Source organism: Magnolia sinica, chromosome 2 (assembly GCF_029962835.1).
Source record: "Magnolia sinica isolate HGM2019 chromosome 2, MsV1, whole genome shotgun sequence".
Classification (NCBI taxonomy): Eukaryota; Viridiplantae; Streptophyta; class Magnoliopsida; order Magnoliales; family Magnoliaceae; genus Magnolia; species Magnolia sinica.
In genome coordinates, this window is record NC_080574.1 from 16419957 (window position 1) to 16564135 (window position 144179).

The 144179-nt window shown below is 40.0% G+C and overlaps 5 protein-coding genes across 11 annotated transcripts; 2 read left to right on the forward strand and 3 right to left on the reverse strand.

The window, feature by feature from the left end:
* Positions 1 to 4827: 4827 nt before the first annotated feature.
* Positions 4828 to 14716, forward strand: LOC131236433 (probable E3 ubiquitin-protein ligase RHC1A). Of its 2 annotated transcripts, none has more exons than XM_058233580.1 (3): positions 4828 to 5860; positions 6971 to 7079; positions 14533 to 14716. In XM_058233580.1, exons 1-2 carry the CDS (start codon positions 4966 to 4968, stop codon positions 7006 to 7008), a joined length of 933 nt encoding a protein of 310 aa, XP_058089563.1. In that variant the 5' UTR covers positions 4828 to 4965; the 3' UTR covers positions 7009 to 7079; positions 14533 to 14716. The 2 variants fall into 2 exon arrangements, with proteins under 2 accessions (XP_058089563.1, XP_058089562.1); XM_058233579.1 differs by having other exon boundaries at positions 4829 to 5896.
* A 3706-nt stretch (positions 14717 to 18422) lies between these two features.
* LOC131236436 (elongation of fatty acids protein 3-like) lies at positions 18423 to 23942 on the forward strand. Its single transcript, XM_058233585.1, has 2 exons — positions 18423 to 19368; positions 23564 to 23942. Exon 1 carries the CDS (start codon positions 18509 to 18511, stop codon positions 19346 to 19348), a length of 840 nt encoding a protein of 279 aa, XP_058089568.1. The 5' UTR covers positions 18423 to 18508; the 3' UTR covers positions 19349 to 19368; positions 23564 to 23942.
* Positions 23363 to 36685, reverse strand: LOC131236434 (probable LRR receptor-like serine/threonine-protein kinase At5g63710). Of its 4 annotated transcripts, none has more exons than XM_058233581.1 (12): positions 36530 to 36684; positions 33471 to 33638; positions 31906 to 32035; positions 31638 to 31709; positions 30394 to 30537; positions 29573 to 29644; positions 29377 to 29442; positions 28001 to 28071; positions 27767 to 27910; positions 26726 to 27067; positions 26205 to 26599; positions 23363 to 23892 (listed from the first exon to the last, which is right to left on the reverse strand). In XM_058233581.1, the coding sequence occupies exons 1-12, from the start codon at positions 36543 to 36545 to the stop codon at positions 23578 to 23580; spliced, it is 1935 nt and encodes a 644-aa protein (XP_058089564.1). In that variant the 5' UTR covers positions 36546 to 36684; the 3' UTR covers positions 23363 to 23577. The 4 variants fall into 4 exon arrangements, with proteins under 4 accessions (XP_058089564.1, XP_058089565.1, XP_058089566.1 ...); XM_058233582.1 differs by lacking the exon at positions 36530 to 36684 and adding an exon at positions 34859 to 34957; XM_058233583.1 differs by lacking the exon at positions 27767 to 27910 and having other exon boundaries at positions 36530 to 36685.
* Positions 36686 to 44040: 7355 nt separating this feature from the next.
* Positions 44041 to 102987, reverse strand: LOC131236437 (uncharacterized). 3 transcript variants are annotated; one of them, XM_058233589.1, is made up of 11 exons: positions 102894 to 102987; positions 96654 to 96767; positions 96472 to 96532; positions 95962 to 96014; positions 80356 to 80405; positions 78862 to 78944; positions 77255 to 77325; positions 77011 to 77167; positions 46300 to 46466; positions 46123 to 46206; positions 44041 to 44275 (listed from the first exon to the last, which is right to left on the reverse strand). In XM_058233589.1, exons 1-11 carry the CDS (start codon positions 102930 to 102932, stop codon positions 44204 to 44206), a joined length of 951 nt encoding a protein of 316 aa, XP_058089572.1. In that variant the 5' UTR covers positions 102933 to 102987; the 3' UTR covers positions 44041 to 44203. The 3 variants fall into 3 exon arrangements, with proteins under 3 accessions (XP_058089572.1, XP_058089571.1, XP_058089569.1); XM_058233588.1 differs by having other exon boundaries at positions 46300 to 46442; positions 95962 to 96038; positions 102894 to 102986; XM_058233586.1 differs by having other exon boundaries at positions 95962 to 96038; positions 102894 to 102986.
* A 13267-nt stretch (positions 102988 to 116254) lies between these two features.
* LOC131226858 (ethylene-responsive transcription factor ERF014-like) lies at positions 116255 to 117757 on the reverse strand. The gene has a single exon (XM_058222573.1). The coding sequence runs from the start codon at positions 117311 to 117313 to the stop codon at positions 116504 to 116506; it is 810 nt and encodes a 269-aa protein (XP_058078556.1). The 5' UTR covers positions 117314 to 117757; the 3' UTR covers positions 116255 to 116503.
* Positions 117758 to 144179: the final 26422 nt, after the last annotated feature.

Consider the following 144179-nt stretch of genomic DNA (forward strand, 5'->3'; position numbering starts at 1 on the left):
CATGTGCTTTAAAATCAAGTCAATTCATGACTTGGCTGGGCCACATCACATACAACAGTTAAGAGGGTTACCCTCCCATTAAAACATCCATAATCTTGAATGAGGGGTCGGACCAAGTTTCAGCCGCATCCAAAACTAATGTGGGCCCCACTAGGTGCTTTTATATATATTTTAGGTATGTCTTCACATGATTTTAGATGGAATGGCCCACCTGAATTCTGTGTAGACGGCTGATTTTTGGGATATCCCATAAACTAAAGGGAACCCATCAAATGCATGGTGTTGATGTTCCACACACATCATGGTGGGGCCCACACAACTCGACCTCATGGGAAGTTCTCAGAGGTCAACCTCATAGTACCATTTCCATATATATATATAGTTCCCAGAGGTCAACCTTATAGTACCATTTCCATATATATATATATTCTTTTTTTATATGTCCTGTTTTGAAAAAAGGTGATACTATAGAGATTTAACCCTACATCACCTTTGTGCACAGTGCTCTCTACCAGCTCTACCATCTCATTTCATTAGCTAAGGACTTTAAATGATGCGTTTGGTGGAAACAACTCATGGGCCTGTTTAGTCCTGGCATTAAATGGTATATAATTATATTAAATGAAATTAATACCATTATTGCACAATGATTGTTATGTCCGGAAATATCATGATATTTTTCTCATCCAATCCCCACATTTTAGATCAATTTCTTTCTATGGATCATGAAACTATGATCAATAGATCATATTTACAATGGATATACACATGTAATTCAAATGTCATGTGTAAAGGGCACATGTGAATGAATGGTGTAAATAAAACACATACATCAATGTGAGGCCCACACATATAATGGATTTAAGAAATCTCATATCAGACTAAAATTCAAATTTATCATCCAAAATCCCAATCCTTCCTTCAGTCTCCAATTGCTTGATGGAATCTATATGAGACCAAATGCAAGACCATCTCAATCAATCCCACCTAAGCCCACATACCAAATAAGGATGCATTTTGTGGCTCCAAATATGGTGAAATTTCATGACTAAACAGTCTAATTTTGGTGCAAAAACCCATGATGTTTCGTGAAATTTGTGGCAGCCAAACACACCCTTAGAAACTAACACAATTCTTATTTAAAAACTCTCATGTCTTGCATGTTAGTGTGTCACTTGCACTAATCTTTGTCTATTTTGTCCTCTTTCCATTGGAGCTTCTTCCTTTATCGAGTTTACAAATCAGTAAGCTGACTGAATTGATGGGACGTGGATTGCATACTGCCCTGCCTAGACTGATCTCCCTCCATCTATTGCAGGGCGGAATTTGATAAGACGGTAGGTGAATGAGTAGGATCCAATCAAATTCTGCCACATCAAATGGGAGGGAGCTCAAGTCCAAGTGAAGGCAGTTCTTAATCAGGGTCCACCTAACAGTCTCAATCGATTTAAATATGTTACGCTCAAGTCAAGGCAGAAGTGGGGTGCCGGACCGTCTCGATTGATTTAAATAGAATTGGCTCCAAGGTTAAATTTAAGATCGTGTCTCTCATAGATGTCAACTTGTGTGGTTTGAGGTGGTCCAAGTAGTAGGTTGGGGTCCACACTGTGTATGAAGATCTCATTCAATGGCTGAGATGGATGGAAGACTTTTTCAGGGGGGCTTTTCTCCCTCTTCTGCCCTTTTAAGAAGTCGTCCTCTGGATGGTATATTGATATTTCTTTTTAAATCCTCGGAGGTGAAGGAACTTCTTCGTCTTTCCAAAAAAAAAAAAAAAAAGGGTAAGGAACTTCATGCGTATCTGTCTATCCTTTAACAGCGTTAAGTAGGGCTTATGGGTTGGTGATCCAGGCGGTTCTTTGATGGGCCCGCAGTTAATTGCCCATCTATAAGAAATGCTCTAGTGCTCACATAGCACTTACAAGTTATAGTGCTCCTAGTTGAATTGGGACCCTTAGACAGTCTAATCCCTCAATCTGAACTGTCTATCAAGTCCAGGACACATTTCATAGCTGCCCTACAAAAATGGGACTAGTAGGATGATCCAATCTGCTTATTTTTGTACACGCACCTTAAAATAATATGAGAAAAGGAATTGACGGTGCGGATAAACATATATATCAGGGTGAGGCCGCCCACAGAATTGCTCTTTCATGTCTAAAGACGGCGGGGTTAGGACGCAATCCGCTTCCTATACCAGTAACCAATAAATAGGAACGCGGATTATGTGGTGCAGCTAATACCAGGGTGCTGTGGGCCCTAGTTGATGTATATGTGTTGAGGTCCACGCTGTCCATCCGTTCTCCAGATATTTTAGGGCATTGCTCAAAAATATATGAGTGGGGATCCTCTGTTAGTCGATGGGGATTTCTTGTTACCCTAATCCTCATTGGTCCACGTCACCACCACTTTAAAAAAGGAAAAAAAAAAAACAACATAAAGTTTCGGACCCCAAACCATTAGGGTAACAGGAAATCCCCGTTGACCAGATAACAGAAGATCCCGCTCAAAATATATATAGTTTATCCCCCTGCTCATCCATTTTTCATATTCATCTAAGGGGTTTAGCTCAAAATTAAAGCAAATCCAATGTTCAAGTGGATCATACCACAGGAAACGGTGGGAATAATGATTTCCGCCGTTGAAACCTTGCTATGCCCTCACAATTATGTTTATTTGTCATCCAAACGGTTCATAAGATCATACAATTATGGATGAAAGGAAAACACAAATATAAGTTTCATCTAAAACTTCTGTGGCCTCCAAGAAATTTCCAACGGTGGATTCACACAATTTCTGTGGTGTAGTCCATTCGATATTCAAGCCCTAAAATTACTTGGTATAATGGATGTACAGAATGGATAAAATACATAGTTTATTCGGTGCGTAAGCCTACTGAGTTGCTTAGTACCAATCGGGTTCTACAGGGAACAGTGGGAGAGTGACACCCACCGTTGAAACCTTTCTAAAGCCCACTGTAATGTTTACATATCATCCAACCTTTTGATAAGGTTATTCTGACCTGGATGAAGGGAAATGAAAGAGATCAGCCTAATCTAAAACTATGGTGGGCCCCAAGAAGTTTTTAATGGTAGTGTTTAATCACCGCTGTTTGCTGTGATGTGGTCGACTTAGAGCTTGGTATTTTCTTCATTTATTAGTTTTTGTTCTAAAATTAGCTAGAAAAACAGATGAACGGCGTGGATATTAAACATATACATCAAGGTGGACCCCACAGCACCCAACATATCACCACAGCGGTGGTGTGAGCAACACCACTTGATCCGCGCCAAGAAATACACCGTAAAAGCAAAAGCATCTTTCCTCCTTCAACAGAAGAAAGTACACCTGTCAACGGTACACCGGACGCCACACGCATGTAGGTTGGATGGGAAGCGGATTAGGTTAGACCCCGGATCCACCGGGGTGGGTGGGATCCCTGATTGTGGGGTTGACAGTGATGTACGTGGCTTAAATCCACGCCGTCCAACCGTTTTGATAGCTCATTTTAGGGCATGATCTCAAAAATGAAACTGACTCAAATCTTGGGTGGACCATACCATAGGAGACAGTCTGTGAATTCCCCGGAATGTTTTTTTTTTTCCATCCGAACTGTTCATAAGGTTAAAAAAAAAAACCTAGACGAAGTGACCACACAAATATCATCTTGATCCAAAGCTTTTGTGGCCCACCAGAAGTTTTTAATGGTCAATCACAACTGTTTCCTATACTATGTTCCATCTGAGATTTTGAATCTGCTTCATTTTTTATATCGTACCCTAATATGAGCTTTCAATACAGATGGATAGCGTGGATGTAATCAAATACATCACAGGTGGGCCCTACAGTCAGGTGTCCCACCCACCTCGGTGGATCCGGGGCCTCACCTAATCAGCATCGGGTTGGATGGGAACTAGACCGTCCAATCTTTTTGTATAATGGTAGCCCGCTTGATGACTGGACCAACCAACGGGCTGGATCGGGCTATTCACCACTGGCTTTTGCCCGGCCCTTGGGCCATGTTTAGCACTAAGCCCTGGCATTGTGGGCCGGCAGGCCCATTGCAATCCCTGACAAGCGCGTGCCCTGAAGGAAACCGGTGAATTCTCCATCAAGCAATGTACTTGAACAGTCCGACCAATGTATTGCGCACGTGGAATCCATCTCTTCGTGTGTGGTCGATGCCCAGCAAATCTCGGCTTTCGGATGATCCTGATCAACCGTATTAAATGAGGACCGTAGTCTGTAATTATTCATTTCCAAGCCACCATCAAGCGGCTAGGATAATCTGGTCCGGTACATGTTGGGGCATAGGAGCATCCCATAACGAGCTTCATCATCTGAACGGCTTAGATTATCAAAAGTTGTGTCCCACTTTACCAATGGTTGATAAACAAAGAGAAATGGTTACTTTAGATATAACTATGCGTTCCTAGTCGCACCCAACAATGGTACGGCTGAGCTCACTTTTCAATTATTTAAACAGTCCTTTGATGGGCCCCACATCCCTTACCAGATGATCCTAGCACTCCAATTTGACATCTGACAATGACCAATCAGATGAATAAGACAATCCCGAGGGGAAGAATTATGAAAACCCCACCCACGATAGATCTAACCCCATGAACGGTGTGGATCACCAGAATGAAAGCCTTACATGCAAGAAAATCATTGGGGGTTCAGAGCGCGTGTACAGATGCGGCGTGTAGGATTAGAAAACCTCTTCAAGAAAGTTTCCCTCCATTTTTTTTTGGAGTGAAACAGAAAGAAAGGTTCCTTTCCTTTGTCTTGGGAAGACTGAAAGATGGCCAAAGAAGACAGAAAGAGAGAGATGGAAAGAAAGAAAGAATCGCTTTCTGCATCTCCAAAATCCATTCTTTCTACTCTTCCTTTCTCCTCATATACACCTCCCAATCTCTTTACAACACAACAGAAGAACAAAACCAACCTATTTGAACAAAACCCATGTCTCTAAATCCCCATCCTCGCATCAGACTCAATCCCATCAGAAGCTACAGCCTCTATTGGTGCTACCAATGCCATTGTGCGGTCAGCATCCTCTCTCCCTCCCCCACCGAGATCATCTGCCCCCATTGCTTTGGCCAATTCATTTTCGAGATCGACTTCGCCCGCCGCCTTGTCATCGACCTCACCGCCCTCGACCCTTCCCCCAATTCCCGTCTCCTCGAAGCCTCCATCGCTCTTGGCCCGCCGACCTGGCGCCAACCCTCCGAATTAGACCACCGGAGAAGGAACCCGCTCTCCCAATCCGAACTCGGAATTGTCCCTAACCATTGGGTCCTCTTCCGTACTGAGGACCCCACTCCACCGGCCCGGACCCTACCGGCTCGGACAGCCTCCCTGACAGAAAGTTCTGGCTCTTCCCCTGCCCCAGAAGTCAATCCCAACGATTACTATGTGGGGCCCAGGTTCAATGAGCTGATCGAGGAGCTGACTCAGAACGACCGCCCTGGCCCACCTCCTGCACCTGCTTCGGTAATCAATGCACTGCCGATGGTGAAGATCACACCAGCCCATATGACCGACGGTTCCCATTGTCCGGTCTGTAAGGATGACTTTGAGGTTGGCGGGGAGGCGAGGGAGATGCCGTGCAAACATGTTTATCATTCAGATTGTATTGTACCTTGGCTGCATATTCACAATTCTTGCCCAGTTTGTCGACAGGAGCTGTGTATTCCCTCTAACAATGAGCTGCCTGTTCCCTCTAACAATCACCTACAGAATGATGGCGACAGTTCACGTGAGGAATGGGGTGGGCACCGCAGGCGGAGGAGATGGATTCCTTTCTCCTTGTCATGGCCTTTCCGTTCACCATCCAGCAGGATCTATCACTACCGGGGTACTCTGGATGATGGTGCCTTCAATGCTCGTGGTGGTAATGGTTCAACTTACTTTCTCCTTTTTATTAAGAATTGTAGGGTCCTGATTCTTAAGCCGGTTTGGGATTGCGTACGTGTGACGCGGGATTAGAATCCAGAATGTTGATCTGATGGTCCCCACCTTGATTGGGGATTCCCCAAAACTCACTTAGATCAGAACGTCCTGACCCTTCGATTAGCGGCCTATAAATAAACAGTCATGAAAAAAAAAATTTACAGTAATGTTCCACATTCAACAGAAATAGAGCCAAGACCAAAAGGATAGGATCTCTCAATCTGGACCTCTTTTTGGCATCTCCCATCCATAGTGAGCCCAACAGATCAATGGTCTGGATTATTGCACCATGGGCCCCACATGTCTCAGAACTTCTGCTAACTGCTGAGGCTGTGGACCCCACAATCCCTTTTTATTCAGTATGGTGAAAACAGGATAATTTCTTTCTTTCAGTCACTAATGTAGTAGTATCTTTACAACTGTAATTGACCATTGCACACCCTTGTTTGTGATTTTTGTTTTCCAAAATTTTCGTATTCACATACCATTTGTGATCATTTTGCGTTTGGTGGTTTGAAATTTCATCGCATGCTATGCAATTCAACTTATGAAAAATAGCATTGGCGTCCTAATTCAACTCATCACATTTGCAACCATTTTGGGGTTTATGTGGTTTTGAAAATCTACAAAGCCTAAACACAGATATAGAGAGTGGTGGCATGACTTCAGTTTTCTAGTGAGCTACGAATACAACAATCCTAGTACAAAAGGATAGTTTAAATATCGTATCCTTCTAAGTATCTGCAATATCCCATACCTATATTGATGTTGTGTCCATTTATGTACCCTAACCATACACAAGTATCCATCCCAGTTAGAAATCCTTCTTACATGGCCCTACAGAGTTCAAGCTGAACTTGTTACGAAGGCTGGTTTGATTGGTTTGTATTCTTCTTGCTGTTGTTTTTATTCCTTTTGGTTTTATGGCCGTTGTCTGCTCATTCATCTTGCACTTAATTTTACTAGGATGAAAATCATAACAACTGTATATTGAATTTTTCCATGTTCCTTTCAGGATTTAGATCCTGGTGGTCCTCTTGGTTTATTCTCTAAACCTTTTATATGGTGCTTCTTGGGTTTGAAGCAGTTCATATCTGCTTCATCTTTAAGCTGTTCTTGGACAGGTTAGTAAGTATTTAATTCGATTTTAGCCGTTATCAATACCCAATTTCTGCCGTCTTTTTTTTTTTACCCCGTTTAGTATGCTTGGCCATTTGATTGCAACATTTTCTTGTACCTTCTTCAACTGATATGTATAAGGCCATTATAAGGTATTACCATCATTTGCCTGTGAAGTTCTTATTTAGCCAGTTCTTATCAGTTCATCTCCATTTTACTGGAGGTTATTTACATTGTGTATTTGTGGTTGCTTATGTTTGCAAGGTTTTTATAGATACTCGCAGATAATGATTCTTTTTTTCTTTTTTCCAATTCATCTGTTGTGCTTATCATTGCCTTTGGGTAATAATATTCATTACAAGCTCTGACTGATCTGATAGCCACAAGATTTATACAACAAGAACCTTAGCTGTTCTGATTGAATGTTGTTTTAACTGATCTGACCTTTAAACTGGTACCCGAAAGGTGTGAAATTCATGCAATTTCTTACTGCCGGCTATTATAATTGCATCCAACCTCAGTTCCTTGTCCTGTCGAACATATATGTGAAATTCATCCAATTCTCTTACGTAGAATTGCACTTCTAGCAGTTGTACACTATAATACGAACTGATTGGTTATAAAATAAAAAATAAAAAAAGAGGAAAAGACCTCCTTTTTTGCCTTCTGTTAGTTCAGTAGCTTTTCATTTCCATTTCTCTTAATAAAAAGGTTTTCAAAATTCTTCAGATACTAGGAAGTGGACTTTAATATTTTTTATATACCATTTCATGAATTATTTTCATGCCGTTGTTATTCTATTCAGTCAATAATCCTGAATTTCAAGTTTTTCCTGAAAGTTGAGGGTGCATTTGGTTGTACCAAATATCATGAAATTTCATGATATTCAGTGCAACCAAGTGCACCATAAAATATTTCAGATGTTAATGATATCCTTTCACTGCATTTTATTGAATGATGAACAGCTCTGAGTCTATGTCCTTCAGATACTCTTACTTCATTGTGTTATTGAAATTACCAACAAAGGATATCCTTAGTTCCTCACAAGCATGCTCAAATGGGGATGCTTCCACTAAGAAGATTCATTATAAGACGAAAACATAAACTTGTTGAAAAAACAGATCAATGTGAAATACAGCTTGAAAGTATGCCAAGAAGTTGCATTTTTAAATGTATTGGGGAAAAAAAAAAAAAAAAACTTGTTTATGGCAACTTGACGAAGTAGGAAAAACAAATTAAAAGAGTGTCCTATCAAGTAACATTTTATAAAAGTCACAGAGACTGGCATTTCGCAATTACCAAATTACCTGATATGTTAGTGGGGTTGAGAAAACAAGTTTACACAAAATGAAAGAAAGCTGAGAGTCTTCCATATTTAAATGTATAGAAGAACAATTAATTTTTTCAACCATGGTGAAGTATGAAATTAAAAAAAAAAAAAAGGAACGTGGGTCCCATCTTTACTAACATTTACAGAAGTGACAGGTAGATCAGCATTTCATAATCACCAAATTACCTTTATTAGTTAAGAGGGAACTGCTATATCAACTATAGGTGTTTGACTCAAGGTATCCCGTATCGGTATCGGTTGGCGTAACGGTGTCCTCCAAAACCGATACGGATACGGGGGCGTAACGGTGATACGGGGGCGTAACGGCCCGTAACGGCGCAAATTTTTTTTTTTGCCAAAAAAATATGAAAAAATATGGATTAAATCCAGAATATTCTAAGCATTCCAAATATGCATTCATTTATAATTTGGAACATGTTTATGGTGGTGTAACGGTCCACTCTTTGGTGAGAAGTTGTATCGGACTGTCTGATGAATTTATGAACCAGATAACCTGAATTTGATCATATATTTAATTTTCTAACTATCTACTATCAATGATAGATATATTAGAATGAATGTAAAATGAAAATATCTTACATCAGGTGTTTGCAATTATTTTTGAGGAATTTCTCGAACATACCTGTGGTCCTGTGCAGTGTGGTGCACGTGACTGTGATAGTGTGATTCCTGTCTATGACCTAACATCAAGAATATTAAAAAATAAAAAATAAAAAATTAGTAGTGTCTGATATACTCCCTGCAACTTGATTAAGGATTACTTGATTGGTTGTCGGGGGAGCTATTTTAAATACAAGTTCGGCAGTGTCAAGTGTGTACTCGGCTTCTTGCAATAATACTGTTGTGAGCTGTCTGCTGCAACAAATACTTACCTTAACACAAATATATACTCACAAGTCACAATCACAAGTCACCACCAAAATGAAAATCTGCTTTTTTGTGGTTGCTCGACCTCCACATCATCGTCATCGTCACCATCAGGCCGAGGCTGTCCGATAGGTGTAGGTGCTACATATCCATAATATCCAGTGCCATAAGGAAATACTAGATCAACGAAACTAGAGGATGACTGATCCTGACTAGGCAACGACTCTGACCCGGAATAAGGATATCTACCAGTGCCCGTCGAATAGCCATACTGGTGCCCATACTCAGGCTGTTGAGAATCTTGAGATTGAGAGTGCGTCTGCTGTGATGAGTAACTTGGATTTGGATCTAGATATCTATAATCATATGGATATTGATCAGGAGGGCTACTCCAACATGAATGTGATGGAACAGGCTCAGTATAACCATCATAATTCAATTCACCATAAGAATATCCATCATAATAACCAAGACCATGAGCCTGCTGATGTTGGACCTCCCGGACCGGTGCACCACTAGATGTACCCACCTCTTGCGGCTGTATCGTGACTCGGTACACTCATAAGTCCGACCTCGTGTACCACCTCGTCAGTTGTTCATCGACATCATGATCGTAGGCAGGTGTATAGGGCCGAGCAACACCGGAAGTGCCGGCCACCGGGCGGGGGTCATCGTCTTCATCCAGGCACGGTCACGCTACCACTTTGCTCGTACTTTTTGTTGATCTTGAGCGTATCAGCGTGGCATAAAGCGCGCCCCTCTTCTTGGGTCCAACACATCCGCACGACTCTCTTGTTGCGCTCTGCGTATTTACGGGTCATCAATTTCCAATTCTTCACTATCCTCTTCAATTTTTTTTCCCTTGTTTCCAACCAAGGTAGAAGTGGGTCATCCTCATCATAAATATTATCCAAGTTTATTGGACAGTAGTCTTCATCAGCAGCTGTAATGCTCCTATGATGTCGTCGCATTCTTAGTTTTATATTGTAGTGCATGAAGACAAGTCTATCTAATGTTCTAGTCTGCAATCTATTCCTATTCTTTGAATGAATGAGCGCAAAACAACTCCAATTCCTTTCGCAGCTAGAGGAAGATGTTGTCTGGCTCAAAACTTTTACTGCAATTTTTTGGAGAGCCTTCGTACTCTCTCCAAAATTAATCCACCATTCGGCCGGTTGCAATCTAGATACTGCATGCTGTGCAAGAGCATCTCCAAAGCTACCAAGGCGATTTCCAAATGTATCTAATTCATTTAATGCCTTTATTTGCAGATCTAAGTCGGGCTCTAATCTCTTTATCACATTTTTTAGCCCGACACGAACTTCATCATCCGCAACAAATGATTGGGCATATCTATACCTAGGATTTAGGTAGTAACCTGCTGCATGAAGATCGTGATGGAGTTGGTTTGTCCATCTCTTGTCGATCATCTTCCAATAAGTCTACCAACTTCTACAATCACGTTGAATTGCAAGCTTTACCTTATCCATGGCATCATATATGAAGCCCATGGTAGGTGCTTCATCGGATTCAACAAGACGGAGTACCCTCATTAGTGGCTCCATCACCTTTAGGATCGCCTTGACCTTCTTCCAATATTTGTTGTCCTGTATGGTGTTCGCAACTTCGACCAGTATTCCCGATGTCTTCTTCACATGTTTTGTGTTGAGCCATTCTCGGGAAGCGAACATCTCACTCAACTCTTCTCTATGCTGGAATAAACTCTCTAATGCTATAAAGTTTGTTGCGAATCTAGTCGCCGCAGGCCTCAACAATTCTCGTCCTTTCGTAAACTTTCTCATTATTGCAACTACTTGATTATGATTGTAAATAAACGTCGTCACTTCCCTTGCCCTTTCAACCATTTCCTTAACATTCTTCTTCTTCCCAATATCTTCCAATATAAGATCAATACAATGGGCGGCATGGTGACCCAAAAAGATGTTTTCTCTTATCCATCAACATATGTCCTGCAAGCTTATATGTTGCTTCATTATCTGTCACAATCTGCACTATATTCTCCTCTCCAATCTCGTCACAACTTTATCCATTAGTTCATTAATATAAGTAGAATTTTTGGTTGCCTCGAGGCATCAATTGACTTGTGGTATATAGTTCCTAAGTGGCGGTACACTATGAATTGATCATGCTGCGTCTGGTTGGGCCGGTCCAACCATCACACATGATTGTGCATCCTCGGCTTCGCCATACAGGTTTAAAGGTAGCCACGTATGCTTTCACATCCGCATACTCTGCATCTGTCCATTTCCCCTAATCTCCTTAGCCGTAGGAGCTTTTATTCCTTCACCTGCTTCTGCTGCTGCATCAATTACCACCTGCCAATATGGAGAATGTTGGCATGTATAAATAACTTTCTTTCTCTACCTAATTTCTCAACGGAAGTTCTACTCCACATTTGTTTTATCTTCTTTTGTTTAGTTGATTCTTTCCTAAATAGGATTGGATCAATAGAGGGTCTTCTAGGCTCATTTACTTCTTCATCCAAACGTATAGGGGCATCATGTGAAGATGTCTGTCGTCGGCTCCCAAACATACGTCCTAAGTTATCAGCTTTGGAGAGAACATTGTGCATCATTGTGAACCCTCCTTTGGGTCGATATGACATGCAAGTGATTCTCCCATTCATGAAGCCAGTACATGCCAAAACATGCGGCGACGTTCTTCCTCTTCACGAGCTAGACGGAAGCTCTCTCTCCTAGCTATAGTAAGTTCTCGATCTGAATCTTCGTCAGAATCAATAATATCTTCATCACGAATGCCCATATATTCAGGACCAAACACTTCCTGTCGAGCTGCATCCAAAATATCATCTTTCTTCTTTTGTACAGCAGCACGTTTACCCTTCGACTCATCTAGACTAGCTTGCATTAAAAGCATTATCTCTTTCGGTACTCTACTACATGGCGCAACTTGACCCTTTCGATGTGCCAAATGTTGTTTGAGACGGGTAATTCCACCAGTCACTAGTCTATCACAATACTTGCACTTCATTTGGTGCCTAGTACCACCAACCCTCTCACAATGTTGCCATCCAATATCATCACTTACTTGTTGTTGGCCAGATCCAGACATTTCTTTAGGCTTAGGTAGACACTAGATAATTAGATTTGAGTATGAGTGTATCTGTGTATGACCTATGTTAATAAAGATGATTTTATATTCTAACTAAACCCTAAGAAGCTCCAAGGCAAAACCTGTCCAATATAAGCAAATAAAAACATAAAGTCACTAATTCGAAAATAGAAAAAAATTATAAAATGACACCCCAAATCTGTAAAATGCACATTAACATATTCTACCATGATTAACACATCATATGGCATGATTAAAACAGTAATACAACCATTAAAAATTGATTTTTCGAATTTTAAAAAAAAGGGGCAAAATTCATGCGTAAATAGAAAAAAATATTTAAAAAATATAAAATGGGACCCCAAATCTGTAAAATGCACATTAACATATTCTACCATGATTAACACATCATATGGCATGATTAAAACAGTAATACAACCATTAAAAATTGATTTTTCGAATTTTAAAAAAAGGGGCAAAATTCATGCGTAAATAGAAAAAAATATTTAAAAAATATAAAATGGGACCCCAAATCTGTAAAATGCACATTAACATGTTCTACTATGATTAACACATCATATGGAGTGATTAAAACAGCAAAACAATCATTAAAAATTGATTTTTCGAATTTTAAAAAAAAGGGGCAAAATTCATGCGTAAATAGAAAAAAATATTTAAAAAATATAAAATGGGACCCCAAATCTGTAAAATGCACATTAACATGTTCTACTATGATTAACACATCATATGGAGTGATTAAAACAGCAAAACAATCATTAAAAATTGATTTTTCGAATTTTAAAAAAAGGGGCAAAATTCATGCGTAAATAGAAAAAAATATTTAAAAATATAAAATGGGACCCCAAATCTGTAAAATGCACATTAACATGTTCTACTATGATTAACACATCATATGGAGTGATTAAAACAGCAAAACAATCATTAAAAATTGATTTTTCGAATTTTAAAAAAAGGGGCAAAATTCATGCGTAAATAGAAAAAAATATTTAAAAAATATAAAATGGGACCCCAAATCTGTAAAATGCACATTAACATGTTCTACTATGATTAACACATCATATGGAGTGATTAAAACAGCAAAACAATAATTAAAAATTGATTTTTTGAATTTTAAAAAAAAGGGGCAAAATTCATGCGTAAATAGAAAAAAATATTAAAAAAATATTAAATGGCACCCCAAATCTGTAAAATGGATATTAACATGTTCTACTATGATTAACACATCATATGAGATAATTAAAACAGCAAAACATATTAAAAAAAGTATAAATACCTATTTTTGATAAATTTATGAAAAATGGCCCACCAAGCTTTGATTCAACAAAATCCGCCAATATAATGTGTTTTTTACTCAAATATCCAGCCAAGGTTGGTCGAAATTAGCAGTAGAAGGAGTGAGAAGGAGTTTGGAAGCAAGAAGTTTCGAAAAAACATCAAAAACGGACCTTAAAATGCAAAAAAAAAATGGCCGTTTTTCGACCGTTACGGGGCTGACCGTTACGGGTGACCGTTACGCCCGTATCGGCCGTTACGCCCGTATCGGGCCCGTATCGGCCGATACGGGTACAAAAATTAGTATCGGCCGATACGGCCCCGAATCGGGTAACGGTGCGTACCGTTACCGTTACGTATCGGCCGTATCGGCCGATACGTAACCGATTTGGCATTCCTTGGTTTGACTGCAGCTGTGCCGAAGAAAATCAAACTGTGCAACCTATTCAAAAAAAAAAAATTAAAAACTTTTTTCTTTAAAAAAGGGAGAGAAAGAAGGCTACATGCTACAGATGCGCACACATGGTATTCAGCTTGCAAAAATGCTAATTGGGCAGGAGCGCTTCCTTCAAGAAATGGTGTGGTCCTCTGTCCACACTGCCTTTTTTCCTGTACCAATTTCCAAGAACATAGCAGGAATTCTGTTTTAGACTCTGCTAAAGCACTCCTGGAATATCAGGCACATGAATTGCTAGGGATCAGATGAATATGGATATGGATTTTCAGATGAATGTTCAGCTTTAATATGAGAATATACTTCCATGCAGTCTTGTGCTTTGCATTTATACACAATTTGTAATCTGTTTCAAAGGCTACTTTTATTAATCAGCTGGTGCCACTTTGATTCTTTCTAGGCACAGCACAAGATGGATTTCATACTGTATAGGATTGTGCAGCAGTTGGTTCGATCAGTGGAATGTGAAGTAGGGACTGAAACAGTTATGTACTTCAAATGCATGCTCATCGTTCCATCTTATGTAAGAATTGGCCCTTTGGGTCCATGTTTATCATATTATCTGTTCTCATGCATGCCCTCAAGCTATTAAAACATTTTCAAGATAGGGCGTGAAGTGCATTATAGTGAAATTAATATATGTCCTTATGATGTAGATCTGTCTCATCAGCATCATCTAAGTCTTATGCCAACTAATTTGGGTTGGCTACAGGAATCCTGTTCTGCTCAGGATTCATGAGAATAAGCTGTGGCCATAGTTTGACATCAGCTGCCAACATTTCCCAACCCTCCTTTATTTGGGTTTGGAACCGGCAATAAGAGTAGCGGAGTGTGTTAAATATTTATATCATCATCATCATCATAGCCTTATCCCAGTTATTTGGGTAAGTACGAGTATCCTTTTGCCATCCATTTCAGGCCCTTCATCCTCAACTGAAACTCCCTTCCTTACCATAGTCGATATGGTCTTTGTTGCACTGGTGAACCATCTAAACAGAAAAAAAAAAAAAGAGGATAGCATTGTCACTTCTAAGTTGGTATCAAGCACTCTCTCTATATAAGTGTTGCACGTTCATGAGATCTGGATCATTCATATGTGGACCTATAACAGATGGGTCGTGCCACATTAACCACACTGTTCAGATGATCCTAAGCACCAATTGGACATCGTTCACGGATTACGCATGGACAGTTTTTTTTTTTTTAAGGCCCAACAATGGTTGATATTCAACAAGCAAAAACCTGCAATGGGCACCAAGATTCATCCAACTGCTGTGGTCTCTAGTGTCTGGTCTATCCACTATAGGGGGCACTAGAGATGAATGTTCTTGATCTTGTACATGTAGACGTGTTTAAAACCCCTTCCATGTCCTTAAATAATGCAGAGTTTTATCAGGGTTAGTGAGCTCGCCTCGAAAAAAAAAAAAGGGTTATGTCCTCATTCCATTTTTTTATAACACCTTACTAGCAGGTGAGCTGCATGTGAAGTAGGTGAGTATCAAGTACTAAAAATAGTTTTTTTTTAAAGACAACTAGACATTTAAAAAAAAAAAAAAAAGTGATATATTTTTAAATTTGCAAAAAAAGGTGGTGGGATACACGCATTAAATAGTTTTTTTTTTTTTTTTTTTGAAGTTTTTTCTTTTCTTTTTCCTCCCTATTGATGGTACCCCAAAAGATTGAAGGTTCATCTGAGCCACCACCATGGATGGGCAGTAACCCAAAATTCACATTGATCAGACAATCCGAAGTACTCCATGGGAGACCTTTTGTCTTTGAATGTGGGAGTCCCTGTTTGTGCAAACATGGATTGAAATCCATTTGAATTCTGGCTGACTCTGACAATCAGATTCATGGCTTCATGTAAGATATTTGTACGTGATTTTGTGGAAAGGGTCTACATGACATAAAATGGCATCCACTTACTACACGGTGCATCTCTTGCGCATGTGTGCCATGTTGACACGTCCCATAGGATCACCACTTCAAATTATGCTCCTGCGGCACACTTTAAAGCAAAATGACATACAGATGTACCATCCAAATTCAATCTTGTCCACATTTCCAAACGCAATACATGGTTTGATCAGAATCCAAATCCATCTTTCGTGGGGTTTGAAAATTTACCAATTCATGAATTTGGTGTGCCATCCAAACAGGCCCTTAATAAATTAGACGTTAGTCTGGTTGAGACAATTACCCAAGATTTTTAATGTGACCTTGTCCATTACATAAAGGTCGCCCCACTATGGTGGTCCAATCTAGATCATATGTCAGAGTTACTGTCTAGATTTGGTTACATAAATGTACCAGGTCATCATCCGACCATCGGATTGGTGGACATTTGTTGACGGTTAAAAAATAAAAATATCCAATGGTCCTATTTCAACAAACTAGTGTCCATTTGAGCCTTGGAACTGCCTCATTTTTTGCCCTGTATCCTAAAATGATATGGCAAAATGGATGGACGGTGTCAATAAAACCCATACATCACGGTGGTCCCTAAGAGCTTGTCCATTCCTAGCTAGGGTTGGGCTGGGTAGGACCCAATCCGCGTCCAGTTTGCAGTGGTGCAGTCCAACAGATGTGATTTATGGGTTGGAAATTCGAAATAATCGATGGTACCATGGATGAACGGTTAGGATCTTGTACATGTGTGTCGTCTGGGGATATCGTGAGTTCAATAAACTGGGAATGTCAACTGGTTGAACATGGGCCAGATCAGGGCCACATGTTCTTTTATTCCAGAGCCCATTGGAAGGTTACTAGCCCAGCCCGTTAAGCAAGTGGCCCAAGCCGAACTTGTAAGGGCCAGGGCCGAAGACCCAAAGCAGGCCTGATCCATTGGCACCCTAAGCCGCATCCTACGTGGCGGCACATACCACTGTGGCACATGTGCCAAGTCAAGACAGCTCACTGTTTCTTGTGGTGGGTCCACTCGAGCTTTGTATCTACTTCGTTTTGGGCTGATGCCTCAAAATAAGCCAGCAAAATAGATGGACGGCCTGGATAAAACACATGCATCATTAGGGCCCACAGAGCTTTGGCCATGTGGTGCTGGAGGGATATCCTGAGACAGGAAAGCGAATTGCCTGCTGAGTAAAGTCTGTGGAGCCCAACCGTGATGAATGTGTCTTATCCACGCCCTCCATCCGTTTTTTTTCCAGCTCATGTGGACCCACACCACAAGAAACAGTGGGAATTGAATGCCTATAGTTACTGGGGCCACAGAAGTTTTGGATTAAGCTGATGTTTGTGTTACCTTACGAACACATCACTGTGGGCCATAGGACGGTTTCAACTGTGGACGTCACTATCCCACTGATTCCTGTGGCGTGGTCCACTTGATGTTTGGGTATGCTTCGATTTTGAGCTCATGCCGTAAACTGATCTGAAAAAAACGGATGGACGGCGTGGATAAGACTCATACGTCACAGTGGGCCTACATGATCAGCCGTCTAATAACAACACAGGTCCATAATGCACGAGAAATGAACAGCCGTCTCATTCATCTGTGATTTTTTTAGGGCATACCACCTCTAGTGGATACCGAGCTGTGTGTTGCATCTTTTTCTCAAGTAGAGTTGATATTTTCTTCATCCGGACTGTTCATAAGACCGAGCCCACCATGGATAGAACATGCTCAAAAAACGTTCCTGAGTATATTTTTAATGATCACATATATGACTGTTATTTCGGATAGTTTTTCTTTTTTCTCCTTAACCCTTTGAGGGCAGAAGAGCAAATGGAGGGATCATAAATGATGATTGGACCTTCATTTTCCGGTCCAGAAGATGTTCATGTGGTTCCCATGTGATGAGTGGCCTGGACCTCTCAAGAATATTGGCACGTGTGCCGCGAATGTCGTCACAAACCATCCGCGAACATCCCTTTTAGCGACGAAGAAAAAGAAAAAAAAAGAAAAAGCCAAACAGGGAGAAAAGAAAATACACGAAAAGACAAACGTCATTGCGAGACCGCGACAGGAACGCCCTGTACGCGCTTGCAACTAACGTTGAAAAGTAATAATTTTAAAATTGGATTGACCGAACAACTTTATTATCTGAGTGAAGAACATAACTGACTTTTTTCATGGACCATTCATTAGACGTTTCTCCAATCAGCCAATTTATATATCAACACAATTCAATTTTTGGCCCATAAATAATTTATAACGGGACCCACGACTTCTGCGGTAAATATGACCTAAAAGCATGCCACGAATACAATTTCTTGGTGCCTGCCTATGAACCATCATACTCTGCCAGAGTAAGGTTTTTGCCTATTATCATCACATACCCGCAGAGCGCGAGTCGTAAACGCAACTACCATTTTGAGAGGGAGATAGAGAGAGAGAGAGAGAGAGCATTATCTACATGGAGCTGCTGTATGCTAACCTGCGCCACTGGTTAGTAGGGCACCCGGCCATAGCCAACTTCCGATGGATAGAGCACCAGACCTGGGGCGCGTCTCCACAATTCCTCGTGACCGCCCTCCTCTCGTACCTCGCCCTAACCCTACTCCTCCACCTCACCCTCCCCAAATCCCCCTCCACGTCAGCATCACCACCAACCCCATTCCTCCGTCTCATCTCAGCCGTCCACAACCTCGCCCTCCTCCTCATCTCCTTCACCATGGCCGTAGGATGCTCCCTCTCTTCCATCTCCCAAATGCCCAATCCTAGCTGGCTATTCTGCTTCCCTTCCAACGCGACACCCCCATCTGGGCCCGTCTTCTTCTGGGCCTACATCTTCTACCTCTCCAAGCTCCTCGAATTCTCCGACACCCTCCTCATCCTCTTCAACCCCAACAAACGGCTCACGTTCCTCCACGTGTACCACCACGCCCTTGTCGTACTCATGTGCTATCTATGGCTCCACGCGTCGCAATCTCTGATGCCCGTGGCTCTCGCGACGAACGCTTCGGTCCACACGCTCATGTACGGGTACTACCTGCTGTGTAGCATTGGGAAGAGACCGAGGTGGAAGAGGATGGTGACGGACTGCCAGATCGTGCAGTTCGTCTTCAGTTTCGGGTGCTCGGTCGTGATGATGTGGCTACATTTTGCACGGGCTGAGGGAGGAGGGTGTTCGGGTCTCGGAGCTTGGGCCTTCAATGCGGGTTTCAATGCCTCGCTCCTGCTTCTGTTTCTCAATTTCCATTCGAAGAATTACGGATCCAAAGAGGACGATAAGTGGAAGAAGAAGCAACGGTGATGATTTTGTTTTTATTTTTCGTATCTCTCTCTGTTTCATTGTAATACTTTGGTTATATTCCATCCATGATTGGGTCATTGATTCGGCTGTCCGGCTTTCCTTGCAACTATAACATTTGTGCGATTGAAGATTCACCGCCGGCCATTTATGGGAAATCGGATTGCATAATGAGTAACTCAGTACCCTTTGATCGTACTGAGTAAACTCTGTTGGGCCCACCGTGAATGTACGTGGTTTATCCACGCCGTCCATCCGTTTTCCCAGCCCATTTCAGTGGTTGAGCCCAAAATTGAAGCATATCTAAAGCTCAAGTGGACCCACCACATGTACTGTGTTTGCTGCTTACGAGGCACATTTAGAGGGAGCTGCTTCGGTGGATCCCTGGCTGCGGGGCCCACCGTAATGTATTTATCTTATATACACGCCGTTCATCCTTTTCTCCAGCTCATTTTGGGGCATGAACCTTAAAAATTGTAGCAGATTGAAGTCTCATGTGGACCACACAACAGGAAACAGTGATGAAGAGACCACACAAATATCAGCTTGATCCAAAACTTTTGTGGCCCACAATAAATTTTTAATGGTCCATCATCACTGTTTCCTATGGTGTGGTCGACCTGTGATTATATCTGCTGTAAATTTGGGCTCGTGCGATAAAATGAGCTGGCGAAACGGATGGACAGCGTGGATATAAGACAAATACATCAGTGTAGGTCCCAGAGTCAGGGATCCACCGACCTCGGTGGATCCGGGGATCCACTGAAGCCGCGTCCACCATGTAGAGGATCTGAGCCGTAAACATGAAGATGACCTGGCTCATAATATTTGGCCAGTCCAATCATCAGGCGACCTACATCATCAATGGACAGATGATGATGGCCCACCTAAAGAGATTTTCTGGCCATCTGATCTATATTCCATGGTGGCGACAACCCTTTGCACGGCTCAGATCTCCTGCCACATGTATGGATGGGGAATTGTGGGTTGCATGTGAAGTTCCGACACCATGGGACTGTAAGTGAGCATTATAAAAAAGCGCAGTAATCCGAAGGCTATGCACGAGCGCGAACGTGATAATGTGACCCATTTATGTGTAACGGTCCTATTCATCTGGTGGGCCCTATATGTACCTTGTCCAACAACGGTCTTCCTTGTAAGAAAAAATGGGCATCTATAAAGAACTGACCAATGTACCACAATCAATGAACTCTATAGCCCATCTGATGAGTGGACCCACCTGATTTATGGACCACAGCATACTCTCTGTAGGGCTAGCCTGATGAACAGCCAGGATCTCAATTTGCACGTATGTCGAGAGTAGGAAGGATTTCTACCTTAGCTAGCCAAATGGGACTTGTTTCACACTGGTGGTGGTCGCTGTGGATAATCCATCACCGCACGTCTGCAGAAACTGGAATTAAACCGTCTGAATTGTGGGGCCCACTGTAGATAATCCATCACCGCAGATTAATGGTAAATGGTTTGTTGAATTCAGACCGGTCTACAATTACTCCCAATTAAGTGTTGGGGCCCACCTACTAGTTATGATCATGAGCCCTCTATAGTCCACACTCATCGTGGAGATAACCTTTGGGACATCCACTGTAGGACCTAACTGATGAACGGTGTAGACGTCATCACTTGTGCCCCATGTTGTGATTTTGGATCAAGGACCGGTTTTTGTCACATAGGCCCACTTCAAAGTGGAGATGTTGAACAGTCAACTAAGAATATTGAGGAAAAGTCAAATAGGATTCAACATAAAAGGATATAGATGAACCTTCATGTCGAATTCCAGTCCATTTGCCAATGGATCAAACTGAATGGATCCACTTTTAAGGCAATCAAGACTGCTCATCTAGTGGGCCGATATGGACAGTCAATTGCATCCCTATTAGGATTGCCCTAATATTCCCTCGTTCAGTGTGGGCCACTGCTCTTTTGTTGGACCCCACTACAATGCTCTAAGGCCCAAACCTAATGGGAGTAAATGGAGGTAAATAGTATTTGATGTGTGTTTGGATGGAAGTAAATGCATATAAATGACATGGAATTGGAATAAATGAACATGTAAATGAAATCCTCTCTATAAAAGAAGATTTGGAAGTAAATGTGATGAAATACTTTTTAAAACTCCCCTAGAGAGTCGCACCAGTAAATAAAGGTGGTATTACACACGTCCGCCATTAGCATTGACATTCTACGTAATATAAGACCTTTGCAAAAGCCAATGATAAACAGTGCAGGTCAAGCAGTCCACCTAGCCACCACAGAAACAAATGGGTTTGATCACCCATTTAATTCGACAGTATGGATGGCTATATATATGTTACAATCAATGGTTCAAATCGTATGAGGGACATGAAAGATGGACATATATTGAAAATTTTTAATGCATTTCAATTCCTCCCATTTATTTCCATTTAAATAAAATATTTGGATTTCAAATGCATTTCATTTATTAGCATCCAAACAAAATTTACAATTCATTTACATCCTATTCTATTTCATATTTATCTTTATTAACAAGCTCCCGATTGAGCCCTAAGGGAAGTTTGTATTACCTCAAATGGCACAGCTGGCCCTAAGATCACTAGGATATGTGAGAAATAGCCCCTTTGCAAGTGGCCCACCAGATCAAACTGCTACGTCTCCCAGTGTCTAGATCCAAATATCATCTTCAAACTGTTACCAACGGCCTCTTAATAGTTCCAAAGTTTAAGCTAGTGATAAAGCTCCATTCGGTCCTTGCACATTCTGCTTTTAAAAAAAAAAAAAAAAACATGCGCACACACCGCCACACACTCACGAAGTGGGATTTCACCACCCTTGGGTACTCAGAACCCTCGACCAGGTGTCGAAACTCCTAAGAGTCTACCACTGGAGCAAGAGCAAGGACCCAAATCCTCCGCTCTCTTAATAACTCTTTCCCAGTATCCAAACAACAGAACTGGATTTCTAAGAACTTTTTGAGTACCAAAACATGTAGATGGAATCCCTTTCATTGGGAAATCCCAGAAACAGATTCATGAATCCTTCTAAGATTCGAGAAATCCATACAACCTCTTATATATTAATCGTAGTGGGCATGTCTGATCAAAATGCATAATTCTCTACATGGAAAGTTGGTTGTTTGTTGAAAACTTGGAATGTTTATGTTCATGTGTATGTTTTTGGAGGAATATTAATATGCAGGTCACTGCCTATTACTTTTATATTCGGTTCCCTCCTCACAGCGATCAGATCTATTGTTATTGTGGGCCACCACATGGACAGGCCATATCTCACAAAGCAAGGGGATTGAACTCTGGTTCATTGTATCAGTGGCCTGCAAAAAGAACAGTTAAGAGCAACAAGAACAGTTAAGAGCAACAGTCCAGATTCACAAGGAAAAAAAAAAGAAGAAGAAGAGGAAAGAGTTGTCCTATCACTGTTTCAACCATAGCTTATCCACTTGGTGGGCCACCAAGATCAATACCCCCAATCAGCATAAACGTTTGCCACAGGTGCTGCAAGGAGAGCTGCATTGAACTTTTATTCAGCAATCTGCTTATTAGTATTCCTGTATTTTTAGCAGCTAGATGTGTTCTGCAAGAGGTAATATACAATGCTCGGTGCAACAGTGAGTACAGTATGCTCAAGTTTTCAGTTTGTACAAGTGGGTCCCAATGGTTCCATGATCCAAACTACTGAAATGATTGGACCCACTTTGGATGATGCAACACAAATCTCCCATATGAGTAGATCCTAACTGTCTGGTTCGTCATCCAGCAAATGGACATTTAAGAAAGAAAAAGAAGCAACATCATATTCAACCAAAGAAAGCCAGATGTTTGGTAGCTAGAATCATCCAATCTGAGGAATTGTTTGTCTAAACCAGGGCCCATGCTACCATCGGCTGGGATCTCGCTGAACCATGGACCCCACTTGTACAAGTTGAAAACCCAAACAGGTCATAGAAAGCCTCAGGCCAAGCATTATATATACCTCAGTTTATAAACGAAAAGCGGAAAATAAGCAAACTTAACTATTCCTTGTTAATACAGCAAATCCATCTTCGAGTGCCTTTAGATATACAACATCCTTGAAAACATAATGCAGCAGAACTCGAAATCGACAGCAACACTACATTCTTTTTTAGTTGCGCATTAGCCAATACCACTCTATTTACAGGTAAATGCAACTGACCAGATCACTTACTTTGCTGTTACTTAGGATTAGCTCTCTACCTACCTTGCTGCAGACAACTGTATGGCTTCTTTGTTGTACGTTGAATCTTCGGCCCAGTCCAAGTGGTGGGAGAAGGTCGAATACTCTTGATGGCGGATCACTTCGAGCTGCTCCCATTCGGCCCACCGCTCAGCCAGCCCCTCTCCTTGCAGCATGCTCACCACTTCTCTCATCTTTGGCCGGTCCTCGGGCGAGCCTTGAGTACATAGCAAGGCCACCTGGACGATCACCTCGACTTCTTTGGGATTGTAGTTTTGCTTCAAATTGTTGTCGACAATGTCATGGAGCCTGTTCTCCCTCAGTAGCTTTTTTATCTGTTTAGCATGTGAAAATAAATAAAAACCACTGTTGAAGGAATGCATCATGACCTTTAACCAGTAAAATCCTTGCCAGTGTTGCTTAGTGTAATCTAACCAATCTGGCTGAGAGAACTAATATTAGAAGGGGTGATTCCAAGCACACATGCAACTGGACCACACTCATCAGATGGGGCAGATTTTGTGAATACTCCCTGACCTGAAAATCAGGTAGCCCACTCGTAGGGTGGGCCACACATGACCATTGGTCATACTCAACCATCCATTTTCACATACAATGTGCAGCCCACCTGATGAGTGAACTTGCTTGATTGGGCCATGGCATGTTTAAAGCATAGATCAAAAACCCAAAAATCCAACTCGACTTTATGTCCTGCTAGGTCAGGTTGACTCTAAGCCTCAACCCGACTCGACCCGAAATTTAATTATTATAAATAGAAAATATTAGGAACATTAATAAATATTTTAAAATGCTATATCTGTTTGAGTAATAGAGGATGCAGTATAAAGCAACAATTCTGCATATGCACTGGTTGAGGGCATTCCTTCCCTCGGTTGAGATTGAAGGTTTGAATCTCACTCGTGCTTTAAAAAAACAATAACAATAATGATAATAAATAATAATAATAATAATAAAATCCCGCCTTTAAACCAAGTGACTAGGTTCTGATGCTGGACATGAAATTCAAATATGATGTGCGAGATTTCAGGCTTAAGATCACGTTAGTTCAAAAACAATTACACAAATTCCATATTCCACATAAAAAGTCCAAATATTCAAGTAAAGAGGAATCTATACGGGTCCAGGCCTACACAGGCTAAGACTGGACCAATAAAAATTATAAACCAAACGATGCTCAAAGGGAAATAGAAATCAACTGCAATAGAAATCAACCACACATGCATAGCAAACAGTCTCTAATCCAAGGGATTTCCCAATCTCAATTCAAGGAACCCTAGGATGAAAAATGGGGCAAATAAATTAGGGCTAATGCAAACTAAGGCTAGGGTTTAGGAAATAGGAATGAAAAAAGGAAAACTAGAGGAAAACTTGACCCGGAGAAAGCTCCTATGTGCAGATGGTGACCCGGGGCTGACGCACGTGCACGGGTGGGCTGGCCGCATATGTGATGGAAGCCCGTCTCCCCAAAGTGACACTTAGGACTTGGTCGACCAGGGGAGACCTCCAATCCCTCCAAGTTTGTCGACGATCCGACATAAGGTCGAGGTATAGTGTTCCGTTGAAGTTTCAGAACTGACTGTATGGAGATGAATAGCTACAAAAGCTGAAAAATTCAAAGCAATAATGATGATAGAAGATGAGATATATGGATGAGAGAGGGTAGGGATGGATGGGAATAGATATGGCTTCACACAACGTAGTTAGCCCTTCGAAAAGGGAGGGCTTCGTACCCACTTTTGAATTCTTCCACAACTCACTAAAAGAGCAGAAAAATAAAGCAGGAATTTTTATTAAGCTTCAATGAATCAAAAGAACTACAAGGGGTGCCTATTTATAAGGAAAATCTTATACCCCTAAACTCGTGCCAAGTGTACAACCTATTATTTGGCGATGAAGTAAACTAAAATAAAAACCAAACAAAGAAATCCAAAGCATTCATAATGTTCTAAATAATAACAATAAGTAAAACCTAAAATATGAAATCAATTCGACTAGTGGGCCACGATCATGAGATCCCATGATGGGCTTTTCTTGACTAACGGGCCCACTCTTTTGAATCAAAACTTCGTCCTCTAGCTAAGAAGCCCTCCCTGGATGTCGCCATCGATCCAGATCGACGGTGGGGCTCTCCTTCTTCTGGTGTACGAGCGTAAGGGGGGTGGTGTGCATGCCCGTGTGAACAGCGTGCGCAGGATGTCCCCATCAGGTTCAAGTCACATTGGGTTGACCAAGTCATCTAGTTGGCTCAATGAGTCTCTCGGAGTCTCAGCTGAGTCACAGTACCAAGTTTCTCATTAACCCAGCTGAGTCAAGTTGGCTCAGCTGAGTTTCACATCAAGTCAGCAAGTTTTAGAAGTGTGGTTTAAAGTGGGAAATGGAACAGGCTACACACGTGTGCCGCCTGGGTACGTGGGCCCAAGAATCATCTCTTTAATCTCTCCTATTGTGATTTGCCTTAGCACCAGACATCTTGTAAATTAAGCCTTTAACAGGAGATTCCAGAAACCACTCCCAGTAGCTTTCAGGTCAGGAAAGATGGTCAAATAATCTCAAATAACGAAACACAATTGGCAGATAAAACGTGGGATAACCAATCAGCTGAAATCGATAAAGTTGTTGATCTTACATGATCAAGCAGTAGGACATCCTCCTCCTCTTCGAGACGTGAAAAATCTATTGCACGTTGACCAGTCACAAGTTCAAGAAGCGTAATGCCATATCCAAATACGTCCGTCTTCTCTGATGATTTCCCAGTGGATAGATACTCTGGTGCAATATGTCCCATGGTTCCACGGATCTGGGTCGTAACATGGGTCAATTTCGTGTCAACCAGCTTTGCCAGTCCAAAATCCCCAAGGACTGCTTCAAAATCATCATCTAGCAGGATGTTAGCCGCTTTCAAATCACGGTGTATGATCTTAGGATTGCAGTGCTCATGCAGATATTCCAGCCCATGGGCTACGCCAAAAGCCACTCGTTTTCTTGTGGGCCAGTCCAGACCTTTCTCACCAGGTTTTAAATCTGTACAAATGTTCAAAATGTGAAACTGTCCACTTAGTATTTCATATAAGAATAGCATCAAAATGATAGTCGATAGAACATATTCAAATTCTCAAAGAATGGAATTGTTGCTGATAAATAGCATACCTCGTAAACGATATGCAACACTGAGATTTTGCATGAATGGATAAACGAGAATTCTCTCCGAAGGGGTGGTACAGAGTCCTATCAGCCGTAGTAGATTCCGATGAACTGCTACACTTATCAGCTCAACTTCTCTCAAGAATGCAGCCTCCCCACCAGGATTATAATAGTCAGTTAGACGTTTCACAGCAACCTTTGTATTGTCTGAAAGAGTGCCCTTGTAAACTTTTCCAAAGCCCCCTTGTCCAATTACATTGCTTTCACTGAAATTGTCGGTTGCAAGTTGCAGCTCACGCCATGAAAACCTTCTTAATTGGCCGAAGAAAATTTTGCATTCGTCTTCACCTGAAGTGAGAAAAATAGACAGAAGCTTAGATCCATCGAAGTTGAAAGTCTATAGAGATAGAGATACAAGAAATTTTTTACAATATCCCCTTATGCAATCCAAGTATTGGAACGACTGCTTTGAAGGGTTATGGTAAAGAGGCAGAAATTACCAAATGCTCCATTGAAGAACATGATTTCCTAAAATAATTTCCTAAAACACAGATTTGAAACATAAAAATGAGACTGAACATAGAAAGCTTCAAAATGATGTATTCAATCACACTATTATAAAAGTTTTGAAGTTGTTTGATTCCTTGTAAATACACGCAAATCAAAACCCCACTAAAAGGACATAAGGACTCTCTCATCGTCCAACAAATGACATCACTGAAAAATAAAGAAAGCAACCAACCATGATCCAGCGAAATTCCATCCAACTCAAATATATTCAGTTATTCACGGGTAGAAGATTACCTTAAAAAGATCATTTCTAAGAAGGAATATTAGGTAATTCCTCAACATACAAAGGAAATTTTACAAATAAATTCATGAAGTTGATGCAGTCAGGTAATCTATTTCCAATAACATATTTGCTGAGGATTATGAAATGAAGTTGATGCAGTCAGGTAATTTATTTCCAAGAACATATTTGCTGAGGATTACGAAATATATCTTTATGTAAAATTATGGAAGCAGAAGAAGAGATCATGAGACTACCAGAAACATCAACGAAGACGTCATGTTCTAGCGGATGCATTCGGCGGTACCAGTATACAATAATAGCCCCAATGGACAAAACTAGCAATGCCCCACCAACAGCACTACCAACCACAACTACTAGTTTTGACTTCCTAACTGAACCTGCCAATATACCAATAAACCGCCCACTAATTCGAACATATTGGTAGAAAAAGGAAGCTTAGAAATATGATAAACGTACAATGAATGAACCTGGTCTTGAGGAACTTGATGCACAAGGTTGTTGCAAGTTAGACCCACAAGCAAGACGAGTTCCTGTAAAACTGCAGCAATAGCACTGTCAGCCATTAGAGTATCAAGCATCATCTGAATGGTTTGTATCACCCAATATGTACCAGTATCAGTGGTGAACTATACAATACCCGATTCATTAATATAAAACTAGGTACAAATGCGTCATTTTTGAGATTCATGATGAAGGCACTCGGTGCAGTGCCAAAGCAGCAAAGAATTACCAGAAAAAAGGCTCTTGAAAATACATTAGCAGATCATGATATAAGAAAACATACCCATCGAACTTGCGAGTCTATAACAAGTTGATAGTGCTGGTGATCTCTAGAGACAATTTAGTAATTTTTGGGGTCCAATTGGAATGCTGGACGTTTCCCAACTACTAGTGGTAGCAAGTTTCATTAAGTGACATTTTTGTACACAATCAGCAGAAGCAATTATTTTCCTTTTTCCCCCCACGTACAAACTCTGTAAATGCCATTCTTGTATTTATTGATAATTGGAGGTATTTTCATACTTCCACATCTGATCTATGTATTCTTCATACACTACCTTGAACAAGTTGATGAGATAATTTAGGGCCGGTTTGGTAGATGCCTAAAAATGAGTTCATTTCATTTAGTTAACTGTAGTTATGTATAAGAGACTTTTATCTCTAATTCATAATTACATTTAACTAAAACGAGATATACACATTTTTATGTGTCTACTGAAGAGAGGCTTTGTATATGCAGATGAACTAAAAAGAAAATAATATGAAGAATTCAGTTTTGAGAGAGAGAGAGTCGGATTCTGTTGACATTATAATCATGGTCACAAACAGAAGGGACATGCATAGAGAGAGAGAGAGAGAGAGAGAGAGAGAGTCGGATTCTGTTAACATTATAATCATGGTCACAAACAGAAGGGACATGCATAGAGAGAGAGAGAGAGAGAGAGAGAGAGAGAGAGAGAGAGAGAAAGAGAGTCAGATTCTGTTGACATTATAATCATGGTCCCGAGTCAGATTCTGTTGACATTATAATCATGGTCACAAACAGAAGGGACATGCATATCCACCATAACATTCTTAACAAAATGAACTTCAGCGTTGATATATTGCCAAGAACAAACTGTTTGGGGAGCCCAAAAAAAAATAAAAAATCAATTCCATGAAAGATAATAACAGAAGAAGGTACTAAACTGATCCCTATCACAAGTACAGTAATAATAGCTTAATATACAAAAACATTCAACTGCATCTTGCTATAGGGATCATAGTAGAAAGGGTTTCATCATTTCTACATGATAGGTTAGAGATGAGAGAAAGGAGATAGGAATTTGAGCATCGAATTTACTTATATGTGGGAACTGAAAATAGTTTTGTCGGAATTCTCCCAATAAAATCATTGGAAGAAAGATCCCTGCAAAAAAAAAAATCAAGATTAAAATGAACACACAAATATATGGCTATTTGAAGAGGAGAGCATTCATAGACAATAACAGGGCACCATCAACAAGTAACATAAAAATGTACCAGAGAGGATTCCTTACACTTCTATTAACCCTGTAATATTTGTAATTGAATCTGGAATTTCTCCACTTAGGTCATTCTTGCTTATTACCCTGAGTCAAATAACATTTCACATTCAAAAGAAGTGGAAAATCAAGATTTTCAAATTTAAACAATTGTGTTTCTAACATACAAAATGGAACCTTAAATCATGATCAAGAACTTTGTTAAGCCCACACACGTGTGCAATAAATCTTATGTACATGCCACACATGTGCCATTATGGCACGATAGGTCCGAGATGCAATCCATCCATCAGAAAGGCACCACCATATTGATGCCCTAGCCCAAGAATAGGTTCATCCACTGGACAGGTGGGCCACAGTTTTCAAAATAAATTAAGAGCCATTTTAGCAACCCATCCACCCATTTACAGTATTAGAGCCCACATGCTGAATGGACCAGATTTACTTTTGGGAAAACACTTAGAAGGTTGGATCAACCTGATGGATGGACTGAATCTCACACCTACATGCCATCTGGCACATGCATGGCATGTACATGAGCTTTATTGCACACGCGTGTGAGCTTACCTAAGCTCCATGATCAAATTAATAAAGAGCCTAACATCATAATTCATAAGGATGAATTAACAAGAAGTGCAATAACTTGCTCTCTGTAGAGTATTCATTCCGCACACAGTTAGTGAGGGCATCATGAGATACAAGGGAAAAATACATAAGGTACCCATCAAGTTTCTACATACAGCTTGGGTGGTACAAATGGAAAGAACATGAAGAGAAACAAAGAAAAGCAAAAGATACAAAGGAGAAAATAATCAACGTTGCTTCTTATCACTTACAAATGCTTGAGGTTGGAAAGTCGACCCCAAGAAGAAGGTATAGGCCCGCTAAAACTATTGTTGGCCAGATTCAGGTACTGCAGGTGTTCCATACTGCTGAGGTAATCTGGTAGTGTACCGGACAGATGATTGTTCTGCAATTCCCTGCATAAAGTATATGACTAGTGAAGATTCCTTTAAGCAACAAAGTCAGTATCCATCGTCTAGAAACTAATACTATTCTTCAATGAATGTAGTGATAATATGGAACCAAGTTATCAACTACAACCTCCATAGTTCAGAAAAGTTGCAAAAGTAAGTATATGTTACAAGAAAATATATATTAGCTAATAAAATTAAATACAATAGTTGCACTAAAACAAAACGCTGCATTTCTGTAGTTATTGGCTATAAAACTAGCCATGCCTTATGGGATAAAATGTTGGGCAGTCAAGTAACAACATGTTCATGAGATGGGTGTAGCTGAATTGAGGATGTTGAGTTGGATGAGTGGCAAGAGCAGGAAGGACATAATACTAATGAATGCATTCGAGGGGACTTGGATGTAGCACCAATAGGTAATAAGATGAGGGAAAGTAGACTTGGATGGTTTGGCCATGTGCAATGGAGACCCAGAACAGCACTGGTTAAAAGGAGTGAGCTGGTTCAAGCTGGAGGTTCTAATAGGGCGAGGGGAATGCCCAAAAGGATATGGGTGGGGGCAGTAAAAACAGATTTGGATGACCTACAGTTCAACTTAGGTATGGTCCTTGATAGAGTGGGATGGTAGAATAGGATTCGTGTAGCCGGCCTCAATTAGTTGGACAATTTGGAGAGTCATGAATTATCGGTTTGCTAAGTCCGTCACCAACACGTGCGAAACACTAAACACCCACATTTGCATTTGAGTCCTTAATTTTGTATTGGTTAGGCAAATAATCTTCACAAATACATGCATATATACATAACCCAAAGAATTTGCAGGGATCTTTCTTGCTCCCACATTTCCTCTTCATTTTTATGAGTACATAAATCTGACATTCTCAATTTTGGTACATTTTCCAATATATATATATATATATATATATATATATATATATATATATATATATATATATATATATATATATATATATATATCATAAATCTATAGCAAAGACGAGATCACCATAAATTCATGTAATACTGAAACTTAATTTGGTGAATGTTAATACCAAAACAAGGACCCAAAACACAAGTGCTATAGGAACAGGATTGTTACTTACAAGCTGATCAAAAACTTCAACTTTGTAATTGAAGGCGACAGAGTTCCTGAAAAGCCATTTGATGCCAGACTCCTGCAAATGGGCATTTACAAACTAAAACTACTGCAAAAGATACACAAGTTGAAACCCATGAAGCGACATCAATCGAATATGAAAGAGAATTGCAACATGATGGCCTTAGGCTATAAGAACAAAACCATAACGAATGCTATACAAGTCACAACAGTCTTATTAAGAAAAAAAAAAGGAATTAAGATGAGGAACTTACAGAGTTATAACATGTCCATTCCCACAAGTGACATGAGACCAACTATAGCATGGGTCGACAGTAAAAGTATCCCAATTAATTCTTTTGCCAGAATCATTTAGTGCTTTCATGAGTTCAGTTAAAGCTTCACCTGAACCATTAGTAAAACATATGCATCAAGCCAGCGATACAACTTTACAACTAGAAAGCTGATCGATGAAGAACTTTTCCACAAAGATCCAAGAAAGATGTGACACTATAAAGATAAATGGTGTGACCTCATGGTATACTTGTATTTAAGATTCTTTTGAGGTCCGTGACTTTTTTGGTCACACTCGCCTGAAAATCTCAAAGTACGGATGTCACAATACAACATTTGATCCAACATCTCCCAGAGTGTCCAAAGATAGTCCATATCGTTATTGAAATCTATGGACTTATTTAATTTCCTTGTTAGCGGATTATTGATAAAGAATGCAGTAATAAGAAGTTTGCTTAGCCCACACATGCAGAACCCTGCCCATCCACACACACACAAACGCTTGCACGCTAATAAGGCACTGAGGTGTTAGATTGAACTTTGTGGGGCCATACTGTTGATATCTTCTGGCCTAAAAATCAGGTCACTACACTCCTTAGGCGGGCCTCAATGTACTAAACATATGAATTGATAGAAAAAAATAATTCTACATCCATTTGTCCTGTACACTGATATGAATTGATAGAAAAAAATAATTCTACATCCGTTTGTCCTGTACACTTTGGGCCACCTGAGAAGCAAAACAGCTCGATTTTAGGCCAGAAGACCTGAACAATGTGGCCCACCTGATGAAGAATCAGTTCATGCAGGTAGGTCATATTCGCATGTGGACTTGCATGTGGATGGGCAGGGCCCCATCTAGTAGTTGCATGCTAAAATCGTACGCTACCCGGATGAAGTATAATGCCCTATGCCTGTATTCATGGGAATTGTTTCCATGGCCACAGAAAGCGTATCCAGAAGAAGGAAAATTGATAATCTCAATAGATGAATTACAGGCTGCTGTGCTTAAACATATGTACAGTTTTCTGAGGTGCAGGACTCAGTGCACAAGGGGCCCATGGTTTGGTGATCCTGACCAGTGATCTCATGGGATCGCCCGTGGATGGGGGATGCTCCAACAAATTTTCAGATAGGAAGATCCTAACCCTGTGACCTTTCACATATTTTTTTGTTGAATGTGGACCATTGCTGGTATTATTTTCTTAACCATCTATCCATAGGCCACTGACTGAAGGGATAGAATCTTCCAATCTGGGTGATTTAAGGGCATCCCTCATTCATGACAGGGCCCATCAGATCATCAGTTTGGAACCACATGCCCCATATGTGTCAGAAAATAATACATTTGCCGAGGCTCAGAAAAATATAATTCCTCATCTATAATTCTATATATATCTGACCACCAAAGCAAGAATATTTGGTTCTTAGATTATCAGATGACTATGATTAGAATTTTATCTAATGGAAAACTTAATGTTATTCCCAAAGCCATTGACAGATGTAAATTTCTACTTATATCCTAAATATCATAACTTTGTCATACCTTCAACATCGGGTAGAGCAGAAGAGTTGCTAAAGCCAACGAACTCGAGGAGAATAAGACAGATGATCATTATTCTTGGAGGGACCCACAAACAATGGAAGACCTGGAACAGTGAACTGTATTCTCCTTCCAGCGACATCTTACTCCATTTGCTGGTTTTAGATGATTCTAAGGAAACAAAAGAATTATTGGCAATTAAAATCTGGAAGTGGGCACAAGAGCAATCAAGTAATTGTATTTATATAATCTCGAAAAGGAACAACCCATTTTGGGCAGAAAAGAGAGAAGTATGAAGTTTCTAATATTTAGTAGGTTAAGTGCAAGTTCATGCCTGTCAAACCATTCTAGAACAACACAGGTTAACAACACTGATAAAAATTAATAAATAAGAAAAGAAAAAGGGTGTACCTGTACATTCAAGTAGGAACCTGACAATCAGACAAAAACTTACCTTACTAGTTACTAGGACACGACAAATCACTGGCTACATTAATTCCTTGAGAATGCCTTCTACGGAAATCTTAGAATAATGAGAATCCATCACAAAAGTCTGTACAAGTTTCATTGCATACCATTGACTATTTGTACCCGAAAACCAGAATTTGCGAATGCCATCATCCACTGAATTTGCAAATACCATCATCCACTAAATAAACAAAGCATATTTACCCGACCTGTAGAATTTTTATTATGATTGGAAAAATAGAGATCATTATTAAATCATGTTGTAAAAAGCAGCTCCAATGCAAGCCAATGATATGAGACAGACAACAGGTTGGAGGTCTTTCTTGTATGTTTCCCAAGTTCAGCACAACGGCACATACTAAAACATCGAAATTCCCATAATGAAAACAGCCTATTGCAGTTCAATAAATCTTCTCTGATCTAGAAAATGCCATTTTCCTCTGATTTTTCATGTGGGAAAATGGTCCAGTAGTCAAATTTGATTTACCACCATGATTGGCTTTTCTAAGGCCATGTTTGGATACATGCATTCAAGGGGAAAAGAAAAGAACATGTACTGATTAATCAATGATTATTTCCATGAAACTATTGAAATACGGATTCCATTTTTAGGGGTCTTGTTTGCATAGCAAGTGGAAATCTCATATTTGTGAGACAATTGTCACCTAGTTTCTTGTGACAAAGAATCCAAACCACAGAAAAGTACAATGATGCTTTGTGAAATTCTCCCTTTTGGTATCCATCTCAAACTGTCACGTCAACAGAAACATTTTCCATTTCCATTGATTTCCATGGAATTGGTGATACATGAACATGCCCTACAGGTTGTAGCTACAGATAACTAACAGTCAATATGAGTGACTAACATGTGAATTGAGAACACAGAAAAAAAAAATAATAATAATAAAGCATAGGTGACTAACATTCTTAAAATTGAGGTGCTATCCATATTCCCTTGGGAGATTCAAACTTTCTATCGCAGGCGATGCCGTCTATTTCTTGAAAGACACACGTTAATGAACCTAACATAAAATACAGCTAAACATATAAGCTAAAGAATTTCGGCAACAGTAAAAGAGACTTATGCTTTGATTAAAATTCGCCAAATTACCCTATTTGCTCCCAGATTGAGTGAATCAGACCAATTCACAACTCACCACCAACCAGTTTGTCATTTGCATCAAATCGAGCAAATAAGATCAACAAATTCCCCACTTAAAGTTCACCAAAACTCACCTTTTAATTGATTAATTCCAAGCTTGCCGAAAGTTTGGGCCCACTTAAGATCAAAATCGGCAATGTGAAATGGATGCTTAGATTTAAGAATTTAGAGAACCTAATTTTCTTACATAGCAAGAAAATGTTGAGAACTGAACGGTGAACTCAACTTTAGTGGGTTTGGTTCATTAGACAAAAAAACGAATGGCAATCCAAACACGAAAACAGAATGAGCTGTTGGCAGCCTAAAAATCTCCCTAAAGTCCTAAGGGCATCATATCAGTAAACCATACCACGGCGTGTAGAAAGCACCATGAAATCATTTTTTTTTTTTTTTTTTTTTTTAAAGGCTACTTACTACACACAGACATATGCATCGAAATAAATGAATATACATACCCACCTACATAGATACATATTGCATTGAGATTATCCTCTGACCAAACTTGTACTTGTATAAACTATTTTGTTGTATAAATACAGCGCAATTCAAGAAAGGATATGGTAGTTTCTCATCATTTTCATAAAAACCCCCATACAAATAAATTTTATATATATATATAAGCATAAAATAACCAACTTCCATCACCTGAACCATAGTTAGCAAATATGCATATTCACCTTCTTCTTTTTTTTAAATGTTTTGTCTGTTGTATGATTCAAAAAATCATATAGATATGATTTAGGTCACCATCATGTATTTTTTATGCCTTACATATAAAATACGCATTATATGCATTTTATACTTATTCACGTATAATAATAATAAAAAATACATATGTATTTATGATGCAACTTTTCATTTTCTTTGTCAAGTTAAAAACGTCTTTTGACCTCCACATTAAAATTTTTGATTGTCCATTTTTAAAGCTGAATTTTTCTTTGCCAAGTTTAAATTACCTCTTCGACTTAGATATAAAACCCTTCACAATCTCCCATAATTTTCAAGTAAAACCATACCATACCGAAATTATCCGTCTTCATTTCTTTGGTGTTTCCATGTTTTCATGACCGACTTTTTAATTGTATTTTTCTCCATCTACACCGATGATACTCGATCTTTTGTGTTACTGTATGTTTGCCGTCTGCCGAATTGCTAACTATGGCCTAAACGGCACTATATACATATATACATACATGATGCATACATAATAAAGAAAAGTCTTTCAGCTTTGTAGCCAGTGTTTTCTTTCAGCAAATGCAGGACAGCATGTCCATGTGTGTGGTATGATGTAAAAACAAGACATGTTTCATTGAATCATATGATGAAAATCTCTCATGCAATATATCTATATTTATCTAACAACCCAAGAGAAATGAAATGAAATGAAATGAAAGGATTTAGAGTTTGTGTAGGAAATGGAAGTAGCACTCACCAGCTTGGTTAGCCATGGCAGTGCCCCAAGACAAGGAGGAGAGACCATGTCACAGAAGAAGAGGAGCAAGGAGGAGCGTCCATTTCCTAATGATGCTGTTGCTTTGGTGGGCCCTACGCTACCCCATTTGAAAATTCCGTGGTGGCACACACCTGTCCCTGCTTGATCAGGAATCAGAATCCCACTCACTTTGCTTTTCTATTCTATAATATGTATTGAAAAATGCTGACAGAGATACGCAGAAGTGCAGTCGCTCTCTTCACCACGTGCCAACCAGGCACACGTGATGAAAAACCAAGTGGGTCACACGTATGCAAGCTATTTGGACCATTGGTTGTTATATACACACTGTGTGGTCCACCTGATCATTGTGCAGGCCTGATTTTTTAGTCAATGCAATTACACAGTGGGAATGGCTGGATGAGCGGCTTTGATATCACATACGAGTGCCTCCTTTCCACGTGTGAGATGAAAGAGCCACTAGAACCTGAATATCAGACCCACGTCTCTTGAGAGTAGTCGTCGTAGGGTGTCTTATCACTGGGGACCGTACATAAAGTTGCCCACATAAATCAGATGATGCTAGCCGTCTGATCAATGTCGTTCAAAGGTGGCGGAAAGCAAAGAGAGCCAAAGGGGCGGCCCTTCAGTGCAGCAAAGTGAAGAAAAGTGCTGGTGCTGGATATGATTCTGAGACGAGTGCGACTTGTTAAGCAAAGACCATCAATGATATGGCCCACTGAATGGACGGTCCCAGTTGATGTATCACCCCTGCCACCTGTGCTGTTTAAAAAGAACTCCACTATAATTCAGTTCATACGGCTTTAAGGGGTCATTTCGATGTAAGCAAAGTTCTGTACGGTACAGTCGCGCAACATGTTGTCTATGGTCTGTCTAAGCATGGAACTCATAGAAGAGCTTTGTAAGCCCACAAGCATGTGCAATATAGCTCATGTACACACCACACGTGTGCCAGCATGGCGTGATAGGTTTGATGTCCAATCCATCCACTAAAATCATTCATCATTAGAACCCATTCATCCATTTTCTAATACATTCATTTATGCCTGGGTCTTTGTCCAATCACTCTTTACTAATGTTACTGAGAGAAGACTAAGGCATCAGATAAAAATAATAGAAAATCAGGTTGATTTTATGTTTTGAAGATTTACCACTGAAGTTATTTTATTACTGAACAATTGATAGAAAATTATAAAAAGAGGAAGAAATTCTCAGTCTTCAATCCATTCATTAGATTAGCACCACCATATTGGCGCCCGCATTTGCATTAAGACTGAATTTCTTCTTCTTCTTTTTTCAATAAAACATGAACAAAGTCAGAATAACTTCTTGGATGAATTAGATCTCACACACATTTTCATGTTGGCACGTGTGTGTACATGAGTTTTACTACACCAAGACCTTATTTGAATTTTTGGTAAAATACGCAAGTAAGCCATTATTATTATATTTCCGATATTTGTTTAAAATAATGGTAAAACACATAAATCAATGATCAAATGCATACCTAAGACAAAAGGTTTAGATGCATTAGTAATTATTATAATTTTATATTATAGAATCTTAATCTATTTGATATTTCATAGTTAAAACAAATAATGAGAAAAAATAAATTATAATCATTGCTCATTTTTTTTATTTACTGAGATAATTGGAAAAATAAATACTCTAAAAAATAACTTACCTTAAAAGTCATAATTAAAAATTGATTCTCCAAGACAAAAGTGCCAAAAAAAAAAAAAAAAAAAAAAAAAAAAAGGAGGGGGGGGTGGTGGTTAAAGCTTAATCCTAAGCCAGAGAAATGGGAAAGGATTTATATGTGCCCATGTACAAGCGCCTCACATGCACTGCATCGCCAATCTTCAAGCACTTTATATATGCCATATGCGTCCATATCCACGATAACATAACTTAATAGCCTTATCTAAGACAGGGAGACCGAGTCACTACGTCCAAATCGCAATTTAGCTTTGCATCCAGGGGAGCGGATTTGGTGAGACCACGGCCTCACTGAAAAGCCCACTTTGATAAATGTATTAAGTATCCAGGCCGTTCATCTGTTTCTCCTAATCATTTTAAGGTCATTGTCCAAAAAATGAAGCAGTTACAATTATCAGGTGGACCATAGCATTGGAAACAGTGGTGATTGAATGTCCTACCATTAAAAACATCTTATGGCGCACATTAATGTTTAGGTAATGTTCATTTACCATCCAATCTCTTGAGGATGAAGTAAAAACAAAACAAAAAATTATCTACTTGATCCAGAACTTTTGTGGCCTATTAATGGTCAATTACCACTGTTTCCTGTAGTATGGTCCACTTGATAATTGGATCTACTTCATTTTTGCATAATACCCTAAAATGATCTGTAAAAGTTGATGGACGGTGTGGATACAGAATATATACATCAAGGTGGGCCATACAGTAAAGGCCACACCATCTTGGGTGAGTCCGGCGTCTCACCCAATCCGCTCCCTGCATCCAGACCCTCACGTATAATCCATTCAGTCTTCCGCACACGTGTAATGAGAGGATAAGATTCCCCCACATAACAGTGTTTGGTCCTGAGTGTTTCTGCAGTACCCGTACGTTTCAAGATCCTGTCCACCATGATTTTTCTGAACCGTTGATTCGATCACTCTCAATCTGGAAAGCTCGTACACCAAAATTGTCCACATTAACAAAAACCAACCCTTCAATTTGTGCCCACAAAATAAACAGTTCAGGAAGGAAACACAGCAAGGGGCAGCATTTGAAAAAGTTCCCATGGATAGGATCTTCCAAGCTGGTGATATTTTGATTCTTGGGTTATCCACAGTGGGACCCATTATATGAACGGCTTGGATCACTGAACCACGGGTTCCACGTGTACAAACTGAGGACCTGAGCGTTCTGTAGAACATCCACGGCCGCGCATTTTATGGTACGCTGCATCTGTTGCCGGTGCTTTGTGGACATTGCAACGTGGATATTCCCCCACTCGGTTCTTCGCGTGCAGCCTACGTTGGTGCCTATGGCCATCATATCATCCACTAGAGAGATAAGATGGGACCCATATTGCTACATGGACAGATGATCCGTACCGTACATATGGTGGGCCTTACCATATGGATGCATCATCCACGCATCAGCCCTTCGGTCTATACCATCCCAAATGGTTGGCTACACATTTTAGGATGTCACGTCTGAATATTCCATTCACATATGAACCTGTGTTTCAATCTTTTCGATGTTTTGAGCTTGTTCAACCACTTCCAAAAATGGAAATGCATTTTTTTTTGTATGGTTCTTGCTTCCATCGGGTCTGATTTATGGTGTGAAATATGTTGGAAAAGTGAAAAATAAAAAATTCTCATTACCAAGCTGAATCACGTATTTATAAGCTGTCGTTAAGGCGTGTTATGCCCACTAATCAATTGTTGATGGGTTACGTGTGAAATGCTTTCGATATAAGAGAAGCCTTTTATCTAAATCTTACATGCATTAATGACAAAGGGTCTACTTAGAAACATTTTCCACATAGTTGATTGTTTTACAAATTAGATTAGCGGTCGTCTATCAATATTCTTAAAGAAAAAAGTTTTTGGTCAGATCTGTTAAAATTAATTAGTTTTAAACCATAATAATCCAGTTTATATAGGCACTAGAGTAGTGGACCATTGCTAGGTGATCATCAATGGCTCACAACGGTTGTAAAATATTTTTTTATCATTGATATTAAATTTGGGGCGTTTCTAATCGTTGGATCAAACGATCTAATCATTGGATCATCAAAGGCCGTCCATTTTCAGACCGTTGTAGCTTTTAAAGCTGCGAACCATTCTCAAAACAGCTTACAATTTCGGATTCATAGATCCAATGTAGCCTATAAAACCCACGTGCATACCTTTTTACGTGAGCACCCGTACGCACCTTTGCACATGTGTAATAGGCACATAATATGAACAATCCACTTGATGCATCATCCTTTGAAATTCTATATAAGCCCAATTTTCAACCTGATCCAAAACTCTTGGGCCATAGTAAAGAGAAATGCAAATCAATGGAGGAAACTATTTCTTTTTGCCATGGGCCACCAAAGTTTTGTATCGGGTTGAAAGTTGGGCTAGTGTGGTTTCAAGGGGTTCTGCATCATGTGGATTGTTCAAATTCTATGTCCATGACATGTGTGTAAAGGTGTGCACACGGGTGCTCACTTAAAAGATGCGCAGGTGAGCATTCCTATATATATTCACTCAACTTCCATTTTATTTTTACTTCCTCCATTTTTCTCATTTAGAAAACTTTGATATACTATACCAATGATTGATACTCTGGCACTAGGAATTGTAAACGTGGAATGCAAATAATTCATTTTAATCTGTTCAAATTGTGGGCCACAATCTAAATGGATTATAAACCCAAATTTGCACTCATGGTAACCTTACTACTGATCGATGGAAATTTTAATGGACAGTTGATATATAAAATAGCCAACCATCCTAATTCAGCTAATAAATCTCTGTTACTCTGTTTACAACCGGTCCACATGGATCTCGCAATTTGGACAGTTTAAATTGAGTTAATGTGCGCCACATGTATCATATGGTGTGCCCATTCATATGATCTATCTGAACCATTGATGCCGTTCAAATTTGAATCTCAGTAAGAAATTTCTCATACCATCAATTTTGCATGTCATTAATTGCATGGCTGTGATTAATCAATAAACAATAATTTGGGTCATGTGCAATCATATTGGAGGAACGGTCTTGCTTGATCAATTAGTCCAACCCATTGCCAAGTTGAAGGATAAAATGTGGGACCCATATAGACAGGTAAATGGGTCAAGCTCAAGTTGGCTCAAAATTCAAAATAAATTAATAGAAGATAATTACATATTATATATTCAACGTATGCATGTTTGTATGTATCTACAAATTGAGGCCGAGCTGGCACCTTCAGCTCCATATTTCACCGTTAAACTCGAGTTTGGTCTGAATGAATTGGGTGGGTCAAGCCCGACCATCTGCCATTAAATGGATTCGGTCGGTTCTATCTTGGACTTGATGAACTTTAAGTGGATCAGATCCGGCCATAGGATAATGGATAGTGGATCAGGTTGCATTTCTTTCTATTTATCAATGCAACCTTCATATCGTGAATTTTAGACCATTTTCCATACAGCGCATCCATAGCCTTGATCTGGGCTCTCCATCCAACAGAGCATGAACATGGATAGCTTACACCACTACCACCACCCAAATCAGGGAATACTCACGGAATTTATGCCACAAATTCCATTTCCAAGCCACCAATCAGACAGATTCTCCTACTCGTGAAAATATCAGTTAATAGGCGGGGTAGACAATTTACAAATCCCATTTTGAGGTCAGAGAATGGGCAATGCATGCCTTGAAATACCCCTGATCGTGACACAGGTAGGACGGAAAGGCCTCTTAGACCGTTTAGATTTGGGCCGAAATGACTTTTACGTGACCCGAATCCCCCCACTTCCATTTCCAGAAAAGAAGAATAAAGGGGGGAAAAAAAAAGAAAGAAAGATATTCCATCATGATTTCCACAAATATCATGCAACTTTGTTTTCACAAATGCCTTTTTGCCTCTTTTTTTGTTGTTGTTTTCTTTCTATCTTTGCATATTTGTTTTCGTGAAAAGGTCCCCAATGAATACATCCATGCAACCGGATCATCATCACCATCATGTAGGCCTTCTACCAACTTGTAGTCGGCTACATGAATCTGGTCCGGCCGTTCCACTCTATCAAAGGTGGGACCTTTCATTAGAACATAAATTATCTAGTCTTTCTAACAATCCCATTTACATACTTTTAAGCCTTTCCCTTTCCCTTGTCTTTTAGAGCCTTTGATTTATACTAGCTCCTTCTAACTGGCATAGTTCTTGGTCTCTATTGCATGTGACCAAACTAAGTCTACTTTCCTTCCTTTTATTAGCCATTAGTACTACTCCTAAATTCTGTCTAATGCATTCATTTCTGATTCCATCCGTTCTAGTCTTATTACTTATCCATTTTAACATTCTCATTTCAACTACACTCACGTGTTGTTCTTTAACAGCTCAACACTGTTCATAAAGCATGGTTAGTCTTATAATTATCTTATCAAATTTTCCTTCTAATTTAAGTGGTAATGGTAGGAGAGAGCATTGCCATGCAAGGCGGTGACCCAGAAAGTTTTGAGATTCTACACATTTCAAGGTGCATGGCATTGAGGGTTTTATAAGACCTACAGAGAACTCAATCATCATACTAGATGCAAAGTGAATTAGTGATAAATCTCACTCTGGGTGATTTCTCGACCCAGAAACTCTTGGGAGATTTTTAAATTTGGAGGTTTTACTTGGGATAAAGTCGGGAAGATCTTGCCATATATACAAAAAGTAAAAATTTTAAAATTAATAATATATTTAAATATCTATATAACAAATTCCTCAAGGCTTTTACTATTTTTGGAGTTAACATCATAATATTTTAAAATCTGCAAAAAATTTTGAAAATTGCATGATAAATATCAGTATGTGTATTTTTGGTGACATTATCAGCAATACTTGTGACACTAGCTAGATGAATGAAAATAAATTAACGAAAGGAGGAATTGATAGAAGCACAGCCCGAGATATCCAACGGTTTACAGTTTCTAGTTTGGAATTACAGCCTACCATTTAGTAATCCAGAGCATTGGTCCGTTGACCCCAGAGAGGATGATTCATACCTTAATATTCTCCTTGATGGGCCAATCCTAACCTTTGAAACTACAGCCTGAAAATAGATGGTCGAGAAGGGAAATACAGCAACAATCTATATTCAACTGACAAAAAAAATCCCTAAGATTGGAGGCTAGGACCTTCCAATTTGGGGGAGTTTTGGGGCATGGCACATCAACAGTAGGTCCATTATTTCATGATCCAGAATGTTGTAGGCCACTGATTGTATGGCTACCACAGCCCGACACAATCAACAGTACCAATCACCACAAATGTTTGCTACATGTACCATGAGGAGGTCGGTGTAGAGTAATTCTATGATGCAAGTTGCACACTAGCATTTTTTCTAGTTTAAGCACCAATGACCTTTTTCTAAAAGTTAATTGGGAAACCTAGCCTGACCACAGCGCACCAATTTCCTTCATCTGGTGGCCTTGGCAAATTGCACATGTGGCCCAATGGATTAATGGTCCATGGTCTGGACCATTCATCACACAGGTCCCACCATGGATGGATCACTGTCAACAAATCACATGGATTGGATTATTCAGCCTGTCCAATTGGTGTGGACATTTCACAACGCAATGCTCAGTCATTGATTTTTTTTCCTACCATCCAATTAAGACAAATCAGTAGATTTTTTCTATGATGACCGATTGATGGTGGGGCACATCCGATGTCCAATTTGACAGCAGTGCAGAAGAAAAAGGAGATTGGCGCACTGCACTCAGGCAAGGTTAATCTATGAAGTTCCTGGGCATGAGTATTCCGAAATGTGCTTTGATCTCCATCACTTTCAGTAACAAATTGATCTTCTAGTAACATTTTTTCCTTTTTTGATAAATAATTTTCTAATAACAAGGTTGATGGGCCAAAACAGCTACTGTTCAAATAAAATCCTGTTCAGAAGTAAATATTATGGGGGGGTTACTTTCGCAAAGACACACTCCTAACTCCCGACTGAAACCCTTGTGTGTACGCTGCATTCTTGAACATCATCTGCAATGAAGTGTGATGGCCATCAGTATGAAAAGAACATGAACAATAAGATATAGCCAAAGAATGTACAATGCCATCATGGTTCAGTTGTCACCACTAGAGGTTGTAAAACTCTCCGAGTTGACTCAGAATCCACCCAAGTCAACCAACTTTTGAGCAAAACTGTGTAAGAAAGTCAGAATATTTACCCCAAACAAAGGGACCTAGACTTGGCTACAACATGGCAACCCTCCCGAGTCAAAAGAAACTCATCATCGTCATCGTAGCCTGGTTCTAGCTATTTGGGATCACCTCCTCTCATGGCAGCTTGGCAAAAGTTTGATGACAGGCTGCCCACCTGACATCAACCCTCCTTTACCCGGGGCTAGGGACCGGCTGGTGGAATTGCGCTACCAGACAGTTCAACCAACAATAGTTGAAATACATTCAAATCAATGTTGCAACATGATACAATGGTTTTGAATTTTGGTTTGCGATAGTCCATGTCAATATGCCTTTAAATGGGGAAAAGAAACCTGGTCGTGCCAATTTTTTTCAATTGCAAAACCCGAATCCATCGAGTCAAAACTTGCTGAATCTTGATTCAACAAGTTACACCAACTCAAAAGGATTCTGACGAGTCAGCTAAAATAAGGTATTTTATACTTCTAATTTAAAATCATACGTAATTTAGACGTAATCTTTATACAGTAAGAGTATTTTTCAAGTTTTAGACCTGACTCATAAAGTCAGGGCCTTTTAGATGAAGGGTTTAAGATCGAGGAAACTCTAGTAATGATCAACCATATGACAATTACTGCAATTTTGAATTAATCGATGATATGCAGAACACTTGGCATTGAAACAAAACATCATAAAGTTCTGTTGAGATTTGTAAAGATACTTTCGGTTTATCATAGTTGAAAAAGCTCCAAATACTTGGGGCATGTTTAGTTGCCACTTAAAAATGAGTTCAGCTCATTTTAGCTGACATCTATTACAAATTTGAGGGCATAGTTTAATACGATTTGTCGGTTATATTTAAATCCATACCAATATAATAATAATAATAATAAAAGATCGCAAAGACTCTAATACATAAACCACATTTAAATAAATTAGATGAACTCATTTTTATGTGGCACCCAAACAGGCCCTTAGATTTCTCGATTGAGATAATTATAGATTTTGGAATAATTGAAATACTTAGGTCTCACTCCCACCTTCTGAAAAATAATAATAATAATAATAATATATTTAGGTTTCTCGATCAAGATACTTCCGGTTCAGGACTTCGTCCACCATCAGTTTAGGGCTGAGCTAGGGCCGGGGCTTAGGGCTGGACCAGGGCCAACATCAGCCCAACCCTGGCCCGGCCCATTGCCACCCATAGTTTGCAGGTTTCATTTTCAATTTCTCTAAGGAAGAAGGGAAGAGGAAAAGTTAATAATCTTATATACTTTCAACAAATCAACTGGCTGAAGTCAAAATTTTGCATTATGCCAAGTTGAGTCAAGAGTGAAGAGTCTCAAGTTTTACAACCTTGGTCAAAGACCTAACATCGCAGATAGAAATACCAAAAAGAAGAGGAATTTGTATATCAGTTCTCAGTTGGAAGTGCACCCAAATCTTATTTTGGTTGGATATGCCAGTGGAGCAATGTATTTTTCGACTTACTTTGGTTGGATGTGCCAGTGGAGCTATGTAGTTTTCAGGTTATCAGTTTTTTGTTTTTCCATCCCTGAAATAGTATTTTGTTTGCTTCAAGTAGTATGGTGATGGAAAAGCATTTTTACCTGCCCTTCCCTGAGGTACTTCAAATAACAATAATAAAATTTTAAAAAGAAAACCCCTAGTTTAATACTTACTGTCAGGTTCTCCAAATCCAAACTGAGATGTTTCCTGACACCATCCAACACATCAGGTCCAAGCTGTTCCCCATGCTTTCGAATCTGCAAGGATTGGCTTCTCAATAGGTAAAGTAACAAAGCAAATTAATGGATGAAATTGAGATAAACAGGAGGATGCAAAACAGTTCAGTTCACCTCCGACAGGACTACTTTTGATGTTTCATTGATGATTTCATCAACGAATTTCCTAACATCAGTAACAGCAGCCAAGGGATCTGAGACACTTTTTGGCTTCTCCATAGCTTGTTGTGCTTGACTGGGGGGATTCACAGTTTTTCCTATAAATGTAGAAGAAAGCATGACTGTGATACAAAAAGTATTTGGCAATTCAATAACCACACATGCATGTATAAGGCACTGAAGACTGTCATACAAACAGTATGGGATGGGAGAGATCGTTGAAGCGCATAATATTCTTATCAGTTATTCATTCTAAAAGATGTCAGATGAGGGCTGTAATCATCATATGACTGATTTATTTTCACGATGTCAAAGACCCAAACTCAGAAATTGAAATAAGTACATGAAATATATTTATCTTAACCGGTGTTCGAGTTGTCGGTATCGCTACAAGTTTCGCTGGCCAGAGATAAAGATATAATATCGTTATCGCCGATAATATCGCCGATAACCGGAAATGCGGAGAAAAATGCGAAAACATGGAGATAACGGTGAAATTTTTTAATGAAACTTCAGGACATGCCTAAATACACATATTTGCATATTTAGAAATTAAATTTTGTAAAAAAATGCATTAAATAATAATTTTTCATTTAATGGGGCCCAAAAAAGCATACATTTCCATAAGAAATTACTCTAATAATAACCAAAATAAATTTATCTAAGTTTCAAGTTGACCACACCATATGAAACAGTGGTAATAATAATTTCCACCATTGAAATCTTCATAGGGCCCAGTGATGTTTATTTGTCATCCAAACTGTTCATAAGATCACAGGGACATGGATGAATAAAAAACAGAAATATCAGGTTGATACAAAACTTTTGTGGCCCCCAAGAATTTTTCAATGGTAAACATTCAATTCACACAGTTTCATGTGGTGTGGTCCACCTAAGCTTTGGATATGCTTCACTTTTTGGCTTGTGCCTTAAAATCATCTAATAAAATGGATGGACAGAGTGGATCAAATACGTAAATTACGATGGCCCACTGAATTTACTCAGTACGCAATCCACTTCCGTTCTGGCGCAGTCCGGAAGCAGATTGGCTGGTGTACCTCACACCAGCTATTGACGTCAGCAAGTTCTGTGGGTCTGATCATGAGGTATGTGTTAATATCCAAACTGTTCATCCATTTGAAGAGCTCGTCTTAAGGCTTTAGACAAAAAACAAGACAGATATAAATGTAAAGTTGGGGATTGAACGTCTACCATTGAAACCCTTTTTGGGGTCACAGAAGTTTTGGATCAATATGAAAATTGTTTTTCCTCTTCATTCAGATATTTGTGTTTTTATGAACGGATTGGATGCAAAATAAACGTTATGGTGGACCCTACAATTTGTTTAACGGTGAAAATCATTATCTCCACTGCTATCTATGGTGTGGTCCATATAATCTTTGGATATGATTCATTTTTTGGATAATGCTCTAAAATGAACTCTAAAAACAGATGGATGGTGTAGATATAATAAATACATCACTATGGGGCCAATGTAACTTTGATCTCCCTTGAACCATTCGTACAACTCGGAGCTCGAGGAGCGTCAATGCTCGTCTTCGCACGACACATACCTACAGCAGCTATATAGCTGGTGTGAGGTACACCATCCAATCCGCTTCCGGTGGATCCCTAACTGTGGGACCCATTATGAAGAATGTACCTTAAATCTGCACCGTCCATCATATATGACAGCTTATTTTAGTGCATGATCCGAAAAATGAACCAGATTCAAATTTTCAATGGACCACACCATAGGAAACTGTGTGAATTGAATGCATATCATTAAAAACTTCTTGGTGGCCACAGAAATTTTGAATAATGCTGATATTTATTTTAACCCTTCATCCATGCCTTTTTATATTTACAAAAAGGTTTGATGACAAATAAACATCACTGTGGAGCCTACGAAGGTTTCAATGGTGAAAATCATTATTCTCATTGTTTCTTGTGGTGTGGTCCACTGGAGCTGTGGATATGCTTTAATTTTGGGATTTACCCCTAAAATGAACTAGAAAAATGAATAGACGGCATGGATAAATCACATACATTCGCGGTGGGCCCAAAGAGTTTACTCAGTACATTGAAGCGCACCATGCGCCCAATCTGCTTCTGTAGTTCTGAAGCATAAAAGAAAAAGAAAAAAAAACAAAAGAGGGGATTTCGTCTGCGAAGAGGGGTTTTCGGCGAAGAGGGGTGAATTTCGACTGAGGGTTTCAAACAATCTCCCAAAATCCCTGATTTTTAGCCGAAATCATGCATTTGTGAGTCACACGAGACGAGAGTTGTCGATTACTGCCCACAAGATTCTTTTCTTCCGAGTTCCGATCAACCATCAATCAGGTATTACCGAAATCAAAGGTTTTTTTTTTATTTTTTTCGCCTTTTACCTATTTTGTCGGAAAAAATCCAAAATTATCGAAGATATCGCCGATATTTCGCCGATAATCCAGAGAGAAACAAAAAATGGGGGTTTCGGTGTCGCTGGCCTAGCGACACCGATATTATCGGCGATATTATCGACATTTCGTCAACAATGCGAACACTGATCTTAACTAAATGTACTGCAAGCAAGAATTTCCCAAAAATATTTTCTAATTGATGGAGCAATTTTTCTTCACAAGCTCCTCAGTATTTAGGAGCACATGGCTTTCTATTGTATACTATATTATAGGGTAATAGATTCAAAACCACTACTAATCTAGCCCAGAAAATATAACCTGACAAGGAAAAGTCTAGAGAGTTTAGACAGACTCGATAAGATCCTTGACCACCTCTCTTTTGGAGACGATTTTTAATCTTTCACGGCATACAATACATTGTCATGTGAACTTCCCCTAGATGCAGGGATTGATCTGAAAAACTAATCAACCATTATCCCCTAGACTTTCACTATATAGCTGGCTCGCATTTCAATGCATACAAGTTCAAATATGTCGTAAGTATTAAGGGGGACACCCTGAAAGAATTCAAGTCACAAATCGATTGGATTACACAAGATTGCTGTTATTTGGATGCAATTACTATAGTCAGATTTACATTAGAAGAACCTATCAAAACTAACAAGTACTGCTTGGAAGTATATATTGTGGTATTTCATCAAATGGTGGAGGAGAATTGGCAAATGTAATGTGGGGGCATTTTCACACCGGGCTCGAGTGAGGTGGCCTGTGGGATGCTAGGGCACACTTGGGGTGGGTGGCCCGCATAACCCATGGATTTGGGGGCCGTGTGAGGCGGGTGGCTCGTGTAGGGCGGAACCCATGGATTTGGGGCCTGGGCTATGAGATAAAAGAATTAATTCGCCATGTTCTATCAGTTTAAGCTTTTAGAGCAAGTAATTAATTGTCCTGCATCAAATTGATATCAAAGTGGGAGGTCTCGTATTCGAGACTCCTCACCGAAGGTGATTAATGCGGAGGCATTTTCATACTAGGCTCGAGTGGGGTGGCCCCCGGGATGCAGGGGCACACTCAAGGTGGGTGGCCCGCATAACCCATGGATTTAGGGCCCGTGTGAGGCGGGTGGCTCATGTAGGGCGGAATCCATGGATTTAAGGACCACGAGGAGGGTTCGGCCGAGGACCTAACCCATGGATTTGGGGCCTAGGCTATAAGATAAAGGATTTAATTTGCCATGCGCTATCAATTCGAGCTTTTAGAGCAAGTGTTTAATTGTCCTGCATCAAAATGGCAATGTCCCAAGCTCAGTGGCAGATTTTTGTTCCAGTTTGGCACTCTAAAGCTTGGGATCCTATCAACGGAACTCTTTGGAATCGTTCTCAAAGCCTCCCCATGGAACCTGTGGTTAAAAAGGATTTGCGAATTTTTTTAAGGGAACGCTAATTCAGCGACCGTGATCATAAGGAAAATCTCAACAACTCTATAGATGGGCCTCCAGTTCAATTATCTGGACATTCCCTACTCTGTTTCATTAAAATTAGGGGATATTCTCTTCTATGGCAGAGCCCCTACTCAGCCATCTATTGGTTTGATCCCTCCTCGGACAAGTATCTTCAAGCTTAACTTAGACGGAAGTACATAAAGGATATACACACACACACACACACACACACACACCCCTCCCTCTCGTGTGGAGAGAGAGAGAGAGAGAGAGAGTAGTGCTCCTCTACGAACCGTGGTGTAGGAGAACTATATGCACACCTAATCTAAACCGTAGCTTTGCAAGTTTTTCATATTGTTGTAAGGCTCACTTTGTGTTTCAAATTGTCGGAAAGAGAGTTGAGATTCATACGTGCTAGGGAGTGAGAGTGGGGTCGGGGAGGGAGAGATGGGAGCGTATTAGGTGCGTGTTACCCTTATCGTGTGGGGCCCACCTTGATGAATATGTTATATACCCATGCCGCCCATCCATTTTTTCAGCTCAATTTAGGACGTTATACCAAAATTTAAACAAATCCAAATCTCTGGTGGACCACACCACTGGAATAAGTGGTGAATGATCATTAAAAACTTTTTGTAAGCCACAAGTTTTGGATCAATCTGATCTTTATGTTTTCCCTTCATCCAGGTCTAATTGGATGACAAATAAACATTATGGATCTTCTTATGGTGGACCTAGGGAAGTTTTTAATGGTAGGTGTTCAATAACCATTGTTTCTTCTGGTGTGGTCCACCTGAGATTTGGATATGCTTAATTTTTTCAGCCACCTCTTAAAATGGGCTGGAAAAACGGATGGACGGCGTGGATATACAACACATCTTCAAGGTGGGTGATGCAGGACATGAAATTAACCATGGAGTACAAGAAATCAAGTTTGTGATTATGTCAATATTAAACAGTCACAAAATTCCACATCCTACATACTATCAAACATTCAAGAAGGGGAATCTATGGAGGTACAAGCCTACAAAACCATTAGGGCTGGATCAAATAAAATTATAAGCCAAACAAGCCCAAAGGAGTGTAAGGATTACCCATTCTTGCATACGATTGTTCCCGACTCAAGAGATTCACCAAGTTTCAATTTGGAGGAAAATCTAGGGTTTGAAAATTGGGAAATTTTGAGATTTGGGACCCTTTTGGGTTATGGATTTCGGATTATGAGGTTTCCTAGATGACGGTTAGGGATCGGTCAAGGTATTTGAGGGTACAAGGACTGATTTAGCAATTTCCAGATTTAACAATTCCATTGTACCACATGTTGATCATGTTTAAGAGTGAATATTAGGGTAGATCCAAGGGGGTTTAAGTAGAGGATTAATGAGGGATCCTATGGGGAGATTTTAAGCCAAAAAAGGGAAAGAAACGGAGGGGAAAAGAGGACCTGGGATTGATGGGGACATCATGCACACGCCCCCTCTACGCATGTATTCGAGGAGGAGGCGGGCCCTACTTTTGATTTGGTTCGACGACGACATCTTTGGAGGACCCCATAATTAGGGGGCTGCGTTATGGAGCATTGGAGTGGACCTGATCATCACATAGATCCTACCATCGAATTTCATAATCGTAGCCCACTACTTCAGATGATTTAGGATTTTGAGTTTTGATTATTTTTATTATTAGAAACATCATGAATGGCTTTGATTGCTTAGATTAGTTATTTTAGTTTTGGTATTAGTGCGCGCACATGGCGCAATGGTAGTTTTGTCTTTTTTGGATTTAGGGTTTTCTTATAAATAAAGCAATCCCATGTATGGACTCTTATGATGTTATGAAGAAAAAAAAAATACTGCATTTCTTCCTCTCTCTCTCACATTGAGTTGAAGGATCAAATTGGGTGCGAAGCCCTCCCTTCCTCGATGGGTTAACTACCGTGGTGCAAAGCCACACCCGTTCTAAATCATCACCATCTTCTTCTGCATCTCATCCATCATCTCAACACCCCGTCCACCATTAGATTCACCAATTTTCGCATCAAAATCCTCTCCTACAGCAGTCCACAAGAAGGTTTTCAGATTCTGGTGCATATACGAGGCTAAAACTTCGGCGGAGTACTACGCACAAACCATGTGCCGGATCGAAGTGATTTTTGGAATGGAAACAACCCACCCCTGGCCAGTCCTAGCCTAGGAGTCATTTCCCGATTTCGAGGGCCCCATGCATGTTGGACGGCAGGTTGGCCTCAATACACGTGTGACTGGACGTCCGTACATGTGTGGGGCCACAAAATCGGAAAGGACTCCTAAGCCAGGATCAGTCAGGGGTGGGTTGTTTCCATACCAAAAATAACTTCGATCCCGCACATGGTTTGTGCGTAGTACTCCGCCGAAGTTTCAGCCCCATAGATGCGCCGGAATCTGAAAACCTTCTTGTGCATCGCTGTAGGAGAGAATTTTGATGCGAAAATTGGTGAATTTGATGGGTGGACAGGGTGTTGAGGATGATGGATGAGATGCGGAAGAAGATGGTGATGATTTGGAACGGGTGTGGCTTCGCACGACGGTAGTTAACCCTTCGAGGAAGGGAGGGTTTCGCACCCAATTTGATCCTTCAACTCAACGTGAGGGAGAGGAAGAAACACAGGATTTTTTTATTCATAATATCATAAGAGTCCATACATGGGATTGCTTTATTTATAAGAAAACCCTAAATCCAAAAAAGACAAAACTACCCTTGCGCCACATGCAAGCACTAATACCAAAACTAAAATAAATGAAATAACTAATCTAAGCAATCAAAGACATTCATGATGTTTCTAATAATAAAAATAATCAGAACTCAAAATCCTAAATCATCTAAAGTAGTAGGCCACGATCATGAGATCCGATGATAGGATTTATGTGATGATTAGGTCCACTCCGATGCTCCATAACGCAGTCCCCTAATTATGGGGTCCTCCAAAGATGTCGCCATCGATCCAAATTGAAAGTGGAGCCCGCCTCCTCCTCGAATACGTGCGTAGAGGGGACGTGTGCATGATGTCCCCATCAATGGGCCCCACGGTAAGGGTGTGGGGTAACCCGAGTAACAACTAATCCGCTCGTGAGAAAGATGGAGGTAGATTGCCTATCAAAGGGCTTTCCCAGGAACTTCCTGGGACCGGAAGCTAGGTGGGACCCACCGATGTTTGTGAGATATCCACCCCATCCATCCATTTTTTCCAGATCGTCTTGGATCGGAGGCCAAAAATGAGGCAGATCCAATACTCCGCTGAAACCTCCCAGGGGTCCATTAAGATGTTTATATGCCATCTATACAGTTCATAAGGTCATTCTTACTGAGATGAACTGAAAACACAAAAATATTAGCCTGAACCACAATCGTTGTGGCTCCACAAATGCTTCGACGGTGGACATTCAATCCTCACAGTTCTCTCGTGTGGCCCACTTGAGTTTTAGATCTGCCTCATGTTTGGAACGATGTCCTAACATGACATGGAAAAATGAATGGACGAAGTGGATATCTCACAAACATCACAGTGGGCCCCACCTAGCTTTCGTCACAGCGAAGTTCCTGCCAAAATCTTTGGCGGGGAATCCGCGTCCATGAAAGATGGGAGCAAATTGCGTGGTGTTCCACACACCACCGACTTCAGTGGTGTGTTGATGTCGTTGAGTTCTATGGCCCAACCATCATGTATGTGTTATATCCAAACTGTTCATCCATTTGGTGAGATTATTTTGGGGCATGATCCCAAAAATCGTGGTAGATACTAAACTCAAGTGGACCATACCACAAAAAACAGTAGGGACAATGACGACCACCGTTGAAACCTTCCTAGGGCCCACCATGATGTTTATTTGCAATCCAACCTATTCAAAAGGTTACACGGACCTGGAAAGGGGAAAACAAATATCATCTTAATCCAAAAGTCCGGTGGCCCTAAGAAAATTTTAATGGTAGGTGTTCAATCCACACTACTTTCTATGGTGTGGTCCACTTGAGCTTTGGATTTTCCTCATTTTTTGACTCATGCCCTATAATAATCTCGCCAAATGAATGGACAATTTGAAATTGAATATAACATATACATTATGGTGAGGCCCACAGAACTGGGTGTGCGGCACATCGTGCAATCCGCTTTTACAGAAAGATGGAAGAGAGTCAATGCATGCAAGAAGCAGATTGCATGGTGTGCCACAACGACCACAGCGGTGTGTTGACGTCACAAAGTTCTGTGGACCCTACCATGATTTATGTGCTATATCCACACCATCCATCCATTTTTTTTAGATAATTTTATGGCATGGCCCAAAAATAAGGTAGATCCAAAGCTCAAGGTGACCATACTACAAAACGTAGTGGGGATTGAACACCTACCATTGAAAACTTCTTGGTTCACACAGTATGGGCAGCTTGATATTTGGATCAGATTGATTTGTGAATTTTTACTTGATCTTGTTGAGTTATATCAAATGGATAGGTTTGATGAAAGATATACAACATGGTACTAACATGCAAACCTATGGTTGTAATCTCATTCCCATCATATCCTGTTGTGTGACCCATCAGAGTTGTGGATATTGCTGATTTTTTGTCTTGGATCCTAGACTAGAGGTTAAAACCTTGTGGACGGAATGGATCTTACATATACAACATTGTGGGCCCCAAAAAGTGGGGCTACAAAATCCTGTCTCTCCCACTATTCTAATCCTCCACCGCAAGTTTTCCTTTCCAACAAGGAGTTGGAGAGAGAGAGAGAGAGAGAGAGAGAGAGAGAGAGAGTGTGTGTGTGTGTGTGTGTGTGTCGTGAAGTGAGATAGTCCTACAAGGGTCTTGCTCCAACTTTAAAACGTCATAAGCATGTGACGGTCTAGATTAGGTGTGCACATAACTCCATACTCCGGTTTTCCTAGTGGCCAGCAGCACGTATGTACGCCTGTCTCAACTATTCACTCGTAGGCAACCTCCGTACCTGTTGTAGCACCCTGGTACTGCACATCTCTTTCGTGCACGAGTGTGCATTGTTCGGAGCCCCGAAGCACGACTCGGACTATCTGTGAGCAGTACACACCCGGGTGACCCAAACCCCGACACCTCGAAAATCATGCCATATCAACCAGCACATTGACCCAATCACAAAGGTACCGTCCATTCGCCCATGTGGCTCTCCGTTTGTGAGATACTTTGCGAAGAACTCGAGAACGCAAGTGCGCGAATAACCACACACATACACACCTCATATGGGCTTGGGCCCATAACCTATGGGGCATTCTAAAAAAGACCCATTTCATGGCTTAGAGGAATGAGTTGACATTCTCCACCCGCTTAACCCAAACATCACCATGATGTCATGGTCCACTCACACCACATGCAAATTGTCCATGTGACACCTCACCTAGAGTTCTCTCTCCTTGTGACACATCACCCTCCCATGCATGAGCCATAGCCATGCAATGTCAACATACCCCCACTAATTAACCAACCTAAGTAAACTGACCCCTAGCCCCTAACCAAGGGTTAACTCTCTACAAAAAAAGTAGCTTAACCATGGCAGTTAGCCATTCCTATTAATAAAATTCCAGAAGAGGTGAGAGAAAGAGGAGAGAGAGAGGAGGTGGGCCACCATTGGGGAGGAAGATCAAAGCCATCTATCATTAAGGCAAGTTTGATCTATCCCTGGTATTACTTCCCCTCTTTACTTTATGTATACTAAAGTGGGCCCCACCATGAGATCATGTTGGTTTTTTTGTGGCCTCAAACCACATCTAAGTGGGCCGCCCCTTTGAGAAAGTATGTGAATGAAATCCACCATTGAATTCCCATGGAGGCCCACTTCAGTGTATATGTTTTTACTTGATTCTCTTTTCTGTGGTGGTACTTGTGGGCCTCACTTTCATATTTTTTTAGGCTTTAAAATGGGCCAAACTTCAAGCCTAAATTGGCCCCAAAAAATGACTCAGACCCAAGGTACAAGTGGGCCCAAGACTATGACATACCCTAAAGTTAAGCCTCTCGGACTCCACCGAAGCCTTTGATGATGCTTCCAGCACCATGGATCTTCCAGTTGTCTTCATGCAAGAAAAACATGTTCAAAATTCATTGGAAGATGAGGTAGAAAATTCCCCCTCCTCTTGAGCACGCCAGGATACCTCCAGAAAGAGAAAGGCTTCACTTCCAAGAGACTATTGATCACAAAAAGGTATTCACTCTAGATGGCATTCCTCCTACTAAGTAGCAAGACGGGATGATGGACATCTATTCTTAGTGTGCTACAGAAATGCACACCCCGAATGCTACTATTGCAAGAACAATCCAGAAGTGCGCTGACAAACTCAGTGGTCGACTCAAAGAATGATGGAATAGCTTGGGAGTATCGACAATTACAAGCGCTCCAATTGCCAACTTTCAAACAATTCATTGGCTCCATATATGGAGAATTCGTCGAAACACTTTATTCATATCAAGAAATTGCCAAAGAAGAGTTCCTCCACATGAAAGTTTGCTCATTCAAGAAAAAAGATCTTGAAAAGCATTATGGAAACATGTCAAAACGTTTCTACAACATTAATGGCATCGATGATTTAAACGTCAAGCAAACCTATCTCACCTCTCTCCGTGACCCTTTAGAAGATGAAACTCAAAAGCTTATCTCTCTCAAAGGTCTCCAATTATCACAAGTGTCCTTAGGCTTAATCCACTAGTTAAGCCACTCAGTTGTTGAAAAACTATGTAACCAACACAAGTTTATTAAGCATGTCGAACAGCTAGGAAAATCTCTTGGAATAGACTACACAAAGCCATAACTCGATATCATGTGCAAAGATCGAAAAAGTTGCACCTATCCTCTTAAGAAAAAGCATCATTTCAGCACCCTCTCCCATATACAATCCAAAAGTCGGTCTTCAAAGTAATAAAAGTGGAAATTTTTGAGAAAGAGAAAATTTAGGAACAAAACCACATATTGTTGCTACCTGTGTGGACAAAATGGCCATTTTGCTAGGCAATGTCCAAAACGGCATCGCAAGAAGAATGTTTCTCTACTCCAACAAGCATCATCCTTGACTCAAGCAAACTTCAATGGCATTAAATCTGTATTTTTCACTCAATGATGAATATCATCTTGATTCGGTCCCTGCTATCCATTACACAGATAGAGAAGACGACTCAGATGAATATTCAGATGAGCAATCTGAAACTTTTGGAATCTGGAGAGGAAGCAATGATTTTGGTACATACATGCTCTATCAAGTCTACATTCATCCTACGAAATATGGATCAATTAGAGATCTTGGAACAAGAAATTCTCAACCATTTTGAAGGGTGTCAATACTGACCACTGCATTGGACAACAATCCTAGTCTGAATTGCATTAATTGGATGAGAGGGTTATGATGCAGGACATGAAATTCAGATATGATGTGCAAGATTTCAGGCTTAGATCATACTAATTCAGAAACAATAACATAAAAATTCCACATCCCACACAAAAGTCCAAACATTTAATTAAGGGGAATCTTTGCGGGTCCAGGCCTACACATGATAGGGCTGGATCAATAAATTTATGAACCAAATGATGCTCAAAGATAAGAAATAATCATCCACACATGCATGATAATCAGCCCCTAATCCAAGGGATTTACCAATTTCAATTCAGGGAATCCTAGGGTGAGAATAGGGATAGAATTTGGGGATTTAGGACCATCTAGGGTTAGGGTTTATGAAAAACAAATATGAGAGAGTAAAGGAGAGGGAACCCTGAACCAGAAGACAACTGTCACGTGCGGACCACGAGTGGGACCTGACGCACATGCGTTGGTGATCGGCTGCACGTGTGTCGGGCCCACATACCCAAAAATCGTCTCCTTGGGGTTGGTCGGCTAGACTTGGGCTTCAAAACCCCCAAATTTCACGTCGATCCTAGTACGGCCTAGGCGTGGTCCTCCGTCGAAGTTTTAGCCCTCCTGCAGGGCCAGATTCTGCAAATCTGTTGAAGAGAGAGAATTTGATGCAATAAGGGACAGATTTGTAGCGCAGATGATTATGGGAAATGAGAAGGGTGGATGGTTTAAGACGGGTAATAGAGACGGCGATAGATGAAGGTGAATCAGGATAGATGTGGCTTCGCACCACGGTAGTTAACCCTTCGAAGAAGGGAGGGCTTCACACCCAATTAGGCTTCACAACTCAGAGAGTAGGAAAACGCAGAATTTTTATTAATCTTCAATGAATTAGAAGAACTACAAGGGGTGCCTATTTATAGGAAAACCCTATACCCCAAAACTCGCGCCATGTGCGCAACCTATTACTCGGCGATGAAGTAAACTAAAATAAAAACAAAACAAAGAAATCTAAAGCGTTCATGATGTTCTAAATAATAACAATAAGTAAAACCTAAAATATGAAATCAATCTGACTAGTGGGCTACGATCATGAGATCCAATGGTGGGCTTTTCTTGATTGTCGGGCCCACTCTTTTGAATCAAAACTTCATCTCCTAATTAGGAGGCCCTCCCTGGACGTCGTCATCGATCCAGATCGACGGTGGGGTCCTCCTTCTGGCGTACATGCGTAGGAGGCGGTGTGTGTGCACGTGTGCGCGTGATGTCCCCATCAAGTTAGACCCAATTGACTTCAAATTTGGTACATACATACTCTATCAAGTCTACATTCATTGTACAAAATCCATTATCAATTAGAGGTCTGTGGACCCATAAATTCTCAACCGTTTGGAAGGGTGTCAGTGCTGACCACTGCACAGGACAGCAAACCTGGTACGAATTGCATAATTTGGATGAAGGAGTTAGACAGATCGTATTGACCCCAAACTTGGTGCGCACATGCTCCATCAAGTCTACATTCATCCTACAAATTTTTAGATCAATTGGAGATCTATGGACCTAAAAAATTTCAGTTGTTTGGAATGGTGTCGGTGCTAACCACTGCACTATACAGCAAACCTGGTCCGAATTGCATGATCGGATGAACGGGTTAGACATACCAGATTGACTCCAAATTTGGTACATACATGCTCTATCAAGTTTACATCCATCCAACAAATTTTTGGATTAATTGGCAATATATGGACCCAAAAATTCTCAACCGATTTGAATGGTGTCAATGCTGACCACTGCACTAGACAACAAACGTGGTACGAATTGCATTTATCGGATGAAGGATATAGACAGATTGGATTGACCCCGAATTTGGTACATACATGTTCTATCAAGTCTACATTCATCCTACAAAAATTGGGATCAATTAGATATCTCTGGACCCACAAATTCTCAGCTGTTTTGAAGGGTGTCAGTGCTGACCACTACACTAGATAGCAAACCTGGTCCAAATTGCACTAATTAGATAACGGGGTTAGACAGATCGGATTGACCCCAAATTTGCTACATACATGCTCTATCAAGTCTACATTCATCCTTCAAAATTTAGGATCAATTGGAGATCTGTGGACCCACAAATTGTTAGTCGTTTTAAAGGGTATCAATGTTGACCACTGCAGTGGACAACAAACTTTGTCCGAATTGCATTAATCAGATGAAGGCATCAGACAAATCGGATTGACCCCAAGTTTGGTACATGCTCTACCAAGCCTACATTCATCCTAGAAATTTAGGATCAATTGGAGATCTGTGGACCCACAAATTTTCAACCATTTTGAAGGGTGTCAGTGCTGACCACTGCACTATACAGTAAACTTGGTATGAATTGCATTAATCGGATGAAAGGGTTAAACAGATCGGATTGACCCCAAATTTGGTACGTACATGCTCTATCAAGTTTACATTCATACTACAATTTTCGATCAATTGGAGATCTGTGGATCGACAAATTCTCAGCCGTTTTGAAGGGTGATAGTACTGACCAATACACTAAACAGCAAGCCTGGTCCAAATTGCATTAGTCGGATGAAGGGGTTTGACTAATCGGATTGACCCCAAATTCAGTACATACATGCTCTATCAAGTCTACATTCATCCTACAAAAATAGGGATCAATTAGAAATCTGTGGACCCACAAATTCTCATCCATTTGGAAGGGTATCAGTGTTGACCACTACGTTGGACAGCAAACTTGGATACGAATTGCATTAATCGGATAAATGAGTGAGAAAAATCGAATTGACCCCAAATTTAGTACATACATGTTCTATAATGTCTACATTCATCCTATAAAATTTGGGATCAATTAGATATCTGTGGACCAACAAATTCTCAGTCGTTTTGAAGGGTAACAATATTGTCCACTGCATTAAACAGCAAACTTGGTCTGAATTGCATTAATTGGATGAAAGGGTTAAATGTCAAGTCTACATTCATCCTATAAAATTTGGGATCAATTGAAAATCTATGGACCTATAAATTTTCAACCGTTTTGAAGGGTGTAAGTGTTGACCACTGCAATGAACAGCAAACCTAATCTGCATTGCATTAATCAGATGAAAGGGTAAGACAGATTGGATTAACACCCAATTTGGTACACATATGCTTTATCAAGTCTACATTTATCTTACAAAATTTAGGATCAATAGGAGATCTGTGAACTCACAAATTCTCAACCATTTGGAAGGGTATCAGTGTTGACCACTACGTTGCACAACAAACTTGGTCTGAATTGCATTAATCGTATGAAGGGGTTAGACAAATCGGATTGACCTCAAATTTGGTACATACATGCTCTATCAAGTTTACATTCATCTTACAAAATTTAAGATTAAATGAAGATATGTGAACCCACCAATTCTCAGTCATTTGGAAGGGTGTCAATGTTGATCACTGCACTGGACAGCAAACCTGGTCTGAATTACATTAATCGGATTAAGGGGTTAGACAGATCGGATTGACCCTAAATCGGATTAAGGGGTTAGACAGATCGGATTAAGGGGTTAGCAAACCTGGTACATACATGCTCTATCAAGTCTACATTCATCCTACAAAATTAGGGATCAATTGGAGATTTGTGGACCCACCAATTCTCAACCGTTTGGAAGGATGTCAATGCTAACCACTACACTAGACAGCAAACTTTGTCCAAATTGCATTAATCGGATGAAGAGGTTAGACTGATCAAATTGACCCCAAATTTGGTACTTACATGCTTTATCATGTTTACATTCATCTTACAAAATGTGGGATCAATTGGAGATTTGTGGACCCACCAATTCCCAGCCGTTTGGAAGTGTGTCAGTGCTGACCACTGCACTAGACAGCAAACCTAGTTTGAATTGCGTCAATTGGATGAAGGGTTAAACAGATCAGATTGACCTCAAATTTAGTACACACATCCTCTATCAAGTCTACATTCATCCTACAAAATTTGGAATCAATTAGAGATCTGTGAACCCACTAATTCTCAACCATTTTGAAGGGTGTCAGTGTTGACCACTGCGCTAGATAGCAAACTTGGTTCGAATTGCATTAGTTGGACAAAGGGGATAGACAAATTGGACTAACCCCAAATTTGGTACATGCATGCTCTATGAAGTCTACATTCATCATACAAAATTTGAGATCAATTGGAGATCTATGGACCCACAAATTCTCAGCCGTTTGGAAGGGTGTCAGTGTTGACCACTGCACTAAACAGCAAACCTGGTTCAGATTGCATTAATCGGATGAAGGGGTTAAACAGATCAGATTAACCCCAAATTTGGTATATATATGCCCCATCAAGTCTACTATCATCACTTAAAATTTGTGACCAATTAGATATTTGTGGACCCTACAACTCTAGGCCGTTCAGAAGAGTGTCAATGCTAACCACTGTTTCAGTCCACCTGATTTTTCTGATTTTTGAGAATTTTGAGGTTCAATTTGGGCCAAATTCTAAGCCACCGTTGGGGGCCATTTTTTTCTCAATGTAGACCCCTATATGGGCCTCAATCAGGTCCAATTGTGTCTCAAAGTGGGCCCTAGAAAGGGTTCACCCTTGGGACTTTATTTCCAAAATTTTCAGGTTCCATTAGAACTTTAGGGCATATCATAGTCTTGGACCCACTTGGACCTTGGGTCTTAAGTCATTTTTGGGGCCCATTTGGGCCTAAAGTTTGGTCCATTTGAGGCCTAAAAATATGTGAAAGTGGGCCCCATAAACACGACCACAGAAAAAGAGAATCAAGTAAAAACACGTACATTGAAGTGGGCCTCCATGGGAATTCAATGGTGGATTTCATTCACATACTTCCTCAAAGGGGTGGCCCACTTAAATGTGGTTTGGGGCCACCCAAACACCACCATGATCTCATGGTGGGGCCCACTTTAATATGCATAAAGCAAAGACAGGAAGTAATACAAGAAATAGATCAAATCCACCTTAAGGATAGATGGCTTTGATCTTCCTCTCCAATGATGGCCCATCTCCTCTCTCTTTCTATCTCTCTCTCCTCTTTTTCTCTCCTTTTCTCCCTCCTTTGTTGGAATTTTCTTACTAGAAATGGCTAACCACCATGGTTAGCCCTCCTTTGTTGGAATTTTCTTACTAGAAATGGCTAGCCTCCTTTGTTGGAATTTTCTTACTAGAAATGGCTAACCACCATGGTTAGCCCCCTCCTTCATTGGAATTTTCTTACTAGAAATGGCGAACCACCATGGTTAGCCCCCTCTTGTGTATGTGTAGAGAGTTAACCCTTGGTTAGGGAAAAGGGGTTAGTTTACTTAGGTTAATTAGTTAGTGGTAGGGCTGAAAGTTGGGTGGGCTGGGTCGGGTTGGAGCTCAACCTTAGCCCAACCCAAGGTTCTTGAACCTCAACCCTAACCCAACCCAACCCAACCTCGGGTTGGGAATTCTCAACCCAAGCCCAACCCAAGCGGGCTCGGTCGGGTTGGTCGGGTTGGTCGGGTTGGTCGAGTGGATACAGGATAATATTTTCATTATTACATCAGTCTATTGTATTTTCAATACACGTCTTATTTTTTGTATCGATAGTTTTATTAATTATATATATAGTTATTTATAGTAAAGAACTTCATTTTTTTTCTAAATAGACAAGCTAAAATATAGGACGACTATTTCTTTAAAAGTCAAGTTGTGTAGCACGCAATCTATTTGGGAGAGAAAAATCCGGCATATCTTATTAGCTTGAGTCATTGGAAATGATGTGGACCAATGAGACCCAACAACACTGGAATTTCCTGTGCCTTCAACACAAACTATCCACACTCAATTATAATTTATTAATAACTTATATATTGATCAGGTTGGGGTTAGGTCGGGCAACCCAAGCCCTCAACCCGAGCCCGACCCAAGTTTTATCGGGTTGGTGTTTGTATAGCCCAAGCTCGAGATCAGACTCGATACATCCTGCCCGAGCCCAACCCAATTTCGGGTCGGTCGGGTTGAACCCGCCCAACATTCAGCCCTAGTTAGTGGGGTATGTTGACCTTGCATGGCTATGGCACATGCATGGGAGGATGATGTGTCACAAGGAGAGAGAACTCTAGGCAAGGTGTCCCATGGAGAATGTGCATGTGGTGTGTGTGGGGTGAGGGTCATGTGCATGTGATGCGTGTGGTGAGCGGACCATTGCATCATGGTGATGTATGGGTTAAGTGGGTGGAGAATGTTGACACATTCGACTAAGCTATGAAATAGGCTTTCTAGAATGGCCCATTGGCTATGGGCCCAAGCTCATATGAGGGGTGTGTGTGTGTGTGCGCGCGAGGTTCTTCACGCACTTGCATTTCTCTGGTTCTCTGCAACGTATCTCACAAACAGAGCGTCGCACAAACGAATGGATGGTACCTCCGCGACCAGGGCGACGTGGCAGTCGATATGCGCGAGTTTTGAGGTTCGGGTCATCAAGGTGCGTACTACGTACGAACAGTTCAAGTCATGCTCCGGGGCTCCGGATAATGCACACTCGTGTGCAGAAAAGATGTGGGGTACTAGGGTACTACAACAGATGCAGAGGTTGCCTATGAGCGGATAACCGAGAAAGGCGTACAAACGCATTGTCGGCCACTTGAAAAACTAGGGTATTACATTCTATGAGGTCGACTCATGGGAGCTTCTCATGAGGTCAAGCTCTATAGGCCCCACCATGATGTGTCTAACATCCACACCATCAATTAGATGCACCCTTACATGGTGGGCCATGGGCCTAAAAATCAGGCCAATCTGTGAATTTGTTAGGTCGTTAGGTCACACCATAGACAACAGTTGAAAGTGGATGCCCACCCATTGAAACCTTCCTAATTGTTTATAACGCCCACTGACATGTGTTCAAACATCCAACCCATCCATTGTATGTGTCCCACTTGCATGAGGGGTCAAACCAAATTTCAAGCCATTCCAGAAACTCGGGTGGGCCCCCACCAAGTGCTTTTAGATGTTTTAGGCATGATTTCACATGGTTTCATATGGTGTGGCCCACCTAAGTTCCAAATATGGCTGATTTTTGGGAAATCCCATAGACTAGAGGCAACCAACCAAATGCACAATGGGGATGTCAGGCACACATCACGGTGGGGCCCGCAGATCTCGACTTCATAGGAAGCTCCCATGAGGTCAATCTCATGGTACCTTTTCCCTATGTATATATGTATCTATGTATGCATGCACATACATATGTATATGTATTTATATATATTTATGATAACATCCCCACCATCCCAAAGCTTTTAAATGACACATGGGAGGGCATGTCCTTGATTTGAACCCTTCATTCATTCATACAATCTGGAGCAAGCCATGGTACAAAAATCACACCAATCAAATGATCCTAAACATCCTATCAATAATAGCATGAGAAATGGACACTCAAGAGTGAGGAGAGATAAAATAGGTCCAACTATAGTTGTCAAAATCCTACATTTACAATTTATGATTTGAGTCGAATCTTGAGCAAAATGATTTGAATCCTTTCTAATTTGAATCCTACAATTTAAGATTCAATTATACTGGTTCTCTTTTATTTTAAGCTTCACTTGGCTTTCATTTTATGTTTCTAAATTAGTGGGAGCTTTAAGAATTGTTTAGAAAAGGGTAAAAAACTATTTTGTATTTTGTATGAGATTGATATATATTCTCTTCCATGCTAAATCATGGAGCTTTTTTCTGATTTCTTACTTCTTACTTGGTCGAAACACCAGATTGATCTATGACTTGTCTGGGAATGTTTTTATGGATGGTTACGATCATGTAGACCTATATGTGTTGTGAACAATGGTTAGAAATCAAAATATATTTTTTCATCGGTCATCAAAATCAAATGTAGCTTTCCAACTTTTCCAATGTGATTCTACAATCAAAGATAAGTAAAAAAAAAACATTAATTATTAAATGATCCTTGTGCGATTTTAAGGGAAATTTCTTCAAAGATTTATTTATTTTTTTAAGATAAGAATCCTTTAACACCATCATGATATGGTATTACTTCGTGCGTATTGATGGCAAAAGGATTATTGATCAGTTCTTTTTTTTTTTTTCCTGATATATTTATATTTTTCAGATTTTTTTTCCAATTTTTAGGAAAATCATTAAAAAAAAATCTTACAATCTACGATTTGATACAATTCAACCCCTACAACGATTTGCGATACAATAATGATTTTGACAACATTGGATCCGACCACCATTTTGAAACATCCATTCGATAAACATCACTCTACATTGTTTATGATTCCAAAGTAGAGCTTGATTTAATAATGCTAACCATGTGATCTATGGCCCATAAATAATGGACAGTTGTAACAAATTGGCCCCATTCAAAGGGTTACAATCATCAATCGGCGTTATTCTTGCACCATGAGTTGCGTGTAATAGTACTATTGAATGAACCGTCCCACTTGATGATTGGGCATCCCACGCGGCATTTAGAAGCTTTGGGGACTCTACTAACGTCCCCATACCGATGGGGACGTTAACGCCCACACGCACACGTGTGCCTTAGCAGAATAATTTTCTCTGCTTTCTTTTCCTGGGCCAGAATGCTGAGGTAGCTTCTACTTCTGTGAAAGTGCTATCAACGAAAGCACTTAACCGAGAACTACTTAAAACCAGTGTTTGAAATATCGATACCATCGGCCGATATATTGGCCGATATTATCGTTATTGCACCACTGCGAGACGATACACTCGCGATAACCCCCGGAAGATACCAAAAAATCCAAAATCCAGATATCGGCCGATATATCGTCGATATCGCACCAAAAAACCCAAAAAGTTGAATTAGGAAAAAAAGAAATCGGAGAGTACCTGGCTGTAGCGGTGATCGAGGTGGGCCATTCGACAGGTAAGTGCGATTTTCTTGCCATTTTCTTCAACTTTCCTCTTTCTCGGAGATTCTGGCGAGGAATCAGGCCGGATCGATGAACCGTTCCTTCTAGAACGAGATTTGAGGGGTTGCGTGCGTGAAAGACAGATCGGACTGCGTGGATGGGGGTAAAAATGGAGAAGGAAAGTGAAAGAGGGGCGCGGATGGGGAAATCGGATTGCATATTGAGTCACTCAGTACGCTCTTATCGTACCGAGTAAACTCTGTAGGGCCCACTGTGAATTCATGTGGTTTATCCACACCGTCCATACATTTTTCCAGATCATTTTAGGGGTTGAGCCCAAAAATAAAGTATATCAAAATCTCAAGTAGACCATACCAAAGGAAACAGTGGAAATATTTCCACCGTTGAAATATTTATAAGGCCCCCAATGATGTTTATTTGTCATCCAAACTGCTCATAATATCACAAAGACATGGATGAATGGAAAAAACAAATATCATCTTGATCTAAAACTTCTGTGGGCCCCCAAGAACTTTTCAACGGTAGACTTCAATTCAAACTGTTTTAGGTGGTGTGGTCCACTTGAGCTTTGGATATGATTAATTTTTCGTTTAAAGCCCTGAAATTATATGATAAAACGGATGGACGGATTTGATAAAATGCATGAATGACAGTGGGCCCCACAGAGTTTACTCAGTACACAGTGCGCAATCCGCTTCGGCGGATGGGGTAAAGGCTTGTCGTGGTGTGTTACTCAGTACGCTCTTATCGTACTCAGTAAACTAACTTGGGCCCACCTTTAATGTATGTGGTCCATCCGCGCCGTCCATACGCTTTCCCATCTAATTTAAGGGTTGATCCCAAATTTTAGAAAAATATAAGATCATACCACAGGAAACAGTGGTGATACTGATTTCCACCGTTGAAACCTTTCTCCACTGTTTTCTATGGTGGGGTCCACTTGAGCTCTGGATCTAACCCATTTTTTGGCTCATGCTATAAAATGATCTCTTCAAATGTATGGACGGTGTAGATAGAAAAAATACATCATCGTGGGACCCACGTAACTTGGTGACGTCTTGTGCGACGGGTGTTCATATGAGATTGCATACTCGATACGCTCTTATCTTACTAAGTAAACTTTGTTGGGCCCACCGTGATTACACGTGGTTTATCCACGCCGTCCATCCGTTTTTACTGATCATTTTAGGTGTTGAGCCCAAAATTGAACCATATCCACAACTCAAGTGGACCACATTGCAGGAAACAATGTTGAATGAACGTTGACCATTAAAAACGTTTTGGGAGCCGTAAAAGCTTTGGATCAACCTGATATTTATTTGTTCCCTTCATCTGGGTCTTTAGGACCCAATCAATAGATTGGATGTCAAATAAACAATACAGTGGGCCTTAAGAGGATTTTAATGGTGGATATCCAATCATTATTGTTTTCCTTTGGTGTGGTCCACCTGCGATTTATATCCCTATGATTTTTTGTATCAATCCCTAAAATGATCCGTAGAAATGGATGAACGGAATGGATGAAACAAATACATTATGGTGGGGCCCACAGAGCACCAACCACCAGCCATGAGGCCAGTGTCAGGGGGAGTAGTCAATCCGTCTCCCCGCCCGTGGCGCGCGCGGAAGATACTAACGGGTTGCGTAGCCATACTGGCTACTGAAGTGACATACCAAGTTCTGTGGGGCCCACCATGATGTGTGTGTTGTATCTACACCGTCCATACATTTGGGTATATCATTTTAAGGCATGAGACAAATAATGAGTCAGATCCAAATCTGGAGTGAACCCCACCACAGAAAACAGTGGGGAGAGGGACGCCCATCGTTGAAACCTTCCTAAGGTCCACTATGATGTTTATCTGAGATCCAACCTGTTTATAGTTAATAAGTTCAGACAGACATGAAAGAAAGGAAAAAATAAATTTCAGCTTGATCGAAAACTTGTGGCCCTTACAAATTTTTAATGGTGGGCGTCACTCTCCACTATTTTCTGTGGTGGGGTCCACTCGAGCTTCAAATCTAACTCATTCTTTTTCTCATGGCCTAAAATGATATCTCTAAATGAATGGACAGTGTGGATACAACACATACATCATGGTGGGCCCCACAGAACTTGGTGCGTCACTTCAGGGTCCACCATGTCATTTACTTTCCATCCGACTTGTTGATATGTTCATATACACCTGTATGAAGTGAAAACATGCTGGGAATAAAACAGTCACAGCTCTGTAGGGTAAAACATGCTGTAAATGTAATATCGACTGTTCATCCGATGATCCGTACATACAAAAATAAGCCTGATTAAAAAACTATTGTGGGCCACACCAATGGGAACGATGTAAAACTTCTTCCAAATTGATAAAATTCACGTTGTGAGGCCCACCTGAGTTTCTTTTATCAGGATGAATTTTGTACCTTCTCTTTTAATGAGTTACACCTGATTAACGGCTTTGATTGAAGGTCCACATCATGGTGGCCCCTAATTACTAACCTATTGTTGCCATCAAATCTCATTGTTTCATGTGGTGTGGCCCATCTGAGTAGTGGATCTATCTGATTTTGGCTCTATCCAATCTCAATGGATAGATAAAATATTATTTTGCAGCGTAACGGTCGAATAACGGTCACTTTTTTTTTTTCATTTTAAGCTCTATTTTTTTTAAACCACTTGCTTCCAAACTGTTTCTCAATCCTTCTATTACTATTTTCGACCAATCTTGGCTTGGTATTTGAGATAAAAACACATTATATTACAGATTTTCTTGAATCGAAGCTTGGTGGGCCATTTTTCAGAAATTCGTCAAAAATAGGTATTTATACCTTTTATTGTATGTTTTGCTGTTTTAATCATAGAATATGATGTGTTAATCATAGTAGAACATGCTAATGTGCATTTTACAGATTTATGGTGTCATTTTATATTTTTTTATATTTTTTCTATTTACACAATAATTTTGGCCTTTTTTTTAAATTCGAAAAATCATTTTTTAATGTATGTTTTGCTGTTTTAATCATACAATATGATGTGTTAATCATAGTAGAACATGTTAATGTGCATTTTACAGATTTGTGGTGTCATTTTATATTTTTTTATATTTTTTCTTTTTACGTAATAATTTTGGCCGTTTTTTTTTAAATTCAAAAAATCATTTTTTAATGTATGTTTTCCTGTTTTAATCATACAATATGATGTGTTAATCATAGTAGAACATGTTAATGTGCATTTTACAGATTTGTAGTGTCATTTTATATTTTTTTTCTATTTTTTTCTATTTACACAATAATTTTGGCCCTTTTTTTTTTAATTCGAAAAATCATTTTTTAATGTATGTTTTGCTGTTTTAATCATACAATATGATGTATTAATCATAGTAGAACATGTTAATGTGCATTTTACAGATTTGTGGTGTCATTTTATATTTTTTTCTATTTTCGAATTAGTGCCTTTATGTTTTTATTTGCTTATATTGGACAGGTTTTGAAGCTTGTTAGGGTTTAGTTAGAACCAGTGTTCGAAATATCGGTATCGCACAATGTATCGCACCCTTGGGATACAGATACGTATCGGTTATTGCATGGGATATATCGTTTGTATCGCATAGTTTATCGCACTTTTTGGGAACATGGGGAAACATTGGGAAAATGGTTGAATTTTTTAATAAAACTTTGGGGATTGTTAAAAAGGCCCTTAATACACACTTTTAAATCATAACATCTCAAAGAAAAAAGATGCGCATAATAAATTTCCTTTGTATAGGGTCCTAAGCTATGCGATGTTTAACTGAAAGGACCGCAGTAATGTTTTTGGGTTAATTGGCATCACAAACATGAACCCAATAATGCAGACTATTAGTGTGTGACCCCATTCTCTTCCAATGCTTTAGACTGTGCCATCAACGTTGATGCTTTAAAGAGGAATTATATGGTGTGTGAATGCCTCATTACATATGATAAGCTGTTAATTTTGACATCTTAGGCCCATAGTTTTCCTAATCCGGAAGATGTGATGACAGCTGCATCCCACCATGAATGGATGTTGCCTAAAAATCTACTAAACTGAAAGGCCCAGCAACCAACATTGGGACATTTTTTAGTTGAATGTGGGCCATTGTTAATATTTATATTTTTAACTGCTTATATGTAGGCCACAAATTATAAGATGAAGATTATCCTATCAAGGAAATTTTTTGGGTCACGGTCTATCTATGGTGGGAGTAACATGCCAATCGTCTAGATTTATGGACCCCACTTGTCAGAGCTGAAATCTTGCGTATACAGGGATCGAGTGACATTTAATTCCACTATAGTCAAATTTTATTAAATGTCTGTTGTCCTTTCTATGGATGCACTCACGTTAGCGTGGCATTTTTTGGGCCCCACCATAATGTATTTGTTTCATTCATTCCGTTCATCCATTTCTACGGATCATTTTAGGAATTGATGTAAAAAATCATAGGGATATAAGTCGCGGGTGGACCACACCAAAGGAAAACAATAATGATTGGATATCCACCATTAAAATCCTCCTAAGGCCCACTGTACTGTTTATTTGACATACAATCTGTTGATTGGGTCCTAAAGACCCAGATGAAGGGAAAAAATAAATATCAGGTTGATTCAAAGCTTTTATGGCTCCCACAACGTTTTTAATGGTCAACGTTCATTCAACACTGTTTCCTGTAATCTAGTCCACTTGAGTTGTGGATATGGTTCAATTTTGGGCTCAACATTTAAAATGATCAGTAAAAACGGATGGACGGCGTGGATAAACCACATGTAATCACGATGGAAATCAGTAGAGTTTACTCTGAAAGATAAGAGCGTATTGAGTACACAATCACGTATGAACCCGTCACAGACGGGGGCACGACATCTCCAAGTTACGTGGGTCCAACCACGATGTATTTTTTCTATCTACACCATTCGTACATTTGAAGAGATCATTTTATAGCATGAGCCAAAAAATGGGTCAGATCCAGAGCTCGAGTGGACCCCACCATAGAAAACTGTGGAGAAAGGTTTCAACGGTGGAAATAAGTATCATCACTGTTTCCTGTGGTATGACCTTAGATTTTTATAAAATTTGGGATCAACCCTTAAATTAGATGGGAAAACGGATGGATGGCGTGGATGGACCACATACATTAAAGGCGGGCCCGAGTGAATTTACTGAGTACGATAAGAGCGTACGAACTAAACGCACCATGCACCACAACAAGCCATCCGCGGACGCGGATTGGGCACTGTGTACTGAGTAAACTGTGGGGCCCACTGTCATTCACACATTTTATCAAATCCGTCCATCCGTTTTATCATATAATTTCAGGGCTTTAAACGAAAAATTAATCATATCCAAAGCTCAAGTGGACCACATCACCTGAAACAGTTTGAATTGACGTCTACCGTTGAAAAGTTCATGGGGCCCACAGAAGTTTTAGATCAAGATGATATTTGTTTTTTCCATTCATCCATGTCTTTGTGATATTATGAACAGTTTGGATGACAAATAAACATCAGGGGCCTTATAAATATTTCAACGGTGGAAATCAATACTTCCACTGTTTCCTTTGGTACGGTCTACTTGAGATTTTGATATACTTTATTTTTGGGTTCAACCCCTAAAATGATCTGGAAAAATGGATAGACGGTGTGGATGAACTAAAAAACCCCACAATGGGCCCTACAGAGTTTACTCAGTACGATAAGAGCGCACGGAGTAACTCAGTACGCAATCCTTTTTCCCCATCCGCGTCGCGCCCCTCTTTCGCTTTCCCTCTCCATTTTCACCGCCATCCACGCAGTCCGATCCGAGTCTTTCACGCACGCAAGCTCTCGTCCCCTCAAATCTCGTTCCGAAAGGAGTGGTTCGTCGATCCGGCCTGATTCTTCGCCGGAATCTCCGAGAAAGAGGGAAGTTGAAGAAAATGGTAAGAAAATCCTACTTACCTGTCGAGTGGCCCACCTCCGATCACCGTTGCAGCCAGGTACGCTCCGATTTCTTCTTTTTTTTCTAATGGAGAGGAAATCTCGCCATATCATCGATATATCGGCCGATATTGGGATTTTGGATTTTTTGGTATCTTCCGGTGGTTATCGGGGATGTATCGTCTCGCAGTGGTGTGATACCGATAGTATCGGCCGATAGTATTGATATTTCTAACACTGGTTAGAACATAAAATCATCTTTATTGACATAGGTCATACACTCATACTCATATCTAATTTATATCTAATTATCTAGTATCTACTTAAACCTAAGAAATGTCTGGGTCTGGCCAACAACAAGTGAGGATATTGGATAGCAACATTGTGAGAGGGTTGGTGGTACTAGGCACCAAATGAAGTGCAAGTATTGTGATAGAATAGTGACTGGTGGAATTACCCATCTCAAACAACATTTGGCACATCGAAAGGGTCAAGTTGCGGCATGTATTAGAGTACCGAAAGAAATAATGCTTTTAATGCAAGCTAGTCTGGATGAGTCGAAGGGTAAACGTACTGCTGTACAAAAGAAGAAAGACGATGTTTTCGATGCAGCTCGACAGGAGGTGTTCGGTCCTGAATATTTCGGCGTTTATGATGAAGATATATTCTGTCGAAGATTCAAATTGGGAAATAACTATAGCTAGGAGAGAGAGCTTGCGTCTAGCTCGTGAAGAGGAAGAACGTCGCGCATGTTTGGCACCCATGGGTCAGTGCGTAATACAGGGGGGGCAGTGGGAGTGGGAGTGGGAGTGCAACTGGAAGTGCAACTGCTTCTGCGGGTGGGGGTGGGGAGGTAGGTTTGGTGGGTTACGACGTGTGTTTGGGAGCCGACGACAGACATCTTCACGTGATGCCCCTATACGTTTGGATGAAAAAGTGAATGAGCTTAAGAGACCCTCTATTGATCCAATCTTGATTAAGAAAGAATCAACTAAACAAAAGAAGATAAGACAAATGTGGAGTAGAACTTCCGTTGAGAAATTAGGTAGAGCAGCAGCAAAGTTATTTATACATGCCAACATACCTCCTAACGCGGTCAATTCTCCACATTGGCAGGTGGTAATTGATGCAGCAACAGAAGCAAGTGAAGGAATAAAAGCTCCCACGGCTAAGGAGGTTAGGGGGAAATGGACAGATGCAGAGTATGCGGATGTGAAAGCATACGTGGCTATCTTTAAACCTATAAGGCAAGCCAGAGGATGCACGATCATGTGTGATGGTTGGACTGGCCCAACCAGACGCAGCATGATCAACTTCATGGTGTACTGCCACTTAGAAACTATATACCACAAGTCAATTAATGCCTCGGAGGCAACAAAAAATTCTAGTTATATTAATGGACTAATGGATAAAGTTGTTGACGAGATTGGATAGGAGAATATAGTGCAGATTGTGACAGATAATGAAGCATCATATAAGCTTGCAGGACATGTGTTGATGAATAAGAGTAAACATCTTTTTTGGTCACCATGTGCTGCCTATTGTATTGATCTTATATTGGAAGATATTGGGAAGAAGAAGAATGTTAAGGAAATGATCGAAAGGGCGAGAGAAGTGACAACGTTTATTAACAACCATAATCAAGTAGTCGCAATAATGAGAAAGTTCACAAAAGGACGAGAGTTATTGAGGCCTGCGGTGACTAGATTCGCAACAAAATTTATAGCATTAGAGAGTTTATTCCAACATAGGAGAGAGTTGAGTGAGATGTTAGCTTCCCGAGAATGGCTCAACACAGAACATGGGCAGAAGACATCAGGGACACCGGTTGAAGTTGTGAACACCATACGGGACAACAAATATTGGAAGAGGGTCAAGTCGATCCTAAAGGTGATGGAGCTACTAATGAGGGTACTCCGTTTTGTTGAAACCGATGAAGCACCTACCATGGGCTTCCTATACGATGTCATGGATAAGGCAAAGTTGTCAATTCAACGTAATTGTAGAAGCTGGGAGCCTTATTGGAGGATGATCGACAGGAGATGGACAAGACAACTCCATCACGATCTTCATGCAGCAGGTTACTATCTAAATCCTAGGTATAGATACGCCCAATCATTTGTTGAGGATAATGAAGTTCGTGTCGGGCTAAAAATGTGATAAAGAGATTAGAGCCTGACTTAGATCTGCAAATAAAGGTTTTGAATGAATTAGATACATTTGGAAATCTCCTTGGTAGCTTTGGAGATGTTCTTGCACAGCATGCAATATCTAAGTTGCAACCAGCCAAATGGTGGATTAATTTCGGAGAGAGTGCGAAGGCTCTCCAAAAAATTGCAGTAAAAGTTTTAAGCCAGACAACATCTTCATCTAGCTGCGAAAGGAATTGGAGTTGTTTTGCGCTTATTCATTCAAAGAATAGGAATAGATTGCAGACTAAAACATTAGATAGACTTGTCTTCATGTACTACAATATAAAACTAAAAATGTGACGACATCATAGGAGCATTACAGGTGTTGATGACGGAGACTACTGTCCAATAAACTTGGACAATATTTATAATGAGGATGACCCGCTTCTACCTTAGTTGGAAATAAGGGAAAAGCAAATTGAAGAGGATAGTGAAGAATTGAAAATTGATGACCCAGAAATACGTAGAGCGCAACAAGAGAGTCGTGCAGATGTGTTGGACCCAATAAGAGGGGTGGCGTTTATGCCAAGTACGGGTACAGTTCAAGATCAATAAAAGAATACGAGCAGTGGTAGCGTGACCGTGTCGGATGATGGTGACGATGACCCCCCTGCCCCTGGTGCTGGCACTTCTGGTGTTGCTCAGCGCCCTATACAGCCATCTACAGATCGCAATGCTGATGAACATCGACGAGGTAGTACATGAGGTTGGACTTGTAAGTGTACCGAGTCACGATACAGCCAGCAGGAGGAGGGTACATCTAGTGGTGCACCGGGTCCGGGAGGTCCGGAACATCAGCAGGCTCATAGTCTTGGTTATTATGATGGATATTTTTATGGTCAATTAGATTATGATTATGGTGGTTATACTGAGCCTGTTCCATCACATTCGTGTTGGAGTAGTCCTCCCGATCAATATCCATATGATTATAGATATCCAGATCCAAATCCAAGTTACTCATCACAGCAGACACACTCTCAATCTCAAGATTCTCAACAGCCTAATTATGGGCACCAGTATGGTTATTCGACGGGCACCGATGGATATCCTTACTCGGGGTCAGAGTCGTTGCCTAGTGAATATCGGTTATCCTCTGGTTTCGTTGATCTAGTATTTCCTTTTGGCACTGGATATTATGGATATACAGCACCTATACCTATTGGACAGCCTTAGCCTGATGGTGATAATGACGATGATGTGGAGGTCGAGCAACCACAAAAAAGCAGATTTTCATTTTGATGGTGACTTGTGATTGTGAGTATATATTTGTATTAAGGTAAGTATTTGCAGCAGACAGCTCACAGCAGTATTATTACAAGAAGCCAAGCACACACTTGACACTGCCGAACTTGTATTTAAAATAGCTCCCCTGACAACCAATCAAGTTGCAGGGGAGTATATCAAACACTACTATTTTTATTTTTTTAATATTCTTGACTTGAGAATGACAGGTCATAGACAGGAATCACAGTCACGTGCACAGGTATGTTCCAGAAATTCCTCAAAAATAATTGCAAACACCTAATGTAAGATATTTTCATATTACATTCATTCTAATATATCTATCATTGATAGTAAATAGTTAGAAAATTAAATATATGAATTTTGTAGTCAAATTCAAGTTATCTGGTTCATAAATTCATTAGATAGTCCGATACAACTTCTCACCAAAGAGTGGACCGTTACACCACCATAAACATGTTCCAATTTATAAATGAATACATATTTGGAATGCTTAGAATATTCCGGATTTAATCCATATTTTTTCATATTTTTTTGGCAAAAAAAAAAAAAAAAATTGCACCGTTACGGGCCGTTACGCCCCCGTATCGCCGTTACGCCCCTGTATCCGTATCGATTTCAGAGTGCACCGTTACACCAACCAATACCGATACGGGACACCTTGGGTGTAGCCCATCTGAGTGGTGGATCTATCTGATTTTGATATATTTATAAATATCATGCATTCAATTTAAATATAGTTGCGTTAGTTCAGTTAAACATCGCATAGCTTAGGACCCTATACAAAGGAAATTTATTATGTGCATCTTTTTTTTTTGAGATGTTATGATTTAAAAGTGTGTATTAAGGGCCTTTTTAACAATCCCCAAAGTTTCATTAAAAAATTCAACCATTTTCCCCATGTTTCCCAAAAAGTGCGATAAACTACGCGATACAAACGAAATATCCCGTGCGATAACCGATATGTATCTATATCCCAAGGGCGCGATACATTGTGCGATACCGATATTTCGAACAGTGCTTAAAACACAACTCAATCATTTAATTGCATTCTAGATGCAGCAATATAGAAATCATCAAATCGTGAAAAAGGTGCCTAACAGATGAGGAATAAAGTTCTGCCATTAGAGTTGATGATGCCATTGACATTTGAAACAAGCAAATCTGGAATGTGCCAAATCAAATCTTCAATTTTTTAATGGTTTTACCTGGAAGGCCTGCTGACTTATTCTTTACAGGCATGTGGCTTTCAGTAGGAAGTTGAACAGGAATTGCCTTTTCTGATGGATCTGGTAGAACAGGTGCCTCAGATGGAACAAGAGCGGCAAGATCAGGTGGTTGATCCTTCCCTACTACAGGTGTAGCCTACTACAAAGTATTGCCATCATTATTCACATTATTGCAGAAAGACATTAAACTAAAAATTGCTCGTTTACAAGATAAATAAATCACCTCCAAGTCTACATATGATGGCTGTCTTCCAATTGAAATAAGAAACTTGTCAAGATCACGGGCATTTAGAGCTGACAAACATGTATAGCATGAATAAGTAACATTCTTAATAGCAAACCTAATAGAGGAGAAAAGATCGATGTTTTAAATTCAAGGTATTATTAGGTTCTTATGGATCAGATGAGTATAGTGCCCTGATGCACCCGTCCATACAATGAGGCCCATGGTTCAATGATCCGGACCATATATATGATGGGCCTGGTTGTGGATGGGGGATGCTGAAAAAATCTCCCAGATTGAAAGATACCAAACTATGGTCAGTGGCTTATAAATAGAGAGTTTAGTAAATGAATATTCATCAAGAATTCAGAGCAGGGCCAAACATAGGATGGCCAGGAACTTCCAATCTAGTGGAACTTTTGGGCATCACTGTAGATTCAATCAGTTCACTAAACTCAATCGTTGAACCAATTTGCACTGCCTGTATGGAATCAGTGCATCAGGAAGGATCCTTCACATCTTGGTGCATTAATTTATCACCATTCAAGCAGTGTGCTAGCTCAGAGGATAACTAGGCAACATGCCCAGGAACGTGGTTTTAACAGCCAATGATGATGAAAATAGTCAAAACTGTCAAAAATCAACAGAAGCTCATATGCATTTAGAGGTCTACATTGTCAAACCATTCAAAAAAAAAAAAAAATGTCAAACAATTCACATTGAGGATGCATCTAACATGAATACACGTTGCAATACCGGAGTTCAAAACCCTGATAAGAACAAGCAGGAAAGCTTTTCAACAAGAAGTACCTTTAAAGTTCAAACAATTATAAATAATTGGATATACTTGACAATTCTGGTTTCTTCTGTTTCCTGCTTGACACTGCTGGATTGTCAACAGAGCAAGCAAAGTTATAAAGGTGACTCAGGACGGTTCCATAGTTTTCCCTCCAAGCCTTAATAATAGGATTAGTGGGTTGAACTTGAAGTAGATTTTAGAACTCTGTAAATCATAAATCATGAGATATAACCTGGTGGTTTTCAATTCTTTGCTTCAACAGAGAGACCATTCAGCCTCCCACTGTCCCTTCTCCACTTAATACTTAGTATCTACAAGGCTCTGTTCATCCACCTACCGTAGTTTCTCTTCAACTAATTCATGCTTCTAGACCAGCAGTTTAAAAACAGTAACCAGTTTTCCCCTGCAATAATGTATCTATTCAAGAATTGGTTGCTAAGGAACTCGCCCATGAGGATTGTCCCTTCTGCCCATCCACATGGTGATCCAGAACATTCATCTAGTAGATCCCACTGCGGATGGCTACATGGGTTAATTTGCAAATGATCTTATATTTGTAGATATTATAATGGTCCCATCACACTATAAGCACAAGCACTCATCCAGCTTGTCACAGGATACATCCACACATGAATAAATGCACGATCACTCATTAAAAATAATAATAATAATAATAAAATTAAAAATTAAAAATTAAAAAAGAAGGAAAGAAAGAAAATCCAATAAACATTTTTTTAGGGTGAAAATCCAACAAATAAATAAAGGCAAAACAAAAGAAAATCCATATTAAGAGAAATTTCTCACTTACAAATGGTCATGTCATTTGAGAGTGGGTGGAAAAAGCAGAGTTCTTGAGCTTTGAATCCTTGATCCAACAATAGTGAAACAGCTCTTCACAAAACAAAGATATAAAACTCCATAAAAATTAATTATCAATATACTAAACAAAAACGTAATGCATTGAGAATCAATAAATACACCATATTGCAGACTGCCTATTTAATCTAAGTTACAGTGTAATGGAAACATCTTTTTTTTTCTGAAAGGTGTAATGGAAGCATCTCTCTAACAATTTAATGACTTAAGACTACAAGGCAAAATTATGAAGTTATTCTAACCAAAATCATCAGCCACTTCAACAAATGATGCCTGTCACTACCACTTATTCAGTTGCAACAAAAGCACCTCATAGAAGCAAGGTAAGTTTCGGAAGTTTGAAGAGTGGAATACGAGCAAGAAAAATTTGTCTTTTTTTTTTTTCTATTATGTTGTTCACGAATGACAGTTTTTATTGATGGGATGAGGGAGGAGGTAAACGCAAAGCTAGAGCTGTGGTGGATGCTTTAGAATCTAAAGGTCATAAAATTTGTCGGACTAGAACAGAGCATATGGAACGCAATTTTTGCAGCAATAGGGGTGGAAAGTAGGAATAAGTCAAGATTGTTGACCAACAAGTAGCCCAAAATTACCATTTTTTATATCTTCGATCAATAATTCAGTAGAGCAAAGAGATTGAGGATGTTGCTCATTGAATTAGAGCTGGGTGGATGAAGTGGAGATGTACCTCTAGAGTTTTATCTGATCGACACACACCAATGACACTAAAGGGGAAATTTTATAGGATAGCTATGAGATTAGCCATGCTTTATGGGACAGAGGGTAGGGCAGTCAAGAGACTACATATTCACAGGATGATCGTAGCTGTAATGAGGATGTTGAGATGGATGAGTGGCAAGATTAAGAAGGATAGCAGTTGCATGAACCTTCTACCCACGTGCCGCTCCCATTTCAAATCACGCTTCAAACTCTTAATCCTGCTCCCACTTCCCTACCTGCTTATACTTGCCAACATTTTGAAAGATATGCTTCCCTGCTCCCGCACCTGAATCTTTTCACACTTCATGATGAGGGAACTTGAGTAGCAGTGTAGCACCAATATGTAATAAGATGAGGGAAAGTAAATGTAGATGGTTTGGCCATGTGCCATGGCCACGTGCAGCGGACACCAAGAACTGCACCGATTAAGAGTGAGTTGGTTCAAGTTTTACGCCTAAAAGGGCAAGGGGAAGGCCCAAAAGGACATGGTGACATATGGTTTAACTGAGGATTTGGTCCTTGATAGGGTGGAATGGCAGTATAGGATTCGTTTAGCTAACCCCAATTAGTTGGGATAAGGTTTAGATGATGATGATGATGATTTTTTTTTTATGTGGATGGATAAATTGTCACATTTTATGTAAACAGCAAATCACGTAAGATAAAGATCAAAGGCAGACCGCAACATTAGAGGTTAAACACATACCGTGCAGATTCGTTAATTAAGGCAAATGGAGTGACACATCCCAATGGCACCTTGCAAAACAATGTTGCAATGCAGTTAAGTGAGACCAATTGCAACATTACTCAGGGAAAATAAATGCCACTGTCAAGATACCCAACCAAATAATCCTATACGGGTGATAACAAAACCATCGTTGCAGAAATAAACTTGGAAAGGATAAAATATATTAAGGCTGCACTCGACTTAGGCCATGAGAGAAATAATTCATCAGTTTTAGGATTTTTACTCTCAGTTGAATTTCCAAAAGTCATGAAAGGATATTTGTGTGGATACAAAAAAGCACTTTTATCCAATACAAAAAGCCCCATTTTCTACTTTTGAAAATTCTACTAAAAATGGAAATTCCAAAATCACAAGTTGTTTTTCACCTCTCTTGAATGGCCACAAGCCAAACGCATCATTAAGAGGTAGAAAGGAAAAATATTTCTGACCCACTGCTGCACAATTGAATATAACAACAAAAGTTGCCTATTTTGTTTTCTTGCCTCCTTTAGAAAAGTTTTTTTTTTCTATGACGACAAGGTGTCCCCGCCACTTTTTAAAGCAAGACTAATCCCTGCAGATGCACGCAATCACCAGCAAACCACGTGCATTGGGTAATTCCAGGGAGGTAAATCGATCTTGCGTCTAAGGGGAACAAACCCACGATGCTAGCCATTCGCCCAAACCCCATACGGGTATTTTAGAAAAGTTTTTAGAAGATGCAACCTTTCTTCCCATTTTCAAGTAATCTAACTATTTTAAGTGAGATGCATAATGACTTCTTAGTACAATTGCAGCTGCTGAAATCATCCAAATTAATGAGTTGGTATTTAAAAGATTTGGTTGTTCGACAACTATTCCAACATCTTTCAATTCACCATCATCATCTAAGCCCTATCCCAATTAATTGGGACCGGCTACGCATGTCTTGTTCCACCATGCCACTCTATCAAGGGCCAGTGTTTTGAATGGTGCCCGTAGTGTAGCGTAGCTACAACGCTATATAGCGTTAGCAAATAGCGTAAATTCCCTGTAGCGTACGCTATAGGGGCCGTAGCGTATGTAGCGTACACGTAGCGTATGTAGCAGCGTAGCGTGCGTAATGTATTTTGCGTGTGCGCTGCGTATGAAGCGTACACTACGCTCTTTTTTTTTTAATAAATGGTAATTATATTTTGTATTTTTTAAAAGGTAATTATATTTTGTATTTTGCATTTAATACTCTCGACTTGTGGGATTTTAATTTCTTCTCGTACTTGTGACTTGTGGTTTCAATTAAACATTACTAATTATAGTTAGCTTAAAAACTTGTTGATGTGATAATAATCTAATTTGGTTTATGTATGTGAATTGGCTTTTGATAAATGATGATTAATAACTTGTTTGAAAATGCTTGTACTTGAAAAAATAAATTATCTTTTAGGCATTTTTATATTTTTGTTTTTTGTTTTTTCTTACTATTTATCATATTTTTTCTATTTTTAAATTAAAAAATACAAATATCATGTAGCTTATGGTACATGCTACAAAGGGTTGAACACTACGCAACATGCTACCTGATTCAGGACGGTCTAAACTAGAATGCATGAGTGAGCACATAAATTATCCAACAAAATAAACTAAGCAAATCAATTGAAATATTCAACATTCAACATCATAGTAAAGATAATAACAAAGGAAACATGCAAGATCGGGAGGTCCTATCCCTCGCCGGATCCAATCAACGCATGATTTGAATACGGTACCATAGGGTTGTGATGATGGTCTACAACCATTCATGTTTCATTTGTTATTATCTTTACTATGATGTGGAATGTTGAATATTTCAATTAATTTGCTTAGTTTATTTCGTTGGATAATTTATGTGCTCACACATGCATTCTAGTTTAGACTGTCATGCACAAGGTGTCCCGTATCGGTATTGGTTGGCGTAACGGTGCCCTCCGAAACCGATACGGATACGGGGGCGTAACGACCCGTAAAAGCGCAAATTTTTTTTTTTGCCAAAAAAATATGAAAAAATATGGATTAAATCCAAAATATTCTAAGCATTCCAAATATGCATTCATTTATAAATTGGAACATGTTTATGGTGGTGTAACGGTCCACTCTTTGGTGAGAAGTTGTATCGGACTGTCTAATTAATTTTTTAACCAGGTAACTTGAATTTGACTACAAAATTCATATATTTAATTTTTTAAATATGTAATTTATATACTTAACATCTTGATATCATTTCTCCCAATAGTTCTTTAAAAAAATGAAATTAAATTCAGGTAAATGGCGTTGCCAATTTGGGGCCGACTTGGAGGACCAATTTATTCTTCAAATCATCCTCAAATTCATGCCATTTATTGTCATTATCCCACTTATAAATTGGTGGACATTTACTGGATAGTGAATCATAAAATAAAATAATAATAAATAAAAAAATCAAAAGGCCCTATTTTAAAAAATAAAAGTTCACAAATTAACAATTAAAACTATTCAAATAATTTGATTTTGGCATTGTGAGTTAGCAATTGCAGTCCATAATTTAATTGTCAAATTTCAAGTTAATATATGTCTCGTGTACAATTTTTTAAGGCTTGAATTAGGAGGGACTCAGATGTAAAGTGCAGCACACGTGTCAAAGTTTTTTGGGCCTCACCCGTGATGAATGTGTTATATCTACATCATCCATCCATTTTGCCAAATAATTTTAGGGCATGAGCCCAAAAATGAGGCACATCCAAAGCTCAGGTGGATTGCACCGTAAGAAACAATAATAATTAAACGTTCACCGTTAAAAATTTATTGGGGGCTAGAAAAGTTTTAGATCAAGCTGACATGTGTGTTTTCCCTTCATCCACGTCAATGTGACCCAATTAACAGGTTAGATTGAAAATAAACATTACAGTGGACTTTAGGAAATTTTTAATGGTGAGCATTCTATAACCGCTATTTCCTATGGTGTGGTCCACCTGAGATTTGGATATTACTAATTTTTTGAATCCTGACTTGAAATGACGTGGCAAAATGGATGGACGATATGGATAAAATATATACATTATGGTGGGGCCCACTCAGGTCTGATCTGATTGGATGGAAAATAAACGTTACCGTGCGCCCTACAAATTATTTAACCGTGAAAATCATTATCTCTGCTGCTATTTTTGGTGTGGTCTAGATGATCTCTGGATATAATTCATTTTTTGGCTGGTGCTCTAAAATGATCTCTGAAAATAGGTGAACGGTGTAGATGTAATAAATACATCACTGTGGAGCCCATATAACTTTGATCTCCTTTGAACCGTTCGTACAACTCGGAGCTCGAGGAGTGTCAGCGCTCGTCTTTGCGTGACACGTACCTACAGCAGTCAGCTGCTGCAAATTTTAAAAAAAATGGAGAGAGAGGGAAACGAAAAGAAAAAAAGAGGGAAAGAAAGAAAAGAAAAAAAAGAGGGAAAGGGGGAAAGAAGAGATTGAGAGAGAGAGAGAGAGAGAGAGAGAGGAAAAAGAAGAAGAAGAACAGGAAGCAGTCGCAGCCGCAGCCGCAGCTGCTCGAGAAGAAGAAGAAGAAAATCCTAAAAAATTACTTTGCTGACATAAGGTTCCTACGTCTTTTTGTTTTTTTGTTTTTTTTTTTAAGGGCATGAAAGGTAAGCATCAACGGTGCTATTTTTTTCCAACATGTTTTTTCCCTAACAGGATACGTAACCGATTTGGGATACCTTACTCATGCATCAAATTTGGTATCAAAGCTTTAGGTTTTGCATGGTTTTTGTTAGATCGAGTTATCTAAACTTAGGATCATCTATTTTCTCATCTTCATCTAGGATTGTCTAGATAATTCCAGATCTACATGCCACAGAAATTGCGAACCTAATTTTTCATATTCACTGTCCTGTGAGATATAAATCTAAATTTCCAGATTTGTGTTTTCATTCTAGTTAAATCTGAAAATCTGCAGCATTCATACATCATACATCCATATTGAGGTCTATTCAAACGTTAAGAGTCGGGCTTAGGAAAATCAAGTTCAAGTTTTTGGTGTATGCTCACTAGAAGTGATAAGGGTTTTGGCCAATACCCCATCATGAGTAACGAGAAATTAAGCGATCACCTTGCTCAATTACTCCGAAAGATAACTGCCATAGAGACATCTAACAAAAATATCGAACAAAAACTAACCACCACCAAAGCTAGACTTGAGCGATTAGAGGCATCCCAAAGGGAGAACCCCACTGTTGGGGGAGATGTGCAGTCGCAAGCAGGTGTTGTTGGCAAGGAGCCAGCCCTTAGACAAACCCCCACCAATGGCGGGCATGTGGGCAAAGAACGGGCACATCAGAACCGCTTTGATCCTGACGAGAGGTCCATGAAGAATGTCAAGATTGATGCCCCGAGCTTTGATGGTCACTTTGACCCCAAGGCATTCCTTGATTGGTTAGCTGACATGGACCACTATTTTGAGTGGCATGAGATGTCAGAGAACTGACAAGTACGGTTTGCCAAAATGAAGCTTGTGGGGGCAAGCGAAGATGTATTGGACCAATAAAGAGCATAGGATTGAACGGGTGGGAGGAGCTCCCGTTACCCAATGGAGTGAGATGAAAACTATGCTAAGAGAGAAGTATCTCCCTCTTTCTTATCGCCATAAGCTCCTGGAACAATGGCAATCTTTACACCAAGGATCCATGCTAGTCACGGAATACATTGCAAAATTTGAGGAATTCATGATGTGGTGTGACATTGAGGAAGACTCTCAAGTAACGCTCACGCGTTTCAAGATGGCCCTTAAATCGGATCTTCAACCTGAGCTTTGGGCTCGTCCCGTGACAGATTTGGACGAGATGTACCAAGTGGTGCAGGAACTAGAGGGAATAGAGATGATTGAAGGAGGGATCAGGTAGCTCTTAGACATTATGCCGAGAGGGGTCTCGAATGTGCAAATTGTCGGCGACAAATCGTTTATATCGCCGATATTATCGGTGTCGCCAAGCCGGCGATACCGAAACCCCCTAGTTTCGTTTCTCTTCCAATTGTCGGCGATTTTTCGGCGATAAATAAAATTATCGACGATAAATAAAGTTATCGGCGATAAATTCGCTGTAGCTAACCCACCGAAAATTTCGGGAGTGCGTAAATATGAAAAAAAAAATTTAAAAAAATGAAGAAGATGAAAAATCATTCTGATCCATGTAAGAGGATATTTTCGATACCTTTAAAAGAGGATTCAAAATTTGGAGGTAGCACACCAGTCGATCGATCGTCGAAATCCGTGCATTGTTCTTCCGTATGTAAAAAAAACTTCGATTTTTCCTTTTTTTTCTTCAAATAAATGAAAGATTTCAAAGAAGCGGCAATTTCGGCAAAGAATCTTTCATAGATGGGTGGATATTTCCTAAATTTTGGAGAGAATTTGAGAAATTTCAGGGATTTGAAGGATTCGAGGGCTTCGGAAGATTTTCCCCAAAATGGTTTCCCGCATCCGAAGCTCCCTTTCACGGGATGACCACACGTGAGACATGAAGTGCTCACTGCTCTGTGGGCCCACTATGATGTAATGTGTTTCATTTACGCCGTCCATTTATTTTGAAAGATCATTTTAGGTCATGAGCCGTTAAATGAGTCAGATCCACATTTCAGGTGGACCACATCAAAGGAAACAGCGGTGATTGAACGCTTACCTTTAAAAACTTTTTAAGGCCCACTGTAACGGTTATTTGCCATCCAACTATTTGATTAAGTCACACAGATTTGGATGAAGGGAAAACACAAATATCAGCTTGATCGAAACTTTTGTAGCTCCCGATGAGTGTTTAATGGTGGCCATTCAATAACCACTGTTTCCTGCCATGTGGTCCACCTTAAATTTGGATCTGTCTCATTTTTTGTCTGATGCCTTAAAATGATCTGCCAAAATGAATGGACGGTAAAGATACACAACTGTTGATAAGGCCCTATGATGTTTATTTGACATACAACATGTTAAGAAGGTACACAACTGTTGATAAGATCACGTGATAATTATTTGACATCCAAAACGTGTTGATAAGGTATACAACTATGGATAAGGTCACGTGATCCTTGGGCCCATCATAATGTTTCTATGATGTTTATTTGACATCCAACGTGTTGATAAGGTCACGTGACTGTAGTGAAGGGAAAAAAATAAATCTCAGCTTGATTCAAATTTTTTGTAGCCCATTAACGGACAATCGCCACTTTTTCCTTAAGGTAGGGTCTAACTGAGAATTGGATCTACTTCATTTTTTGCGGTCATGCCCTAAAATAATCTTAAAAATTGGATGGACAGCATGGATATAGAAGACAAACATCAAGGTAGTCCCCACACTAAGGGTTACACCGTCTCATGTGAGTTTGCACCTAATCTTCATTAGAGTGTGTGACTTGGGTGTGACCCCAGAACCAGTGGCGTGGGTGCCTATAGGGCCCACTTGTTAAGGCGTGATTTAAAACAATTAAGAAGATATAAATTACAGGTCTTCCACACTACAGGAAATAGTGGTTGAATGCCTACCATTAAAATTTTCCTAAGGTCCACAGTAATATTTTTTGACCATCTAAGCTATTGATAAGGTCAAACAGACCTAAACAGACCTGAATGAAAAGAATTTAAAAAAAAAAAAAAAAAAAAACACACACACACACAAATATCAGCTCGATCCAAAACTTATGTGGCCCACAAAAGGTTTTTAATGGTCATTAACCAATGTTTCCTATGGCGTGGTCCACACAAAATTTGTATCTACTTTATTTTTTAGTCCACACCCTAAAATAAGCCGGCAAAATAGATGAACGTCGTGGATATACAATGCATACATTGAGGTGGGTCCTACGATCAAGATTTAGACGATGACTACAAGCCACCTCATCACTCCATGTAAGGATGAGGGGTGGCAAAAAAGGTATGCTTTGTTAGTTCATTTAATTTTACATATCTTAATTATTGTACTATAGTTGCATTTGTATTATATAAATTTATTTTGGTTACTATTTGAGTGATTTTTGTGACAACGCATGCCTTTTAGCTCCCATTAAATGGAACTTCTAATTTAATGCATTCTTTTTGCAATTTTTTCATTCTTGAATATGTAAATATGTGTATTTAGGCATGGGCTCGTCCCGTGACAGATTTGGACGAGATGTACCAAGTGGTGCAGGAACTAGAGCAGTATCTGAAGACTCCTATCATAGGATAGTTCGATTCCCGAGACTCTAATGTTGGGACTAGTTCTCGGGGAACTAGACCCAACATTGGTAATCAACCCAGGGCGCAAGCGAATGTTCCGCCTAGGCCTAGGGATGACAAGGGAAAAGGCATCCTTGGTGCTGGTCTAGGTGGAGGACAGAATGTGCAATGCTATGAATGTGGGAATATTGGCCATTTTGCAACTCAGTGTCACACTAAGGGCAAGGGAAAGGCCTTAGTCATAGGTAATTCCCAGGATAGCGAGTATGATCGTGGCGACTCTGAAGTCGAAGAATATCAACCCGTGGGATCATTGAGTGATGAGGATGAGGTGGATGATGATTCAACACTAGCAGTTGTCAGGTGTGTGCTAGCCCAGACTAGAAGTAGTGTTGACTAGCATTGCAACACTATCTTCTACACGATCGCCAAGTGTAGCGAGAAAAATTGTAAGGTGATAATGGACAGTGGGAGTTGCTAGAATGTAATTACCACTAGCACCTTAGGTCGTCTAAGTTAGAGGCCACCCCTCATCCTGACCCGGACAAAGTCTAATGGGTAGACAAGACTTTCCTTCCTGTCACCCATCAATGTCTTGTACCTATCAAGTTCGGGTCTTATAAGGAGTACATGTGGTGTGATGTGTTGCCCATGGATGTAGGTCACATCATCCTACGCAGACCGTGGCTATTCAATAATGACGTCACGATATACGGCCGTTCTAATGCGTGTACCTTCATGCATAGCGGCAAGAAGATCAAAATTAATCCTATGCCACCACAAAACACTGCACAGAAGAAGGGTAAGAAGGCTAGTGAGCCTAAAGAAGTGAGGAAATCCACACCCAAGTCTCTCCACATCATCACAGCTAAAGAGTTTGAAAGAGAGACTGAGGATTTGACAGTGTATGCCTTAGTGACTAGAGGCTACACCAGAAGTACTAGTAGAGTGACCCCACGAGGTAGCCCTAGTCTCAGAGGAGTAAAGAGATGTATTCCTTGAGGATTTACCGGATGAGTTGCCAACTTGCCACCCATGAGGGACATCCAACATGCCATTGATCTTATCCATGGGTCAACTCTACCAAACCTTCCTCACTATAAGATGAACCCTGCAGAGCATGCAGAGTTGAAGAAGCAAATAAATGAGTTCCTGCGAAAAGGTTTCACCAGGAGAGCATGAGTCTGTGTGTTGTACCCGCTTTACTGACACTTAAGAAAGACAGCACTTGGCGCATGTATGTGGACAGTAGAGTCATCAACAAAATCACAGTCAAGTATAGGTTTCGCATACCTAGGCTTGATGACATGTTAGACATGATGGCTAAATCCACCATTGTTTCCAAAATATATCTCAAGAGTGGATATCACCAAATCTGTATACGCCCCGGTGATGAATGAAAGACAGCCTTCAAGACGAATGATGTTTTTAATAAAAACTTGGTGCCTCTCTCTCTCTCTCTCTCTCTCTCTGGTAAGTTCTTCTCTTCTCATAATCTCTTCTCTTCTTCTAAATTATATTTCTAGCCCTCCAACCTTCTTCTTCTCTTTTTATGCCTAGTATTTTTTTTATTGCTATTAACCCTGAAAATCTGAGAATTGATCCCAACCCTCTCTCAAATTTTTCCAACCGTCTCTATTCCAGAGATCCTTTGATTTCTTGGACTAAAGAAGCTGCATTGATTGTTGGATTGAAACCATGCAACAACGGGAGGCCCAATCCCTCGCCGAATCCAATCCACGCATGATTTGAAAATGGTACCGCAGGATTGTGATGATGGTCTACAACCATTGCATGTTTCATTTGTTATTATCTTTACTATGATGTGGAATGTTGAATATTTAAATTGATTTGCTTAGTTTATTTTGCTGGATAATTTATGTGCTCACACATGCATTCTAGTTTAGACCGTCCTGTATCACTTGCTACTGCTATTTAAAACACTGGCGTCAGGCCATAAGTAATCAAGTCTTTTCTTACTACCTCCATCAGTGTCCTTTTCAGCCAGATATATAACCTAAAAGCTAGAGAGGTAGCAAAGAGCATATACGCCACTTCTACGCTTAATATGGACCTCTGAAATACTTATTATACTAGTACATAGATGAATACTAGTACATAGATGAATAATATCATAAGAGTGATATGCAAAACAGGGATCTCGATTCTTCTACGATCCTAACTGACCTGTCAGTCTTAGATGCGCAGATGGAATCAGGCAGGTTCTCTCCAGATTTGCAGGCCACAAGGGTGCATCTGATTCAGGAAATCGCTAATAGAATTATTCAAAAAGAAATCTCTTAGAAACAAAAGGCGCATCTGACTTGGCTGAAGGAAGGCGACAGAAATACTCGTTTCTTCCATAGGATGGCAAATTGGCACGCGTCAAATAATAGAATCAACAGTATTTTGGTGGAAGGGGTTCGAATTGAGGATAAAGACGACATCTCTGACATTATGATATTGTATTTCAGGTCGCTTCTCAATGGAAAACAGTGGCGCAGACCTAAGCTTGATGGTATCCATTTCAATGTTATCTCGGAAGAAGAAGCGTCTTCCCTCGAAGCCCCTTTTACGGAAGAGGAGATAAAGCGGGCTATAAATGCTCTTGGAGCTGATAAGGCCCCAGGACCGGATGTCTTTCCGATTGCGTTCTTTGCTCAATTTTGGGAAGTAATCAAAGCAGACGTCATAGAGTTCTTCAAAGAATTCCATATTAAAGGCAAGATCTCTACCAGCCTAGGGGCAACTTTTATTGCGTTGATTCCGAAGTTGGCAGGTGTCGCGTCTCCCAACGACTTCAGGCCCATTAGCTTGTTGGGGGGCCCTTACAAGATTTTGGCAAAGGTTTTGGCTACTCACCTGGCAAAGGTCATAGGGAAGCTAATTTCAGAAAATCAGTGTGCCTTCATTGCAGGAAGGCAAATTGTAGACACAGCTTTAAGTGCCAATGAAATTCTGGATTCTAGCGCTAGATCGGGTCGGAAGTATATCGCTTGCAAGTTAGACATCGAAAAAGCCTACGATCATGTTGACTGGGTCTTCCTTCAATATTTGTTAAAGCGTATGGGGTTCGAGGACAAATGGAGAGACTGGATGAGAGAATGCACAGGATCAGCCTATTTTTCTATCTTATTAAATGGCTCTCCTAAAGGCTTTTTCAAAAGTAATAGAGGCCTTAGGCAGGGCAATCCTCTCTCCCCTTTCTTATTTCTTTTGGCAAGAGAGGCTTTGTCTAGAATGCTTTCGAAAGGGCAAGAGGAAGGTCTTCTAGGTGGGATCGATATCAATGGCTTGTCACGCCCAATCACGCACATCCAATACGCGGATGATTCCCTCATTTTTTCTGAAGCGTCGAATGAGAAGGTGACCAACTTGGGCACTACCATCCGCTGCTTTCAAGCTATTTCCAGTCTCAAGGTGAATATGACTAAATCGAAGATCTTTGGGATAAACATGGAAAGTGAGGAGGTGGACATACTCGCACTATCTCTTGGCTGCTCTGCAGACTCGCTTCCGTCTTCATTTGTAGGCTTACCGCTATACATCGGAAAACCTCCTATTTCTTCTTGGGACAAAGTCATTTGCAGATTTCAGTCAGTTCTCTCAAGATGGAAGAGTCAATATTTGTCTCTCGGTGGTCGTCTCACGTTAATTAAAGTCGCTCTCTCAAACCTGCCCGTTTATTACATGTCTCTTCTGAAATGCCCGGCTACGGTTAGAAAGTCGATCAACAAATTGGGACGTGATTTCCTTTGGCAAGGAAAGGAAATAGGTAAGAAATTCCATCTTCTTAGCTGGTCAGAGGTTTGCACCCAGTTATCCCATGGTGGAGCAGGGGTCAAAGACCTTAATTAGGTAAGAAATTCCATCTTCTTAACTGGTAAGAGGTCTGCACCCAGTTGTCCCATGGTGGAGCAGGGGATAAAGACCTTAAAGATATGAACAAAGATCTCCTTGGAAAGTGGATTTGGAGGCTCAGGGGTAAATACGGCAGCTGTTCTGATGGTTGGTGGGTGAAAGAGTTACCGTTAAACAAAGTTACTCACATATGGCAGGAGATTATGAGAATGAAAAAGGAAAAACATTGGTTTCATTCTCAGCAATGGTGAAAAAATCCGTTTTTGGGACGATGTCTGGATAGGAGATCAACAATTAAAACTCAGGTTCCCTCTCCTATCGGATCGCGACGTCTAAAAATGGGTTTGTTGCTGATTTCCTCTACGTTTCTGGGGGGAAGTCCATCTGGAATTGTAGAAGAAGTCTAAAAGACTGGGAGGTTTCGGATTATACAGGACTTTTGGAATGTCTCTACCAGGGTATCCCAAATCTTACGTTTCGGCCGTAACGGCCGATACGTAACGGTAACGGCGGTTACCGTTACGCGATACGGGGCTGAAACGGAGAGGTGCAGAAAATGGAACCGAAACGGCAGTTACGGGGCCGTAACGGCCGTTACAAGGCATAACGGCCGTTACGAGCCCGTAACAGTTGTTATGGGTAGTAACCCTTAAAGAAAAAACAAAAAAAAAAATCTAACCTTATTCTCGCTTCCTCTTCTTCTTCTTCTTCTTCCTCTTATTCTTCTTCTTCTTCTCCGCGGCGCTGCTGCAATTCATCACGGCGCTGCTGTGCAGCTCCTCCTCCTACTTTTTCTTCTTCTTCTTTCCCCTCTGGTGCAACTCCCTCTCCACCCTCTTCATTTTTCCCTCTCGTTTTCTCTTTCTTTCCTTCTCATTTTTTTCTTTTTATTTTTATTTTTCCCTCTCATTTCTCTTTCCCTCTGTCGCAGTCTCGAAAAAAATGAATGGGGGCGTGGCCGAACGCGGATTAGATACTGACAGGTTAGTAGCAAGTTGGCTATTGAAGTGACGTCACCAAGTTCTGTGGGCCCCACTATGATGTATGTGTTGTATCCACACTGTCCATCCATTTTGAGATATTGTTTAGGGCATGAGCTAAAGAGTTGAGCAGATAAAAAGATGTAGTGGACCCCACCACAGAAAACAATGGGGAGAGTGATTCCCACCGTTGAAACTATCCTAAGGCCCACCATAATTTTTATTCGAAATCCAACCTGTTTAAAAGTTAAAAAAGACATGAAAAAAGGTAAAACACAAATATCAGCTTGATCTAAAACTTTCGTGGCCTTTAGAGGTTTTTAATGGTGGGCGTCACTGTCCCCACAGTTTTCTGTGCTGGGGTCCACTGGAGCTTTGGATTTAACTCATTCTTTGGATATTGCCCTAAAATGATCTCTACAAATGGATGGAAGGTGTGGATATAAAACATACATTATGGTGGGGCCCACGGAACTTGGTAACGTCACTTCAGTAACGTGTCTCACTACTCAAACCTGTAGGTAGCTAATCTGCGCCCAGCGTGGCTGTAAAACAGCCACGTAGGTACCTTATTTTATCAGTAGTCTGCAGCGTATGCCGCTTAGTGCACTTGCATTATTTTAGTGCATGCGGCCCACCTTGATTTATGTGTTGTATTATATATCCATGCCACCCATCAATTTTTCCTGATCATTTCAAGGCATAGTCCCTAAAAGGAAGCAGATCCAAATCTCAAGTGGACCGCACCGTGCACTTGCATTGTTTTTGTGCATGTGGTTCACCTTGATTTATGTGTTATATTATATATCCATGCCACCCATCAGTTTTTCTTGATCATTTCAAGGCATGGTCTCTAAAATGAAGTAGATTTGGATCTCAAGTGGACCGCACGGTAGGATTGAATGCCCACCATTAAAAACCTATTATGACCCACTATAATGTTTATTTACCATTGAAACTGTTGACAAGGTTGCATGGACATGGATCAAGGAAAACACAAGTTAACAACTTAAAAAATAATATTAACAAATAATAATAATAATAATAATATAAACTTTAATTGTGGGAATTCAATCCCTATTGTGTGGTCCACCAAAGATTTGGATTTGCCTCATTTTTTGGACCATGAGTTGGCAAAAAGGATGGACAGCATGGATATACAACAAATGTATCAAGGTGGGTCCTATGTTCAGTGCATCATTCACTAGTGGTCCACCTAAGATTTAAATCTACCTGATTTTTTGGATCATGCTTTAAAATGAGTTGGCAAAATAGATTGACGGCACGGATATACAAATACATCAAGGTGGACCCCAATTTCAAGGCCTCACCCACTAGTGGTCCACCTTAGATCTGGATCTACCTTACTTTTGGACCATGCCTTAAAATAATTTGATAAAACAGATGGATGTCATTGATATACAATACATACATCATGGGGGGCCCTATGTACATGGCCGTAAAAATTGTCCATGAGGCATACACTAACTCAAAATTAATAAATTAAATTATGGCACTATTGTTGCCAAGTCACAATTCCAAAATTAAATTGTTTAAATGATTCTCACCGTTAATTTGCAAACACTTGTTTTTTTGAAATATGATCATTTCATATTTTTCATTTATCACTGTTTAATAAATATATACCAATCCATTAGTGAGATAAGTGCCAATAGATTGCATGAATTTAACATTGATTTAGGGCATCAAATGGTCCACCAAATCAGTTCTAAATCAACGACACTATTTACTTGAATATAATTTCAATTTTTTTCTTAAGATTTATTGGGAAAAATTATATTAATTTGTTAGATATATGAATTATATAATTGGACATAAAAGTCCCTAGATTGTATGTTGAGATAAAATGTACACAAGTCACAAGGTATGTAATACACCAAACCTACAAATATGAGATATTTTGGTATTAGATTCATTCTAATTAATTCATATTGATATTATATAGTAAAATAATTAAATATAAAATATCTATAGCCAATACCAGGTTGTCTGGTTCATAAATTCATCAGGCAGTCCGATACAACTTCTCACCAAAGAGTGGACCGTTACACCACCATAAACATGTTCCAATTTATAAATGAATGCATATTTGGAATGCTTAGAATATTCCGGATTTAATCCATATTTTTTCATTTTTTTTGGCAAAAAAAAAAAAATTTGCACCGTTACGGGCCGTTACGCCCCCGTATCGCCAATACACCCCCGTATCCGTATCGGTATCAGTGGTCACCGTTACGCCAACCAATACTGATACGGGATACCTTGGTCTCTACTCTTCATCTCCCTCTACTTCCTCAGAAGATGAATTTTATTGGAAACCAGAAAAGTCGTCCCTCTTCTCAGTCCGCTCTCTCTACAATCAGCTGCGCAAGCAAGAATCTGAGCCGCACTTCAATCGTTCTTTTATTTGGAAATTTGAGGCCCCTCCGAAAATTCTTGTGTTTGGATGGCTGGTAGGGAAAAAGAAAATTCTGACCATAGACAATCTTAAGAAGAAAGGTATGATCCTTCCCAATATATGTCTATGTTGTATGCGATTGGAAGAGACCGTAGATCATCTTCTGCCTCACTGTCAGTTCGTCCATTCCATCTGTGCAAAGTTTATGAACAATTTTAACATATTTTGGTGCTTCCCGGGAGCGGCAGATCATTTCCTCCTTGCGTGGCACGGGACGTATTTTGGCAAGATGAAAACTACTATCTGGAGAATGGTGGTCCTAGCAGTGTGGTGGTCTGTGGGGGGAAAGAAACAATAGATGCTTTAGAAATCTCTCCAATTCGGCTGGGTCTCTGGCGTCTTCGGCTAAGCGTCTTATCATTGAATGGGCTCTGAATGTTAAGGATCTGTCGGGCCCTGATTTCTTTTTTTTGGGCGTGTAATCTGAGGCCTGCTTTCTCAGCAGCCTCCCCTCTTATTTCCTCTTTTTCTTAATGAAATCTCTTCATCTTTCAAAAAAATATATATATATATATTATAAATTCTTTTCATGAACAATTTACTTCAAGCATAAATTAAGAACAGTAATTATCAGTAAAATTATCAATGTCAAGCGTCAAAGGATATAGGAAATGTTTTATAAGCTCAAGCTTAAAGAAATAATAGAATATTCCATTCTAGAACTCAAAATGTTCACAATATCAACATTCTTTCATTCAATTCCCTAGGAAATCAAACCAAGGACACTAGGAGATTTTATATTTACAGATTTCTTCATCTTTCCCATCAAATCATGGGTTGCCTCAACTGAAAACATGGTTTCAGAGGGCAAGACCAATATCGTTGAGCTTAACCTATAGAAACACATTGTGGTACAGAGCATTCAGTTGCTTACACATAGCATGTGTTGTCATAATTTAATTTGTTATGAGAGTGTTTCATTTTTCTATCTTTTACGTTATTGTCATGGACCCTAATACAGCAAATACTCTGGGATGGATGGACCCCTCCATAAGCAACAACTTATTTGTGATGTCGTGAGAGGAAATTGTTCTCAAACAATAGTAAAATTTATCAGAAATACCCACCTGAAGTATCTCTTGCAAAGCTTCTTCAGGAGCCATGCGCAAGCCTCCTTTTCCTAAACCAAGCCGCTGTGACAAAACTGCTCAGCTTTGAAGCATTAAAAACTCCCATGAACATCATCAAAGAGAAATAAAATCAATGAAGCTGGTATTCTGTAGAAGTAATGGTGGCCATAACGGCCACAACTGTTACCTTTACAATACAAGTTGTAACGGCCGTTTAAAAAAAAAAAAAGAACTCTGGAAAAAATGTATCGGCCCCGTTACACCCTTTACAGGGGGGCATAAGAGGCCGTTATGGTTAATTTTTTCCATAAAGGCCGTTACGACCCCGATAGCGTGTAACAGTTGCCACATTACCTTTATGTAACAGCCTTTACAGCCCCATAATGGCCGTTACAGCACACCGTGAGCACAGCTGAAACTCGGAAAACCCAATTACATTTGAAAAAATCCCCAATCCAAACTTGATAATGAAACTGAGGTAACCAAATGAAAAAACAAACAGCATACCTTTCAAATCCACGTTAGTACCCACCAGAGCAGAAACAACATAAAACCTATGTTTCTTGTCCTGCGTTTCAAAAGCAAACTAAGCGTTAAGTGGTGATCTTCTAAAGATGGGAAAAGATACAAAGTTTAATATTGAATTGAAAGGGAAAGCTTTTACTCTTGGCAATTAAATATCATAATACCTTTAAAAGTAAATTTTTACTTAATCCACCTCCCAAATGCCCAACATGCTTTGCCTGAGCTTCAACTGTCAACACGACAGGATGATTGTAGCTAACAAAATCAATTTGCAGTTCCTAGATGTTACACAAGTGATATGTCAGTTCCTCCATGATATAAATATATACAAGAAAACCTGGAAAAGAGCAGGCCCTAAAGGATTTTTCACCAAAGTATGTTCCAAAGATTAAGACGTCTGTGATTTATAAAACCAGGTCCAAAGATTAAGATATATATGGTTTATAAAACCAGGCTCACCAATACCTACTGGTTTGGAATAAAATCAAGAGAAAAGGGTTGAAGTATTGCGAAAGTTTTTCCTATATGCACATAATGGGTGCTGACCATAGATAAGGGACGCTTGTTCCTGGCCTAGATTATCAGTCAGTTTTCCCATGCATCTAGCTTTTCCTCTTCCAATACCCAACAAGCTTGTGTTGCATTTGTTTAGTTTTACCCTCTAGCAACGGAATTCTATATTGATTTATTTATGTGATGAAGCTACAAAGGCACTTCAAAATAAATCCCATACTCATGCCCGTGAGTGCATTTTTAAGCATAAACGATGCAGAAGAATTTTTTCGACCACTAAGGTTCTAAACATAAACTACAAAATAAACAATTTCTATTCCATTAATCACCAAAAACAGAATTACAAAATTCCCAAAGTATACATAGACTTATAGAAACATTATTTCTGACCAAACAACGAAACTCGACTACAAGATACTGGTGGTGGCACGTGAAATGCACATGTGAAGAGATGGAGGAAACAAAAAAACAATATATATATATATACATATATATATATATATATATATATATATATACATATATATATATATATATATATATATATATACATATATATATATATATATATATAAAATACATGTGACATGTCTAAGAGAGTAGATGGCAACCAATGGTCCACATTTGACATAAACATGTGACGCCCCGACTACGCTAATGGACTTCATGAAACAACATGTGCATGACAGGGTGCATTCAGATGATAGGCCCGGATCTCACACATCATACCAAATTGGTGCATATGGGGAGGTTAATATTCTCACAAGTAGCCGTAGGATCAGAGGGGGCTGTTCTGAAGTTCTGGAACGGGTTTAAAACAAGGTTTTGAGTATACGTATCAGCCCCTGTAACAGCCAGCCTAGCCGATATGATATGGGCCACGTATCGGCTAAAAGGTCCCTATAACGGCCCATGTATTTAGTTTTTGTTTTGGACATGTATTTGATGGCATAACAGGCTATTCTTTGGTAAGAATATCGTATGTCAGGATTCATGTTTAAAGTTGAATGCTGAGTAGCAACTGACTCTTAAGTTATAATATGCAATACTCTAATGTCAATACATCATATGCATATCTCCAATTTATGTCAGTGTTTTAAATAGCCTGTAACGTAGTCTTTGACCCTCTATAGGGTAATATTTTTTAATTAAAATGATAGAAAAATATGATAAATTTTACAAAATGCATAATTCCTATATGATTTCTTAACTGCGAATTTGGATCATCAACCACATATTTTCAAGCAACGTCTCTGTCTCTTTGCTTTCAAACATCTCTAAGTGTGACCTCTTTGTTTTATTGAAACATAACAAATTCATAATATGGACCCCAATTTAGATGGTCCAGATTGATCAAAGTGCTCTATCCACAATATGGACCACAATTTGGATGGTCCGGATTGATCTAATGTAATGCCACAGGTGATGGGGATGAGTCACCACCATTTTGAAATAGGTGTTGAACTAACATAGAAAAAACACTTTTTAAAAATAAAATAAAAAAGGATTTCAAATGGTGGATCTACCCGAGTCACCACCATTTTGAAATAGTTGTTGAACTAACATAGAAGAAACACTTTTAAAAAAAGGAGATTTCAGATAGTGTACGCTACCTGCACTACACGCTACATGTAGCGTACGCTAAATACCATGTAGCTTGCACTACCTACATACATTACGTATGCATAGTAGCTAAAATGCTACGAGCACTACTGAAAACACTGATCTATATACAATATTTCCCTCCAGGTGTTTGAGGAAAATAAAATTGAAGGAATAGCACCAGCCCAATTTGGGTACACTAGAATGGCCCAGAAACTTCCAAAATTCATGTAACCTGTGGGATTTATCCTACCAATGCATGTCCCTAATCTATATACAAAATTTCCCTAGAGAAATTTGAGGGGGGGAAAAAAGATGAATAGTGCATAGTCACTTTTCATCTTCTTCCCTTTTTTTATCAGCCTATTCGTCTTCTTCCTAATAGCCTAAAATAGGTCCCAATTGAACACAAATCAAGCATGATTTGGTAGATCAGGTCCTATTATGTTTGAAGGAAACAAAAACAAGGAAGAACAAAAAAACAAAAAAAAAGGTGGTGGTTTACTCATTTTTTATTTTTTTATTTTTTGAAGAAATATGAAATTTATATTAAAACGAAAAAGAGAAACAAAGCAAAAAGGTGGTGGTTTACTCAATTTTTTTATTATCCCCGAAACAACCAAAACCGCTTCGGGCCTTCAATTCACACTCAAATCCCCACTTTCAATCTTGTATTGAGACAAAAATGTGGTTTTCTTCTTCTTTTTTTCAAAAAAAAAAACTTAAAAGAGGGTTCTTAGGGGCATAATGTTCATGCAACATTACGTTGGTGTGTAGTGGTACCGATACGCCCCATATCGAGTGATATCGAGGCGTTACACCCTATTTTTGGAACCCAATTGGTTCACCTCTTTAACGCATAACAAGATGACGAATGCAGTTACTTATCCATTTTTCAAAACCTTGGTTTAAATTTCCTCTTAAGAAGGTAAATTCTCAAGTTACTATGGGTGAGGGGATCTCAAATGGATAGGAACTACTTTCTTAAAATGTGTTTAGTATTCTACTTTCCAATATTACCCTTACAAATACAAAGCAAACAGGTAACGTTTCACAGGTACATTTGGGAACAGAATCCTCTAAAAGACCTGCCATAGGAAGCACGTGCACCGCCCAAGCTTTGTGGGCCAATTGTGAAGTATGTGTGACATCCACTCCATCCATCAGTTAGGACATGACCCAAAACTTAGGCAAATGTGGGCCACACCATAGCAAACAATGGGGATTCCCATTCCTGGTACTCCTGTAGTTGGATCCTCTAGAACAACAAGAATCCTATTTTTGCTTTCTGATTGATCAAATGGGAAACCCAGCTTTTCATAACAGAAAGAGGCATCCGCCAAGGGAGTGGTTGGAGGCAGATTTGATAAAAATGGTTGATTACTCGGATCGGTTCTCGCATCCCTATGAGTGAGGTACTAACCCCAAAACACAAGTCAAAAACAGCAAAAGAGCGATGTGTTTAGTATTCTGCTTTCCAATATTACCCTTACAAATACAAAGCAAACAAGTACTTTTCACAGGTACATTTGGGAACAAAATCCTCTAAAAGACCTGCCATAGGAAGCATGTGCACCGCCCAAGCTCTGTGGCCCAATTGTGAAGTATGTGTGACATCCACTCCATCCTCAATTGTGACATCTCGTGTTAGGACATGACCCAAAATAGGTAGATGTGGGCCACACCATAGCGAACAATGGGGATGGGACGCCCACCATATAAAGAGCTTCCTAGGGCTACCGTGTTGCCATATCATGATGAAGAGATGTCTCCAAAACTCAGGTGGTCCTCACCAAGTGAATTTAGATGTTTTAGGCATATCTTTACATTTTCCTTGTGGTCTAGCCCACTTGATTTTGTATCAAGCTGATTTTCTTATGTACAGTGAACACAAGACATCACAACTGGTGGACAGAGTGGATGTCTCATACAATATATATTGGCCCACAGAGCTTGGGTGTTGCATTGCATGCACTTCCAACAAGAAGCGTTGTAGAGGATTATAGTCCATATATTAGAAACAATGTATATCCTCTGACTAGCAGTAATGTGCCAGCTGATCCCAAGACCAGTAGAATGGTCGTAACTTGTAAGGCAAGCAACCAGTCACCAAACTTTTTCCAAACAACCTTGAAAGTAACCTCAAATAGGCTATGAAGATTTGGAACTAGATACAACCCCATCTTTGACATTACAACATTAAAGATATCCGATGGAGAAACTCTACCTAAAATCTCTGGACATTTTGCTAAAGGGAATTGGCATCATAGTTTGAAGTATTGCCTGAAACTGATATGTATCAGTTTCTGTGCCCAATGATCTGAGTCAGTCACACTAAGAACCTCCCGATTCACCTATTATAAGCCCATATTGAAGATATGTATTTAGAAATGTTTATTAATGTATTTTAATGAATTTTGTGGAGTTTTCGGTCTGTTTTGTCAAAATTTGTGTTTAGTCTGACAACATTCGAAATAACTATCAGTCTAGCACTATGTATTGCACCCTTGGATATGGAAATATCATAGGGAACATTGAAAAATATCACAAGTATCACGTATTTTATAACACAGTCTGAGGGAAACATAGAAGAAACTTGATGCAAGACAATTAACCACTTGCTCTAAAAGCTCGAACTGATGGAGCATGGTGAATTAATCCATTTATCTCATAGCCTAGGCCCCCACATCGCATGTATTAGAACCTCGGCTGAACCCCCATCGTGGGCCCCACATCACATGGGTACCGCCTCACATGAGCTACCCACCTCACACAGGTGGGGCCCGCCTCAGGCAACCCCACTCGAGCCCGGGGTGAAAATGCCCCTGCATTAAAACTTGTCTAGATTTATTGGCCGTGTTTTGGTGCATTTGGTGGGAGAGAAACAAGATGTGCTTCAAGGATTCTCGCCACTCCTCGGCTGCCTCTGCCCATAAAGTGTTTTCTTTATTAAGGGAATGGGATCATTGACCCTTAGGAGGGGATGCCGTATTCTTATTTTTCTGCTTTTGCTTTTGTTTCTTGTTTTCTGTTTTGCCCTTGGGCTTTTAATAATATTCATCCTTCCAAAAAAAAAAGGGGGGGAAAGCTGGGAGTCACACTCGTGATTTCTGCCCAAGATTATCAAGGTTCCAACGGCTTTTTAACCCAATCAACCCTTCTTCCCCCATCCAATCTCTACATCTTTATTCTTTACTGATTTCTCAAGTTTTCCCAAGGTTACCAGTTAAAGAAATCACTTCTTGCACATGACCTAAATCACATGTTAACCAACCTCCTAAAGCAAAATAAGCACGAGGAAAGAGCAATAGACCGGACCAACCAACAAACACAAAAGTAAAAACATATCCAAGTAGGTAGGTGGCTATGGCTTGTCTCCTGAATGGAAGAGTAGAACATATTCTTACACATAACAGAGATTTCAATCATAAAAAATCACCATACTAAGCCCGTTAAAACACAGGTTACATCGTATTAACTTCCGTCTTGACATGGGAAATGATCCAATGCAAGTAGCTTCAACCAAATTATTTATTATTGTGTGAATGAGTTGTATTTGCCTATTAGACACATGGGTTGTCCAAAACCAATCTGGACCGTCCATCAAGTCCAGATCACTCTTCATGGGCCATCACGACAAAACCACACTGACTGGAACCATCCAAACAATGGCATTTCCTGTAACAACCGTCTCTTTTACCCAACCAACCAACCCTGATTATTAGGATTGTCCAATCAAGGTCATTCTTGAAGACATAAGAAATCCAATTCCAAGATTCATTTCACCAAATCGACTATCTAGTTAATGACTGGAACTCTTTTCCAATAAACTTATCTGGACCATTAATTTCCACAGCGTGAATCGGATGGCTAGGATTGTCTAATCGACCTGACTTATACATCATGATACTGCACAGGCAACATGAGGCCTATTACTGCTGCCGCTAATTCACATCCAACGACTATGATCTTACGCCATCTAAATCAGTTGCCTCAATCACACTACTTTTGACAGTTTCACACCGTCGGATTGGGACCGGACCGTTTGTTCCATGGAAGCATATATATATATATATATATATATATATATATATATATATATATATATATATATATAAAGCTATTTTATTATCGTTTATCCCTAAATCGATGATAGTCAGTGTGTGGAATTCAATCGGAGTAAAACAGCAATTGAGACAGTGAAAGTAGATAAAGGAAAATCGCAGTCATCGTAATGTGAAATTTCTGAAGATAGGGTGAGGATTGAAGAAACATGTGGTAGAAATTACCTGCAATCGCGCAAGCAGCTGGCCTTTGGAAAACCCCATTCCCGCTCTCTCTCTCTCTCGGAAACGGATTGCTTGGTGTACATCACACCAGCTATATACCTGCTGTATTAACGTCAGCAAGTTCCGTGGGTCTGATCATGAGGTATGTGTTATATCCAAACCGTACATCTATTTGGCGAGCTCGTCTTAAGTCTTGAGACGAAAATTAATACAGATCTACCTGTCAAGTGGACCGCACTACAAAAAGCAGTGGGGGATTGAACGTCTACAATTGAAACCCTTTTTGGGTAAGAGAAGTTTTGGATCAATATGAGATCTTTTTGACCTTATGAACATATGGGATGGAAAATAAACGTTACGCCCTATGAATTGTTTGATGGTGAAAATCACTATCCTGCTGCTATTTTTGGCGTGGTCCATTTGATCTTTAAATTTGATTGATTTTTTCGATAATGTTTTAAAATGATCTCTAAAAATAGATGAACGGTGTAAATATAATAAATACAATACTGTAAGGCCCATGTAACTTTGATCTTCTTTGAGCAGCTAGTACAACTCATAGCTTGAGGAGCGTCCGTGCTCGTCTTCGCGATACACGTACCTACAGCAGTTATATAGCTGGTGTATGGCACACCATACACCAGCCAATCCGCTTCCTTCTTATTAGCTTCCTCGGCTGGGAGCGGATTAGATACTGAACACTTAAAGGGCCGGTTTGGCCGGGCAGAGTGGATGGGATTGGATAGTATTAGGGTGGATTGCATGGATTTCAAGGTAATGATAGTTGTGTCGGTGGATTGGTGCAAGATATGTGGGAAGATATGTGGAATTGTTATACCTGGTCTGTTTGGCAGGCCCAGCCAATCCCGGGATTAAACCATGCAATTGCTTTCAATCCCTCGAACCAAACACATCCCTGGCAAATTTTGAAGGGATTAGGGTGGATTGAATGGGATTTAAGGGCATGTTTGGCCGGGCGAATCCCATGAGATTAGGGGCCCGTTTGGCCGGGTGGATTGGAAGGGATTGAATGGCATTAGGGTGGATGGCATGGATTTCAAGGTAATGATGGTGTTGTCAATGGATTGTCTTAAGATCCATGGGATTGCTATATCCTAAGATTGCTATATCAAGTCTGTTTGGCACGCCTGGCCAATCCCAGGATTAAACCTTCTAATCCCTTCCAATCCCTCCAACCAAACACGTCCCAGGTAAATTTGAACGAATTAGGGTGGATTGGATGGGATTTAAAGGTAATGATGGTGTTGTCAGTGGATTGTCTTAAGATCCATGGGATTGCTATATTCCAAGATTAGGTCACCCAGTCTGTTTGGCACGCCCGGCCAATCCCGAGATTTAACTTCCAATCCCTTCCAATACCATCCAATCCCTTCCAATCCGCCCGGCCAAACGGGCCCTAGGAGGGATGGGATGGATTTTAAGGTAATGATGGTGGTGTCAGTGGATTGGTTTAAGATCCATGGGATTGTTATATCCCGAGACAAGTTCACTAGGTATGTTTGGCACGCTAGGCATATCCCGGGATTTTACCTTCTAATCCGTCCAACCAATAGATGAGATCAATTTTAAGGTAATGATGGTGATGTCAGTGGATTGTTTTAATATCCATGTGATTGCTTATATCCCGGGACAAGTTCACCGGGTCTGTTTGGCTCGTCATGCATATCCCGAGATATCGGGATTCCATCCCTCCTATTACCATGGGATTGGTCTGGCCAAACGGGCCCTAAGCCTATTTGGCCGGACCGATCCCACGGTGTTAGGAGGGATGGGATCGCGATATCCTGGGATATGCATGACAAGCCAAACAGACCCGGTGAACTTGTCTCGGGATATAAGCAATCCCATGGATCTTAAAACAAACCACTGACATCACCATCATTGCCTTAAATTTGATCCCATCCCTTAGTTTGACGGATTGGAAGGTAAAATCCGAGATACGCTAGGCGTGCCAAATAGACCCCAATGAACTTGTCCCGGGATATAGCAAACCCATGGATCTTAAACCAATCCACTGACACCACCACCATTACCTTAAAATCCATCCCATCCCTCCTAATCCCATGGGATGCGCCCCGCCAAACAGGCCCTGAAGGTAATGATGGTGATGTTAGTGGATTGTCTTAAGATCCATGGGATTGCTATATCTTGGGATCGGGATCCCGTGTCTGTTTGGCACGCCTGGCCAATCCCGGGATCTATCTTCGAACCCCATCCAATTTGCCCAGCCAAATAGGCCTTAAGATTGGTTGAATGCCAAGAGTGTGCTGCCTTGCAATCAATGCTCTTTTCGTCAGAGCTCTTTTAGACTTCTCCATCCGGCAATGCACGCACTCGACCACATAAGGCTGAATGCTCTTCCTGTTGGACCATGATGTATGTATTGTATCCACACCGCCCATTCATTTCACAAGATCATTTTAGGGCATAATCCAAAGAGTGAGAAAGATCCAAATTTCAAGTGCACCCCACCGCAGAAAACAATGGGGATTGAACACTTACCATTAAAACCTCTTTGAGCCACGGAAGCTTTCGATAAAGCTAATATTTATGCTTTACCTTATTCAATGTCTTTTTTAAGTTATAAAAAAGTTATATCTCAAAAAAGCATCATGGTTAGCTCGGGGAAGGTTTCAATGGTGGCAGTCATCGTCCCACTGTTTTCTATGGTGGGGTCCACTTGAACTTTGGATCTGCCTAATTCTTTGGCTCACTCACTAAAATGATCTCTCTAAATGGATGGATGGTGTGGATACAACACATACATCATGGTGGGGCCAATAGAACGGTAGGAAAAGGTGAAGATTGAGCTTCCACCATTGAAACGTCCAAGCGGCCACAAAAGTTTTGGATTATGTAATGTTTTTATAATTTTAGTTTATCCCTGTAAGAATAACCTCATGAACCACATGGCCGGCATATATACGTCATGGTGGACTCGTGGAATTTTCAACGACAGGAATTCCCCCATTTACTGTTTCCGGCCGTACAACCCACATGAGTTTTAGATCTGCTTCATTTTTGGGCCTACATTATAAGATGACATGGAAAAAAGGATGGATGGAGTGGATTTCTCACAACATCATAGTGTGCCCCATCCTAGCTTGTTGTGAAGGAAGTTCATGCTGATGTGACGTCACCACGATCTTTGGGCCCCATCATGACGTATGTGTTGTATCCACACCATCCATCCATTTGGAGAGATCATTTTAGAGAGTGAGCCAAAGAATTAGGCCAATCCAAAGTTCAAGGGGACCCCACTAGGGAAAAAAGTGGGACATTGACAACCACCGTTGAAACCTTCCTAAGGCCAACCATGATGTTTATTTGAGATCCAACTTTTTTTATAAGTTAAAAAAGACATGAAATAAGGTAAAGCATAAATATTAGCTTGATCGAAAGCTTATGTGGCCCAAAGAGGTTTTAATGGTAAGTGTTTAATCTCCATTGTTTTCTGCGGTGGGGTACACTTGAAATTTGGATCTTTCTCACTCTTTGGATTATGCCCTAAAATGATCTCGCAAAATGGATGGGTGGTGTGGATATAATACACACATCATGGTGGCACACACGGAAAGTGGTGACGCCACTTCAACAGGAGTAGCCAATAAAAGAAATGACTTGAAAATGGTATTTACCCTTACCGCCTTACGTGGTCTAGCGTATGCATTGCCAAACGGAGAGAAACATTTAATAGAGCTCTAACGGGAAGAGCATTAATTGTAAGGCAATAGACTCTTAGTGTACAACCAATTCTATTTCACCACATCACTTTAATAGCCACTCTTGGCTACTAAAGTATTCAGTATATAATCCGCTCCCTCATCGGCTTTGTACAAAAACGTGCATGGGAAGTGGATTGGCTGGTGTACCACACAACAACTATATAGTTGTTGTAGGTATGTGTCATGCAAAGACAAGCACTATGCTCCACGAGCTTCGAGTTGTACGAACAGTTCAAAGGAGATCAAAGTTACATGGGCCCCACAGTAATGTATTTATTATACTTACATCGTTCATCTATTTTTAGAGATTATTATAGAATATTATCCAAAAAATGAATCATATCCAAAGATCAGCTGAACCACACCACAAATAGCAGTGCAGATAATAATTTTCACCGTTAAAAAATTCATAGAGCCCACCATAATGTTTATTTTCCATCTAATATGTTAATAAGGTCACAAACTTAGGTGAAGAGGAAAAATAAATTTCATATTGATCTAAAACTTTCGTGACCCAGAAAGGATTTCAATAGTAGACGTTTAATTCCCCGCTGCTTTTTTTAGTGTGGTCCACTTGATAGTTAGATTTGTCTTGGCTTTCTTTCCAAGCCTTGAGACGAGATCGCAAAATGGATGGCCGGCTCCGATATAACACATACCTCAATATTGGACCCACGGTACTTGCTGATGTCAGTACAACAGCTGTATAGCTGGTGTTAGGTACACCCACCAATCCGCTTCCCGTTCGCGTTGGGGTACGACTGTGGACTGGGGTCGGGTGCTAGACTTCCCTAACCAGGGTTAATGGGGTTCGGATACTCATTAGGCGGTTTTGCCTTTGGGCCGGGTTAACAGGGTTCAGGGACTCCCGCACCCTCGGATCTGTCGGCATCTATTTTGGAATCGAGTTCATGTCAGTCCACGTCAAACAAGGTCGTTTCAAGGTTGCGCCCCACTTATTGATGGACTAGATTGCACGTGCTGTGCGTAAGCTATGGATTGCTTGTACCTGATGGCTCTTTGATGTAGCCCACCGAAATAACTCATGTCTGTCAAGAATCGGGATCAAATCTAATTGGACCAACCATCATACGCTCTGCATTTAATGCAGCACGGCTGCTGACAAAGACATGGATCAATCATGACGCATGAGACTGCAGAGGATCGAGAATCAAGGTGTACTGAAAAAAGACTTGGGAGGTGGTTGGGCGGTGGGATTAGAAGGGATTTGGTGGGATTGGATTAAAAAAATATAATTATAATCAATGGTAGGGATTGTCCCCGTTGCCATGGGATAAGATTAATTCTGTATTTTGTTAGTAATACAGTGGTATATTGAATGGATATACCCACAATCATTTAAAATTACTGAGAATAACACAAGTGTTATATCCAAATTGCTCATTTGTTTTGTAACCACACTTTATAGTATGAGCCTAAAAATGAGATAGATCTAAAACTTATGTGGCCCCAAAGAAGTTTTCAACGGTCAGTATTCAATCTCCATTGCTTTCTATGGTGGGGTCCACTTGAGCTTTAGATTTACTTGATATTTTGGGCCATGCTCTAAAATAAACTCGAAAAATGGGTGGACGATGTGGATATAGCCCATACAACATGGTGGGACCTACACAACTTGCTAAAATCGTATGAAATTGGCATGACCCAATGCAATTCCATCTAATCTAATTCCAAGCTTTTCCATTCTTCTCAAACATGGAGTGGGATTAGCACGGGACCATATGAATCCCATCCCACCTAATCCCTTCTAAATCCCACTGCACAAACAAAAGCATTGTGAAGGATTAGGTGGGATGGGATTCAAAAAACATAATTATCACACATGGCAATGATTGCCCCATGTTACCGTGGGATATGCTTAATTCCATGCAATGTTTTTAATACATTGGTACATTGAATGGATATACTTGCTATCATTTGAAACTATCGAGAATAACACACATGTGTTATATTTAAACTATTCATCTGCTTTGTAACCTCATTTTATGGTATGAGTTTAAAAATGAGGCAAATCCAAAACTTATGTGGCCCCAAAGAAATTTTCAACAGTAGGTACTCAATCCCCGTTACTTTCTATGGTGGGGTCCACTTGAGCTTTATATCTACCTGATTTTTTGGCCCATGCTCTAAAATGATCTCGAAATATGGGTGGACGGTGTGGATATAGCCCACACATCATGGTGGGACCTACACAACTTGCTAACATTGAGTGAAATAGGCACGGGACCCAATGCAATTCCATCTAATATAATTCCAAGCTTTTCCATTCTCCCCCGAGTGAAATTGGTACGGACCAAATGCAATTCTATCCCACCTAATCCCATCTAATACCATGCACCAAACGCCTCCTTAAAGACCCTGTTAGGAGTGTGGATTTAGAACTCTGGCTTCAAAACCCCTTGGATTCCTTGTATTTTGTTTGTCACACTCAATTGGGAACTAACTTTAATCCAATAGTAGTCATGCATGGTATATTTATAAGGATTTGAATATAATTGGTTAATTAACTTAATATTGACTTGATATCTTTAATTAGTTAATGTATGTAATTTTTGATACAATGATTATAATAAGCCTGCAAAAATATATACTTTGCTTAAAAATGATGAAATTTTAAGTCTCAGATAGGCCACAAGCATAAGATCATGCCTTGTGACTAACCAACGATTTTTAATCATTGATTTAAATGGACAATGTTTGGAAGGCATTGATTATCACATTAAAGTAATTATAGTGATTCAATTGAAAATCCAGTTGTTTTGGAATATTATTAGTGGATCATATGCCCAATAGTTTTAATAGTCTAGTACAACTCTGGTTAGGATTTTAGATGTAATCTAAACTGTGGTGGATTTTCAAACCTTTATCGAGGGAATTTGAACCCTTCAGTTACATTGTGGTGCTAAGTAGTGTAGGAAAGCCCATCAAATCCAGGTGTTGCAAATACATCACTTCAATTGTGAAAATTTCAATCACTCCACTCAAACCCAACGAGCTCATTTTTTAGCGTCATACAAATGGCTGATCCCAACTCAACCAGATTTCCAAACGGATCCAAGAAATTGACGGGTGTATTCCATCTACCGGTGCTCTAGATCTGGGCTCCCATTGTCAGCCAGAAGTGGTCACCTAGGCCATTTGTCAAGTGGGTCCCGCCATCGTCATGCCCTGGTTAAAGATCAAGTCAGCCTACCTTGGAGAGAAACGGACGGATAGAACAAAATACGGTGAACAGCCTACCCACCGGCCTGTTTGGGCGGTGGGATTAGAAGGGATTAGGTGTGATGGGATTCAAAAAACATAATTAATACCCATGACAGGGATTGTATCCCATTGTCATGGAATAAGATTAATGCCATGCTTTGTTAGTAATATAGTGGTACATTGAATGGAATCCCACCACCATTTGAAATTATTGAGAATAACGTACATGTGTTATATTGAAACCTTTCATTTGTTTTGTAACTTTATTTCATGACATGGGCCTAAAAATGAGGTAGATGCAAAACTTATGTGGCTCCAAAGAAGTTTTCAACGGTAAGTATTCAATCCCCATTGTTTTTTATGGTGGGGTCCACTTAAGCTTTAGATTTACCTGATTTTTTGGCCCATACTCTAAAATAATCTTGAAAAATGGGTGGACGGTGTGGATATAGCCCACACATCATGGTGGGACCTACACAACTTACTAACATTTGCTGAAATCAGCAGGGACGAATACAATTCCATCTAATCTAATTCCAAGCTTTTCCATCCTTCCCAAACTGGGTGTGGAATTGGCGCAAGACCAGATGAATCCCATCCCACTTAATCCTTTCTAATCCTACCGCCCAAACACGCCCCAAAGGTGCATGCGCACATGCGCAACTTGCCTGATGAGCAGAGCGGCCTGTTTTTCGGGCACAGGAGTTTTGAATGTGGGACCCACTTGATGAGTGGCGTAGTCGTTCAATGGTAGACATTCAATTCCCCACTGCCTTTTGCAGTGTGTTACACTTGATATTTAGATCTGTCTTAATTTTAGTCTCAAGCCTTAAGAGGAGCCCACTAAATGGATGGACGGTTTGGATATAACACATACCGCATGATCAGACCCACGAAACTCAATACATCGGCTATATAACTGATGTGAGGTACACTAGCCAATCCGCTTCCACCAGAACCGTTGAATAGATTCGATTTCAAACATTTTGATGGGTCCCAACCAGCATCCTTGCGCAGGAACTTCCTCGGGAAACGGAAATCCGTGTACGTTGCAAGTAAACAGGATAGTCACCCTGCGCTGAGTACGTGTGTCCAGCCGGAATCGATGTATGGCCCAAAGTTTGGGCAATCCGCCGTTCCTCTGGTTAGTTGTTGTCCGTAAGTCGTCCATGATCTTTGGCCTTGAATTCGGGTCACTATTGTACATTTTTCTTGCCCTTCCCTTTGCAGGACACTTATTAAAGGGTTGCGATTGTTCCATCCGGGAGACTTTCGTGGCATAGTCAACCGACATTGGGTCTCATCATATCAACGGCCAAGATCATCCAACCACCTGACTACCTGTACCATCTCAAGCCCCGGGAATTTTATTCATACCTGGATAATTACTATCATTTTAGATGGACCAGGCATCAGATCCTCCATACATTTTTCACACGTATACGTCAATCCAGATCATCCGCGCCGTCGCACTCCTTGAAGAGAGAGAGAGAGAGAGAGAGCAAAAGTCCAAAAATCACACCAGTGCGCTCAAACAATGAACTTTTGCCCCATCGAAAGTGAACCGTCTGTTTCTATATCCATCTCGAGGCCACCACTTAAAACGGTTCGGATTGCCCTATCAAGGTCGTTTATGGGTTATTACACATACCTGTTTGGAGACAGTGAATACTAAATGAAGGGTTTGGATCTCATTAACTTCTACCCTGGGATGCAGTTATGGAAGGACTGGGTGGCACTAAATCGAATGGCCCACCATATCTCAGAAATGTCCACCTCCATCATGCGATTGAACTGAAAAAGGCTAAGTTCAATGCTCTCGGAAATAAACATTAGAAAGAGAACTCGCACCCACCTTGTTGTCTGCATAAGAACAAAAGAATGATGTGGTCAAGCTAGCCTCAATAGATAAACCATGTGATCGCCCATGTATGATGGGGCCCACCCACATGCGGCCAAGACAATCAAGGTGCGTTGCTTGTTCCCTTGAGGTCATGTTCTCAACATTGAACTATTCTCACACGTGGCAAACAAGGCAAATGCGTGTAAGATCAGGTCGGGTCGATTCCTAATGCCCATGTGTACTGTCTCAATAACAGGCCAGCATAGTCATCAGTAACCTGCACGTGTGAAATATGAATCAACGGTTTAGAGAAATCGACAAAGTCTCCACATTCTATGTACGGGTCTGGCAGATCTGATGATCAGACCGGCCTGATTTTCATGCAAGGCATCTAAACGCTAGTGATGGATTGATGAGTGAACTCAATCCTTCACACGCGTATCTAATTACACGTGTGAGCTGAGTTCACCTACCGTGTACACTCGACTGATGAGTACACTACGAATTCCTGTTTTCTTATATTTTTGACAAGTGATCACATGCTGGCCTGATCCACACCTGCTGTTTGCTGCGTCAGCTTGACTTCCACGGCAGGTGATCATCATGATCTGGGCCATCTATGACAATGTGATGTCCTACACACATGACACGTGGCACAAAAGACTGCCATCATTCTTGTCTTCTTTCATCTTCTGTCAACTTCTTGTACAAATGGTCAGCAGTAGGTCAAATCCACCCGACACAGCACGTACCTGCATATGATCAAGCGGCCAGAGTATGTCCAGATGCGGACAGGAATCCTCCACAACAACGGTCTTAAAAATCCCAAATCCGTGGGACCCATTATGTTGTATGCGTAAAATCCACTATGTGTGTCAGGTTCTATGCACGGCTTTATTTCCCAGGGCCAAAAATCAGATAGAACCACAGCTCAGATGGGCCACACCACATGTAACAATGGGGATAGGAATGCCAACCATAAGTTTTTGTGTGGGCCACCATGGTCTATAATTTTCATCAAACCCGTCAATCAGGTGCAGCCCACCAGGATGAAAAGGAAAAATAAATAGTCTACGCAAACTCGGGCGGACCACATGATGTGAACTTAGCACTTTCGGAGCAATTTTACATTGCTCCCATTGCTGTGGCCCATTCAAGTTATTAAATTGTCTTATCTACGGTACAAATAATGGTTTTCACCCGATGGATGGAGTAGATTTTACCTAGAGAATATGGTTGACCCCACAAGCTTGGGTAAAACGAGTGGTGTAGACAACTCTGGTCTTCCAGATGCATCTAAGTAGATCTGTAGATGGCACCGATCATGCAACACGAGATGGAAGAAGGTGCCGCTCAATCCGGCCCCATCTCATGGAACGGTCAAACACTGCATCAATTGGCCGATTCTAACAATTACACGTATGAGATCCAAATCACTCATCAAGTAGGCCATACGTCAGATGGCCCACCTACCAAAATTCACACTGAATGCATAGTTCCAGGCTCACCTTGATTTGTGGACTTTTTAGGAAGAAACCTTGACCATTTCTATGACAATTAATGCACGTTATTTCCCGAAAGTTCTCCAATAGATTGGTTCGGATTACGAGAGAGATTGACTTTTGAGGCATGGCCCATTCAAGGCATGGCCTGATGATAGGTTGGGATCCTGGACGCGTTTGCGACATGTGTGAAAAGCAAGTCACTGGATTGGCAGCTGTTCGGCTGAATAAAAACTGAACATGTGGGGCCCATATTTTTGCGATCCAAGTCGTTCTAACGATGGGTCCAATGGAGGATGGGAGATACTGCAAAATAATTTTGATGATGAGCTCCACAGGTCAATGACCAAAGGTGGTCCCCACATTTCCCATTGTTGCTGTAAGTGGACCGTCATATAATAGATGATCATCAATAAACTCGTCATCTGGACAGTTACTCTGAACCTTTCTTGGCCGTCCAAAAGTAGATGAACATAGTGGATTTGTCACCAACATCATGGTGGTCCCAACCTAGCTTTCGACCACAAGAAGGTCATGCGGTATATATGTGGTCGCAGGCAATCCGCGTCCACTTGAATCATCCACAGGCCCACGTTCGGAGACAGTGGTACGTGAGATGAATAGTAGCACATGTGACCACTTGAAGTTTAAGAGGGTGCAAGGGAAGATGAACAGTAACACATGTGGATTGCTTTGCACATGTGGGTGTGCAAGGAAGATGGACGGTACTTGGCAAATTAGCAAATGTGAGAAACTCTGTACTTATAAGTTACACATGCGGGGCGCAAGATAAGATGAATGCTAGGCAGCTCATATGTCATGGTGATATATCTAGGTAATTAGCACATGTAACACGTGAGGTGATTAAGATGGGCAATAACATGTTTGGGTTTGACATTTGAAAAACTTAATTTTCTTTCATAGAAGGAAAATGATTTTCTTAAGGGTGAAGGTGAAAAATTAAACTTATTAATCTCCAATAAATGAAGTAAGAAATTGTGATTCCAACAAATTCTCATGAAAAAAGTGACTCAACAACAGAACATTAGTTCCATGGGAAGTAAATTTTTTTTTCTTTTTATTTTAACAAATCAAATCAAGCTTCAAAAGAAAACTTCACATTATGAAAAGTTAACATGTACAATGAAGGAACTGCACATAAGACTTAATTTCTATAATAAGAGATGGATTAAAACCTATAAATAATAGAGACTCCTGACCCTCTTATTCCACGTGTAAAATGCATAGAGCTACTATGTATTACACATGTCGGGGGAAAAATATAATAAGTCCTTGAGTTGGCTTGATGGTTAGAAGAATAGTGAAACAATAACTTGGACTTGTTGGACGCCGAGCTCAGATAAGGTTCAAAGTCCACAAAAACGCTGAATGAAGAAATGTAGCTCGGACGATGAGACACCTAGCCCGGCTGTAGTTCGAGCATGAGTCATGAAGCGAAACTTCTATGAGAGGAAGTGCACCTTAAGGCTCAAGCAAAAGCCTCACAGAGGAAAGCCTAAGTAGACTTAAGATCAGTCGGCCTTAGAGCCGTCTGAACTTTAGTCCGATTCAAAGATTGACTCGGCCAATAGAGTAGGCAGAGATTAGCTGTCAAACTTGTCTCGGCACGACCGTGTTGAAGAGATAAGAGTCGGCCGAGCTATATTGCTCCATATCCGGAAGTTATCTAGTAAAATTCTGAATCTCTACTCGAGATTCTCACAAGATAAGATTAAGATCTCTGAAAATCTAGTAATATTGAGGATTACGGATCCCAAGAGATTGAAATTTACTCTAATTATGGAAACCTTATGGGGTACGACACTATTATAAATACAAAGACCTTCATGGTAAAAGGTATGTAAAAACTCTCTCCCTAAAAAAAACCTTTACAAAAAGACCTAGATTCTAACTTAAGCATCATAGGGTCCCCTAGTAAAGCCGGGGTCACATTTTCCCTTCTACTTGTGCAGGTCCCAGGTTCACAGAAGGGGTGAGCCGAAAACAGCATCAACAACACACATTTGAGAAAATTTGGAGAAAAGGTGAGCCAAGATGTGGAAACAACAATCCGAGCTGTTGATTGCTTAAAGGAATATTAGGAGTCATTGGCTCGCATAACTCAAGCTACATGCCCATCTCACTTTTAGTTTGTGACTTTCTAGTAGATATCATTGTATATGCATGTGTTTTTATGTCCTAATTATGAAATCATTAACTGTCAATTCGATTCCAGAAAAATTAACCCTTAATTACATCCATGCCAATGCCCACAAGAAAATGGCCCGTTCAACATCATTGGACCATTTCTACATTGGCCCCATGAATCAATGACCCCCAAGTTGCCCCAAATGAACTTATTTACCTAACCTACACAACTCTTCGTCGTGCACTTTGAGTATTTACTCCACTGCAAAGAACTAAGAAATGCATCGCTTATCCATTTTCTCATAAGAAAACTTCATCATTGATTGAAGACACTAAAATCGATTTGACTCAAAACCTAGCCGAATTGACTCAAACTCAAGCAAGTTGCTCGAAAACAAACAAGAGCATTTTTCCCAGTTGTTTTAGTAAATATTTTATACTTATAAAAGTATATAGAGTATATAAATAATGTTGATTTGTGCCAAGTCGTCTTGAGTTTTATGACTTTTGATGACATTTCACAGACTCAAGTGGAGTTTTTCTCGAGTTTTGACCAAGTCAGAACCATAGACTCGAATCGAGTATTTTCAAGTTTTTAAACTTGATAGTGTCCATGAATTCAAAGGCTACATATATATGTTATAGTAGCCATACTCAAATGTTTTCAGTTTTAGGCAACTAAAACCCATATGATGTATGGCCACAATATTAGACTCTAACCAATGCCAAAACAACAGAAAAAGGAGGAAAACAAATACTTCCTACTTCCTACAGTAGTTGAATCAAAGGATTTCATGGATGGATGTGCACTTTCTTCATCTTATTCCAATATAAGAAATAACAAGAATAACATGGTACTTCTTTTCTTCTTCTTTTTTTGTTTTTTTTTTGTTTTGTTTTGTTTTTTTTTTTTTTCTCGTAGTACTGAATTCCTTGAAACATTTAAGATCATATATATGCAATATATAGAAACTCCAGGAACGACCCAAAAAATGTAGCTCCATGGGAGTTCCTTGTAACATACATACACTAATGAACAAATAAGAAAACCAATCAATGGAATCACGTCGTAGTCAGTAATCTCTAAAATCAAACTCAATCAACAAATCCAATTCAATATGAAGAAGGAGAGAATAAGGAGATTATTCAGCAAAAGCTCCACAGACGAAAGTCCGCTTCATCGTCGAACACCTCCGTCGTCGCAGCGGGCCCGAAGAGTGCACACGCATTGAGCATTTGATCCGTGTACTTGGGCGACTGCAGCAGCATATCCAAGTCTATCCAGGGATTGACGGGAGACGGGTGTTGTTCGATTGCGCATGGAGTGTAATCTGATGAACATGACGTGGCGATCTCATCATGGGTGTCCCACGATGTCGATGGCCAAGATGACGACGATGGGGGAGGCAGAGTGGGAATGGGGGATGATGGGGTGGTGGTGGTGGTGGTGGTGGTGGCATTGGCAGCTGCAGCTGCTACTCTTTGGATGGACTTGGGTGACATAAGGGTGGTTGGGAAGTAGGTTGATGGGGTGATAGGGAAATTGAGATTGGCTGAAGAGCCCTTGAGACATAAGAGTGCAGCATCATAGGCCCTAGCCGCTGCCTCAGGTGTGGAATATGAGCCTAACCAGATCCTTGTCTTTTGGTTAGGGGCTCTTATCTCAGAGACCCAAGAGCCCCAGCTCCTCATCCTCACTCCTTTGAATTGCTTTTTCCTACAAGACATGGGCTTGGGCAGACTTGATGATTGGACAGTATCTGCACTACCCTCCATTGGGCCATTTGGAGTAGGAAGCCTCTTGTTGCTATTCTTCACCATTGAAAGATGGACCGGTGGATGGATGGTTGTGATTGCTTCTTGTTTTCTTTCTCTTTGTAGCTTCTTTCTTGTTGGAGTGTGAGAAGTAGGAAGGGGGGAACGGATGGTATTTATAGAGCGGGTTTTGATCAACATCCAACTCAGCTCAAGGCAAAATTCAACCCTGAAAATAAGGATTTTTGAGGTATTTTTATTTCATAGATTGGATGACAGATGATCTTGCACACTCCTTAGTCCTAACTTCCTTCAAAATACCAAACATGTCCTTTTCTTTTTTCTTTTTTCTTTTTTTTTCCCCATACTTTGACTGATACATTAAGACGGATGGTTGCAGTGAGAGAGAGAGAGAGAGGGGTATTGTACAATGGTGGGGCCAAAAGTTTATATGGTACTTTCCGGACTCGAATTCCTCCAGTACCGAGTCGGTACTGGTCGGTGCTATGTGGCCCACAATCATGTATGTGTTTTATCCACGTTGTACATCTATTTTTTACGGCATGAGTCCAAAAAGTAGACAGGTACAAATGTCAGGTGGAACACACCACTGGAAACCATTGTATACCCACCGTTAAATTCTTCTTCAGGGTAATAAAAGTTTTAGACCCAATTGATATTTGTGTTTCCCTTCATCCAGTTCTGTGTGACCTTATCAACAGGTTATATGGCAGACAAACATTACAGAGGGCCCTCGGAAGCTTTTAATGGTGTTGTTCAATCACTGTTGTTTCCTGTGGTGTGGTCCATCTGAGATTTGGATCTGACTCATTTTTGCACTCATGCTATTAGATGAACTGGCAAAATGGATGGATCGGCGAGGATAAAACACATAAATCATCGTGAGCCCACAGCATGATCAGTACTGACCTAGGTGGTGGAGGGGTCACTGCCAAATCGAGTCCTTTGCAGGTGGGGTCCATTCTTACGAGCTCAACCGTCGCATGAAATGGGTCATTTTGATAGTCTAATCGATTGATCCAGTGTCCATGAAATGCAGCACACATTTCATGAGCCACCTAGCAAAAGTCACTCTGATCAGATTATCTGATCCAGGAGTAAGTTAGTCTTGTTTTTTTTTTTTTTTTTTAAATAAATTATCTATGGCTATTTATTCTCCAAGCCATTTATGGAATGTTTAGGATGGTCTGATCAAGGTATACTTTTTAACCGTTAAGATGTCCACAATAAGGCCACACAAACAGATTACTTTAATTAGTGACTGGGCCTATCTTTTTCATAAGTGAACATGATCGTCCATTTCATAGGCAATTGCTCAGATGCTTAGAATCGTCTGAATGGTGTGATTTTTATAGGGTGGACATATCAAATATATACTACACATGATGGACAGTTCAGATCGATCCATTGGAATCTCAAAGTGTCCTAGATGCAAGTAGGAGCACTATAACTTAAGGGCTCTAAGAGCACAGAGAATCGAACTCAGAGAACTGTTAGTTATAATACTCTTGGTTGCGTCCGGACACTTGAACAATTTATTTGATACTTATAAACCGTCCATCAAGTCCAACACACATTTCACGGGCTACCATAAAAATATCCTGCATTTCGGACCATCTGATCCATAACCTACAAAATGGACGAGCAAGATCATTTCTATAAAAGTAGTCCCACCAACAATTTGGAATCGTCTATTTGTTGGTTCCCATCATGGATTGCTTATAATTGTAAATAATCACATTTTTAGAGAATCCTAACCATCCAATCCATTTACTGGGAAATGGATGGCTACAGAAAAGAGTCCCTTCTGGATCTACTGGATGATCCATTCAATGGGTCTTTCATATCGTACCCCATGAAATGGATGGTGAACCTGATGGACAGTATGGATTGATTGAATGGATTGTCCAAAGTGGATTTTTGCTACGTAGATCACTTTTCTTGCAATGCCCTGAAAGCACTGGATCATTTCTCAACTTTAATCTAACTCGATGAAAACAAGGGAATTGTTACTTTGCCAAGACAACAGAGAGGAATTGATATCTTTTGAAAGGGACGGCAATTGATATTTAAACCCCAATGTTTGATAAGTGTCCTCCTCTCACATTTGTTAATACACTGTACGACTTTATACTGTTATATTGCCCACAGTAAAAAAAGGGTCATTTGTTTAAAAGCGTAGGTGTAAATAGAGAAGACGTTTGCTTAATCATTTTCTTTAACCGTTCATTTCTCTATACAAACATGGCCCACTTGATAAATGGACTGACTGGATTCTCAGGCTAAAAAGAAAATCCGATGCGAGGACCATCCTTTCAACGTCCTAGATTCCACACACGTTCCATGTTGACATGTGTGGTGCGTGGATTTTAATAATATGGCTCTAAACATCACGTGGATTTTGAAGACTTTGGTGTCTCCCATGACAGCCTCCACACGATAAAATGTCTTCTAGAAAAGCGCGTCACAGAACTAATAGCCCTATCAACGTCCAGGATCCCGCACGCATGTGCCCTTTTCCCCGCCAGCATATCCGTGTGTAGCCTACTTGGACCCTTCAAAAACCAAAAGGTGGGCCACGATGAAGATCACCAGTCTCACCCACCATATGCTGATGTACACTGAGTTAGGCCATCAGCCTCCCAATTCCTTCCTACTAATCTGTCACTTGTGGAGGACATCCGGTCCATTGAAAATGTGGTCCCCACCATGAAAGCCACATGACGAAAAAATTGCATTAGTACGCTCGACAGGCTATCTACACCATCGATTAATGAGCAGCCAACCATCCGACTCAATGTACACGTGTGATGAGGGAGGTGATTTTCGTGGAGGGGCAGGTCAGATTACTATACATGTGACATGCTGGCCGGAAATTACATGGCCCATTGCTAACTTATCATGCAGCCGGTTGCAGGTGATCACTTCTCTAAGGCCAGTTCCTCTGCAAATACTTGTAGAATAAAAGCTTGTTGCACATGAGTTGCACGTGAGGAGTACTGTGAAGTGTCCCACTGTAGAAGTTGTACATCCCAGGAATCAAAGCCATTCCAACCAGCATGCAGGCCACGTGAATTTTGTTCACACATTTTTTTTAAGGTATTACCCGGTAATCACTCCATATATAGACCTGATTTCTGGGGCAACATATCATCGTGGTGGGGCCCACTTAATGAAAAGGTTGGATGGATACACAGAACAAGGTGGGCCCCACACAAGAAGAAGTGTACAAGCGAGTGAATGAAGGAAGCGGATTGCGTCCTGCCACCGCCTGAACAATAATCTGTCCAGGCAGGGACTATGTGGGGCCACCGTAACGTATGGGTTTCATCCACACCGTCCATCCATCTTTTCAGGTCATCTTACGGATTGATACAAAAAATGAGATAGATCCAAGCTCAGGTTGGCCAGAACACAGGAAGCAGTGGTGATAATGATACCCATCATTGAAACTTTTCTAAGGGCCACCGTGATGTTTATTTGCCACCTAACTTGTTCGTAAGGTCATACAGACCTGGAAGAACGGACAACCCAAATATCATCTTGATCCGAATGCAGATCTTTAGAAGTTTTTAACGGTGAGCGTTCAGTTTCTACTGTGTGGTCCACTTGAGCCTTAAATTTACCTCATTTTTGTTCCTTACCTAAAACAATCTGGAAAAATCAACAAACAGCATAGATAAAACTCACACATCACTATGGCCCCCACAGATCCCTCCCTGAACGGATTATCATCTGGCAGGGGCAGGAGGCACTGAGGCAGTAAGCATTTGAATAATTTTTTACGAGCAGGTGAGTATACTGTAGCACATATAGTATTATTCTACGAGAACTTGCAGAGAAACCGGCTTCTAAGATGGAGCTAAGTTTATATATATATTCTATGCGCTCGAGCTCATGGGAACTTCCCATGAGGTCGAGCTATGTGGACCCCATTATGATGAGTGTCGAACATCAACACCGTGCATTTGATGGGTACCCTTTAAATTATGTGATATAGCAAAAATAAGCCGTATACGGAACTTAGGTGGGCCATGCCATCTAAAAGCATGTGAAGACATGAGTAAAATATATAAAAGCACTTGGTGGGGCCACCTGAAATTTGGATGCGTCTGAAACTTAGTCTGAACTCTCATACAATTGGGACACACATAATGGATGGGCTGGATTTGCAAACCACATCTCTGTGGGCCCAACAAATGATTATGAATGTTTTAATGGAGGGTAGCCCCTCTCAACTTCTGTATGTGGTGTGGCCCACTAAAGTCACGGATTAACTTGCTTTTTGATACCTAAGCCCACCATGGAATGGTGCATCTGACTGATGGGGTAGATGTTCGACACTCATCACGGTGGGGCCCACACAGCTCGACCTCATGGAAAGTTCCCATGAGCTTGAGCGCATAGTACCTTTTCCATATATATATATATATATATATATATATATATATATGAAGCTAAGTTTATATATCTATGTAGATATGATGTACAATGCAATCATATTATTTCATTATTTCATGACCATGGGGTAAAATGGGCATTACGGCAGTTATATATATATATATATATATATATATATATATATATATATGAAGCTAAGTTTATATATCTATGTAGATATGATGTACAATGCAATCATATTATTTCATTATTTCATGACCATGGGGTAAAATGGGCATTACGGCAGAGTAACTGTGCCATTTTATACGTTGGGTTTTATTTATATATATAAAAAAAAGTGTAAATTTGAATAGACAGGTGCACGAAAGAAACATAGGATACTACGAGGCAGCTTCCTGGGACACACAGGAACAAACGTACACCCGCACCAACCCAAGCTAGCTGTTACACCACTGTCTTGCAAAGCTAAAACGCGTAAGAACTAGTGCCTCAGGGGATTTAAAATCATTTAATAAGAGGGCCCCAACCATCTCAACCTACATGTCTTGACTTAGCTTGATTTCCAAAATCCCTTTTTTCTATCATCCATCATGTCATCTGACGTGATGTATTCTAAAAGCCCTTCTACCTTTTTTATTCGCTTTTGGTACACTCAAATTCTCAAATGGGATTCTCTTGCATTCTTGCTAGGTGTACAAAATCACCTGTTGTGTTTCTTCTTCATTACTTAAAAAACATGGGATGGTCTCAACCATTTGTAACCGATCACATGAGTTTCGGATATTTGGGGTCTGATGAGATTTGGGTTTTGGTTCCTTTCTTCTGTTTAAGCTTTTTTTTATTAAACCAAGATGGTACTTTCATAATTTTCTTTGTTTTGCTAGCGCACAAGGAGTTCTGTCTACACTCGCTTCCCACGTGTGAAGTAGGCATATAGTGTGAGATCCGAGCCGTTCGTGGGATGATCAGAGGATTTAGATTCCCTATCTATGAAATTTGCTTACATTATAATCATCTGGGCCGCATCTGTACAAAATAAATGAAAGGTTGATTGATTAGTGATCAATGGTTCATATTCTATGTATTTTCGTCGCCCACCAATGAACATGCTTGCCTGATTTTAGCTCATGGAATCTGCACTAGCCCATCTGATCTTACACGCATGTGACCTATTTCTGCATCCGGATGCTCCCGTGGCAACAGGGGATGAGAAATTGTAGGTAGGTCATCATTAAAAATTCAGATTGATGGAACGATCCCAACCTTTGATTACTGGGCATTTGTTGAATACTAATAGCTGGCTAAATTTCACTTCACCGTCAATTCAATGTCCACCAATCAACAAGATAGAAAATCAAATCATTTTAATTTTTGGTCCACCAACCATCTACATTGAGCCCCTCTATTTCGAGGGTTTCATTTAAGTTTTCTCTGTGCCAAGTTTGAAATTTGTTGATGCCTGCTTATCAACCTTCACCCTCAGCCAGATCATGAAAGTCTTGCTCATTAACCGATGTGCTACAAGAGTACTGTCGTCAATCCGTACTCCCCCTCTCTTTCATGCTTATGCAACTGTTCAAGGAATCTCCCTCTAATTATAAAATATCATACATGAGACTTGCTAGCATGATTCTCATCAAGTCATATTTTAAAATTATTATACATGTATACGTACATGTATAATATTATAATACTTCTGGAATAGTGATAACATGTCCCAGCTTAATAGTGTCTCTTGGATGTTGGACCAACACTTCTGATGCGAATCACTAATATAAGTTTGGTCGCATACGTATTCTTGGCAAAGAAAGGCTGAAAGATGCCTGAACAGAAGCCGACGTAGTTCACCAGTTTGTGCCCAATCCTACATAGGACATGACATAATTAGGCCCCAAGCACGTCCAAATCCAAAGTAATTGACATTTGAAATGTGAACTGTAAATTAACCACAACTTTTTATTTGAATATCGTTACAAGATATATAACCTATAAATTTTGATTGGAACAACTTATTTGAGGCCAACAGCTCATATAAGAGGGACCTGTCACTCGGTTTTTCAAGAAAACGATTCATTCCTATACAAAAATGTTAATTTTGAAAATTTTATTATTTTTAGTAAATTTTAGGTTAAACGTATGTTTCATCTTAAAGTTTTAGTATGTGTTTTCTTTTTTGAATTTGCCTTTTATCATGCCAAAAATCATCTAGCGAAATTAAATTAAAACTTTTTATTTTTAGTAAATTTTATTATTTTAGATAAGTTTGGTTTAGTGATCAAATTAAAACTCTTAATTAGGATTTAAATTTTATTATTTAAGGCATTGTAATTTCATTTTAGATATATTAATAAAGCATTTTTTTTAAAAAAATCCTTTGATTATGGTGAATTCAAAGTTTTACACACTTGAGCCAGATGGTGATCTTCCTCGTCACCTCATCAGGCTTTCACCAACATCCCAATAATGTCTATCTTATCTAAATAGTACATGTGTGTAACATCCCGTATTTTCAATCATCGAGTGTTACTAGCCATTGATGCACGAATTGGTTTTAATCTAACCATTACATTGATGAAGATCCACAAATAAGGCAAGATTATTGAAGTATGACTCACCTAAGATTTGGATCTACCAAATCTTTGGTCAGAGGTCGTAATGAAACCTTACAAAGCAAATGGACAGAGTGGATTGGTTCACACATCACTGGGACCCCGCACACTATGAGTGTCCACAGACTTCACACTAGGGTGGCATACCCAATGTGCACTAAACCCAACAGCTAGTCAATCGGGTGTTGACCTTCATTTTTTTGAAAACAGAGAGGTTCTCTCTCCTTGGGCATTTGAACAAATAGTCGTCCGTTGTTTGTTGATCTATGGTCCACCATCGTTATCTCCGAGACGATTTGAACCGCCCATCATGCTCAGGGCCAAATTTCGAACAAAATCGCTTCAAAACTACTGCACGCGTTTTACTAATAGGCTTTGAAGCCAGCAAGCAACGGCCGCATATACGTTTTGAAGCTGGGTCATTTACGTTTTTCTGCTAAAAAACGGAGTAATCATGCTCCCGCGCGTGTGCTCATCTTTATATATATATATATATATATATATATATATATATATATATAAAAGAAAAAAAAAGTCATTCAGACCGATCATGTCTCGAGTAGAATTGTCCAGTCTTGCCCTGGATTGAATGACAAAGGATAGACTAGATTGGACCAAATTTACTAATGAATCAAAAGATTTCTCCCTAAGAGTTGTACACATGAATGCATGCGTGAGAACTAGTAGGGTCTTCATGTGTGCGGTGGGAGGAAACCTAATAATGTTGAGGGAGCACTTCGGGGCTTGATCTTAGTTGTTCATAAGGGAGATTCCTGACCGTCCATTCGTTGCTAGTAGTGGGCCTAAAAGCAGGCAACTTTCTTTCATGCAAGCGAAATCATTTCCAAAACAGAAAGATTTCGGCGTTTCTTGCATAGCTAGAGTTCGAATGAGTGTAGAGAACTCTCCCTCAATCTTGACCGTTCGATGAGAACAATCTAAGACTTCCATCAAAGATCACACAGATTAGGGTTTGAAAAGCAAGCCAATGCTTGCATATAACTAGCAATGTGTAATATTTTCGGTTCTTTCATTCATTTGTACTCGGACTGAAGAAACCCTAAAAACCCTAGCTCCAATAGATCTGGATCGTTCACACCCATCCCAGGAGATGTATGAATCCCTAAAACCCTAACTGTAAGGATAGAAGGCGTCCATTGATGTTTCTTTGTGATTTTTTTGGAATCGAGTCGTGAGTTTCAATCTCACGAACCACCGAGAAAACATGATCCAAGCTTCGACCCAATGTATCTTAAAGCTTCCTAGGGTCGATTAAGGTCATTCACAAATAGCGGATTAAAGAGGTCATCATATGGAATCCATCATTTAAGGTCAGTTCATCTTCTTCGATTACACAATGGTCGTTTGGTTTTGATAAAGATTGAATCCAGAATCCAAGTCAATCATTTGGTGGGCCTTAGAATCTAGAATTATTCAATATAGCTTTAGGCATATTTGTTTATGTGGACAGATTCCAAATCAGAGTAGAGAGATAACACTAAAAATTGTTATGCACTTAATTAGGAATTATTGAGTCGAATCGGGTTAACTTAGCAATCTTCTGAGTTGTTCTGATGAGTCCGGTAGTTTTTCCAAACATGTTGGATTGAAAATGAAAGAAATGAAGAAGAAGAGGAGAAGGAATCAGTCGGGTGTGTCGGCTCGGGTTGGACCGAGTTAGACCTAAATCTGGGGGTGTGTTAGCAAGTAACTTAAAAAAAAAAAAACTCGTTAATTGTTCTATTAGGTTGGAGAATGAGGAAAAGTAAGGAAGAAGAAGATAGACAGAGGAAGGAAGTGAAGATAGAAAGAAGAGATTGAAGAGAGAGGGAGAATCAGGTTGCTGACTCAACTTGTCCTCTCAAGTTAACTCACTGGACATTGAGTTGGGCTGGGTCTGCATTAGTAATGATTATTGGATTTGAGAGGAGGGGAGGTAGAAGGAAGAAGAAATCAAGGAGAGTTGGTGCATTAGGTTCAAATTGGGTTCATCCGGTATTGTTGAGTTGACTCAATGAGTTCTTCTGAGTTTGGAGGTTAGATGTCAGTTTAAACTCAGTTTGTCATTGAGTTCAGTTGTGCAGAGTCATCAATAGTGAGTTAACTCAGTGAGTTTTACTAAGTTTCCTTCATTTGAAACAGATTTTTAATGGTTTTGGTCCAGTAATGTAACTAAAGTTTGAATTTTCATCGGTCGAGTTCGTTTGGGTTGATTTGACCGAAATCAATAACTAGGTGAGTCATTTACCCTTTAATGTCTTCTATTGCAACTTAATTAGAGTTTAGTTTGGATAATTGATTGCTAATCTCGTAATCGAATGTAGTGATTTGAACTTTTAAACACTATATTTGGATTCACCTTCCTTCTAAAAGTCTAATTGTAGTTTTAGCACTATCTAGTTAAGATATTGTACTGGGTGAGGTTGAATCCCGAAGCTCTAATTCTCCATCTAGCAATGTTTGATTGGAACTCAATTTGTAAGGTGAGGATCACCCTTCAAGCTTTTCATTATTATAATAGTTAGATTAGTTTACTCTCATTTGTCTTTCATGAATGACTTATTACTCATATCTAGTTTATATAAATGATCTAATTCCGTTTAACACTATATATGTTTTAGGACGTGGCATGAATTGTTATGTACATTGTAAAATTGACATGCTTTACATTGTATAATTATCTCTTTAATTTAGTTAAGCAGAATATCTTATTCGCATATCGATGATACCAATGTAAGTGATGTTTGTTTATATTAAGAGGGTTAAATTAATTATGGTTGGTTTAATATTTGTTTTTGTTAATGAAATATATTAGAAATATAGTTATGTGTGTTGATGGATATGTATTAGAGGTTCTTTGAACTAGTGGCCAGTTATGAATAGATTAAATGTATTTGGTTGTAAACTTACCATCTCGTGGATGATTTGTGCCTTATGGCTTATGGTTTGTAATTTTTTATTGTGTCCTTGGATAAACTTGGTACCAATGTGGCTTTGGGGGATTCTTTTTGTTGAAAATATATTTGGGCTTATGATGGTAATGTTAACGTGTTGAATCATGAGTGACTACTAGTTATAGAAGTTTACATAAATACAATATCTTGATTTTATTGTATTTCAATAATTATTTTTAACATTTTAAGTGTATTTTAATTGTACTTGCTAAAGTCTCATAAGCCGGGGATGGTGGTATGGGATACTATGCTTGAGTTGTTAGCCTATGCTAGGTAACGGCCCCCATAGCGACATTTGAGCTTCTTTGATGCGATGTTTGTGGATTAGACTAATAACGGTTAACTTAATCATGCGTACATGACACATGGGTATTATCGGATGCCTGGTTGACAAATTGAAAAACCAGTGTACTATTCGAATTACCCTTTTTGCATCTTGAATGGGTCGACTGTATGAAAGGCCCAATCTTTTACATGATTGGGTCAACTATTTGAAAGGTTCATTAATTTGTTCAATTAGATGTGCACCCTTAGGCTAATTGCATTCATACTTTTATGTACTAATTAAGATTGAATTGACAATTGAATATTGTGGTGGTTTGTGTTATATTGGTGCAGAGAGGATTATATCTCCTTATATTATACTTTGAATTGAATGTGTAGTTGGCGTTGTACTTGTGAGTTGTAACTTGTAATTTAGATATTATGGTTCATTAAACTGTTACTTGAAAAATATGAATTGTGTCCTTTTCTAAATTGCAGGTTGTATCCTCTTATATTCTATTTATGAAGTGTAAATTTTACATTCTTGTATTCTATACTTATGAAGTATACTTTGAATATTATAATTTCTTGAGTTTTATTTAAATATTACTCTTAGCTATTATGATGCTTTGATAATATTGAGGGTATACCTCATTGGGATAGCCATTGACACTATCAAAACATATTCAATTGATGCAAGATACGTGGATGATGTGCAGGTTAACGGTCATGTGGAGCACGAGGAGCCATTTGATCTTCCAATTTAAATTTATTAATTTTTAGTTGTATTTCATATTTGCTATAGTATATTCTTTTGAATTTGTTTGTCTAGAGTCATTAGTTTGTATAAACTATCTAGGGTAACTACTTGAATATTCTGGAATAGATATTTAGATTTTTCTTATATACTTGAATTGTTATTTTTCCATTGCAATACTTTAAAAAAAATTATGGTGAGATGTGGGCTATCTTTGAAGGTTAACACTTAGAATTTCGAAAAATGAGTATTAAACTCGGGTTACCAAATCCATGCATTATAATGTGGTGTGGCAATCACGTGCCACAACTCCAATTGATATTAGGATAGCATTCAGGACACCTATTGAATGAACCTTAATAGTATCCATGTTGTGTTAAATGAAGATAAGGTGTTGATCGAGTGATTGACCTTCTTTTCTCCACTTTTTACAGTAAAAATGTGTAACATCCTGGATTTTCACTGTTTTGGATTTCTAAAAATCTTTAATTTTTTTTGAAGTAATTAACTTATATTATCATTTACTGACCGTTAACGCTCAATGTTAATCTATACACTGTGGAACCAGTAAAGAACCGCACAAGCCCGATTAATCAACCGTATGAAACCAACGAATCCGCCCGATTACTTGAACATCAAGTTTAGCCCCATGATTTACTCACATAGGGCCCAAAAATCTAACCGACCTATCGCTAACTAATTAAGACAATTATAAATAAATCAAAGATCTAACTGAAGCCGAGTCAGATAAGGCACTGGTCTTGGCTAATAGACCAAATGAACCCCGTTACTCTTTTAGCCTAAAACTAATGGCTAATTATGACCAAATCTCCACTTTAACTAGTTATAAATAGGCCACACTATGAACATAGTTAATCCAAGCCCTAATCAGTGCCCACGAAAAACCTCAATACCTAATTCATTCCATAAATGCCCCGATTCTTCAAACAAGCTCTAGACCACTCGTTGGTGGGCCACTAGTTTCAAAACTATAGAATAATGTCTATCTTATTGGGCTCAACGTCCATCGTGGGAGACGAGCCTCGGTAGTACCCAGAACCGCTTAACTTGAGCCGAAGGACGAGTGCATGAGAAGTACAAATACCCTAAAGAAAGGAGCTGGAACTTAAGTGAATTGAGTCGTCCACTCTTATGCAAAGTTGAGAATTTCGGACCGTCGGTTTATGACCAAACTTTACCCATGAAGTAAGGATATTTCCCTTCTCATATCCGTATAGCCGCGGCCCCGATCGACTATCGGTGACTGTTGAACAGACTTTTAATCATATCTATCGATCGACGCGTCCAAATGGCGGGCCGATTATGTTTGTGCATAGATCATCACTTGGGCCAACTATCCAACGGTGGGTGTCAACTCCAACACCCCATAGTGGGCCTTAGAGGGTAGAAAAACCCTCCCATAGGGTTAGTATAGTAAAAACCCAACACTTGGGGCCATTTGCACCAAATTCGACATTATAAAAGAGGCTTCTTTCGGGCACCCCTCTCCCCATACGAATTTGCCCTAGAGAAAGGAAAAAGAGGAGAGAAAAGAGAGAAAGAGAGAAGAGGAAGAGGAAAAAGGAGGAGAAAGAGAGAGGAAGAAGAAAGGAAAGGAGTGTGTGGTAGGAGGTGGGGCCCAAGGAAGCTTGGAGCCTTAGAGAAATACCTTCCCCTTCTCATATCTACAACTTCAAGCCACTTCCATTTGAATGGGGAGGTAAGCACCCATCTTTTTTGGTAATCTTTGGGGTTGAGCTAGGAAATGCATTTAATCCTAATATGCAAGTTCATTTGGCTCACGATCTTTATGAATCGACCCGCGAGTTTGTCAACCCTAGATCGCTTCCTAACATCTTCAATGATCCATAGGTGCGGACTATTATCCTTAGGTGGCCTAGCACCAATTATACCATGAGTCTAATGATTTTGATTGCTTGGATGATATATTTGGAGAATCTAGAGAAATTTAGGATTTAGATGTTTGTTTTGGAATGTATGTAATTGTATGTTTTGTCCAGTTCTCATATGATGTTGTTCATGCCTCTCACATGATTAGGTTACAATGGATGATTACATGTTCATGTCTTGCGTGATTTTTCTCATATAGTGTTGCTTTATGATATGTATGATTCATTAACCCTTATACATTTTAATTCTTTGAGATTGTAGGAAGTGCTTCATTTCCTCACTAACCCACACGACTCACACGCACCTTATTCATGATAATGTAGCTTGCTTGTTAGGAGTATCTGAATCATATGTTGAGTTGTATGCAAGCATGATGCTGTTATGCTAGTGATAACCTTGATAGTTGGCATGTTACGGATCACCATCAAACCCGTGGATTGGTTAAGAATATGAGGAGAGACGGTAGCCCCATTAGTAGGACTATCCTAAGACTAAACTCGTGAATTGGGCGGGTGCGTATGGGCGACAGTAGTCCGACTACATGAGTCTCTTGCATCCGATGTTGTTCGTCACGTACTCACCTGACTCGTCCGGTCTAGCCTACTTATTGACCAACCTTGTTTGTTAACACCGTTTGCTCACATATGTATGGAACCTGGAACACCCTACAACCATTATAGCCCATTGATAGCCAGATTGAAATCGATCCACCATCTCGTGAGCCGGGAATGGTGGAATGAGACACTGTTTTCAAGCTGTCGGCCTACATTAGGGTGACGTGCCTCCCCGAAGTGACCGCGAGCGATCCCTTCTTCTCGGCACTCCCCATGTGCTTGAAGTCGGGGATGAGAAACCCGACGAGATCAAGGATCACAGGGTCTTGGCCTCACACGTTGGGGGGTCTTGGCCTCGCAACCAGCTTAGGGTATTGATATGTGAAGTGTACCAGATTTCCCAACCTGCTAGATGAATGGACTTAACTAAGAACTCGGCTAACACGATCACATTGCATCGCACTAGTTAGGATGGCAAATCGGTAGTCGAGGTTGCTCTGAGGGAGTGTTGGTCATACACAATCGTTAGATGGAGTTGCTCGAGGGAGTGTTATGGCGAGGGCATGCATCATATCATCCGTCATGCATGCGCACTAATAAGATTAGTTAGGTGGTTTGAATAATTATTTTTCATTAAATTCATGATATAACTGATGCTTGTTACAACTTAAGAGTAATAGTACCCACTGAGTTGATCACTCACTCCCACTTTGGGACGGTGTTTTAATACACCAACTAGACTCTCTCGTAGATGCAGGTGACGCAGAGTACGAGGAGCTTGACGGCGCGAGCCTCGATGAGGAGAATGAGCTGTCTTACTTTTAACTGATGGGCAGCTCTCCATCGGCTTGATAGGCAGGATTTGGATTGCTGAGTAAGGAGCTTAGCTCTATTCTTTTTAGACATATCATTTTTTTGTGATTTTTTTTGGGCAACACCTTGTGCGACCCATTTATATTTTTGGACCTATATATACTAGATCTCTTTCATTTCAGTAGACTTGTGTGGTTGTGCTTCATGTTCCAGGAAGTTTCAGGCTGCGCAATTAAACCCGATTAAATGCAAACTAATAAAAATTGGATATAAGTGATGTCCCAGAACTCGAGAGTCAAGCCTATGCACGACCCCCAATTTCTAGGGCGTTATAAGATGGTATTAGAGCAATAGTTTGGAATCAATTGGGCCATGGGTCATGAACTCACTAACGCGTCCGCTGACTTGAGAGAAAACGTGATAGAGAACACGAAATGCTAGGAACCATCCCAGTCCCTGAACCGCCAATCGTAAGCATAAAGTATGACTTCCAAGGTGTTAGGGTTTGGTAGCGAGAGGGAGTAGTAATGCTAGAGGAGGGGATCCGAGAGTCTTATGGTGCCTCGACCCATTTCTGGATAAGAAATTTGGGAACTTGATGGCAACATTTGATTGAACTAACTAGAAAATTTAGCTAGTTCAGTCCACCTAATTCTTAAGGCCCGTTAGGTCAACTGAAATACGTGGGATTATGGTGAAATGAATTGTAAGAGTAACAATAAATCCATGTGTAGGGTATCGCTTCTAGAATGAGTGTATCTCATGCTTTACAATACCCTGTTTAGAATGTATTCAATTAAAGGTAAATCCCGAGATTTTCTTTCAAATTACCCTTGAAAATTCATTATCATGGGATTTAGAAATCTCATATCACACCTTCCAACACAAGACTCACTTTGCAAAGCCTATGAAATAAATTTTAAATTCTGTGCTATGCTCATTCCAGACATGCCATTCCCAAATCTTAGGTTGGGTTTAGCCTTGCAATCCCATTTAGTACAGCTTAATGCCACTAGCCAAACAGGCCTAAATTGAAATTCCTCTTTCCAATATATCTCCTTAAGATATTTACCTGTCATCACTCTATTCTTAAACTTCCTCAGTACATTTATTTGAACGAGCCGAAAATCGAAAGATTTGACGGTCGAAGCCAACATTCAAGTCCGAATGAGCTACTTCTGGGTCAAATTTGTTAGTTTTAGGTCAAATTTGTTAGTTCCAACCCATTCTGGGATAAAGACTTAGGGGTAAATAAAAATTTACCGAAAATAGTGGAAATATAGATAAAATAGATTTTTAACTAATAACCAGGAGAAATCTCATGAAATTACTATGTCCATTGCCTATATTGGCTTTTTCTACCCCAAATTCATATATGGCATGTGGAATAACTCATTCCGATTTGCGAGATATGCCTGTCGCAAGGCGACCCCGCCCGGAACACAGTGAGCCGGCGGGACCCCGCCCACACGACCACCGACCCCGCCTGGGCTCCAGCAACTCCGCGGGACCCCGCCCAGCCGGTGGGGCCCCCGTCCGGACATTCAGAGGGTCGGTGGGACCCCGCCCGACCGGCGTGGCCCCCGCCGGGATTTCGACAGGTTTTGTCCCAACTTTAAAAAATCATATCTCCCTCGTTATAACTCTGATTTAGGTTATTCAAAAGGTAGATTGAAGATTAATAAGTCTAATTTCATATAGAAATAAAATAAAAATAAAATAAAAATTATAATATAGTTAAATTTAAAATTATTTGACAACTGTCTAAAAGTCATCAGTTTCAGACAGTGGTTACTCCTAGAGTTTTAATAATTTATTTATAACTCTAAATGAAATAAAATTTTGTGGAGTGAGTTTAAGTTTAATGATAAACTATTATAAAAATTTTAAATATATATATATATATATACATACATATATATATATATATATATATATATATATATATATAATTCTATTACTAAATATATAAGAAACGTTACAATGGCCCCCGCCCAGGCAGCCAATGGGTGTCCCTTTTTGTGTTTTAAACATGTGTGGGGTCACTTGAAGACCCCTCTCCCAGCCCTTCTCTTCCTCATTCTAAGAACCATAACCCATTTCTCTCAAATTCCTCTCCTCATCCATGAAGCCCATCCCAACAACCCTTACTCAAATCCTTCAATTCCGCTCAAATCTTCATCAAAGCCCTCTTCTTCCTCTCAAATCTCATTTCCAAAGCCCTCTTCCATTTCTACATCAAAGCCCCCTTCCATTTCTAAATCTAAAAAAAAAAAAAAACCATTATTACAATCCCTGAATTTATATAAATTACTATATTTTAAGACTTAATTGAGCCACATTAAGTAAATTCAAAGGTTTTAGAAATGAGTTTACGCAGTAGCTTAACTGAGAGTTTCACCAGAAATGTCGTCGAAATTTATGATTTCTTTTTCCTTTTTCTTCGGTCTTTTATTATTATTATTATTAGATTTTTTTTTGGGTTTATGACTTTCCCAAAATCCCAACACATACTTTTTGAGCCGAGTCACTATCAAACTCGTCTGTGAGCTTAACTCAGCCCTGACTTGGCATGACACATCCAGTCAACTACTTACGTGGTCAAGTTGGCTTGGGTTTTGAATCCATGACTTCTAACAGAGGTAGAAACACCACCAACAGGCCAATTAACATGAACATGCAACTGCGTGTCCTTGCATTATTTTTATATTTTACTAATATATATGTATTATTATTATTATTTTTTTGAAAATTATAAATAGTATTACTTCAACTATATTTGAATAGAGTTGAGTAAGACTAGTCATAGGCCTCGAGTCAACCCAACCCAACTAGACATTGAGTCAAGTTTTCATTCATTTATTTATTTCTAAAACATGTGATGGATTAGGCTAGATATTGGGATCTAGGACTAACAACCGGGTGCATCTAATGGACGAGTTGGATGATACTTACATGTTATGGTGGGCCACACATAGGTTTAAAAAAGGGTTGACACTTATCATACATGCATGCTTGTTTTAAAAGACCTTGTAGACTTTCCTATATTAACTAATAAATAGTTTTCTTAGGTCTGATTTGGGTCCTATCTAGGTTGAGTTCATTATAATATTTGATAAGATGGAACCAAATGTGGTAACTTGTCATTCATTGATTGATGGATGGGGTGAGCTGGGTAAGACAGAAGTTGCATTGGACATTTTGCTGTTGATGGGTGAGAAGGGTATTTTGCCAAATGGGGTTAATTATACTTCGTCGATTAAAGCCTATTGTAAAGAAAGTGAGATTTAAAATACATATACATATACATGATATAGCTCGTTTGACTCTATCACCTAGTTTGCTTGCTTGGCTTCACCATTTGAGGTGTGCATATAATAGTTGAGTTGGATTTAGTACTGGATGAGACCATGTCAAGAGGCAAGTGTAGTCAATGTGAGGCTTCGACATGGCCGGTTCTTAGATCCTAGTGTCATATCTGGAATACTTAATTACCTAAGTGTAGACTATGAAGCACTCACACATACCCTCATTGCGAATGAGTCAGCCTACCACCATAGTGTAGTCACGCTATTTTCGAGAAGAGAGTAATATAAGAGAGCCTTCAAGGTAAGCGAATTTGTTACACTAGAACTCAAGAATGGGGTTTATGTGGTTAGTTACAAATGAGGACCCATCTTCCTTATGTAGACCTAAGATCCTTTTAGCTACCTTACATGGATAGCTAAGATAAGGCTTACGATGTCATCTTGCGGCTAAGAAAACTTTAGAAACCATCTAGATAATCCTACATAGTCTCTACAATACATTCTTCTGCCACTCTAAAATTTTCTATACATGTATGAACCTCTTAACCTACAAAATGTGCCAAAATGCCCAGTTTCATGGAATAGCTTCCTTAAAATTTTTGGTATATCCATGACATCAGTTAACAGATGAAGATTGATGCCCTGTAGGTTACCAATTAACCAAGCGTATTTTTTTTTCATATTGGAGTTTTAGTATTTTGTTTCTTTTTAAAAATTACTTTTAACCATGATAGAAATCGTCTGGTATGATTAAATTAGATTATTTTTAGTATATTTTTATACTTCAAATATTTTCTAGTACGGTTGAACTACGACTCTTGAATAGGATTGAGTTTAATTGTTTAATACTTTCTAAGTTCATATTCGATGCAGTCTTCACTAAAATATTGTAAGTTTTCTTATTTTCTTATGAAACCAAGATTCATACCACATTGAGGAGATGATGTTCTTCCTCTTTCCATTCCCGCGACCTTTCTAGGGTCACCATCCCTTCAACCCTCTGAAATATCCTAAAACTTTCGGTTCTTTATTCTCTCTTAAAATTAATGAAACCCAAAGATGGTTTGCTCATAACCCATTAGCCATAGGATCAAGACGATAACATAAAGATACAATCATAGTCCATTGGAAACCTTATTAGGATAATTGTTTGACGATAAGCATAGTGAAAGATTTATTGATCACTAATTTAGACATTAATTAAGACGAGAACTCTCTTTGTATAAGACCTGAATGACAACTTTATGAATAGAAGATTTTAACTTTTTAATGATGTGTGATTTTCCTAAGCATTTAGATTGATCGGACTACGGAATTACGGAAGTATATACCTGCGAAGCATTCGCGGCTTGACCCAATTCTCAATCCTATGAAAGTACTAATGGACTCACTACTTTGATCGAGCAGAAGACCAGGATCCACTAGGACGAAGAAGGGATACGATGAGCCTTCTACCCTGGTCAGGTAGATGATCGATGTATCGGGTTCAAGCCCACTACAACTGTCTCTCCGTATTGGTCTAACATTGAAAACAAATATTTTTACTCTAGATAGAGGGAAACCGTTATCATAGATCCAAATCTTTAAAAATAAATAGATAAATGAATGAATTGTAGTAAACCATCAAGGTGGAAAAAAAAGGGGTTTTAAGGGGGGTAGACTGAAATGAGCCAGACTAGGAATGATAGTATACACCCTACCACGCATATAAACTTGATATTTATAAAACTTAGGCCAATGAAATAATAAAACCTTTACTTATTACCCTTAGGCAATTTCAGAGACGAAATTGTTTTTAAGGGGGGTAGATTGTAACGTCCTAGATTTTCGCTATTTTGGATTTTCAAAAATCCTTGAATTTTTTAAAAGTAATTAACTTATATTATCATTTACTGGCCGTTAACGCTCAATGTTAATCTATACACTGTGGAACCAGTAAAGAACCGCACAAGCCCGATTAATCAACCGTAGGAAGCCAACGAATCCGCCCGATCACTTGAACATCAAGTTTAGCCCCATGATTTACTCACATAGGGCCCAAAAATCGAACTGAACCATCGCTAACTAATCAAGACAATCATAAATAAATTAAAGATCTAATTGAAGCCAAGTCAGATAAGGCACGGGTCTTGGCTAATAGACCAAATGAACCCCGTTACTCTTTTAGCCTAAAACCAACGGCTAATCATGACCAAATCTCTACTTTTACTAGTTATAAATAGGCCACACTATGAACATAGTTAATCCAAACCCTAATCAGTGCTCACGAAAAACCTTAATACCTAATTCATTCCATAAGTGCCCCGATTCTTTAAACAAGCTCTAGACCGCTTGTTGGTGGGCCACTAGTTCCAAAACTATAGAATAATGTCCATCTTACTGGGCTTAACATCTATCGCGGGAGTCGAGCCTGGGTAGTGCCCATAACCGCTCAACTTGAGCCGAAGGACAAGTGTATGAGAAGTGCAAATACCCTAAAGAAAGGAACTGGAACTTAAGTGAATTGAGTCATCCACTCTTATGCAAAGTTGAGGATTTCGGACCGTCGGTTTGTGACCAAACTTTACCCGTGGAGTAAGGATATTTTCCTTTTCATATCCGTATAGCCGCGGCCACGATCGACTATCGGTGACCGTTAAACAGACTTTTAATCATATCTGTCGATCGGCACGTCCAAATGGTGGGCTGATTGTGTCTATATTAGATCATCAGTTAGGCCAACTATCCAACGGTGAGTGTCGACTCCTACACCCCATAGTGGGCCCAAGAGGCTAGAAAAACCCTCCCATTGGGTTAATATAGTAAAAACCCAACACTTGGGGGCCATTTGCACCAAATTCGGCATTTCCTCTCCCCATACGAATTTGACCTAGAGAAAGGAAAGAGAGAAGAGAGAAAAGAGAGAAAGGGAGAAGAGGAAGAGGAGAAAGGAGGAGAAAGAGAGAGGAAGAAGAAAGGAAAGGAGTGTGTGGTAGGAGGTGGGGCCCAAGGAAGCTTGGAGCCTTAGAGAAATACCTTCCCCTTCTCATATCCACAACTTCAAGCCACTTCCATCCGAATTGGGAGGTAAGCACCCATCTTTTTTGGTAATCTTTGAGGTTGAGCTAGGAAATACATTTAATCATAACATGCAAGTTCATTTGGCTCAGGATCTCTACGAATCGACTTGCGAGTTTGGCAACCCTAGATCGCTTTCTAACGTCTTCAACGATCCATAGGTGCGGACTATTATCCTTAGGTGGCTTAGCACCAATTATACCATGAGTCTAATGATTTTGATTGCTTGGATGATATATTTGGAGAATCTAGAGGAAACCTAGGATTTGGGTGTTTGTTTTGGAATGTATGGAATTGTATATTTTGTCCAGTTCTCATATGATGTTGTTCGTGCCTCTCACATGATTAGGTTACAATGGATGATTACATGTTCATGTCTTGCGTGATTTTTGTCATATGGTGTTGCTTTATAATATGTATGATTCATTAACCCTTATGCATTTTGATTCTTTGAGATTGTGGGAAGTGCTTCATTTCCTCACTAACCCATATGACTCACACGCACCTTGTTCATGATAATGTAGCTTGCTTGTTAGGAGTATCTGAATCATATGTTGAGTTGTATGCAAGCATGATGCTGTTATGCTAGTGATAATCTTGATAGTTGGCATGTTACGGATCACCATCAAACCCTTGGATTGGTCAGGAACAATAGGAGAGACGGTAACCCCATTAGTAGGACTATCCTAACACTAAACCCGTGGATTGGGTGGGTGCGTATGGGCTACAGTAGTCCGACTACATGGGTCTCTTGCACCCGATGTCATTCGTCACGTACTCGCCTGACTCGTGCGGTCTAGCCTACTTACTGACCAACCTTGTTTGTTAACCCTGTTTGCTCACATATGTATGGAACTTAGAACACCCTACACCATTATAGCCCATCGATAGCCAGATTGAAATCGATCCACCGCCTCGTGAGCTGGGCATGGTGGAATGGGACACTGTGTTCAAGCTGTCCGCCTACGTTGGGGTGACGTGCCTCCCCGTAGTGACTGCGAGTGATCCCTTCTTCTCGGCACTCCCCATGTGCTTGAAGTCGGGGATGGAAAATCCGACGGGATCAAGGATCGCGGGATCTTGGCTTCACACGTTGGGGGGTCTTGGCCTCGCAACCAGTTCAGGGTATTGATATGTGGAGTGTACCAGATTCCCCAACATGCTGGATGAATAGACTTAACTAAGAACTCGGCTAACACGATCACATTGCATCGCACTAGTTAGGATGGCGACTCGACAGTTGAGGTCGCTCTGAGGGAGTGTTGGTCAAACGCGATCGTTAGATGGAGTCGCTCGAGGGAGTGTTGTGGCGAGGGCATGCATCATATCATCCGTCATGCATGCGCACTAATAAGATTAGTTAGGTGGTTTGAATGATTACTTTTCATTAAATTCATGATATAACTGATGCTTGTTACAACTTAAGAGTAATGGCACCCACTGAGTTGATCACTCACTCCCACTCTGGGATGGTGTTTTAAAACACCAACCAGACTCTCCCGTAGATGCTAGTGATGCAAAGTACGAGGAGCCTAACGGTGCGAGCCTCGACGAGGAGAATGAGCTGTCTTACTTTCAGTTGATGGGCGGCTCTCCATCGGCTTGATAGGCAGGATTTGGATCGCTGAGCAGTGGGCTCAGCTGTATTCTTTTTGGACATATCATTTTTTTGTTATTTTTTTTGGGTAACGCCTTGTGCGACCCATTTATATTTTTGGACCTGTATATATACTAGATCTCTTTCATTTCAGTAAACTTATGTGATTGTGTTTCATGTTCCAGAAAATTCCAAGCTGCGCAATTAAACCCGATTAAATGCAAACTAATAAAAATTAGATATAAGTGATGTCCTGGAACTCGGGAGTCGAGCCTATGCACGACCCCTAATTTCTAGGGTGTTACAAAATATGAACCCAAATGTTCTTTATAACACTGAGTTGGATCGAATATCTCAGCCACGAACATGTGAACAAGTTCAAGGCCCTAAAGGCTTGTTTGGGAGCGTGGATTTGTGTAATGTCTCGAAAAAATTCGTACAAAGACCCAAGTACAACCTTAGGCGGAACCACCCGAGGACCACGCCCGGATATCTAAGTTCGACGAGATTCACTTAGATGCTAAGCATTGGGTGGGTTAAGCTCGGGTCACCGTTTTTTACAAATGGGAAGGGCTAGAGTCATGAGTATTGCTGGCCCAACGCCATTCGAAGACTTAGGAGAAATCCCGCGGGCCTGTTCCTCTCAAGAGTACACTGAAACTCCATAAGGGACCTAGACCGCACGTTGGGGGCCTGCTGACCTTGAAATTATGAGACGATATCCGTCCTGTTAGGCTCGACGACCATCACAAGAACCAAGCCTAGATAATGTCCAGAAACGCCCAACTTGAGCTATGAGTTAAGTGCGTGAGAAACACAAATACTCTAAGGAAATGTGCTGAAACTTAAGTGAATTGGGTCATCCACTTTTACGTTAAGTTGAAGATTTCGGACCGTTGGTTCATGACCAAACTTCACACATAGAGAAAATAAATTTCCTTGCACGCATCTGTATAATTGTGGCCCCGATCAAATCCGTATAACCGTTGATCTGACACAGGCATCCCACGGCCGATTTGTTTATCCGATCGCACCGAAACTAGGTACTGGTGTCGATCCATAGGTAGGAAGCCTACCCATGGCATAGATGAGCCGTAGGCCCTCCTGAGAGCCCCGTTAATTAGCCCGTGGGGTATAAATATAATACAAAATTGCCCTGGGGCCATTTGCACATCATTTGGGGCTATAAATAGCTCCCAACTCACCCTATCTTTCCCAAATACGAATTTTGCAAAGCCTAAGGAGAGAAAGAAGAGAAAAGAGAAAAATAGAGAAGAAGAGAGTTTGGAAAATCACTTGTAACTATGGGAAACCCTCTCCCATGGATCCACTGGCCTAACCACCGCCGCGTTTCACTACCGAAACTCTTTCGGCTACGACTTAGGGTAAGAAATACTAACTCCTATAGTGATGTAGGTCCCCGAATGGTTTTTCTCCAACCTAGCTAACTCGTTTACTCGTTTAGGCGATCGACGATCCTTCCTTGGAAACAAGTCCTAGGACCGAGTCAGAGTCGGGCGTGCTACCGAAAGGTGTGGACTGTAAACGCTTAGGTTGAGATTTATCAATGCTTTCATTATAGCTAATGATTTATGTTTGCTATGATTGCTACCGTAGGGTCTCTTGTTGTCTTAAACACGTCTATTTCTCCATGTAATACACCTGTGAACTGTAATAAGTAAATAACGCAACCTATGTGTTTGATGAAATGCCTAAATGAATGATAACTAATGAATTAGGCTTGTCATGATTGTTACCGTAGGATTTCCTGTTGTCATATCCATATGTATTCCTTTACGTAATAAATTAATAGGATATACGTTGTAGTTAATGTAGTTTATGTATTTGATGAAATGCCTAAATGAGAAATTCATTAGGATTGCTTATTGATTATTGGCTTATCTATTACGTGTGTGTGACAGCATGATTTAGATAGGATTGGGGTTAGGATCGTAGTCCAGGCAATCGGTAAATGCCTGTGCTTGAGGTGTCCGAATTGGTTGGCCACCTTGGGTAAACTCGAAAGATATGGGTCGTACGTCGACTGTCGACAGTGGCTAGGCCACGAGGGGCGCTTATGCGCTCCATGTTGATTACGTCAGCACACGCCCGTACCAATCGAGCTTGCCTAAAGAACCAGTTGACCTATTGTGTGTTTACCATGTATGAACATAAATGTTTGAATCTAAGGTACCCCTTATGATTGCAAGGATCCCCTTTAACCATAGTACCACGATCCTCAAGACTCGTGAACCGGGCATGGTGGTATGGGATACCGTGTTCGTGCTGTCGGCCTACGCTAGGGTGATGAGCTTTCCCGTAGTGACCGCGAGTACCTCTTCCTACAACTTACCTATCGTATGTGTTTATCTAGGAGTGACGAACCTATATGGATCAAGAACATAGGAGTAGGACCGCTGCGGTTGTCCGATGCTTAGTGATTCAATTGAGATCAATATTAAAAAGGGAGGTACCCTAGCTTTCCAAAATTACTGGATGAATGAGCATAATTAATCACTTGGCTAACATGATCATGCATCACATTGCATTAGTTAGAATGTGGCGAAAAGGCGTTGGAGTCGCACGTTTGAGAAAGTGTTGTCATATGCGAAATAGGTGGTCGGAGTCGCGTGTTGAGGGAGTGTTGATCGGTGAGGGCATGCATCATTACATAAACTCCATTATCGCATTAAAAAGAGTAGTTAGGAAGTGATTGCTTCTTATTGCCTTATCATTACTGCATTAATTGACTTGATAACATGTGTAACTTTTGCCTTATAGAACCGCTGAGTTGATCACTTACTTTCACTCTGGGATGGTGTTTTAAAACACCAACCAGACGTTAGTGTAGATGCATGTACGGTTGACATTGATACCTTGGAGCAGGATTTATTGGACGAGGAGGAGGAATTCTCCTATTTCCAGCTATCGGGCGGACCGATGTAGATCGCGTGCTGTCATACAAGGAACACTAGGCATCTAGGCTCAGTTAGATGTTATATTTATGTGACACATTTTGTTTACTTTTGAAATTTTACATGTATATATTGAATCCAGCTGCGGATCCATACTCTGGAAGAAACTTCGTGAAACATGTATATATATATACGTTTTGGATTTACGCATTTGCTTAATTACATTAAATCTGGAGTATGATGCACTGTCTAGTATAATTTCATGCATGCTTAATTAATCAACGTGAAAGAAATCAGAATATTATCTTCCACAAGACATAAGTGATGTTCGAAATCTCGAGAGTAGAGCTTTGCTCGACCCTCGAAATTCGGGTCGTTACAATTTGGAACCCCCTGGATTTGAAATCCTCCTATTGTGTTTGGCACCCTGGATTGGGAATCAACTTTGATCCAAAAGTAGTTATGCATGATATATTTATAGCAGTTTGAATTTAATTACTAAATCAACTTTAATATATCTAATTAATGGCGTATGTAACGTTTGACACAATGGTTGTAATAAGGCAGTTGAAATATATGCTTTTCTCGAAAATGATGAAATTCCAAGTCTTGGATGGGCCACAAGCACAATATCATGTCTGAGCGACTAACCAATGATTTTTAACAGTTGATTTACATGGACAATGTTTGGACGATGCTAATCATGATATTAAAGTAATTATAGTAATGCAATTGATAATCTAATTATTTTTGGATATCATTAGTGGGCCATGTGCCCAATAGAATAATAGTCCGGTGACACAAATCTTACACATGCAACTATTGAAAAGATTTTAGGTGTAATCCAAGCTCCCACGCGTATTTAAAATCTCCTCTTTGAATGGATTTGAAACCGGTTACTTTATGCAGCTAAACAACAAGGGGATTTAAAATTCCCCCGAATCCCTCCAAATTCATGGTGCCAAATGTCCCCTAAGGTTGTTATTCATGACAACAAGAGGTCATCGGTTCGAGTATCCATCGCGGGAAAATCCACCGTGGTGTGGTGTGAGTAAGTGTGTTTAAAAAAAGTTCCAGGGCCCTACCTATCCATACACAGCGTATCCATAAGCAAAGAAGGATAAATATGTTATTTAAAAAACATGAGCCAGCCCAACCGGCGGCTACCGTCGGAGCCAACCCGTCAAGCTAGATTGGATGACTTGCTAATGTTATTGAAATCGAAAGGAAAAAAATAAATTAATTAATTAGGATGATCTTTGAAGGATGTTGGGGTTTAAAGAGGCAAGGTCCATGTGAGGAAGGCTCTTGGAAGCATTGGATCCCTTATATTCTAATATCCCATGCATTGTATTGTATTGAAAGTGCCTGTGCAAGGAGGATATATGGGATTGATACGTATGTTTGTATGGGGGTTCGTGGAAATTACTACAGCACGTGAAGTACTTTTAATAAAGTTGCAATACCATGCTCTCCAACGTTTGCAAATGCACCTTCCTTGAATTTTCAGCCTCATACGGGTTTCATTGCCGCGTTTTCTCTCAACAACCCTATCCTCGTGTGGATGGCCCACCTAACGCTTTCCTTTTGTTTATTGTATCTGTACATGCCTGCCCATTAAATGCCCGTACGTTTTTTTCGTATCGGATAACGGAGCTAAGGACGGGTGGGACCCGCCGTTTCTGGTGGGGATTGGCCCGGTCGATGCATGCGCGGATTGGATACTACCCCCACCAGGTCGGACCCAGATTTCCTTCCAAAGGTTTTGGCTGGAACTTCCTGCACTGGGAAGCTAGTGGGGCCTACTGTAATGTTTGTGTGAAATCCACGCCGTCCATCCCTTTTTTAGAGCTCATTTTAGGACCTTTGACCAATAGTGAGCCGGGTCCAAGATCAGGTGGGCCAC

Bases quoted from the DNA above. Each gene is read 5' to 3' on its own strand.
- LOC131236433 (XM_058233579.1), top strand. From the start codon at position 4,966: ATGTCTCTAAATCCCCATCCTCGCATCAGACTCAATCCCATCAGAAGC. The intron at 5,897-6,970 runs GTAATGGTTCAA...TGTTCCTTTCAG, and splicing joins TGCCTTCAATGCTCGTGGTG to GATTTAGATCCTGGTGGTCC.
- LOC131236436 (XM_058233585.1), top strand. From the start codon at position 18,509: ATGGAGCTGCTGTATGCTAACCTGCGCCACTGGTTAGTAGGGCACCCG.
- LOC131236434 (XM_058233581.1), bottom strand. The intron at 26,600-26,725 runs GTATGCTATTTA...ACATTTGTACAG, and splicing joins TGTTGCATATCGTTTACGAG to ATTTAAAACCTGGTGAGAAA. The intron at 23,893-26,204 runs GTAAGATCAACA...CATGCTAAACAG, and splicing joins ATGTCCTACTGCTTGATCAT to ATAAAAAAGCTACTGAGGGA.
- LOC131236437 (XM_058233586.1), bottom strand. From the start codon at position 102,932: ATGGGGTTTTCCAAAGGCCAGCTGCTTGCGCGATTGCAG. The intron at 77,326-78,861 runs GTAAGTGAGAAA...CATGTTTGTCAG, and splicing joins CTCAAATGACATGACCATTT to CTCTAAATGCCCGTGATCTT. The intron at 46,467-77,010 runs GTAAAACCATTA...TTTGTATCACAG, and splicing joins TAAGTCAGCAGGCCTTCCAG to TCATGCTTTCTTCTACATTT.
- LOC131226858 (XM_058222573.1), bottom strand. From the start codon at position 117,313: ATGTTGATCAAAACCCGCTCTATAAATACCATCCGTTCCCCCCTTCCT.